At 42.7% G+C, this 144,179-nt stretch overlaps 1 protein-coding gene across 2 annotated transcripts; it reads right to left on the reverse strand.

Annotated features, from left to right (window-relative positions):
- Positions 1 to 2,407: 2,407 nt before the first annotated feature.
- Positions 2,408 to 88,064, reverse strand: CHD1 (chromodomain helicase DNA binding protein 1). 2 transcript variants are annotated; one of them, XM_048502938.1, is made up of 37 exons: positions 87,704 to 88,064; positions 86,085 to 86,297; positions 68,319 to 68,520; positions 67,205 to 67,309; positions 59,678 to 59,745; positions 55,841 to 55,990; positions 54,751 to 55,010; positions 52,369 to 52,594; positions 49,929 to 50,029; positions 49,335 to 49,513; positions 48,966 to 49,093; positions 48,033 to 48,249; positions 47,032 to 47,121; positions 46,209 to 46,399; positions 43,979 to 44,167; positions 43,696 to 43,858; positions 41,977 to 42,129; positions 41,793 to 41,864; positions 41,329 to 41,478; positions 40,233 to 40,381; positions 37,511 to 37,607; positions 37,319 to 37,414; positions 35,968 to 36,144; positions 35,686 to 35,843; positions 35,362 to 35,403; positions 28,684 to 28,814; positions 28,009 to 28,147; positions 27,283 to 27,433; positions 25,029 to 25,151; positions 24,624 to 24,755; positions 21,303 to 21,560; positions 20,960 to 21,100; positions 19,386 to 19,564; positions 7,108 to 7,204; positions 6,852 to 6,906; positions 4,623 to 4,833; positions 2,408 to 3,367 (listed from the first exon to the last, which is right to left on the reverse strand). In XM_048502938.1, the coding sequence occupies exons 2-37, from the start codon at positions 86,135 to 86,137 to the stop codon at positions 3,025 to 3,027; spliced, it is 5,376 nt and encodes a 1,791-aa protein (XP_048358895.1). In that variant the 5' UTR covers positions 86,138 to 86,297; positions 87,704 to 88,064; the 3' UTR covers positions 2,408 to 3,024. The 2 variants fall into 2 exon arrangements, with proteins under 2 accessions (XP_048358895.1, XP_048358894.1); XM_048502937.1 differs by having other exon boundaries at positions 6,852 to 6,909.
- Positions 88,065 to 144,179: the final 56,115 nt, after the last annotated feature.

Raw genomic sequence — 144,179 nt, forward strand, 5'->3', positions numbered from 1 at the left:
AGCAGCTACTGGTAAATTCAAAAATAAAAATAGTTACCAATAAAATTACATTAATTGAGGCATCAGTAGGTTAAATATTTTTGAATATTTATTTCAAAGAAAAACAGTAAACTAGCTCTGTAAGCCCTGATTCTCCCTTTAAATCCCCTCAGAAGGGGGGGAGGTGATTTAAAGGGAGAATCTGGGGAAAATTTGAGGGTGCCTGTCAGGGGAAGAATGTTTATGTTAGCAGTACCAACATTTCAGAGTATCTTTAGGAGACCCTCCTGATGATACCACCTAGGTTTGGTGAAGTTTGTTCAGGGGGGGTCCAAAGTTATGGACCCTCAAAAGGGTAGCCCAATCTACTATTAGCTTCCATTGGAAACAATGGGGAATGGGAGCACCCACTTTGCGGATCCATAACTTTGGATCCCCTTAACCAAACATCACTAAACCTGGCTAGTATCAGCAAGAGATTATCCTGATGATACCACCCAATTTTAGTGAAGTTTGGTTCAAGGGGTCCAAAGTTATGGACCCTCAAAATGTAGCCCCATCTACTATTAGCTCCCCTCCCCATTGCAAAACTCCTCCTCCTCCTCCCTCTCCTTGCATGCCACCCTCCTCTCCTTGCATGCCACCTCATTCCCTTCCTCCTCCACTAGGGTGGGTGGGCCATGTCCATTTCTGGCCCTCCTCCTCCCTTTGCATGCTACCCTCCCTCCCTCCTCTCCTCCCTGCATGCCACCCTCACCCTCCTCCACTAGGGTGGGTGGGCCATGTCCAGATGCTGGCCCTCCTCTGCCTCTTTGCATGCCACCCTCCTCCCCCCCCTTGCATGCTACCCTCGCTCCCCTTCCTCCTCTCTCCACTAGGTGGGTGGGCCATGTCCAGATGTTGGCCCTCCCTCTGCTCCCTTTGCATGCCACCCCTCCTCCCTCCTCCCTCCCTCTTTGCATGCTACCCCTTGCTCCTCTTCTTCCTCCTCTCCACTAGGGTGGTGCCACATGCTGGCCCCTCCTCTGTTCCTTGCATGCTGGTCCTCCTCCCCTTGCATGCCACTCCTCCCTCCCCTCCCACCACAGGAAGAGGGTGTGTGAACAAGAAAAACAGCGTGGAATTTTCAAGAGAGGGCAATTCAGGTGTTTGCAATTCCTAAGAGCACTGGCTTAATGTTACTATTTTAGAAAACCATGTTAACAACAACCTGAAACAGTGAGTTTCATATATATATCTAGCTCAGGGATTTTGCAATGCACACCCTATTGCTGTCACATTGGCTGCCACATTGGCCATAACTTTGGACTCCCTGAACCAAACTTCACCAAACCTGGGTGGTATCATCAGTAGTGTAACTTGATGATACCCTGAAATTTCGGTGCTGCTAGCCTAAAAGCTGCACCCCCTGACGGCCAACAAAGTAAAAACCCTAAAATATTTTTTAAAATACAGCTGACTTGCGTATAAGTCAAGGGGGGCTTTTTCAGCACAAAAATGTGCTGAAAAATTCGACTTATATCCGAGTATATACGGTAGTTCAGACCTGGGCATTATACGGCCCATGGGCCACATGCGGCCCGCCGGATGACCGTGACTGCCCCCCCTGCCGTGCTGGGGAGCAAGGCGCCTTTGAAAGCCCCGCAGAAGCCGGTTGCCTTGGCTGCCGGCTTCTGCGGGGCTTTCAAAAGTGCCTCGCCCCCCTGCCTTTTGGCCCGGCCCTCCACAATATTTTCTGTTTCTTATGCGGCCCCATGGAAAAAATAATTGCCCACCCCTGCGGTAGTTCAATTTGAGATTTTTCTATTCATCTTTTAAAAGTCTTGGACAAAAACAGAAAAAGGTTTTTTCCCACCTGAATTTTTCATTTTTCTTCAAGGGCCTCATTTTACTTGAAAACCACTATTGTACCCATACATTATTTTAAATATTCAGAGAAGACAGTTCAAATTGTGATGCAGGAGTAACATATATAAATGAACTGTGGCCCTCCATTTATGGAACATTTTACATTGACATTCAGTACTGAACCTTTTGTAAGTAATCTTGGGGAATTAGCAGAAAGCCTAAAATAATTTTAACTTTTAAAAGTTTACTTCATTTGCTAAAATTTGTGGCTCCATGAAGAGATATCACTGTGCATGTGGAAACCTTTAAATCCATGTTAATTTAACAAGACCTGTTTGTGTTACTAAACTTTAATAGGAACAAAACAATGTAATTTTTAAAATATAACACCGTATTATATAGTCTAATACTTCACAGGACCATAATTTCAGTTTATTAATAATTCAGTTTAAAATAAATAAAAAATTGCTAACGGAAAGGGCAAAGAAGTTCCATTTTATGATATGAGCACCACATCCATCAGTTATTTTAAAAATAGTAGTTTTTTAACTTTGATCAAGGCAGTCAAGTTAGAAATGTCTGAGGGGAAAATGCATTTAATTAATTTACAATAATTTACAGCCATTTCGTAAAAAGGCATTACAACTGATCAAAGTGGAGAACGCCTGGCTATTTTACAATTATCTAGGAACAGAATTTAAATAGTCAAGCTTGTGATGAGAAGCGGCAAGGTGGTTGCAGTGTATAATGTAAACAAGTAGCTTTGGAAAATTAACAAAGTCCTTGAGTCTTTTTTAAAATCCTCTTGATTCCTTCCTGATATATGATCACAGGGTTAATACATGAATGCTCATCTATAAACATAATTTAACTTGCATTCAAGATAAAACCACTTTGACAAGAGTTCAGATTAAGATCCAGTCTGAATGGGGCAGTGTTGAGGTCCCTGTAAAAAGTAAACATCTTTAAATTCTTTTTTAAAAAATGTGCAGCAACATTTGCAGCACAGTGCAGCATTAAAACTTTAAATATAAAAATATTTCTTCTTCTGTTGGGATAACAGAACTAGCATACTGGAAAGTAGTAACAATACTGCTACTGATAGCACATCCGGTCCATGTCTTTCAAGTCACGTAAGGCAATCGTGTTAATTTATTGTGTATGGCTAAAAAAAAAGTCCAGAAATGTTAGTTTTTGCTATGTTTTCCTGCTATTCCACATGTGTTCAGGTGTACTTTTGTGATCTGTTGAATGTTCAAAAGGAGATCTATGTCCTAAGGGAGATCTTGAATCATAAGATCTTTGATCTAGTGGCGATCTGGGGCCACTACTAGAAGCTCTGTGGTCCATTTGCCAGTCTGAATGATATCTATAGTCTCTTGAAGATTTATGATGACTGTAGTCTGAACTGGACCGATGATCTAAGTGTATCCGATGATCTGAATGGGTTCGACTGTCTTTTAAACTTCCTTCCAGATTAGACCTGTGATCTCTGTTCCTGTGGTCATCCAGCTTTCTGTGTTTACCATCACTGTAGTATCTAAAATATAAAAGAACAATAATAGCAAAAGCAAACTTAAAACAGTATTTCATAAGAACTGCACCAAAATTAATTTAATTTTCAAATAATTTATATTGTTCCTTAAAAAGTAAGACTATGTCATTTGAGGAAAGAAAAAATGGTAATACCTTCCAGAAATGGAATTTAAATACATATTCTGGGCTTCTGCTAGTCACTCTGGGGCACTGTAAAAAGCACAGATTTCTTGCTTTGACTTGTAAGGACCATGCCTAACTGTCCTTATACTGATCTTCTATTATACAACTGTTATTCTTATTACCTGAATGATTGGACATACCATTTGAGGGCTTGACCTGGGCTGTGCGTTCATCACAATACTACTATTCCATTATCTATAGTGCATGATTGAGTTCTGGATTATGTTTAAAGTGTTGGTTTTGACCTTCAAAGCCATTCGTGGTCTCGGACCTGCATACCTGAGGGACCGCCTTTCCCCATATTGCCCCGGTAGGCCCCTCCGCTTCTCGGAGGAGGACCTACTTGTGATCCCTGGCCCAAAAATGATCAGGCTGGCCTCGATGAGGGGCAAAGCCTTTTCAGCCCTGGTGGAACAGGCTCCCTAGGGAGATCAGGGCCCTGCGGGACTTACAGAGTTTCCGCAGGGCCTGCAAAACGGACCTGTTCCGCCAGGCGTTTGGCCAGCCTGGTTAAAAATACATCTACCGTGTCATCTGGCCTCCCGTGGGCACGAGGGGGGGAGGGGGGTAGCCAGACGCCGTCCACATTTTTAAATGGATTCTGTTTTTATGTAATTGGTATTTAAATTATGTTTTAATGTATGTTTTAACCTGTTGTGAACCGCCCTGAGCCCTCAGGGGGAGGGCAGTATATAAAACTAATAATAAATAAAAAAATAAATAAAATCCTAAGCAGAATTACCCCTTCTATGCACACTGATTCCAACAGACTTAAAATTGAGTGAAATAGCTTATGGTTATGTTCATGATCTAATATCAATGGCTGAAGCTAAGCTGAAAGCCTAACACAGCTTCAGAATTTTTTTAACACCCCTAATCTAGTCACCAGTATGTTCCAAAGTCAACATGGTCTTTGTGGTGGGTCTGGAATAAATAATATAATACATTTCTTTTATGCTGCCCTTCTTAAGGCCAATGTTTTATTAACTCAAAATCAATTACATCTTATTAAGAAGAAATGTTGGACAGGGGTTATAGGGTAAGGACTGATGCACAGAGAATGACAGTGAACTCACCGATTATCCTGTTTGTAGTGATCCCAATCCCTATGATCTTTTCCATTGCTAAAGGCAGAATATGGTCTTTTCCTAGAGTCACTTTTTTTATAGGCATCTCCATGAAGTCTGTCTTTGTGATGATCATGATACTGTGGTAAGTGTCTGTCGGAGGAATAACTATCTCTGCTGCTATCATCATGATTCGTGTTTTCTTTCAGACGTTCCACATCTACATGCATAAAAATAAAGGTTTGTTCACTGCAGACATTTGGACAGCATAAAGGACTAGTATCTTTAAAAAAATAAATATGACATTTTGTTAACTGAATGGTCTAATTTTCAATATTGCAATATACTGAAAGGAGCAAGAATAATCAGACAACTTCATAACAAAAAACAGTAGTGGGGGATGAGATTTTCAGTGTAAAGAGATAGGACAAAATTTGCTAAAAGGTTAAAAAAAATCCTACCCAAATGTCAAGATTTCAGTAATAAAATGTGTATTAAATGCCATCAAGTTGCTTCTGACTTATGGTGGGTGACCTATGAATTAATGACCCCCAAAACATTCTGCCGTTAACTGATTTGCTTCATTGAGTCAATCCATCTCATATTGAGTTTTCCTTTTCCAGCTGCCTTCAACTTTTCCTGGCATCTTTTCCCGTCAGTCTTGTCATGTCATGTTTAATCATTGTAGCTTCTATGGAGAGTTCAGGCTTGATTTGATCTAGAACCCACTTATTTATCTTTTTGGCAATCCACAGTATCGGTAAAATTATCTTCCAATGCTACATTTCAAAAGAATCAATCGGTCAGTTTTCCTCACTGTTCAACCTATACATAGAAAAGTGGGATACTATCGTTTGAATTACCAAAGTGATAAGAGATTTTCCCACAAGTAAGAGTATTGTGAATGAGGCTACGAAAGAATGGAAGAGTCCCTGGAATCTGAGATGCAGGCTCCAGTGGCTCTTAATGTCCTTTTATGCATCATCCAGGGAGAAGGGATCAGGGAAGAAGAAATTTCTTCTTTGTATATGAGGTACCCTCCCCCTGCCTTTTATTTTGAGCAGCAACCCTTGCTGCACATCCTTTATCACTTTTTGGGTAATCCAAAAATTTCCAGTTGAAGGGAAGCCCCCACTGAGTATTATTGATGCAGAAGGGTAGAAGAAATCTCTCCTGAAAGAAGAATGCCTAGAAAGCTGCCTCCCCCATTGTTTTCCTGTTTGCCATCCATTTTCATGGGAATAGGGCGGAAGGAGGGAGAGTTGCCCTTGAGGAGCTGATACTTGCCAAACCTCAAGGTCTTTACGGTTACTAGGAGGGAGGCCAGACTGCTGGTGAAGGCTCCCTCATTGGGCTCAATCACTGCTGGAGCTTCGACATGGGGCCGCATGTTCTCCATCCCTATGGGGCCTTTAACAGGGGAGAGAGGAGTGGCAGCAGAAAGAAGGTTGCTAGCCGTCCCCACACTGGCTTGTCACTGGCCCTGGGAGGTCTGTGTGGCCACTCAGAGCTCCAGATGTGGCTTGAGTTCAAGCACTGCAGCAGCAAAACACTCCCAAACAGGAGCAGAAATAGTTTATTTTTCTCTACTGCTGCTATCAAGGGGGAAGAGACAGAAACTAAATGGAGAACTGTTGAAGCTTTTCCAGCTGAAAACCAGTCCAGGAGAGGACTGAGGTCCACCTCCCCCCAGTTGTGGAAGCCTTGTGAAGAAATCTGTATGAATACCACCTGTGGAGTAAGCAGGAGATGTAATCCTGGAATACTTTTTTTTTAACTGATGGGAGAACATTTGCTTTTCTCACACGCTCTAAGATGAATCTGAAAGCAGTTCAACTTGCTATCTGAAATTGCTCCATATTGATTTGCAAACAAGTTCTGCTGACTGCCAATGAACTACTGCAGGTTGTCCTTCATTACTGTATTTGTATGCATTCTTAATTATTGAAAAACTATTGAAAAACTACCAGATATGTCTGAAACATGTTGCTTCAACTATTGTTTCTTTGCACTAAAAGCACCAGAACACCATTATACCTTGACAGCATACTGGTTTGGCTTATAGATATACTTATGCAGGTTTGTAGAAATAGAGTACTACATATAATCTCTATATGAAACACACGATCACTCTATTTCATTTATTAATGTATTTCTACCCACCTTTCTTCTACGCTCAAGGAAGCTTAATTCATTATTTATTTCATTTCAAACACACTATCTGCAAGAGTTTCTTACCAGGATTTCTTATCAAATGAGTATTCATGCTACTGCTGCTGTTTTGGTCATTGTACTGCTGAAAGAAATGGAAATTATTCAGTTTTCATTTTGCAACAATACAACTTAAAATAAATTTTGCTCAATGAGAGTTTAATAACTATTTAAATTTTTATTAGAATTTAAATATTTATTAGAAATATTTTCCAATGTTAATTGTTTATATGCTGCAACCCATTAATCCAGATTAAGAGCATAGAAAACATAAAACCATTACCTGAGTTTCTTGACGTTTCTTAATTGCGTGTTTATACAATTTGTGTAATTTTCTGGCATCAAATTCAGTAAATTTAGAAACAAAAATCCACAAGTTTCTAGAATTGGAAAGGCAAAAAAGTGATTTAGTTTCCCAGTTTTTTAAAAATGTCATTAATATATATTCTTAGTTCTCAATTGTGCAGATGCAATGACATACCACCATCACCAAAATTTGGATATAAATTATTGTGGAGACCATTATGAGACATTAAAAACCAAAAAGAAAATTTCTATATCTAATTTTGCCATACCAACATTAAACAAATACACACACAAAGGAAACTGTACCTCAAGCAATTTTGTGAGATACTTTATGACCAAAACATTTCAAAGAATCTGTAATACAGACTAATTAGGATATGTATTCTGTACTAGAACATAAGAACAAGCCAGCTGGATCAGACCAAAGTCCATCTAGTCCAGCTCTCTGCTACTCGCAGTGGCCCACCAGGTGCTTTTGGGAGCTCACATGTAGGATGTGAACGCAATGGCCTTCTGCGGCTGTGGCTCCCGATCACCTGGTCTGTTAAGGCATTTGCAATCTCAGATCAAGGAGGATCAAGATTGGTAGCCATAAATCGACTTCTCCTCCATAAATCTGTCCAAGCCCCTTTTAAAGCTATCCAGGTTAGTGGCCATCACTCACCTCCTGTGGCCAGGCACATTCCTAAAACAATTCTAGAATCACACGTTCTAAGTGCAAGAAGTGTTTCCTTTTATTAGTCCTAATTCTTCCCCCCAGCATTTTCAATGAATGCCCCCTGGTTCTAGTATTGTGAGAAAGAGAGAAAAATTTCTCTGTCAACATTTTCTACCCCATGCATAATTCTTGTAGATCTTCAATCATATCCCCCCTCAGCCTCCTCCTCTCCAAACTAAAGAGTCCCAAACGCTGCAGCCTCTCCTCATAGGGAAGGTGCTCCAGTCCCTCAATCATCCTTGTTGCCCTTCTCTCTGCACTTTTTTCTATCTCTTCATAATATCGCTTTTTTTGAGATCGCGTGACCCTCAGGAACTGGACACAGTACTCAAAGTCGCGGCTCGCACTCACTGCTTTACTCTATCAAGGTGCATGACAATACCTTTGCAGTTTTATTCTCAATTCCTTTTCTTAATGATCCCCAGCATAGAGTTTGCCTTTTTTTACAGCTGGCTATGCATTGGAGTTGAGCCATTCCCATGGAACTATCAACTAAGGCGCCTAAATCCCTTTCCTGGTCTGTGACTTATAAGATAAAGCACTGACCACTGTAAGCGTGTAATGTGAAGTTTGGATTTTTTTTGCCCCTATGTGCATCACTTTGCATTTTGGCTACATTTGAACTGCATTTGCCATTCTCTGGAGCCCACTCACCTAATTTATCAAGGTCCGCTTTGGAGCTCTTAAGCAATCCTTTGTGGTTCTCACCACCCTACATAATTTGGTATCATCTGCAAACTTGGCCACCACGCTACCCACCCCTACTTCCAGGTCATTTATGAATAGGTTAAAGAGCACTGGTCCCAAAACGGATCCTTGGGGGACACCACTCCCGACATCTCTCCATTGTGAGAACTTCCCATTTACACCCACTCTTTGTTTCCTGTTTCTCAACCAGTTTTTAATCCATAGGAGGACTTCCCCTCTTATTCCTTCATTGCTGAGTTTTCTCAGCAGTCTCTGGTGAGGAACTTTGTCAAAAGCCTTTTGGAAATCCAAGTAGACAATGTCCACCGGTTCACCCCTGTCCACATGCCTGTTTACACCCTCAAAGAACTCTAGTAAGTTTGTAAGACAGGATTTGCCTCTGCAAAAGCCATGCTGACTCTTTCTCAGCAGGTCTTGCTTTTCTACATGTTTTATAATTTTATCTTTAATGATAGATTCTACTAATTTAGCAGGAACAGATGTCAAACTGACTGGCCTGTAATTTCCCGGGTCCCCCCTAAATCCTTTCTTAAAGATTGGTGTGATATTGGCCATCTTCCAGTCTTCAGGGATGGAGGCAGATTTCAGGGATAAGTTGCATATTAAAGTGAGAAGATCAGCAATTTCATGCTTGAGCTCTTTAAGAACTCTTGGGTGAATGCAATCTGGGCCAGGGGATTGGCTGCCAGAACTTCTTCCTTGTCTACCACTATCTTCGCTAGTTCCTCGGATTCGCCTCCTAAGAAGCTTGGTTCAGGTGCAGGAATGTTCCTCACCTCCTCTTGGGTGAAGATAGATGCAAAGAATTCATTCAGCTTCTCTGCAATCTCCCTGCCATCTTTTAGCACACCCTTTGTTCCTTTGTCATCTAACGGGCCTACCGCTTCCCTTGCTGGCTTCCTACTTTTGATGTACTTGAAGAACTGTTTGTTGCTAGTCTTGATGTTCGCAGCCATGCATTCCTCATAATCCTTTTTTGCCTCCCTTACAGCTAACTTGCTTCTCTTTTGCCACCATTTGTGTTCCCTCTCATATTCTTCATCAGTCAAACTGGACTTCCATTTTCTAAAAGACATTTTCTTTTTTCTGATTATTTCCTCAACCTCTCTTGTTAACCATGGTGGCTTTCTTTTGGACTGGGTGCTGCCTTTTCTAACCTGTGGAACACATTCCAGCTGAGGTTTTATTACTGTGTTTTTAAATAACCTCCAAGCATCCTGGACAGTTTTGACTCTCTTGATTTTCCCTTTCAGCTTCCTGCGCACTATCCCCCTCATCTTTGAGAAATTTCCCTTTCTGAAGACGAATGTAACTACATTAGTAGTTGCCACTTGTTCGCATGCTGAGATACTGAATCTGACAGCATTGTGGTCGCTGTTCCCTATCGGCTCAACAACACTGACTTCCTGCACCAGGTCCTGGGTCCCACATAGAATTAGATCTAGGATCACCTCTCCCCTGGTTGGTTCCACAACCATCTGCTCTAAGCCACAGTCATTTAGCATATCCAGGAATGCTCTCTCCTTACTATGACCTGAACATGCATTTTTCCAGTTTATATGGGGATAGTTAAAATCACCCATTACCACTACATTTTTGTTTTGTTGGCCTCTCTAATTTCTTTTTCCATCTCAGAATCCTCTTGTGCACTTTGGTCTGGGGGACGATAATATATTCCTAATATTAAACTGTCCTTCACACCTGGTATTGATATCCACAGTGATTCTGTAGGGGAACCAGCTCCCCTTGCATTGTCTATTTTATGTGATACTATGCTCTCTTTGATGTAAAGGGCAACTCCACCCCCAATGCGCCCTGTCCTATCCTTCCTATAGAGCCTGTAGCCTGGTATAACAGCATCCCACTGGTTCTCCTCATTCCACCATGTCTCTGTAATGCCCACTATATCAAAGTCCTCCTTCAAAACTCTGTACTCTAGCTCCCCCATTTTAGGTCAAATGCTTGTATGTGGTTGATTTAGAAAAACCTCCCTCTCTGTCTGCATCCCCATAGATACTGTATTCCGAACCGAAGTCACCTCAGCTGCTGTCGGCTTTCCCCCAGTGATCAGTTTAAAAGCTGTTCTGCCACCTTTTTAATGTTGAGCGCCAGCAGCCTGGTTCCTCTTTGGTTAAGATGAAGCCCGTCCCGTTTGTACAGGCTTGCCTTGTCCCAAAAGGTTCCCCAGTTCCTGACAAATCTGAAACCCTCTGCCTTACACCATCTTCTCATCCACGCATTGAGACCCTGTATCTCCGCTTGCCTAGCTCGCCCTGCGCGTGGAACGGGTAGCATTTCTGAGAATGCCACCTTGGAGGTCCTGGACTTCAACCTGTTTCCTAGCAGCCTAAATTTAGCTTCCAGAACCTCCCGGCTACATTTCCCAATGTCGTTGGTGCCAATATGGACCACAACTGCTGACTCCACCCCAGCACTGTCTAAAAGCCTATCTAGACGAAGCGTGACATCCACAACCTTCGCACCAGGCAGGCAAGTCACCATGCGGTCATCACGCCTCTCACAAACCCAACTCTCTACATTTCTAATGATCGAATCACCCACTACAAGGAGTCCCCCACCTCCCCGAGGGGTATCCTCAGTGTGAGAGGATAGCTGATCACCAGTTAAGGAAGGGATCCCATCTAAGGGAGCATCTTCCCCCACCTCAGACTGGCACCCTCCGTCCCCAAGACCTTCATTCTCCATGACATCTGAAGAGATGTCACCTTGGGAGTGGGACCCGGCTGTTAAGTCCCTGAAAGCCTCGTCTGTCACCCTCTCTGCCTCTTTCAGCTTCTCCAGGTCTGCCACCTTCGCTTCAAGAGAACGCACACGTTCCTTGAGTGCCAGGAGCTTATTGCAGCGAGGGCACACCCACGACTTCTGTCCTAGTGGCAGATAGTCATACATGTGATACTCAGTGCAAAACATTGGAAAGCCCCCCTCCCCCTGCTGGCTTTCTGCCTTCATATCTGATTTGTTTAGATATTTAAATATTAAGCTTTTAGTCAGTGCTCCCCTGGAGCTATCTGCACGTACTATCTGTCAAATATGTCCTTATTAATTTAAAAAACAAAAAAATTAAATTAAAATTGCGCGCGCCGCTAGTCGCGCGCTGCTGGTTCCAGAGACTGAACTAAAGCCCCACCTCTCAGGACAAAAGCCCCACCTCTTAGGACAAAGAGGAACAAGAGATGAACTCTGTTAACCCCTGTTAAGCCCCACCTTCCAGATTCAGCAGCCTTAGCTCACAGGAGCCTTACAAGGTGTAAGGAATTCCATAGACGCAGAAATAAAAGGCTTTGGGAGTAAAAGTCCATTTATTAAGACATCTTAGAAAGCTCAAGTACACGCAGTGGCAGGAATGACACTTCCCGCCAGAAGCACAGGTTATAATACCAGGCACCCCATCCCCCCTTCCTGCTTCCCATGGGAACAGAGGCTTCATCTCCCGCGCAAAGATAAAGTCTTCGCCGATGCATCTGGCCCATCGCCCGGGCTGTGGAATGCACTCAAGGTTACTTCACCATCAACACCATTGAATCCTTTACACTCTGCCTCCCCTAAAGAAACCCCTTCCCCCAGGTTTGTGCGGAAAGGCGCTGCGGAAAGCAGCTATAAGTGTGGGCGCTTCCATGTTTTCGGAATAAACCCATTGACTTTACCCAGAGGAATCTCCCACCCAAAAAACTAAATATTGCAAGCGCCGTTATTAAAGCGCAGAGTCCAGGATAAAGCGCCAATTTCGTGAGTGCTTGTGGCCATCAATAATAGTCGGAGGGGCTCCTCCATGGTCGTAAGCAGGCATCGGAAGCGGGAGCCTCCTTTGGAGCAAGCTGGAAATGGAAGACAGGGATGGATGTTACTAAGAGAGTTAGGTACCTAAGCGGGCAGTGACATCATTAATCACTTTAGTAATCTGAAAAGGTCCCACAAATCTCTCGCTGTTTGGAATATTTATGCACTCCCCTGAGATTTTTTATAGATAAATAAACCCAGGAGCCCACACGCAGAGGGGAAATCTGAGCGTAAGCTTGGTCCGGGCCTTTGCAGTTTTGGGAGTCCTTTTGCTTGCTGGGTAAGGCGGTCTGGACCGACTTCCCATCCCTCGCTAGGATGAAATCCATTGTTGACAATTCTCAGTCCAAAGCTGCTGCGGGTAGTTGTGGTAAACGGCGGGAAGGAGCCGGTACCAGACACAATTTCAAAGGGGGGTTTTCTTTGTGCTACTATGAACCGCATTGTTGTAGGCATTCGCGAACGGAATAAGCTCGCACCAAATTGTCTTGGTGGTAGTTGGTGTAACAACGTAAATACTGCTCTAGGGTTCTGTTCGTTCTCTCCGTCTCGCCACTTTGAACGTAGGGCGCGGCGACGTCGGGCGGCTCCCAACAACCCCAAAAAACGCTTCCAGAACTTTGAGATGAATTGGGGGCCGCGGTCGGAGACCACCTTAACGGGGGCGGAATGGAGACGGTAAACATGTTGAATAAACAGCCGTGCCAACTTAGGAGCGGAGGGGATGGAAGCACATGGAATAAAATGGGCTTGCTTAGAGAATAAGTCTACCACCACCCATAAAACCGTGTTGCCATGACTTTCGGGCAAATCTGTAATGAAATCCATGGAGATGACTTCCCGAGGGCGGGAAGCTACCGAGAGAGGTTTCAACAGTCCATGGGCTTTCCCCTGGGATGGTTTTGGCTTCTGCACAAACCGAGCAGCCTTTTAATGTAAGCCTCAATGTCTTTGCGCATTGCGCGCCACCAGAACTGCCGGCGGGCTAAGTGCAGAGTTTTCAAAAGCCAAAATGTCCAGCCGACCGGCATCGTGGCAAAGCTTCAAGAACTTGCTTGCGGAGGGAGGCATCGATAACATTCCCCCCTCCGCCAAACTCCATTCTCCAAACGCGAATTGGGAGTCCCCTTCAGTCGCTGGAGGTTTCATGCAGCCCCGCCTCCACCACCGCAAGGAAAGGAGAGACGACTGGGAACGGGTGGAGGGGAGGCGGACGTTTGAGATCGGGTGACAGCCAACCCTAACTGGGAGGGGAAAGAACAGTGCGTGGAATGTCTCGTAAGGCAGCTCCACCCTCGGTAGGGCCAGAGCCGCCAGCCAGTTTGTTGGTTTTCCCAGGGAAAAAATGGACTGTAAAAGAGAAACGAGAAAAGAAATCGCCCAACGAAGTTGTTTTGGCGGACATCTTGAGGGGTGGAAAGAGCTGCCAGGTTTTTGTGATCCCACCAAACTTGAAAAGGGTGCTTAGCCCCTCCAGCCAGTGCCGCCAAGTGAAGAGTGCTGCTTTGATGGCCGCAGGCTCCTTGTCGCCCACAGTCCAGTTAAGTTCGGCACCAGAGAATTTTTTACACAAATAAGCACACGGAACCAGTCTACCATCTTTATTTTTCTGCAACAGGGCTGCCCCGAAAGTGCTTTGTCCGAGGCCCACGTGAACCACAAACGGGAGATCTGGGTTGGGGTGCTTTAGGATAGGTTCGGTGGTAAACGAGATTTTAACAGTTGAAAGGCTGTTTGACATTCCTCAGACCAGACAAGGGGGGCCCCCGGCTTGGCGGACAGTGAATCTTTACCCTTAGTGCGTAAGAGGTCTGTGAGAGGGAGAGTCAGTTCAGCAAATTGGGGTATAAAATCACGATAGAAATTAGCAAAACCAAGAAACGACTGGAGTTCTTTGCGATTGGTGGGGGCAGGCCATTGGAGGATTCGCGCCAATTTTAGCAGGATCCATTTTTAAGCCCTCGGCGATCCGTAACCCAAATAGTCAATGGAGGTCTGATGAAAACAGCATTTGGAGAGTTTGGCAAAGAGAGTTGTCAAGCAAGCGTTTCAATACATCTCGGACCAATATTTCATGCTCTTCTATAGTTTGCGAGTAAATTAAAACGCCATCTAAATATACAACAACTCGCTTTGTACAGTAAATCATGGAGAACTTCGTTGATAAGGGCCATGAAAGCTCCGGGGGCCCCACTTAACCCGAATGGCATTATTAAATATTCAAACTGTCCAAACTTTGTATTAAACGCAGTCAGGTGTTCATATCCTTCAGCAATTCTGACTCTGTAGTAAGCTTCTCTCAAGTCTAATTTAGTAAAAATGCGTCCTTTGCCGAGTGCATCTAAAAGGTCCTTGATCAAAGGCAAAGGATATTTACTGAGCAGGCAGACCGTATTGAGCTCAGGATAATCTGTGCAAAGCCGTAAAGACCCATCTTTCTTTTTGACAAACAAAACGGGAGCAGCGTGTGTGTGTTTGGTAGCCCGCCGTATGAAACCGCGAAAGCAAGGTTCTTGTCTAAGAAAGCACGGGTTCCTTCTCCTCATTGGGACTCATGCGGTAGATTCTACCCTTGGGCAGCTGCTCTGGTTGTATGACAATTTTGAGCCAGTGTCTCTGTGGGGTGGCAATTGATCGCATTCCTGCTCCCTGAAAAACTCTGGCTAGATCCTGATATGCAGGTGGGATGTCAATAGAATCGGGAGCAATCACTGAGGAAGCCAGAGAGGGGGGAGTGTCAGGAGACGCTGGGTTTTCTTCCCAATTCATGTGTTCACCGCAGGGAGGGTCAGTGAATTCTAGGATCCTTTCTTTCCAAATGAATTTTGGTTCATGTAACAATAACCAAGGCATGCCCAAAACTATGGAGGTTTAGCCACTGGCGCCAAAATGAAACTAATTTTCTCCCAATGGTCGGCGAACGGAGGAGAACCGGCTGTGTTTTGAATTGGGCCGGTCCTTCGCTTCCGAGGGGCTGCCGTCCATTTGGGTGAATGGTATGGGCTTAGCCAGGGGAATTCGGTCCAGACCTAGCTCCTCTGCCACCTGGGGCCGCATTACGCAGTGGGAGCAGCCGGAATCCACAAGGGCCGAGGCTATAATGCGCGTGTGTTTAGCCGGGTTGGCCAGAAATGCTTGAACAGTAACGGGAGCGCTGCCTTCACTCACCGCGTCAGGAGTCGGGCCCATGTCCATGGGGGCTGAAGAAAGACAGACAGCCGCTTCCCCCTCCTCTGGGTCGCCTTCGGTCACCGCTTTAGACGAGCCAGTGGGAGGCGGCCCTGACCTGCGTGGTGGTTTGGCAGACGGAGTACGCCGAGCTGGAGCGGTTGGTTTTGGCTTCTTGGGACAGTTGGCGGCTAGATGACCTGGCCCTCCGCAGTAAAGACACAACCCAAGTCGGCGACGGCGTTCAGAGGTGGTTTTGTTAGGAGCTGCTGGGCTCTGACTTGGTGGACACAGTAGTGGTTTTCGGGCGCATGCCTCCTTGACGAGCGACCATTCCAAACGACGCCACTTTGAGACCCCAATTGGATCCACCCGTACGGTATCGAGGAACCCGGAATTAAAACACCGTTTCACGTAGCTTGCCATCCACAGCATCCGGGAGAAGTATTCGCATTTCATGCGTTCAGGCCACTCAGGAGGAAGTCGGCAGCCGCCGCATCCAAATTCACGGACAAATTCTGCAAACGGGCGGTTGCCTTGCTGGATGGTTTTGATGGTGCGGATAGCTTCATTCTCGGCGCCTGGATCTTGGCTCTCAAAGCTTGGAGGAATGCGGGCACTGTGCGAGAGTCCTCATCCTGCAAATCCAAAACAGTCACGAACCAGTCGGCTGCCGCCCCATCTAGGACTGAGCCGATGTCCCGTATTTTTTTCGCGTTCAGACCGGTATAGATCATCATAGTCTTCCAAGTGGGCATTGAGTTGCAAGATGAAGTAGGGAAGTTTGGAAGCGGTCCCATCAAAACGGGCTGGTATCGGGGCCGAAGTAGTCCTCGTTCGACGGCTCTTGGCGCCTGCTGGGGAGGTGGTTGCGCTGGCTGAGCAGGTTGGGCAGGCGGCTGTTGTACAGGGCTGGAATAGGCTGGCGGTGCCGCTGGCGTTTGGGTGGCTTGGGACCCAGGTACGCGGCCCCTGGCACCGGCATGATCAGTAACAGCATAGGTTCCAACTTGCGGCCCCCTGGTCTGCTGCCTCCTTAGTTCCTCTCCAAAGCAGCCAGCTCCCTCTCCTTACGAGTCAATGCATCTTGAGATGCGCATGCAAAGCAGCTTTTTCTCGCCCTAATTTAAGCAGTTCGTCCCGTTTAAGGGCTTCAGTGAGTTCACTTTGCGTGCGCCAGGAGCCTGAACGCTGCGTTGCCGTTGGTAAATCCAGTCTGGACTGTTCCAGGACTTTATCATGGACTGACAGATTCTGGGCATATTGCCGTTGGAGCGCCAGTTTGGCACGGTCCAACTCCGAGCTGGACTTCTTTGCGTTGCTGTTCCCGGTCCCTCTGCAGGGTTTCGCGCTCTCGCTGCAACGGTGCCCGCCCCCCCTCCCCTAGCTGGCGCTCACGGTTCCATGCCGCTTGGGCATCGCGAAGTCGCCCCACTCCCTCATCCCAGTCTTCTCTCGATGGGAGAGGAAACCGGTCCGGCTGGGAATGCAGGCTCTTCTTCAGACTCTTCGTCATCAGGAAGCTGCAGCTCCTCGGAGACACCGTAGCCGCCGTGAAGCCACCGGTGGCTCCTCGAGGCACCTCAGGTGCGGCCGCCCGGACCGGGATGGGTCCGATTGGGAAGCTGCACGGATACCCTCCCAATTCCAGGTTGAGCCCCCGTGTCCTCTGGACGGGCCCCAGTGCTGTGCCACGGTGGTTCTTTGGGAGCATCACCAAAATACGAGTCCAGGAATCGTTCAATGGATTCCTGGGTTGCCGCATGAAAGTTGGTCAAGCCCGCCCCCTCCATGACAGGTTGCATCTGAGGTTTGTAATCCACACGAGAACGGGTAGAAATCCGATCCACAGGCCTCGATCCATAGACAGCGCCCCAAACGACTCACGGAAGTCCCCATGGTCAAGGCGCCACGTCCCTCGTTCCAACGGAGTAAAGGAAGACTCGTGCTGATACGAGGACGGAAAGAGCCACCAGCGCAGGCCGCTTCTCCTGCTGGTTCCTCCAGATCCAGAAGGGAAAGGTCGGAGCCCTCTTTGGGGGCTACCGCACCTTCCGCAGTAAAATTCAACCTCTCCATCGCAAGACAAGAGGTCCACTGCACAAGAATATAGATGAATTAAGATTCCTGCCACAATGTAAGGAATTCCATAGACGCAGAAATAAAAGGCTTTGGGAGTAAAAGTCCATTTATTAAGACATCTTAGAAAGCTCAAGTACACGCAGTGGCAGGAATGACACTTCCCGCCAGAAGCACAGGTTATAATACCAGGCACCCCATCCCCCCTTCCTGCTTCCCATGGGAACAGAGGCTTCATCTCCCGCGCAAAGATAAAGTCTTCGCCGATGCATCTGGCCCATCGCCCGGGCTGTGGAATGCACTCAAGGTTACTTCACCATCAACACCATTGAATCCTTTACACTTAAAGGGTAAAGGAGAGCTTTACCCTTAGGTCTAAACTTTCCAATATTTAAGAAATGTGCAAGCTGTTTAAAAACTCTATGTGTACCAAAATACAGGACAGCTTTTCCATTTGCCCATCACTTCAAATGATCAACCTTGTGCCATAGGGGAGTTAGACACAGTATCCCATGTACTGTTCCTGTGTAATGATTATAGAAGAGTTAGAGAATGTAATTGCTCCAGTGTGAGCTATGGTAAGAAGCCATTTAGCTGAACAGCTGGTTACCCTTCTTGCTGAGAAACACATACATACTGCTGAAAAGTCTGTTGACCATATAATAAACCTGTCTGGCTACATTTTGAACATGTTTTCACCAAATCTGGAAGATGACAATAGTGATTTGACAGAATGCAACCTCCATCTGGTGGCGAAAGTACAGACTGCATTATGATACAGTAGCAAAACTTCATTTTCCTTCTCAAAGTCTCATTCTTCTTTCATTCTGAGACAAACCTTTACAGAACACTTTTATATTGTGAACAGGGTCAATGTATGACTTCTCTTCAGCACTGTGCCTATCCCAGGTATACTGCCCCACTCTTTTAAAAAAAAAGGCACTCGTGTGTCAGTAATGACATCACCTCATGTGTCAGTAATGACCTGGGGATTATCTTTACCATACAAGATTATGACAAGATGATTTCCGACACCTCTGAAATTGACCTGCATCCTGCCCCAATGCCCCACTTATGTTGGAAAGGCTGTGGTGGTGTCAACTCTTTTTAGTATTGTTGGTGGCACTGCTTCAAGTTCTTACCATTATGGGGAAAAGTATCAACTTAGATACAGAACATTACAGGATAGAAGATACATTTAAAAACATCTATAGTTTTATTGGAAATGTTTGATTGTAAAACAATATCCCAAATAATATTGGAACTAATTTAATTGCTCTTGATAGCCGCTAAATTCTAAGTTGCAACATGTAGGGAAAAGATAACAATTATCTTGATTTAAAAAATGGTATTTTAAGAGTTGGGACCTTTTGATCCTGCACAAAATCTCCCCCCAGTCCAAAACTGTAACTAATTCATTTCACACAACTAATTTCACAAGCAGACGGCTACCCTTTTTGAATTCACTGAAAAATCTAAGCAGCGAATGCAGGAAAGGATTTTTGAATAAAGCTCTATTCTGGTTTCTTAAGAAGTAAAACACAGAGCATTTTAAATATCTTTCCAACCACCCAACGCCCATTGATTCAGTGTGCCTATTTGGGAACACCACTGATAACTGTTATAATTAGTATTTCTTTTCGTTCATGATTTTATAATGTTTTGTTCATGTTTTTAAAATATGCTATTTCTGTTATAGCTATTATCCACAAATACTGTTAATAAATAGTGCTAAAAACCCAGAAAATTTTTAACATCTGCCCCCTCCTTTGGAGTTTACTTACTTTCTCCACTGTTTAATTTGCTCAGGATTTGTGTATTCTTTTAAGCATTCAGTTATATGATCCCCAATTTTGATAAGACACTGTCTAGTATGCTCCAACTGTTCTCTTTCTGAAAGACCTTTCTCAGGTCTATCCAGCTGCTTCAGAGCTGCTTTGACAGGCCTCATTTTTTCTTTGCACTGTAAAAATAATAAAACAATACCATACAATTCAGGGAATAAAATTCCATCATATAATCTATCAAAAAAACAATATTTTTTAGAGGAAACTTGAAAATCCTGATAAAACTTTAAGTCTTCCTTTTATAGAATGTATCCGGGAGCGGGGGTAGCCCCCACCCCCTCCCCGGACTTGCGGCCCGACCCGCCGCGGGCGGCCGCCTCCCAGGACTCGCGCCCCGGCCCGCCGCGGATGGCCGCCTCCGGTCGCCAGCGCGACGAGGGGGCGGAGCGACTCCCTGCCGTCTCACCTGCGGCCTGGCCGTCCGTCCGGGCCGGTGAAGATCACGGCGGCGGGAAGCGGCACGCCGGAGAGGCCGGGCCAGACGAGCCCGGCCAGCTGAGCCCAGTCGGGCTGAGTGCGGGGGCGGGGTTTTCAAGCCAGAGGTGGGCGACAGAGGGGATAAAAGGGAGGAACCTCGGCACCACAGAAAAAAGGACAGGTGCGAAGGAGGGAAGGAGGGTGTGTGCGCACGGGGAGGAAGAAGAAGGAGAAAACGTGGAGGAACAGCAAGGAGGAGAGGGGGGAGGACGGAGGAAAAGGGTGACGGCTTCAGGGAGGGAGACGTTGGAAAGGAGGAGAGTTAGTGAACGGACGGGGAGGGCAGGGACTGGAAGGCCGGCAGAAGTCAGCAGTCCTCAGGCAGGCAGGGAGGATAGCTTACTCTCCCTGCCTGGGTTCTTGCGGTCCCTGGGTCAGTGGTGGGCAGCTGGCACAAGCTGTGGTTAAAGCGGCTGTCCCACTTAGTCCACTCCCCGGACAACGGGAGTGAAGCCGGTAGTTCCAACATCCGGGCAGGGGAAGGTGGGTTGGCATCCGGGGTCCCGGCGGGGACCCTGCCCCGGGCGCAGGACAGAATGTTTGCTCTAAACATATAATTCAATTGTCTTTTGGAAATAAATGGAATATCAGGCTTATTTCTCAAAAAAAGCCATTTGTTGAATAGTATTCTATTCAATACTATGTTATTTTCCTGAGAATACACCTACAACGTTAAATAACTATGAAACAAGCTCAAATTTGATCAGCAAACAATATGACATTTATTGAACGTTATTCAGCAATTAGCTTACCAAATGGCTGATTTCAAAATGAAATGAGTGTGGAATGCTAAAGCCTCAAATCAAGTATTCTGAGGCCAAGTATAGTTTACAGCTACCATTTTTTTACAGCCTCTGAGAGGCCACACATTTCCCTTCCTGGGTAAGATTTTGGCTAGGAGCTGCAAGTTGCTGGTCCCTTTCCTAATGTGACAGACTGTGAGTCACATTTTTCACAATATCTTCAGTTAGTTTGTGCTTCCTAAGAACAAAGCACTGGTAAAATTCATTAGCAGCAAAGAATGAAAGTCTTACTATACTGAATGTCTTCTGATCCAGCTCTTCAGATTCTTCAGAAATAGGAACAGGTTCACTACTTGCTGTTATATGAACAGGAGTATCAGGAGATGGTGTTTTCTTGGGTTTGTCTTTGCTATCAGATTTGGACTCATTTGCCTATCAATTAAAAACAAAAGAAAACCAATTCCTAAATAGACTGTGCCAGAAATAAGAATACAGAATAATTTAAACAAGAAAATAGGAATATACACGTCTGTGTAGACTTTATCTCCCCTTTATGCAAACTGAGATATAAAAACAGAAGTAATAAAATACAATGAGTCCACTGGTGGATGGGTGACTGGGATAACTCAATTACCTTTTCTTCCTTTGCTTCTTTTTCTCTCTGACTGTAATCTTTTACTTTGCTTTCCCTCTTTTCTTTCATGTCTTTTTCCCTTAATTCTTTCTTGTCCTCTTTTTCTTTTTTCTCCTTTTTAAGATCCCTCTTGTTTTCCTTCATCTCTCTTTTTTCATCTGTCTCCCTTTTCATGCCAGGATCTGCATCAAGATTTTCTTCATTTTCTTTTTCTGTTTTTATCTTTTTATTTTGATGTTTTACTGAAGCCACCTCATCCTAAAATATACAAGCACAATGCAAAGTTCAGATGGAAACAAATTATATGGGCTCATTACTCAATCACTTCTTTTGAACTATTCTTCCATCCTTTTGCAGGTTGTGCACAAGTATCTATTCATTCTTCTCTCATGCGTCAGTATTATATATTGAGGGAGGGGTGAGAATGAAACATTGGACTTACCATGAAGATTTCTTCTCATCAATAAATGGGAAGCTATGCTTGTGGTTGTGCCTCCTTTTTGCTCCACGGGAAGGGCTTATGTTTTTTTAAAGCCTTCCACTTAACCTGAGAAGGTACTCTATCTCCCCAACTCACATCCTGCCAAGCTTCAGAGAAGATGGCTTCACCTTGGCATAGCTCTCTTAGCATATCAGCCTATTCTGCCCACAACTGATATACTGTCACAATGAAGAACAGAACAATGGTTCCATGAAGACTCTCTGGCCTGATTAGTTCATCTCTGATTGCTCCCTGGCCAATTAGGGTGGTAAGGATACCTACCCATGTACTGATGAGAATAAACCTTCACTGTTTGTCCAATGTTTCATTTTCCAATCAGTGGGAGAAGGTATCGTTGCGTGAGATATTGAAAAGCTTCCTTCTCCCAGATGGGTATAGGAAAGAGAAGAGGAATTACTCAGGAACCACCCTTTGGAGCATTCATCTGCCACACACCGCCTCTGCTGAAGCAAAAGTATCCATTTTATAACGCCTCACAAAAGTAGAGGCTGATGCCCAAGATGCTGCCCTACATGTTTCTGCAATCAATTCACTGGTGGAAAGAGCTGCAGATGTAGAGGCCACTCTTCTAGAATGGGCTGACACTTTGGAGGGCAGCAGAAGGTGCTGTATGTCATGAATGAGGGAGATGCACGCCTTAATCCACCTGGCTATGGCAGATGATGATGAGTTTTCCCTGTGGAATAGGGTAAGAAAGAAACAAAGAGAGCATCTGAAGATATAGACTTTGGTTTTCTTAATGCAGATGTAGGGAGCCCTCCCAATGTCTAACTTGCGCCAGTCATGTTCCTTATGATGGGTTGCTTACTTCTGTTACAGATCAAGATCTTGTGCCTCCCTGATGGCTGACCTGCACCTTCGCTATCATGTTGGTGAGGACCAGAATATAAAATTGCTCTGTTGCATGTTGTAAGGAGATATGTGTGAGTCTGATCACTCTTAGCACCACTTGGTTTATGTTGTACGCTTTCTCTGAGTTTGAGGTAACAATCTTCTGATAAAGACAGGACTGAGCTTGCCAAACAATGTACCTCAAGATGATTGTGAGAATACTCTTGAGCTGGTTCAACAGGAACCCATGAAAGTGGTGGGCTTGTAGTTTGGATGTCCCAGAGGACCTATGATTTGAATAATGACCTGATTAATAGATCATCCACATAAGGACAAATGTGCACACCCTCAAGCCTGAGATGAGCCATTATTTTAACCACTGACACAGTGAAAACTCAAGGGGAGGACAGACCAAAAGGAATAACTCTTCACTGAAAGCGCTGTTGATCTTATGCAAACTGACTGTACTGTCTGGAGTTGGTATGTATTGGGGCAGTATACCTCATTGAGATCTATGGAAGCTAGGAAATCCCTTGTGTAGAGAGACTCCACTATGGATCAGAGAGTTTCCACTTGGAATTTCTTCTTTCTTACAACTTTAGGTCCAGAATTCCCATTTTTCTTGGGTACAACAAATAAAATAGAGAAGGTTCTGAAAAATATGTTGTTGTCAGGAAATGATTCTACTGCTTGAATAAGTTGATATCATTGGGGCTTGCCAGAACTTAGGAAGCCAGAAATTGGGGGAGGGGGAATATGCTCTTGGCAGTGATACTTGTCATGGCCTTCTGGTCTTGACAAGAAGAGCTGTTTTTAATATCCTGCTGTTTTCTACCATAAGAAGTCTCACAGTGGCTTACAATCACCCTCTCAGCCAATAATAGGCACCTTGTGAGATAGATGGGGCTGAGAGAGTTCTGGGAGAACTGTGACTAGCCCAAGGTCACCCAGCAGCCTTCATGTGGAGGAGTGGGGAATCCAACTTGGTTCTTCAGATTAGAGTCCACTGCTCTTAACCATTACACCATGCTGACTCTGAGAGAGACGATCTTAATACAGCTTCTGCTAGCAATCCTGTCTGCCCCTGAAGCCTCAGCATGAGCATTCTGCTCATACCCATCTCTGGCAGGCCTCAGCAAGAGATTGGAGAGCAGTGGTTGGAGTTGTCAGAGAGTTTGAGCTAGAGGTGCGAAGGATAAGGTTCTGCTGTTCTGTTTCAAAGGCCCTGCTGTAGAAGGTGCCTGGAAATGCACTATCTGAGACAGCTTTCCCCCCTTTTTTGTTGCAGGCACTGCTGCTAGAGAACAAGAGAAGCAAAGAGTTGAAGATGATTTCTAATCCCTTACCAAGGCAAGAGAGCTGTAAATTTGACCACTCACAGAGTGGACAGGCCACAGACTGGAGAGGTGGAGTGCCAACTTCGGAAGCCTTTGCAAAAAAGCTGCATATGCCTTGCCCATGGAGCAAGGATGAGGCAAAACCCAGACAAGGATAACCTTCCACCCACAGGAGATGAAGCATTCCAATGTAAAGTTTCAATTCATGTCCAATGCTGGTCAGCACTGAGAAATTAACAACAGCATTTAGACCAGCAAATTTGCCAAATGCTATTATATAGACAGAAATGCATATAAGTAGTACCATCAGCATGGATAGCTCTAAAAACTATTTCTAATTCAGTAAAATGGATAAAAGAAAACTTAAAGTTGTCTGAGCAATAATATTTTGGTTTCTTTCTATACACAGTTGTTTTAGTTCAGACAGGAGGTAACCAATCAGGCTTCAGAATCTGCGTTATAAATCAGAAAATTACTAATTGAAATCAAATCTCAGCCAAAAAGTCATTGAACAGCTTCCGGTAATCTACCATTCTCTGTGCCTTTGTCTTCAGTTTGCAAAATGGACATTATCTGAGTGACAAAATTTCAAAATGGTACATTACAACACTGAAATTGTGATTTTTACAAATACAATTATGATATATTTACCTTGCTATCCTCCGCTTCTTCTTCAGATTTATCTGAAGGAGGTGGTGAAGAATCACTTTTTATTTCCGCTTTCATTTTTGCTTTTACCATTTTGTTCTTCTTGATCTTCATTTTTCGCCTCTTTGAGCCTCCCTAATTATCAAAAAAATTCAACATATGAAATTATTTTTAAGATTGTCTTAGCACTAATGCTTCTTTCTTGAGTTATTCTTCCAGCTAAGTACATAAACACAAGCAGAAAGAATAAAAAACATACTTATAAAATTAATTTGATATACTTATGTGAATATAGTCTTGCATTTAATTGCAAGATGGAATACATGCTGTACATATATATCAGATCTAGATAAGATGAAGTCTCAGGAAATAGTGCAATTTATTTCCTCTGATAGTGCAATTACTTACTGCTCCAGAAAGTCTTTGTGCTTCTTTCCTCGCAATATCCTTATTGAGTAATTTTATGAGGTAGTCTGCACGAGTCTGCAACTGCTTGGCCTGGGGCTTTTTATCTGGATCATCTGGTAGAATCTGAAAATGCAATTTCAAATGTTTTCTCAAAAGGATATTCAGAGTTTCATCACCTTGATAAATAGTAACAGACTGGGAAAGAATGCTGAATTTACGTCCAATTTAATTCTATAACTTGGTGCTTGAAACCTACCTATATTCTACCCCAGAATGCCTCTTATAGACTTGGCCCAAGAACTCATGTTCCAAATTTCATACATATGGGAGGTTATTCACATGACAGGCCTGACACAGGGACTATTTTGAATAACGGTACTTAAGATTCAATGAGTACAAAAATGAGGTGGTTCTCACCAGTTCTAGAAGAACTGATTTTCAGTCCCAAGTCGAAGTGCTCACTATGACCTTTAAAGCCCTAAAATGTCTTGAACCAGGGTATCTAAAGGATACCTATGAAATTGCTGTTTGTTGACGTTTTCTTTGGATGTTGTACTTTGCCTGTCCCTACTTTCTGAAGTGAGGGGTGTGATGACGGACAGAGCTTTTTCAGTTGTGGTCCCCGGCTATACCCATTTGTCTAACACAGAGTCACCTGAGTTTTCAGCACTTATCAAATATTCATGTTGATGGGTTTTTCAATTCTACTTTTACATCTATTATGCATGGAATGGCTGGTTTGTTTTAAGATTCCTCTTGCGTTCTCACTTCACGCACCAGCTCCAGCCTCAGGGTGGACTGATCTTACAGTTCCTGGGTGAGCTGCAGGCTCAAGAGGCTGTTAGGGGGCTTCCAGCTCTGGTTTGGATAAGAATCCATCATTAAGGTTGTTTCCTGCCATGGTTGGTTTTGAAGGGAATCAGGTGCTCTTTGGTAATTAATCTCCCTACTCTCTCCTAAACTTTGTCTTTCAGCAAGGATTATTGCTAAAAGCTGAGGATTAAGATAAGGAAGAAATAAAATGGGAATAAGAAGGAAGAGTGGAAAAAAGGCATTGAAATCTAGCAGGAAAGAAGAACCTAATCCTGCTCTTTCTGTCTGCGGCAGGAAAACAATTGAAGATGGGTGACTCCCATGCAAGAACAGGAAGCAAAAGTGAAATCAGTTCCAGCCTTCCTAAAGGAAGGGGTGGTAATCACCCGAGCAAGGAGCAGCAGTGGCGTAGGAGGTTAAGAGCTCGTGTATCTAATCTGGAGGAACTGGGTTTGATTCCCAGCTCCGCCACCTGAGCTGTGGAGGCTTATCTGGGGAATTCAGATTAGCCTGTGCACTACCACACACGCCAGCTGGGTGACCTTGGGCTAGTCACAGCTTCTCGGAGCTCTCTCAGCCCCACCCACCTCACAGGGTGTTTGTTGTGAGGGGGGAAGGGCAAGGAGATTGTCAGCCCCTTTGAGTCTCCTGCAGGAGAGAAAGGGGGGATATAAATCCAAAACTCTACTCTTCTCTTCAAGATATTCTCCTGCCCAATCAGAAGAATGGTTGGTTTGTTTTAAGATTTCTTGCTCTCTGCTTTTTTTTCTGCATTGAAGAAGAAGAAGAAGAAGAGTTTGGATTTATATCCCCCCCCTTTCTCTCCTGTAGGAGACTCAAAGGGGCTTACAATCTCCTTGTCCTTTCCCCCTCACAACAAACACCCTGTGAAGTGGGTGGGCTGAGAGAGCTCTGAAAAGCTGTGACTAGCCCAAGGTCACCTAGCTGGCGTGTGTGGGAGTGCACAGACTAATCTGAATTCCCCAGATAAGCCTCCACAGCTCAGGCGGCAGAGCTGGGAATCAAACCCGGTTCCTCCAGATTAGATACACGAGCTCTTAACCTCCTATGCCACTGCTGCTCCTGAAGATATTAGACCTGCTGGCTTTCTGATGTGCTTGATCTGATTGTGTTTTAGTTTTGATTGTGTTTAAAGTTTTATCTACTTATTTAGTTTTTATCACTTTATCACCGGCTGGCCTGGTTTCTACTGCATGACTCACTCCAGTCTCAAGAAAGCTCTCTTTCAGTGCATAATGCATCAGCAAAGAGGAACAAAACTTCACAGAAATATGACTAAAAGGAAGAAATTATTCCAGAAAATGTGCCTTAAGAGGGCAAATAATCTATATCACCTTCCCAAAATACAGATATTCCACTGATCTTCACACAGTCATCTCCTGAGTAACAGTATGGTGAAAAGATGGAAAATAGGACTTACCTTTTGTGTCAAGTTGAGATCTGGATCCATTTTTATCATTTCCCAGCTACCATATCCATATTCATAGATGCCTATTAGAAGATTGGAATCATCTTCTTTTCCCCAATTGATATCAAAATGAGCTGCCTTAGTATGACAAGGTATGGTGTATCTAAATGAAAAGTAGAGCACAAACTCATCAGCTTTTACCACTATTTCTTTAAAAGGTGCAGAACAGGGTTTACAGAATTACAAAATATTGAAAGATCTCTCTACAAGTTTGGATAGCAGTGGCAACAACCAGGGGCTAGTTAGAGAATATGTTGTGACAGAATTAAGGGGCAGTGGACCTTTTAAGTTCATTGTTATCACCTCCTTCCTTCAAGGTAGCACACATGATTCTCCCTTCCTCCATTTTATGCTAACAACCCTCTAAGTTAGGTTCAGCTGAGAAAGAGTGATAGGCTCAAGGCCACCGAAGAAGTTTCATGGCAAAGAAAGATTTGAATGTGGCTCCCTCAGGGCTAGACCAACATTCTAAACAACTACTTCACACTGGTGTATGTGCGAGAAACATTTTAAATTATTATACTAACAGTAGTAGCAAAATAAAACATGTTGACTGCCAGTACGCAGAGAGCCTCTCTCAGCAGCTACTCGCACGATGCCATCTTCGAAAGCCTAATTTATTAAACACCATGCTAATAGGATTCTATCGCATATCACAAACCAAAGTCATTAACTAACCTCTTCCTTTCCTCCGGATCTGAAGGAATGGATTTTTGCAATGGTGCTAGCTCTTCTTCATGTGAGATGACTAGTTTTGCGTTTACCTGCACTCCTGATATTCGGAAAGTTGGGCCTTTAACTTTGCCAAGTCTGCCACCTTAAAACAAGAATACAGTTTAGGTAAATATTATTTTGTGACCTGTGACACAAAGTGCATGTTGCTCCATCTCCTGTTTGGCCTATGTTTGCCTTTCCTAACATCCTGAAACAACAAGTTTAATTTTGCATGATATTGTAAGCAGCAGGACATAGCATGTTTTATACAGAATTCAAGAATATTAAGCTTCTCAACCCTGAACCAATTAGTTTCAGTGGAATGGAAACTGCTGAGGAAGTTGCCTGATCCTTTCAGACTTTTAGGGCTTTAATCTACAAAACACTTTTAACTGCACGATTAGTCCAAATTGTCCCTATTTTTGCACTAATATAAACCATGATTACACATGGATATGGCTCACAGAATTGGCTGGCTTAAGTGCAGTGGGTATCAGCTATAAGACTTTATGTTTGTTCACTCAGGAGATGCCAAAAGTGGCAACTACATATGCAGATAGAAAAAAAATTGTGCAAACTCTTTCTTGTTGCTCTCAGAATCTGCTGAAGTTTTTCAGATTTTTTTCAAGCTAACTATACCTGCTCTTTCTTGTCCAGATGAGCTGTCCTTTAAAGCCTTGATACATCCATTATGAACTAGCTCTCCAAGTCGTCTAAGGTCTATCTCAGATTTATCCACTAGCTCAGCATCTCTAGCTATTGCATCCAACCTGTAACAGAACACAAGTATTACAGCTCTTGTCTCCATATATAACACATGCCTTCAAAATCAAAATACAGAAAATACATCAATGCTAGACATTTGCATAATTCTTTTAATGAGGAAATAAGCAATCAAAGTGCATCTTTAGCAGCACCAGTGGAGTAGTGGCTAAGTGGTTTGATTCCCAGCTCTGCCGCTAGAGTTGTGGAGGCTTATCTGGGGAATTCAGATTAGCCTGTACACTCCCACACACGCCAGTTGTGTGACCTTGGGCTAGTCACAGCTTTTCGGAGCTCTCTCAGCCCCACCCACCTCATAGGGCAGTGGTGGCGAACCTTTGGCACTCCAGATGTTATGGACTACAATTCCCATCAGCCCCTGCCAGAATGGCCAAAGGTTTGCCACCCCGGCCATAGGGCGTTTGTTGTGAGGGGGGAAGGGCAAGGAGATTGTAAGCCCCTTTGCGTCTCCTACAGGAGAGAAGGATCCATTGAATACTTACTGTGAAGGGTCTTTCTACTGTAGGTAAGGGAGACATCTTAGATGGGTGTCTTCTCCACCAATAGCAAGGAGGCAGGAAGTAGTTTTAACTTTTAACGGGTCACTTCCCCTTCTTTGCCCTCGAGGCCATTTTCCGTCAGTATTCTCATGACCTAGTAGTTGGTATCTGGAAGTGACCGTTTAACCAGTTCTATAACTTGAAACACTAATAACTATAAAAAACATAACTTATGAGGCTCAGCGAATTCTCAATTCAAACACTCATTCATTCAGGCTAGCATCGGGGATAATGGAGACCAGGGGGGGTCAAGATGTCTCCCTTACCTACAGTAGAAAGACCCTTCACAGTAAGTATTCAATGGATCCTTCTACTGTAGGTGGGAGACATCTTAGATGGGACCTCCCCGAGCAGTGTCCCCAACCAGGGTGGGTCTCATTACTCCCCGATGATGTGTTCTAACACCCTCCGGCCGAATGCTTTCTCTGCAGCGGCTAGGGAGTTCAGTTTGTAATGTCTGGAGAACGTGGAAATCGAAGACCAGGTGGCGGCTTTACATATCTCTTCCACTGAGGCTCTGTTGCGGTATGCCGCGTTGGTTGCTGCACTCCTGGTAGAGTGTGCAGTGATGCCCGGTGGAATCGGAAGTGCTGCCGCTTTGTAGGCCTCTATGATGGTAGCTTTGAGTGTGGTGCTTATCGCCGCCGTTGACATAGGGGCCCCTATGTTTGGCAAGGCAATGTTGATGAAGAGGGTTTCAGATTTGCGTATGCCCTCAGTCCTGATTATGAACGCTTTGAGTGCTCGCCGGACGTCTAGGGTATTATTATTATTATTATTTATTTAATTTGTATACCGCCCGATCCCCGAAGGGCTCCCCGAAGTATGCCACTCCTTCTCTTTTGGATGTGAGGGGTTAGGCATGAAGTTAGGCACCACGATTTCCTGTTGAAGATGGAATTTGGACAGAACTTTTGGTACAAAGGCTGGGTCCAGACGCAGTATCACTTTATCTTTGTGGAATATGCAGAATTTTGTGTTGATGGATAGTGCTCTCAGCTCTGAGACCCTACGTGCCGAGGTAATGGCCAGGAGAAACAAGGTTTTCATTCTCACCCACCGCAGGGGGATAGTTTGGATGGGTTCGAAGGGGTGTTTGGTCAGAGCCGTGAGCACCGCATGGAGTCGCCATGACGGAAACCTGTGTATGACCGGTGGTTGCGAGAGTTTCACACCTCTTAAGAAGTTCACCACGTCTATGTGGCTCGCAATTGTGTTGCCCTCTACTGATCTACACACCGTCGATATTGCTGAGATCTGTCTTCTCAGTGTGGCGCAACGGAGTCCCTTCTCGAATCCTTGTTGCAGGAACTGTAATATGTGGCGGATGGAAGGGGCCTCAGGGTCCAAGTCTCTACCCGCGCACCAACGGGCGAAGGTTCTCCATGAGGCATTGTAGATGTTGATAGTTGACCGTCTGCGGGCTGCCAGGATGGTATTAGTTACCGCCGCAGAGTAGCCTCTCTGACTCAATTTTCTCCGTTCACACGCCAGGCGGTCAGCTTGAGCCAGCCTGGGTCCGGATGTGAGAGAGGCCCTTGCGTCAGAAGGTCTGCTGTCGTCGGTAGTGGTAAAGGTGGTTCTACTGACATCTCTAGGATTGTGGAGTACCACGGTCTCCTGGGCCATTTTGGCACGATGAGTATGACTTGTGCCTTTTCCGCTCTTATTTTTCGTAGAAGGCGCGTGATGAGCGGGAACGGTGGGAACGCGTATAGGAGTTCCTGTGGCCACGGTGCCGCTATGGCATCCACCTCCAGAGCACTCTGGTGAGTGTATCTGCACATGAAGAGCTGCAGCTGCTTGTTTTCCGCTGTGGCAAACAGGTCTACCTTGGGTTGGCCGAGACGTCGGCAGATCCATTGGAATACCTCTGGGTTCAACCTCCATTCGCTTTCCTGGACTTGCTGCCTGCTTAGCCAGTCTGCTTTGTCGTTTTGTATTCCCCGGATGTATTGGGCTTCTATAGACAGGAGGTGTTTTTCCGCCCAGTTGAGGACCTTTAGCGCTTCCTTGTGCAGCCTTGGGGATTTTGACCCTCCCTGGTTGTTGAGGTATATCTTGGTTGAGATGTTGTCTGTTCTCACTATCAGGTGCTGCAGTGTTATTTCCTTCTGAAAGTGTTGTAGTGCCAAGAACACTGCTCGCGTCTCCAGCAAGTTGATTGGAAGGCTCGCTTCCTGCTTGGACCACTTGCCTTGCACGAATTTCTGATTGAGTGTCGCTCCCCAGCCCGATAGGCTCGAGTCTGTGAAGATTTGGGGCCTTTTGTCGTGTAAGTAGCATCTGCCCCGTTGGAGGTTGTCTTTGTTTAGCCACCACTTCAAGCTGTCTCTGACCTGCGATGTCAATTGGAGTCTTCTGTCTCTTTTTCTGATGATGTCGAGCTGAAATGGCCTTAAGAAGAGTTGCAGTGGTCTTGCATGTAGCCTTGCCCATTGGTTGAGATCGATGACCGATATAAACAGTCCCAGTAGGCTTGCCAGTTGAAGCAGCGGTGGTTTTGCCGCCGACAGAATTGTGGATGTTGCCTTTATTATTCTTGTGATTTTTTCCGGTGGGATAAACAGTGCATTCTTTGTGGAGTCTATGATTGCTCCCAGGTGTTCTAATTTCTGTCTTGGGATGAGGGAGCTTTTCTCCGTGTTTACCAGAAAGCCGTAATGTTGAAAAGTTTTCTGTACTCTGGCGATGTCCCTCAGACCTTGTTGTTTGGTTTTTGATCTTACTAGGAGGTCGTCTAAATAGGGGTGGATGTGTATCCCCTCTTCCCTGAGCTGGATGATGGGCCCCATGAGAACCTTGGAGAATGTTCTGGGGGCTGTGGCCAGCCCGAACGGTAATGTTCGGAATTGAAAATGAGCTTTTCCTACCGTGAACCTTAGGAATTTTCTGTGGGCCGGATTGATGGGGATGTGTAGGTAAGCCTCCCGGAGATCCAGGGAGGTGAGGAATTCCTCTGGTCTTAGGGCCAGAGCGATGGATCTCAGTGATTCCATTTTGAATTTTGGGAGCCGAATGAATTGGTTGACGTATCTTAGGTTCAGCACTGCCCTGCAGTCCCCGTTGCGCTTGGGGACTGTAAAAAAGTGCGAATAGGTTCCTAAGAATTTCTCCTGTGGGGGAACGTGTTCCACTGCCCGAATTTGCAGGAGGTGTTGTACTGCATTTTTTGCTCTTTGGGCTTTTTCTGGGTTCGCTGAAAGGGGGGACGGGACAAAGAGGTGTCGGGGGAAGCTGGTAAACTCGATTACATAACCCGTTGCGATCACCTCTTGTGTCCAGTGGTCGAACGTAATGCGCGGGCTTGCCAGGTTGGGAGGAAGTTGGACAGCCGCCCCCCCACCGGGATATCCCGGGAGTCATTGTTTGTTTCCACCTGGTTTAAAGGGCTTTCCCTGTTTGTGGAAAGGCTTAAATGTAGGTTTGGCATGAAAGGAGTTCTGATTGTGCCATGCGGGACGATTGGTCTCCCTGTTAAACCTAGGTAGTGTTTTCTGGGATATGAATGTAGTGCGATTTCCCTGGGCAGAGTTCCTATCCTGTCTGACTGTCTTCGGCATGGCTTTCTTTTGGTCTTTCGTTTGAATTGATACCTGTTCTAGTTCCTTGCCAAAGACGTGTTCCCCATAGTAGGAGTAGACTGCTACTGCATTCTTGGAAAGTATGTCGGCTTGCCATGGGCGCAGCCAGGCGTTATGCCTGGCCACCATGTTAGAGGCCATTGTTCTGGCCGCCATGGCAATCGTGTCTAGTGTTGCGTCTGCTATGAAGGCATTAGCTAGGAAAACCCTTTCAATCCCTTCTCTGATTGCTGTGTTTTCTGCAGGGATCATCTCTAGGATCCGTTTAAGCCAGGCCATGGCCGCTCTGGACACAGTGGAAGCGGGCGTGAGTGCCTTAATGGCGGCAGCCAGCCAGTCGTGGGACCTGCGTAGGGCAGCTTCTGATCTCCTGTCTAAGGGGTCCTTAATATTACTGTCTCCTTCCTTCGGCACCAATGCCCCAGAATGCAGGACTGCCACTGGGGCCTCCACTGAGGGGACTTTTAACATGGCATGAAATTGCTGTGGTAGTAGGTATACTTTTTTATAAGATGGCGGCAGCCCCTTGCGGTTAGTGGGGTTGAGCCATTCGCGCTGAATGCGCTTCACAAAGTATTCCGGCACCGGGAAGAACTTTTGGGCTTCTGAGTCTTGTGGAAAGTAACTGGTGTCTCCCTTAGGGAAGCCTTTGATGGGCTTTGAGGGTTTGTCAATTTGGTCAGGGGTAGGGGGTTCTTCGGCGTCTGCTTGGTCGTGCAGGGCCAGGGCCGAGACCGTTTTCTTTATCAATAATTGGATATCTTCCTGTTTAAAGAATTGTGGGGATTGTTCAGCCGCTTCAGTAACTGGGTCCTCCGTATCTGAGAATCTATCCCCCTCCTCCTGTATCTCCCTCTCACTTTCTTCCTCCTCCTCCTCTTGTAGAGCAAGAGGATCTCTATATCGATGGGAAGGGGCTGGCCCCGTATTTTTATTTCTAAGTAATTGAGACTGAGGTCTGCTGGCCAAGGCGCGTTGTACCCTTGCGTCCAAGACTTTTTCAATTTGTTCCTGCAGCATTTGTGCAAAAGCAGCAGGGGGCGCCTGTTGCCAGGCCATCAGTTCACTGTTAGCAGACTGAGTTTGCCCTGGAGCTTCTTGGAGCTCCGTTTAAGCTTCCTCCCCACCGCTCTCCCGGGGCCCGGTACTTGCCCTTGCTGGCTATGCGCTTCTACTGCCGCCTCAGCGGTCGAAATCGAAGGTGGGGTGATCGGAGTGTCTCGAATCCCTGTCAGGGTAGGAGAGACTCGTCTGGGAGCCGCCGCTCGCGGCTGCGCCCTTGTGAGGCGTCAAGCTCCCCGGCAGCGTGGTTTTCTTTGCCTTCTTGGGCGCCGGAGGTCCCTCCGCGCGCCCTGCTGCCTTACTCTGTTTGGCCGTTTCGGCCGTCGCGGGCTTCTTCGCCCCTTTTGTGGTTCTGGTGCGGCTCTGCGACCGGGCCAGGCAAGTCTTCTCGTGGCGGGGTAAATGAGCCCGACGCCATTTTAAACGGTCGGGATCTTCTCGTTCCCGCCTTTTTTGCCTCCGGGCAAATTCGATCAGGAGTAGGTTTGTGGGGGATTTTTAGTTCCCCCTTTGGTTGCCTGAAGATTTACGCTAAAAGCCGGTAACAAGCGTACCAGAAATCACACACACACAGTTGAGAGTGCGAGAGCCTCTAAAAGCACAGCCTCCCTGCTAGGCAGGAAAAAATACTGACGGAAAATGGCCTCGAGGGCAAAGAAGGGGAAGTGACCCGTTAAAAGTTAAAACTACTTCCTGCCTCCTTGCTATTGGTGGAGAAGACACCCATCTAAGATGTCTCCCACCTACAGTAGAAAGGGGGGATATAAATCCAAACTACTCCTCCTCCTCCCTTCTTCTTTATTAGTTCCCTGGTGGCTAATACAGGTGACAGGGGTTGTAGAGGATACCCAAGAGTATTTACTGCCAATCTCTAAGTGCACTTCTTGGCTACTGGCTTTCTGTTTCCTACTTGTTTGTTCTGCCGCCGCCGCCCCCCCCCCCCCTTCCAATTTTAAATAAAATAGGTAAAAATATATGTCTATAGTCTGTACATTGCCCCAATCTGCAGATTTAACTATCCAAAGATTTGAAGTATACAACCCTAGAGATTACAGCATGGTGATAACATTTTTTTTTCCAGGAAAGGTCCTAGCTAATAAACCTGCCAAATTGGTTAAGATACTGTATGCAACTCTTGAAACTCAAGTCTCCTCCCATAGGCAACTTCCTCAAGTTATGATCCTGTTTTTACAAGAGAAGTGCAACCCTATCTGGAACCGCTTGACACCTCAGACCCTGGCTGGCTATACTACTAACCAGCCGAACCTCAGTTATAATTAATACTGAGTTTCAGTTTAATATTTCACTACTGTGAAAAAGTAAAAGTTCTGACTATCTGGTAGGCTTACCGTTCAAGAGGACCCCCAAATTTCTTGTAACTCTTGATAAACCTAACAAAAGAATCGTATAGGTTAACTGCATGTTTTAGCTCTAAATCTCATTTAAGACATGTCTACAAAATATTATCAAGAGATCTTGTTTCAAATGAAAAGAAAATATAATTTAAACAATTAACTTATCAATTAACTAAAAATACATACTGACTAGAAATAATTTTGAAATGATGTTTTGGTTATGTAGGAGAATTTTGTTCTTTTACATACTTTTTGATAACATTCCAATGAAATTTTTTTGCTACTTTCCACATGTAGATCTTTTACTTTGGTTCTTACCTCCTAATCTCAGCATCACTAAATCCTTTGATATTTTCCCGTGGAATAGTTCGTGGTCTTCCACGTTTTTTGGGACGTTTCCTTTCTGAGATAGAGTCACTATCTGATCCAGAATATCTTCTGCTCCTCCGTCTCCCTTCACTGCCATTAAAGCTGATCTATAGTTTTTTTTTTAAAAAAACCAAGAATACAAAATTAAGTGCCCAAATCTGACATTGAATATTTTAAAAGCAATGTGATCTAGCTCCAATAAGGAGAAGATCTTTTAAAGGTAAAGCATACCTGTTTTGCACAGTTTCGCATTCTTGGAAGCATGTAAATTTCTTCCAGTTCCTTTTGTCTTTCTTCTTCTTCTAATCTTCTTCGCTGGACCTCTGGAATTATTTCCTCCCAATTCCTTGAGTTTTGTTCAGGCTCCAGTTCAATATCATCTTCATCCATATTGGAGAAATTAGCAACCTATCAAAACAAATGCAATACAAACGGTATTGCAATAGTGTTCATGATGAGTGATGTGTAAGCAAAATCAAATAAATTTCCCCTGCTTAATATTTATGATATATATCTGTTGAAACAGAAATCCTGTATACAACTGAACAAGAGTACAATGTTCACCCTATGGGCAGAACATCTCCAATTGATTTTTTTTTCAATTAAATGTCTTTTAGAATAGTTTTTACTAAATATTTTTAAAGGGAGGAAAACACTATTTCTCATTCTAAGTGTTCTAATTAAACTTTTAAGATATTCTTCAAGGGCTGTAAACATGCTATGCTCCATAGCTGCTAGAATCAGTGGAATCAATTATAACAACTCTAGAACTTGATATGTTCTTAGTATGGGATTACTTCTATAGTCTTTGACCAAATAAGAGCGTCAGCAGTCTCTTCCTGGAAAACAAATGTTGTAAGAATGAAAGAAAAAACAAAACATACTCTTAATAAATGTACCTTAAACTGATATTTTGAAGCATTCAATCAAAAGAAGTGAAACTGGCAATAAGATGGCAAAATGGAGAAATATGGAGAAAGTTGTCATAATACATAGCTGGTAAAGGCCCAAAGTACTCTGCTAATATAACATAAACAATCCCTCTCTACCCTACACTGTATTTATGGTAATGCAACTGAGATGCAATTAAGGTATATCGTTGTGGAAAACAACAAGATACTTCCTTCTGAACAGGATACAGGGTTTAACATGCTGATGTCATCAAGAAATTTGATAATCCAACTGTTTAATATGTATAATTGTGCATTTCTGACAAAACATGCTATATTCTTCGATCTAGTCTGTGTTTAGACCTGGCCTAAAGTTTTGTAGATTAAAATTTTCCTTCAGTCATATTCACCTAACTACTGGAGTAATGCGTTCTTGAAGAAGCACACATCCTCAAATTTCTAAAGCAGAAACAGGGTGGACGATATTACATTAGGCACAGTTTTTCTAAAATAGGTGCAACTTCTCTTTCCATTTTTTAAACGTATTAAGCAAAAGGAGAACTATCATCAGCCTATATCAGCAAACAAGCAGAGGAATGCTTGGAATAGAAAAGGAAGGGAATTTATAAAATTTATAAACAGGTAGTTATCCTTGTGCTTGACATGCTTTGTAAAATAAAAAAGTGTATTACCTTAAACTGGGAAAGCAACTCATCTCCCACACTTAATGGGCCACATTCATTTTCCCGGGTTTCAGCCCTCTTCAAAATTTCATCGATGTCCATTTCCTGTAAAGAAATAAAAACAAACAGACATTGTTACAACTGAAATGCTAAAGTGAAAAAACACATAAAGCAAATGTACAGATGATAAACTCTCTGTACCTGTGGCTCCTGCTCTTCACCTTCAAGTTCTTTAAAAAGTTCTTCAGCACCAAATTTTAAGATAGCTGACAGTTCCTCTTTGTTAAAAGGAGCAGAGCTAAAATGAAAGGGAACAGTTTTTACTCTTCATGGGATTCCTTGTTAGTTGGAAATTTAGATTTTGTCCCCAGATGTGCCCTCAATCAATCAATCTATCAATCTATCTGGCTTATATACCACCCTCCCATGGAGGGCTCAGGGCAGTTCACAACAGAAATATAAACAATAAACCATAATAATTCCGTACCTACAGTACTGGTCCTTAAATTTAAAAGCAGCACTCAAATTATAACCTTTCCATTATAAATACAATAAAATACAGATAAAAATACAGATGGCGTTTAGAGGGGGTGACGTTCTAGTCACCAATGTGCATACTGCAGTAACCAGCATACTTTCTTCTGTATGATTTTTAAAAGTTATAGAAGCCTTTGCTAATTTTGGATCCGGCAACACTATTTTCCTTAGTTCACCCTTCCTGAGCCCTCCAAACACTGTTGCCTGTCCACTGTAGGCTTGATGATTTGGTAAAGCTAAATCAGCAAACTCCCCCGAAAAAGCCCAATTTGGCTTTTTTCGGGTTTGATTCGGCTCCAAATACAAAACTAGGCAACCCACCCCACCCAGAACCAAATACTTTAAAAACACAATAATGTGAGCCGCTATTTGGGTTATTGTGTCTTGTCCAGAGGTGGGATCAAAAATTTTTAGTAACAGGTTCCCATGGTGGTGGGATTCAAACTGTGGCGTAGTGCCAATGGGGCTGGGCAGGGCACGACGGGGGCGTGCCGAGTATTCCAGGGGCGGGACATTCCTGGGCAGTGCTGTGGCAAGGATGCAGCTGCTGCACCGGTCCTTGGGTGGAAAACGAATGCACGCAGGCGAAGGCTGCCACACACGCAGGTGCACCTCCTGCTAGACTGCTTCAAGTTCTGTGCGCTACTGCTGAGAGGAGGGGCATAACTAAGGCAAAAATCATGTGGCAAAATCATCAATTAGTAACCCCCTCTCGGCACACACAAATAATTAGTAACCTACTCTCAGGAACCTGTGAGAACCTGCTGGATCCCACCTCTGGTCTTGTCCAACTAAAGTTTAAAAAAACTCTTCCACAGCGGCTAGCTGCTTGGAGTCCCTTTACACTGGCTTGAATTTTTTCCCCAAAAATCTTTTCTATTCTTTTTTGAACAAAACTTTCTATTGAATCAAATTTAGGTTTGGAAAACTTTCACATTTGAAAAAAAATTCTGGTGGGAGAGTCCTAAAAAGCTGTCACGGTTTGCCAGGCAGCAGTTCAGGTCAGCTAGATAGAGAACTTAAATCCCCCACATTATTTATCCAGATTTTGGCCAAGGAAAACTGTGTGTGGTAGGAAGCAAAATCAGTGTCTGTGTTCTTCTGATGTTGTAGTATGACACTTAGGTAGGAGTCAGGGTTGGCAATGTACCCCCTGCCTTGGCCCTGTCCTGGTCTGCTATGGCTACGTCACAGGACTGTTTCTGTGTTCTCCTAGTGTTGTAGTGTGGATGGTTGTGTCATGTGTTGAACTGTTTTTTTTTTTTTAAGAATGGCTTTGTTGTTAGGTGTAGGGGTGTTGCTCTGGAAGGAGTTAGGAAAGGAGGGTATGTCTCTATTCTCCGGGGGGGGGGGATGCCATTCCCCCCCTCCATTTGAATCAGTGGGAGTGGGTGTTCGCAGTTATGCCCATCTGACACTGTGCTGGAGATTTTATTGGGAGGGACGGGTGTCTGTGGATAGGAGCACCAAATCTGCCACAGTGCTGCTGGTGAATCTCCTCACAAGAACCAAGTTTCCTGAAGATTGGTTGGGCAGAGCAATACTATGGGCACCCAAGTGAAGGAAAACTTGGTACACACAGAATTGGGTCCCCGCCAACCCAAACGTCAGCAAAGTTGGTTGTTTCCTATGAGGAGAGTCACAGTAGCCCTGCAGCAAATGTGGTGTCCCTACTCACAGCAAGACCCCCACCCCACAATAAAATCTCCGGCACAGTACAATTGAGGCAGAACAGAAAGCCCCATGTAATCCTATGGTGGGAAAAATAATCATTTTTTCCCCACACATGCAAGTCTATGGTAGGAAACCATAGATAGTTGCTGAAGTTTGCCAGATTCTTCTCTCACTCACATCTCTTGTTTTTCAGTCCACTGCCTCTGTTCTCACAAGCACACTGACTCTTATTACTGCTCTTGATACCTGCTACTTTTATTTGCTTCATACAAAAGCTGCTTGTCTGATATCAAACATTACATAGCTGGTCGAATATGTGCAGTCTGCAGACCGCAAGAAGTTTATATGTGACAATATATTATTCCAGGAAAAGGTGAATCATGTGTCGTAGAATCTGCAAACCAGCAGAGAATATAGTATAGGAAATGTGCTGGCGAGCCGACCATTAATCATCAAATCACTTCCTCAAGAAATATATGTCTACTAGCTTCAGAAGCCAATAGATTTAACCCAAGCAACCAGAAACTACTAGTATACAGACTTAGTGTGAGGGTTATTAAATTTTCCCCATTTGTCCCAATCTTTCAAAAATTTTACCTGGGAAAAGTCCCTTGACTTGCCTATAGAATCCATCCATCGTGCTCAGGATTATTGATATATATTCAGGGATCTCTCTTTCAGATGCATAGACAGATCATGTGAAATAATGTACCTTGAAGGAGCAGAACCTGTATGCAGCACAGTCTTTCCTGTAGTGTCCATTCTCTGTATCACTAGATGATCTAAAACCATCTTCTTCTTGGCTCTTTCCAGGATTTCTTCCTCAACGGATCCCTTAGTGACTAGCCGATAAATGTTAACCTATATATGAGCAAAGAAACAAGCAAAAACATTTAAAGTAACAAAAATAATAAGTGCACAGTTTTATTAAGACTGGGAATAGGGTTGTCCACCTGTAACTGGATTAATCCTTAGATGCATTTCAATACTCAAACAAGTGTTTTAATCCAACAATTGAAAGATTTTTGTCTCAGTGCTTGTATAGAATCTGGGACAGTAACCCTCCAACAAGGATCCATAGTTGAGCCCAATTTCATAGAGTCAGAACAGCTTTGATAGCCAAGTTAATCACAGAGCAAAGCAGGAGGTAACGTTTATCTGTTGAATCCTGGAGAACCCTCTCCAAAAGCGGGGGGGGGGGGGGGGGAGGGAGGGAGGGAGGGAGGGAGAGAGAGAGCGAGAGAGAGATCTGACCACGGAAGACCACTTTCGGACATCTCTCCTTTCATTACAGCTACTCAAAATGGTCTTCAGGTACAAAATTTCATGAGGTGAGAAAGACACACTCCACAGATGGCCATCCTTCTGGCCACAGAAACATTGTGCTGGATTCTCAGGATTAATGCTTAATGTATGTTCTATCTGCACTCTCTTCTTCTCTGCACGGGCAATAATATGTGTAATATGGATATGTCCCTGTGCTACACTGCAGCCACAATATATAAAGATGTGTTGACATACTGGTAGTTACATTCCACCTTTACTTGGATCATGCTGCTGGCCCTTGGATGTAGGGGAGTGGCACTCACTCTGGGTCTTATGGATAGACACATTTATATTTACCCTTAACCAAAACAGTCACATTTACTTTCATATCTGGTAAACTTGTTGATTGCCTGTTCATCTGGAATTTAATAAGCAAGAGAGGAGTCTCCTTCCAACCAGAAGTGAACAGCATAAGCAGCAAATTACTTCTGCTGCAGAATATCCAACTACCAGATTAGAGTCCAAAGTTAAAACTTACATACCTGCTTCTTTTGTCCAATCCTATGAGCTCTAGCCTGTGCCTGCAGATCATTCTGAGGGTTCCAGTCAGAATCAAATATTACTACAGTATCAGCAGATGCCAAGTTTATACCTAGACCTCCAGCTCTAGTAGAAAGTAAAAAGCAGAAATCCTGAAATAAGACAAAATAATGGAATTAAAATAAAAACTGTAAGAGGTAAATCAGAAAATTATGTTTTGATATAATAGACAGGTTACTTGTTTAAACCACTTAAATTTTATTAACCTGTTCTTAATCATTTATGTACATTAATATGTTTATCTTGAATGCAAGTATCAAGTTGAAGTGATAGTATAAGTTTCCTTGCAATCTGAAGTTACAAATTCTACCAGGCTGTTGTTGAAGTTATATGAAACAAGAGAGTACATTTTATTCCCTGAAAGAAAACAAATACATTCCCTACAAACAAAATAAGCCAGGGATACCTCAGAACCTTCTGCATTAAAATGATCCAGCGCTTGCTTCCTTAGTTCCCCTTTTATTGACCCATCTAGTCTCTGTGTGAGGAAAAAGTAGTTAAACTCAGACTACTCAAGTGGGTACATTACATTTGCCATTAACAGAAATAAATGTATGAACAACCTCACAGCTTAAAAATAAAATGCTTACCTGAAAGGGAAATTGACGATATTTCAAATATTCAGCTAGGATGTCCAGCATCCTCACCATCTGAGAGAATATAAGCACTCTGCTGCCACGTTCCCTTAAGCGAATCAGCAGTTTGTCTAGAAGAATTAGCTTTCCACTACTCCGGATTAAATTCTTTAAGAAAGAAAGACAGACCTCAGAAAGATAACCATAGTTTTGCCACAACAGTAGGGTATATTGTTAATAAATGCTGAAGGAATTAGCAGCAGTTCAAAGTCAAAACCGTAAATCAAACATTTGCTTCCATACATAACTAACAACCACATGTCTAAAACTACCTTGTTTCTTTAAGGAAGACAGGCAGTGACTTTTATATGTCTTGCAATTCACGTAATTAACTCAGCCACAGCAACTGTGCACACAAGCAGACAACAGAACGTAGTACAAAACACAAAGAGGAAGATGCTGTCCATTTTATAGATCCTTTCCCACCAGTTCCAGCACTAGTATTTTCTGATGTCATGACTAGAATAAAGAATTAGGACTAATAAAAGGAAACACTTCTTCACGCAATGTGTGATTGGTGTTTGAAATATGCTGCCACAGGAGGTGGTGATGGCCACTAACCTGGATAGCTTTAAAAAGGGCTTGGACAGATTTATGGAGAAGTCATCTATGGCTACCAATCTTGATCCCTTTTGATCTGAGATTGCAAATGCCTTAGCAGACCAGGTGCTCAGGAGCAGCAGCAGCAGAAGGCCATTGCTTTCACATCCTGCATGTGAGCTCCCAAAGGAACCTGGTGGGCCACTGCGAGTAGCAGAGTGCTGGACTAGATGGACTCTGGTCTGATCCAGCAGGCTAGTTCTTATGTTCTTAAAGTTAGCTGAATTCAATATAAAAGGTAGCTGTGTAATTCTCAGGTAATTTTCTTGAATTATTGCTTTCTAGACTCAGCATAATTATTTAATAAAGTGGGGTTCTGGTCATATGTAAGGGTGTGCAACAATTTGTTTCTGGTGTTTTTGGGATTCCGATTTAATTGACCCCAAAATTTTAGGAAAATCCAAAAAAACCTGAATCTCCATACCAATATCGGGGGTAGGGGGTGGGGGTAGCTTTCTGAAAAATGTCAGATCTTCATTAGTCAATGGGAAAGCTTTACAGGGTTCTTAGGGGGTGGTTTTTTTAACATAAAGACATCAAATTTGCAGAACTGCTTCAAGTCACTCTCCTTAAAAGAATTCCCACGTTTGGTAAAGATTGGGTCAGGAGTCCAATTTTATGCAGCCCAAAAGAGTGTGTTCACATCCACCCACCATTATTTCAAATAGAGGAAAAATGAGGGAAATAAAATTGGACCCCTGAACCAATCTTCACCAAACTCAGGAGTTCATGCAAGGAGACTCACCAGCAGTTATGATGCAAATTTGGTGTAAAGGCATTACTGAATCAAAGGTTTTAGATTTTTTTTAGAGGAGAGTGCAAATTGACACTGGGGAAGTATTTTGCTTTTAATTTGGCAATCATCTAGCATCAAGGATATTCTAGAATTTAAGAAGCCATAGTGCAGATTAGCAACGTCATTGTGAAATCAAGTATTCTGTACTGTTGCACTATACTTACTGAGATTATTATCTCAGACAACTAGTAACAGGCAATAAGCAACAGAAAAATATAATACAGTGAGTTCTATCTAAGAACATGCAATTTGTTTAATAAGGATAAATGAAGATTTACCTGTAAGGCCTCCTGTTTATTATAGAATTCATTATCATCTGGTGGTTTAATGAGGTAGCAATGATTACAACACTTTTTAAGTTCCATCATGATATTCAGAAAGCCTGAGGTACTGCCCTTTGAACCTTTACTTAGGGCTTTGTAATTCCTTGTTAAAATCCACCTATGATATAAAAATATGTGTTGTCAACAACTGAGCTGTTGAGAACATGAAATAAAAACAAGCAACAGACTCTCATATCAATTCATACATTTGGTATCAACTTCTAAGTAAATTACTTACTTGTAGTATTGCTTTTGTAATGCACTCATCTCCATTCTTAAAATCTGTTCAACTTTGGCAGGCAGAGATTTTTCTACGTCTTTCTTAACTCTTCTCAACAGAAATGGTTCAAGTTCTTTGTGAAGACTTGCATATCCAAATTCCCTCCCTTTACCATGTTCCTCTTCAAAATCTTCCCAAGAAGAAAACCTTTAAACATATAAAACATAAGCATAAGATTTTAATATAAAATACATTCTATGTTACCAATCAGAAGCTTCACTATGATGTATTAAATCCTGGAAGAACAGAAAAGCCCTGCGCACTTTTGTTCTGTGGCTGCAGAAGGAATACTGGTAGAGTGGTATCTTGATATGGATGAAATTTCAAACTATCTTGGGCCAGAGGTAGTTGCAACATTACTTTCAAGTTGAACATGTGGGGGAGGGGTTGACCGGGGAGGGGGGGCTGGAGTTCACTGACTCCCTGGCTGCTGTTATGGTTACCAAGAATATAGTTTTCATATAAAAGTCAGAATAAGCTACTGGCTAAAGATTCAAACTGTTTGCCCAGGACCAGCAAGGGATTCCACTGCAAAATAGAGGGGTTGGACTGGTGTAAACAGTTTTAACAGGATTTTAATAAATACTTCTGATTCTTTCTGAGCAAATACTTGTTTCCTCCTGATGCATTTATAGCTGCCAGATATACCTTGACTGAAAATGAGAACACATCCCTGAGACTAAATACAGGAGAGAGTCAAAAATGTGACTAAGGGAGTATGATTCTTATTAGCATATTGTAATACCTGATTCACCTGAAAAAGACTTATCAGGGAATTAGCCACACTAATCCTAGACTGATTTTTAATTATGTGGGCTGACAGTGGCACAGAGGTGGGCTTAAGCCAGGCCCCTGAACTTTCTTGTAACACTACTTCCCATAACAGGAAAGTGGACCAGTGGAATTGGGGTGCATCATGTTGAAAACCAGATCTATGGCCCCTGGAAGTGTGTGTGTGTGGGGGGGGGAGATGTTGATTTTTAGTCATTTTGCCATGCAGATTAAGTTACTCACTATACAACCTAAAGTCTTCAGTAAGGGAGTAAATTAATGGCTCCAGAAACTGGTTGTCCGAAGATAGTTTTGAGGCAGAGGCAAAGTTCTGCTTATTATATGAGTGACAGTAGTGACAACAGGATTGACATTCCAATCCCAGTGCCAACAGAGAATCAGGTACCTTCTGAGCATTATTGGGGGGGAGGGGGGCAGATCTTGCATGACGTTGGTCAGACCAGAACTGAGAAGGGCATATCAGTCCAAACTGTGATCATCATCACATGCATGGTACAGATCCTCTAACACAGGGGTAGGGAACCTGCGGCTCTCCAGATGTTCAGGAACTACAATTCCCATCAGCCCCTACCAGCATGGCCAATTGGCCATGCTGACAGAGGCTGATGGGAATTGTAGTTCCAGAACATCTGGAGAGCCGCAGGTTCCCTACCCCTGCTCTAACACCACAACATTTATTTTCCATAAAAAAGCTTTTAAACGTGATGCTCTGGCATGACTCACTTTAGGAGTGAAATGTCTACATACTAAGCACCTTGAGATATGTGCTCTTCATGGCGGCATAGTAGACACAAGGATGGTCATATATGAGGAAATTTTGCCCTGCATTTTTTTTAAAGAGAGCTTTCCGAAACATATTGTTTAAGGCTGCTTGATCTTAATTCACTTTTGTAGTAAAAATGGTTTGCTAGTGGATGCAGGAAGCCCAAAGGCTGCAATTTGCCTCATAGAGAGTTTTCAAAGGATGAACCTCTCCCCCCACTTGAGGGAAGGGCATTCCACCTGCTTCTTTTAGGCTTGAAAAAGCAGGAAAAGGGCACCTTTTAGAGCTGTGGTGGCGAACCTATGGCACTCCAGATGTTCATGAAGTACAATTCCCATCAGCTAATTGGCTATGCTGGCAGGGGCTGATGGAAATTGTCGTCCATGAACATCTGGAGTGCCATAGGTTCGCCACCACTGCTAGAGTGTTTAAGGTTCAAAATCTCTTTGTAGAAAGCCTGTATGTGTACAGTAACCCCTGTGGGAATTCACAGGTACACAATGAATCTAAGTTTATTTCTACTAAGTAGGGAGTCTTTTCCTCCAAAACGAGACTCTTCATTTAGAGGAATGGAATTCTAGGATGTAATCATGAAAATACATCTCTGTGTTTAGCCATATTAGGTTTACTTACTTTTCTGGCATGATGAAGTGCAGTAAGGACCAAAGCTCTTTCAGAGAGTTTTGCAGAGGCGTACCAGTAATAAGGAGACGATGATTGGATTTGAAGTCTATCAATGTCTTGTACAGGAGTGAATCATCATTTTTTAATCGATGGGCTTCATCCACTCCTATAAATGCCCAATTCAGACCACCAAGGAATGACTTTTGAAAACAAATAAATATATTAGAGACACTCTGCTTCAAAGAGAAAGCATTTAACACTGCAACTTAAATGAAATCATGTTGCAGTAAAATTTACACTTACAATCAAAACAATAGGAGATCTACAATCTTCCCAACGCTGTAAGAGAGTAATAGCTGACAGGCACCCACCAAGTTGGATCAGGGCTGTTAAGCAGAATTTTTCCAGTTTTGCTTAACTGAAACTGATACCTGCCCCTATACCCAGCAAACCAAAGAAAGGGGAGAGGCATCTTTTTTGCCCATCTTATTTCTTTCCCTTTACTTAATGATAGAGAATGGAAAGACAGAAGTGTTTCAAGCAACAGAACCATGTAGAATCCTTACATCTTACCCCACCCCAAATTAAGTTGGGTGCCATTATTAACAGCAGCTATTAACCTTCTAGCACACTGAGAAAATCCAATTATGGGTCTTATTCACTTGGTCCTTATTCACTTGTTACAAGCTTTCCAGTTGCTTTCACACACAAAAAACCTATTAAAAGATCTTTTTTGTAATTTAATTCACAGGTTTCTTTCACTGAAAGAAGCACTGATAGGTCTGAATACTATCATTGACCTTTGGAAGCAATTGGCATTCAGCTTACTTACCTTATCTTTCAACAATATTTCATAGGTTGTCAGAAGGATATTAAATTTTAATCGTTTGGTCTGTAGATGCATCCATTCATGTGTTCTTATCTACAAATAAAGTTCATGGGACATTAAGTTATGGAGTTTACAAATACTTCTACCCAGTGCCTCATATATCTGGTGTTTTCAGCAGGTGAATATCAGAACACATACACGATTATATACTAAGTGCTCATCAATGTGACAGTAAAGTGTGTGTGTAATGGATACAATTGCCCTTAGTGCTGTATTGCATTTTCATTGTGCAGTTCTACAAAACTGTACAAAAAACAAAGGTGATATCTGCTAAACTCCTCCTTCTTTCCCTGTCCCTTTTTAGAATTTTCTGAGATACAGGGTCCCCCCCCCCTTTGTACCTGAAGAAGAAGCTCATACAAGAACAAATGTTGTCAGTCATTTAAGGTGCCAGTGGACTACAACAGACTATCATGGTTACCCCAGTCAAATTCACCTCTTTTTATCCAGCACAAGTTTGCTGCCTCCTTCTAGCAACTATGAGTAAACAAGAACTGGACTGGCTTTTGGTACAGGCAATACATGCCATACAAGCATAGCCTCTTCCATTTCTTCAGTCACCCTGTGTCCTTAATTACAAAGATTTTGTTTAAATGCATGTTTAAGTTCTCTCTCTCTTCCTCTCCCTTTTTCTATTGACCCATTGGGGGCATGAAACAATAATAAAACTATAGAGTATAATTTTGTGTAGTATTTCAACCAAATATGAAAATAACAGTCAATACTAACTATATTTTGTCAACAATTACACCTTAAAGTTACAAAAACAGAAAAAACATCAAAAACAAATCCATTACAATATTTTAAATTAATCTAAAATATGCATAAATGTCAGTTCTTCTACCACTGCATCTCTAGGCTACCAATTCAGGGCAGCTATGAAAAAAATCAAGTACGCACACATTATATTTGGTTTTTTGTTTCTCATACACAGATGCACTTACCACATTTCTGCTAGTAATATCTCCCAAATAAACTACTGCATTCATCTGAGGAGCCCACGTCTGGATTTCTCTTTGCCAAGACGTCAAAGTGGAAAGTGGTACTACCAGCAAGAAAGGGCCATACAACTGATGTTCATGAAACAAGTAATTCAGAAAAGAGATAGTTTGTATTGTTTTGCCCAGGCCCATTTCATCTGCAAGAATGCAACTATTCCCCCTGCAAAGTGATGAATAAAACATACAAACATCACATATATAAATACAAATAATACAAATAACTTCACACATACACTCAAAACTTTCAGCTGGTATATCTACTGTGCAACTTCTACTGAAGTCTCTTCTGGTCACTGTCACACATGGCCTGGTAATTACAAAGTGGTCTGCTGAAATGGGTGGGACTGTTTTTAGAAGTTTTTGAAAACTTTGGCTAATTCAGATCATGCTGGTCACCTGCTGAAGGGGCTAATTGCTTTTAGCATATTATGCAAACGTTGAGAGAAAAAGCAACATAGTATAGCCTGATCTCATCAAATCTCAGACATTAAGCAGGGTCAGTACTTGGAAAGGAGATCACCAAGAAATACTCTACAGAGGAAAGCAATGGCAAACCACCTCAGTTAGTGTCCTGCCTTGAAACCCCCTTGATGAAGTTGCCATAAGTTGGTTGTGTCTTGATGGCACTTTACACACATGCTAGTTTTATTTCAACATCACTGGCTTACAATTCATTTTTACACCTGCTTTGAAGAATTTGTGTCGATTTTTTAAGTTTTATACAGACTGCAGGACATATACATAAAAAGCTGTCTCTCATTTCTGAAAATTATATTTTTTTCCGTAATATAATCCACATTTCTTTTACTGAAATAAGTGCTGATAGGTATAACTAGTTATTTTAATACGGTCAATTGAATGGTCTTCTGTACTTACTTGCACCAGGAGTGAGCCAACCAGTTCAGTCCATTTAGCTGATAATCTCTTAGCTCTAAACCATCATGTCCTCCAATGTAAGATGGTTGCTTTTTTAATGCAACAAATCTTGGTCTCTGTTTTAAAACCTGGTAAAAGAGGAAAGTAGGTTAGTTCTACAGATAACTATAATTTCAATTGCAAAGAAAAAAATACTTTGTCATGGAGAAGACTACCCTAGAATCCTTATGTCTGATATGTTATGCATGGGGAATGGATGAGTATTCAGTCATCATGTGCAGTGTGTCCAGATACAGGTTTACATCCTCACCTATTGTTTGAGAAGTTGGTTTCAATGCTCGTAAAGACAAAAAATTAAACTACCCTTACCTTGCAGTCTTTAAAAGGAGTAGTCTTTGACTGATTTCTGCTAAAATACTCATCGATGCATGACTGGAATTTTTTCGCAATAAGAGCACCATCTTCCCAGCTGCACTCCGAGTAAGGGAGACCTTGCCACTTGCAGTAATAATCTGGATAGCCTGCTGCTGACTTCTGATTAGAATGGGCTGTGAAATAAATGTTTAAAATGAAATAGGCTTTAACAAATACTTGTACAATAAAAGTTCATTATATGTTTGGATTAGAGAACAGCATGACTAAGAGAGCAGTCTATATATTAAAGAACTGATGAATATGTCCTAATCATCCACATGTATCTAGAACCCTGACTCATGAAAACTTATGCTGAAATATTTTTTTTCCTTCTATAAGGTGCCAATGGACTTCTGCTGAACTTTTCTGCAACAGATTAACATGGCTATCTCTCTGGAAATGAATTTAAAGGATTTTTAAAAAATTATATTAAGATGGATATAAGCAGTAAATTACTTCTAGCATATTACCAACAAAAAAACAATAACTATGAACAGACCATAATGGTATGCTTTCTCATCCTCATCCGTTCCAAAGTCTTTCACCTACCAATTATTCTCTCTACTATTTGATACTGCTTGTGTAAATCATCGGTGAGCTCTTGCTGACAGTTGTAATATTCTACATCTTCTGGAGAAGCATTTTTTAACCTGTAAAGTAATTACAACCAATTTTAATCATATTATCATAGACATCTACATAATTTGTAGATTACAACTGAAGCATTAGAGGAAGACTGTTTACAAACATAGTTTTTGAAAAAGTATTATTCCCCCCTCTCCAAAAGTTTCAAGTATCTGGTATACAGCAGACCCTATACATAAACTGTTTTTCCACATTTCATCCCGCCTCCTTTTTTGCTGACTGAAATGATACACCTGAAGGTCAGAGGCCCATCTGCAGAAGGATTCAAAATGACATGAGAGGATACAGTTGTAAGCAAAAATAGCATTCCCACTCACACACAGAAATATTTTCCTCTTTTACATATGTGTGAACTCTAACCAGTGATTGCTAACAGTAAGATCAGTGCCCTTGTGACTGTTACTACAAAGAGATGTTAATGCAGTGATGTCTTTTGAGCACCTCTTGCTAAAAAGAGAACAAAACAAAACACAAAGAAGAAGAGTTTGGATTTATACCCCACCTTTCTCTCCTGTAAGGAGACTCAAGGTGGCTTATAAGATCCTTTCCCTTCCTCTCCCCACAACAGACACCTTGTGAGGTAGGTGGGGCTGAGAGTTCTGAAGAACTGTGATTAGTTCAAGGTCACCCAGCAGAAATGTAGGAGTGCGGAAACACATCTGGTTCACCAGATAAGCCTCTGCCACTCAGATGGAGGAGTGGTGAATCAAACCTGATTCTCCAGATTAGAATCCACCTGCTCTTAACCACTATACCATGCTGGCTCTCAAAAACCCCTCCAACCTAGTTATCCAGGTTGCAGAATAATCTCTCTAGGTTAAAAGTTCAAATATTATATCACCATTCATAATCATTCTCTGTGGTAGCTCTCATATTATGGAACATTCCTCTTGAGCTATTAGGAAGGTTCCTACACTTCTATCATTTTGCAAAATAGAATTGTTCAGGAGGATATTCATGTAGAAGGAGTAGATGTATTATGTAACAAGTGAGCTCAAGAGAAGACTTTTATTAGGGATGCAATTTTTCTTCTTCTAGTTCAGTGGTTCTCAACCTTCCTAATGCCGCGACCCTTTAATACAGTTCCTTATGTTGTAATGACCCCCAATCCTAACATTTATCAATTTTACAGATGGAGAACACTGATGCAGAGAGTCTTAGGTGACCCCTGTGAAAGGGTCATTCGACCCCCAAAGGGGTCGCGATCCACAGGTTGAGAACCATTGTTCTAGTTCTTCAACCCCAGATCCACTGCACTATATTGTTTCAGTAGAATTTTTACAGACTAAAATGTCATGGTATTTTATAATCCAAACGTTATATTATGTAATTGGCTTACTGATCAACTGATTAATTTGATCATATTTGTAATCTGTCTTCAGTGCCAGTGAGAAAAGCAGATTATATATGAAAATAAATAAAACAAAGACTTGTATTGAATTATGGGTGTAAAACATGTCCATAAAATGTCTGGATTTGCATATTTTTGGCTCAGCACAGATATACATCAGCGTCAAGGAACATATCATCTCTCAATTTCTTAAATCATTTGACTCTCAGAAAGAGAATGAGACAGAAGATTAAACTGCTTATAAATCAGTCATTTCCCTCTGAATCACCAAGTGCTGGCAGTTAACAAGGGTTATATCAGCTATTGATCCAATCTATATCGGTAGTTATGCTTTACTGTGCTCTAAAATCAGAACTGCTATTGCATGTTGATCACATAAATCAACTCTTAATTACTATCAGAGTTGTTTTGAGCGGGAGAAGAAATAATGTAGAATCTCCATTATTCTTACTTTACTTGCTCTATATGCATAGCCATCTTGTCTATTTAGCCCTATGAAAATCCAAAAATCAGAAGTATGGATTAACTGGGGTGCCTAAATGTTGTACAGATTATTCAAGGATGTGAGATTTAAGAAAAGTAATTGCCAGACACCAATTGAATAGTTTCCCATAACAATGTACTTAAAAAAAATATTTACATGCTATCATGCAAAACATAAACTCAAGCCATTATAATTCCTGTCCTTTACCTGACCTATGTTCACAAACTCATTCTAAGACTGAAAAGTAAAACATAAACTAATAAACTTTATACACAGGGCTGAATATCCAAAGAGAACAGCCAGAGATGATCCAAAACTGTGAATTAACGGTACTGAAATATCTTTTTAAAATCAGAAAAAAGTACCATGAATCATATTTGCATTTTAAAAGCATTTTGCCATTCCACTATTGTACATACAGGGAGCATGCTATTAAAATACTATCTAAACTACATACACGCATGCACCCCCCCTCCCCCGAACACAGTTATACTATAAACAACATTCACCATCGTTTTGTTTCCTGGTCCTTTTTCTTATAGTTGTCCAGTTTTTTCATTCCTCTAACATTCTGTTGCTTCAGGGTTTCTTCAGTTTCCCAGGTATTATGGATGTGAGACCAACCTTTCCATTTAATCAAATACTGCATTTCACCAGGTTCTATTGATTTATCAAACCCATCATTTGGATCTCCATCAGCTTCAACTGCATAGATGGTGGTCGTAGCACCTGTAGCTGAAAAGGACAACACAGCAAAAATATCAACTCAGATGCTACATTACTCCACACATCTATGCAATATAGCTACGGATGCATTTAACAATACCACATCTGTTGGGACAAAAAATTCCTCATATGTGGGTTTTCATCTTGTTTAAATACATTTATTTACCGGGTTTCTATCCTATTCTTCCAACATAAAAGTTTTCGAGGGGACAAACTGACCTGTTCTTAGAAGATTCAAACTTTTTAAGCACTTCAGTTTAGTGTAACCTAAATTCTGTATAGTTTTACTAAATATTCAGTAAAGCTGCAACATATGCATCAATGAAGGGAAGCTTGGCAAACTGACCATGGGGAAATGGGAGTGTCCCTTTGGACAGCTTGCTCTTTTTCTGGGAGGCTGCTGTGGTGGTGGCTTTACTCTTGTCATCCTCCCAGCAGCTGCAGAGCTCCTGGAATGAGAATGCAGAGGTTGTGGAGAAAAGTGGAAGGTTGCTGGAGAGGATGGCCCTTTACTTCCAACCCTGATACAAGGCCTGCAGCTCAGGAAGACTCAGGCCCTTTCCGCATGGGGTCAAAAACAGTGGACCAGGGACGGAAAAACACCGGTCCCTGGGCAGCCGTGCGGCCCCAAGCGGTGTGAAGGCGCCGCTTTCCATCTCCCTTTCCAAGGGAGGTTTTTGGAAAGCGCCGTCTTCCCATCGCCGCTTTCCCGTCCCCCCCCCCACCTCGTCCTCCAGCGTCGGTCGGGAGGGCTGCTGAGACCCGCCCATGCTGCCCTCCAACCCCTGGAGGTCGAAGAGCAGCATGGGCGGGTCCCTGCAGCCCTCCAGATCGATGCTGGAGGACGAGGTGAGTGGGGGGGACGCAGAAGAGGTGGCTCTGTGCGGAGCCGCCACTTCCGTGCTGGCCTCTGAGGGGGCCGCTTGCACGCTCCAGTGCGAACTGCCCCCTCCCCTCCACCGGCATATTTTCTGCTGGTGGAGCAGCGTCTCAGTTTATTTATCCTCTAACCCGGGGGTCTGCAACCTGCGGCTCTCCAGATGTTCATGAACTACAATTCCCATCAGCTCCTGCCAGCATGGCCAATTGGCCATGCTGGCAGGGGCTGATAAATTATCGGAAACATAGTCCCAGCTCTGGTGGCAAGTATTTCAAGGTAGAAACCTCTTGATAAATAAAGGTCCTATAGGTCCTATATGGACTTGGACACTTCCCTGGAAAAAGGAGTGGGTCCTATAACGTGCCAAAAAGATCCACTGAAGGAGTGTTACTGCTTCAGACAGTTTGGTGACAGACAGTGTAGTCCACCTGCCTAAAATTCCTTTCTTCTGTATCCAAAATTGATTGTTCACCTCTGCAAAATCCATGAGGCTGCTGCAGCTGGCAAGAAAACTTAATGGCTAAACAGATAGGCCATCCAGTGGGACTAGCACAAATGCCCCAAAATCTGGCAAACCCAACTGAACACATTAGCCTTGGATACATAACAGGGGGAAACCTGCAGATGATTCAATAAGTTATAACAGGAGGCAATGAATCAGGATGTTTGCAAAAATTCAGTTTGAAAGTCAATGTTTTTGGAAATCAAGTTTATGTCTATAGGATTAGGCTACCTGTGTCCTTTTAAATTTAAAATGCAAGTTTTGAGTATTAAAGCCTAGAAATAGTAATAGACAGGCTACATTCAGATGTTACAATAATCTGATACTTAGTTTCCAAATCAACTGGATGTCCCTTCTTTCCCACTCATAAAACTTCAGTTGAAAACGAGCTTAGACATACAGCACAACTGCAAGGATGCCTCCCTTCTTAAACCAGAATTTTAAAACACTGTTTACCTCACGTGTAGAATTCTAATTTGTATGGTGAAAGTCATTTTTGGTTCATCTATATATCCATAAATAATGGACAATGACAGTTAGTATTCTCTATATGAAAAGGGAAGGAACTTCAACTAGCCAATTCTGTTCTGGTTTAATGTTGATTTGTGATATCTGATGGCACCAATAGCCTATTAATGTGGCTGGCGTCAGTTTAAGGATGCAAGTTCTAGCAAATCAAAATTTTGAGGATCTTATTTCCTCCATTTCCTACTAACATTTTTAGTAACATTTTAAAAAATGTTTGTATTTTGATGAAATTTTATAAATCTAAACAAAGTTTACCTCCCTTTCGTCCAATACGGCTATCCATGAATTTTTCTATTGTTTCAAACTCATCTTCTTCAGGTTGGGGGACATCTTCTCCACAGACTTCCAGTAAATCATCTGAATCCGTCTTTGCTTCTTCAGCTTCCTTGTAACTAATATTTACTGTTGCCTGGCGGCGAGATCCTCTTTTATCATAATCGTCGTCATCATCTGATGATGATTCAAGTTGTCTTTTTTTCTGACCAATGCTTTTCCCCCCACCTTTTTGTTTTATTCTTAAGCATAAAAGATAGCAAAAAGAAAAACCTTTTAAAATACTCATAAATAAATGTCCTGGAATAAGCCATCGATAATAGTGCTCAGAACCCTAATGCAGTTATACTTGTACAGACTTTCTGCAAATAAACCCTGAAGCTATATAGCCCTGTCACCCTAGTCAATTTATTGCCACCATAACCCCATACTTCACACACTGGTCATCGCTTCAATATTTTACAAGGAAACAAACAGCTAACTAAAATCCATTAGTACATTTTGAATACTGTAAAACAGAACTAACTTATTGGTGAAATATCCAGACAGTGATTCTAATACTGATTAATCTTCATGTTAATTACAAGCAGTTTCCTAAGCTAAATTCCAGGTACTTCACACCCACAATTTCCTGCTCTTCATCACTTTCTTCAGTATAAGAAAGAGAGACATCAGAAAAGCTGGTTCTGGCTATCCTTGGCACATTGGGATTATGTATAAGAAATTCAGTCCAACAAGGTCCTGTGGGTCTTGAAATCACCTTTGTATGCAGTCTGACCTGCAAACACAGGAAAGCTCTAGCCTAAATTAGGCAGGCAGATCAGAGACTGAACTGGTGACTGCTGATAGTGGTGGCAGGAGAAATGCTGGATCGGCAGAAGAAACAGGATTCCTTTCCTTACAGTCTTTCCCAACCAGGTCTTTTTTCTAAAGAACCTACTGCCTTCTAAAGTAATCAAACTACATTCACTGTTTGGTCTATGTAGGGGCAAAACGGCAAAATGTAGGGGGAATTTTCACAGTTTCTGTCAAAATAAAATATTTATTACACTCTAAAATAGTTGTGCCATACCTGCTTGGAGGCTTCCTGCTCTTTACTTTGTTTTTTGGCTCATAATCAGATTCACTCTCGTCACACGTACTTTTATTTCTGTCTTCCTCCAAATCAGAATCTGAAGCAGTTCCAGATACAGATCCTGATCCAGACATTTGCCAGTCTTCACTACACAAATATGAAGTATGAAAAGACATTTATACAGCTAAACTTACCGAGTAACAATAATATCGCTAACAAACACAATGTTGCTGTCAGCATATTTCAAAAAATTATCATTCTAAAACATTTGGAGTAACAATCTAGAAGTAATATTAGCATATTTAATAATGAAATAATTTATAGTAAAAGGACACGAAATATTTTAGTATCCCAAATATGCATAATGTACATTACCTGAAATAAGCACTGAAAATTCTAACAAGTATATGTAAAAAATTTGGAAGCATTCATATGCCACCGTTTAAAATGTTTCACCCGGAGGAACATCATGTAACATCAGGATTAAATCCAGAATTATTATACTGGAACACTAATATCATTGACACTATTTTTATTACATTAATGACTTCCTTCCAAATTCCAGAGAATACTCTTAATTTAAGATACTGAAAAACCTCCCTTATTTTTGTGCAAAAAAGGAACATTGACACTTAGCATCAAGATTCCTTCTACAAAGGAGGGAGGTCATCTTGTCATGAGTGATTACTATCTGCCTATCAAGAAAGCAGGATCTAGAATCATACAGTTGGAAAAGACCACAAGGGTCATCAAGTCCAATCCCTGCCATGCAGGAACAGACAATCAAAGCACCCCTGACAGATGGCCGTCCAGCATCTGTTAGAAAATCTCTAATTCTCAAACTTCCTGTCCCTGGAGCTCAGTTCAGTAATTCATGAAGCAATACCTGCCCTCCCTTTCCTAAGAGTAGAAAGAACTTCCATGGTAAGTGCCAGTTTTTCTTCTTCACTCTGGGAGGACATCTTATCATGATACCTCCAAAACCAGCCAGAACTCATGTAGGCCATAAGAGTTTACTCCACCTGGACCAGCTTTGAAAAACACTCTTGCTGAAGGCTGTGTAGCTGAGGTAAGGATATTCATTTTGTAGTGTTTAGGAAATGCTGAAATGTTATGATCACATGGCTGCCACACAGATTTCTTCAATAGATGCATTTGCATTCATAGCAGCGTTGGTGGTTGCACTAAGGTTGGAATGAGCTGTAAAATCTGTAGGCACCTCGACTGTTTGAGCTTGGTATTAATCAATTATAAGCCTTGTAGCCTTACTTTTTGTGTTTAAAAAAATCTTTTGCCCATTATTTGGCTGGCTGACTGTAACACAAAGGAAATCCACTTTGCAAATAGCCATTGTGGATTTGATGTAGAAATGGCTCTTCATAAGTCTAACAAGGGTTTCCTACAGATGAACCAGGTGAGGAACGAAGAATGGCAGTGACATTTTTTGTGAATTGTGTATATGTGAATTTACCTTCAGTGCAAACATGGGATCCATATGAAGAACCATCTTGTCCTTATGGAACACACAAAATGCCTTCCTAACAAACAGAGCACCCAGCTGCAACACCCTGTTTGCTGAAGTAACTACTGCCAGGAAGAGAATGTTCATTATCAACCACCTCAGTGGAACTTCCCTCGTTAGTTCAAATGGGGTTTGAGTGAATGGTGTTAACACAATATACAGCTGCTAAGATGACAGTCTATGAACAATTGGAGGACAGTTCATTAAGAAACCTGACTACATGAGGATGTCTAGCTATTGCCTCTCTATCAATGCATGAAAGAGCTTGGGCAAAACTGCCACCTGTCAGCACAGGGAAGACTCCTTTAACGTCTGATCAATTCCATTCTGAAAGAAGGCCAAGAGTTGGGATAAGTTAGGAGTGGTTAGTGATGTTTCTGCTTGCACCATCTGACATAAATCTTTTTCCTCTGAGCTTCAACATGGCTAGACAAAGCTATGCTGAAGCTAGATGCCACCTGGAGCCCTGATAGAGTAGATCTATACTGGAATCTGCCAGGGTTCTGCCACTGAGAGTTCCAGCCAAGTTGAGAATCACACCAGGCATTGCCAACTGGGAACTGACACAGATGACTGTGGCTGCCTCTCCTCTGATGTCCCTGAGTGTGTTGAAAATTGTAGGCAAAGGAGAGAAGGGAAAAAGATGTGGAGGTCACAGGGTTGTTAAAGTATTCATTTTCTCTGCTGCTGGTATCTGAAACATGGAGAAGAATCTAGGAAGATGAGAGTTGATGTCCAAAGTGAAGAGATCCACCACCAATTGACCAAAACTGACCTTCTGAAGCAATACTTCCCTCTTGATCATCCATTTATTGTAATGCAACTGGTGATGACTCAACCATTCATTGTTATTTAACTAGTGATGACTCAACTCTTGAATGTGCTGTTCTCTGATAGGCCCTGCTGATATGAATGTGATGTTCTTTTCCACCCTGGACATTAACTAGGCTGTCTCCCTGTGCAGACTTGATCTACACCTGACCTGTTCGTTCACATAGGCCTTTGCCAAGATGTCGTTTGTACTATTAAGACATGTTTTCCTTTTAACCTGGAAGGAAAGCAAAGTTCTATTGCCCTGATTTCTAGAAGTTTGATACTTATTCTTCCTTCTTTGTCAGTCCACTTCCCTTTGAGCATGAAGCCCTAGACAAGATGTTCCCAAACCTGTTAAACTTGTGTCCGTGAAAACCTGCATCGTTTCCTCCTTTGTGTATTCCCTGCCTTTTGCCAGGTCTGATAACCGGGCCATCATAAGATTCCCTGATGAACAGAAAGGGGCAGGGTCCAAGGGGAGATCTCTCTTCTGTAATATCTGCCTCTGGTATGATTACACAGATCACTTGAGCATGTAGGAGTGAACTTGCCCATGAGATCAATACAACCCTACACCATAACCCAGCAACCTCTGGCAGATAGCTGACAAAGACGGTCTGAAGGGCAGGGGATGCTGGGGTTGTACCCCCATTATCCTGTTCCTCAGAATTCCTGTGCTCCCCAGGTTGTTCTTCTGCAGCTTCTGGTACTGAGCCTGAATGCTCACCACCTTGGTCAATGCTAAGAGTTTTCCCACCAAAACCTGCCACCACTGTTTTTTCTTGGTCACATTAGCACCATGGAGAAGCTTGCTTCTGGTCTCCACAGCCACTGGTGTCTCTGCAGAGCTCTCCAACACGAAGGAAAGGTATTTGCCTCCCAATATGGGAATGAGCCGGGAGGGGAGTGTCCCAGTCCTCCTTGGAAAGAAAGTCATCTGAGGCTTTATCAAAATCCTCCCACCTGTCCATTCTTCAGCTTCAAGTAAGTCACTCCAAAGAATGAGAGTGGGGAGAGGGAAAAAAGGAAACAGAAGAGCCAGTAGCAGAGGGGTCTCATGATCTCATGTTGTGCTTCATAGGAACTTAAAGCACCTCCCTAACTCAGTGTGACATCACCTCCTTTGCTGCAGGAGGGACAAGGTCTACATAACCACAAATGTTGGTGGCTACTGAGGCTGCTCAAAATGTATGGAGTCCTGAAGATCTATACAGGAAATCAGCTCAATGGATGTTAAATGATCTGTTACGTTGCTGAAAAATGAAATTTTCTAGCCATTTACTTTCCTAAATTTGCTTTATCTACAAAGGACTTAGTTATAGAAACCCTGACAAACCATTGAGTAATTTAGATAATCAAATAAAAATATCACTTCAGATACAAAGGCAACATTTGTTTTGTAAAATACTAATGAGAAAAACAGATTTGAATTAGGAATAATAAGGTTTACAAGAAAAGACTAAATATTTTGGTTTTATAGTTTTAAGTTACTATCTTACTCTTTATGTTTCTTCCTCTTGATGTCACTGGATGAGTCATCTGCAGAATTTTCACTACTTGACGAGTCCTGCATTGACAACCAATACATTTACTTATTAAAATATATTAAAGATACATTTTAATTTTCAGTAGTGTGTTTCCAAATCAGGACTAAATATTACTTTTGTTTTCTGAAAAGTGCTTTAATACAATTATAGCAGGCAATTAAAATACATCTGATAAAATCTCAAATATATCAATTCTGCCTATATACGTAGAACAAAAGGAAATTATGATGGATTTATAAACCATAATTTCTGACACCTTAAAAAAAGATAAAACCTGGGAAAAGTAAAGATATGATCAATACAAAATCCACTGCATCACAGAAGTGAATTGGTTTATCAAAAACTGAACATTTTCCCTTACAAAACACAATCTTAGATAATATTTTAAATTTGCTCCAACAACACTGAAGGTCTTCTTCAGTAATAGAACTTATTTTAACAAATAATGTATACAAATAAATTTTCATTCAATGCCATAGACTTATCCTAAATGAAAACTGTTTTTTTTCTAATTATGTTAATTTAACACCCTAAAAATTATGAATAACAAAAAATCTGTTGGCTTCTTCTGGAGCATCTCCAACAGCATATTTTATTAGCATGGAGGAATCCTTCCTAACTTTCTATGAAAGCCTTTCCATAAGGTGGAAGCCCACTGAGAATGCTCAAGCAGAGGCAACACCTTTGCTCAGATAAGTGAAGCCATTACAAAGGAGCACAGTGGGGAGAGGAAGTATTTCAAGTACGTGGGTATAAATTCAATTAGGGTTTCATGGATGATGACCAGAACCTTGAATTTACCCTGGTAATTAATTGGAGTGTTTACTGAATAGGATGACATGTGTACCCAACCTGGTGTACAATAGTAACTGGTCTGCAGCATTCTGTACTAACTGTCCATCTGCACATTCAACTGAAATCTGTGGTTTGTACTAGAGCAAATTTACACTCTTTGCTTGCCAACAAAATGCTCACTGAGTGTATTTCAAAATCCCTCCGCTTGCCACCATGTCAAGGAAGACTCCACAGTCCCCTTCTACTTGAATTGCTTATTGATTCAATACACTCATAGAAACTTCTTTTTTGTAGTTTATTACATATAACAGGCAAGCTTACAAGTTGCTCTAACGAATTAACAAAAGAAAACTTCAGGAAAAAACGAACTGGGCTTCAGCTTCAGTTAAACCCTCACTCACTAACTGCCCTTCCTGTGTTCTGAGCCACATCCTCCAACTGACACTTTCCGAATGTTCCTGAACTCTTCACATGCCCCTTTTCAGCTGAAATTTAGGGGCTAAATGTCTCAAAATTTCAGTTAGATCCAATCATATCATACAGGCAATTATATATAATTAACCATTACCCTGACGACTTAGTGCATCAGCAATAATATTGTCCTTACCCTTTACATGTCGAATCTCAAATTCATAATCTTGTAGGGCTAATGGGACCATCTCCAAAATCTGAGCATTGCTGTTTTTCATCTTGCTCAAAGGAGGCCAAAAGGATTATGGTCAGATCTTACAATAAACTTAGACCCTATTAGGTAAGGATGTAATTTTTTTGATTGCCCACAAAATGGCTGAGGAGCATTCCTTCTCGATGCGTTGAGTATGCACATTCTCTAGGTAACAGCTTTCTACTAAGGAGGAAACTATTGGATGCATCAATTGGTCTTCGCCTTTCTGAACTAATGTAGCACCTAAACCTCGTTCCGAAGCATCAGTATACACTTCAAAATGGTTTGTTAAAATCAGGGAGCAACTAATACTGGAGCGATTTACAACAGCCCTTTTTTACCCGTCAAAAGCAGTTTGACATCTATGCGCTCCAAACAACTTTAAATGGGCTAAGCTTTTTTATAAGTCTGATAATGAATTGTAGCCTAGTTCACTTAGTTGAGGTATGAACTTTCTATAAAACCCAACTAATCCTAAAAAGGGACTGAATATCCTTTTTTTTGTGGTTGGAATAGGCCAATTCTTAATACTGGCAACCTTAGCTTCACAGAGGCTTAATTTGACCGTTGCCGACACAGTGACCAAGGTATATCACCTCACTTCCATCCAATGTGACACTTATCAGGTCTCAAAGAGTTAACCCAGCTTCCTGAACCTTCTGCCAAAACCATTATTTATATGTTTCAAATGGGTCTCCCAGGAATCAGACATGATGGCTATATCATCCTGATAACCAAAGGCATAATCTAACCTTAGTAAGAACCTTATCAATCAACCTCTGGAAGGTTTTGAATGCTCCTTGTTTAACCTAAAAGGCATTCTCTTAAATTGAAAATGCCTCCAAACTACATACAAGGCTGTTTTCTCAGAGGCTTCTTTAGTTAGGGGAATTTGCCAATACCCTTTGAACAGTCAAGGCGCTTAAAAAGTTAGCACTAGCTAATCTTTCACCCAATTCCTCCAAGCGGGCTGTGGGATAAGGATCAAGAGTGTTAATTAGATTAAACCTTCTAAAGTCTACACACAGTCTGAATTCAGGAGGGTCACCCTCAGACACTTGCTTTTTCTTCCACTAGTACTATGGGTGCTCCCCATGCACTGTTACTAGGCTCAATAATATCCCACTTCAACATTTTGTTTAACCTCCTTCTCCACAACTTCTTTCCATCACGATTGTTAATGGGGTATGGTGTGGTTTTAATAGGTCGCGTTACTTCCAGTGTCAATGTGAGGTGGTGAAATCAGGTGAGTCAAACCGGGCTGTTCAGTAAACAACAATTCAAAGTCCTTTAACAAATGTCTAACTTGCTTACATTGCCCTTCTGATAAACCATCTGAAATTGAACTTTACTCACATCAGAACACTCCTCAAAATTCCATTCCACAAACTCATCTGCGTTAGTGTCAACTTGTACTGGAAAAGTCATTTACAGATCTCTCACAATAACGGTTTCAACCTATTAGCATGCACAGTTCTCTGCCCATCATCTTCTTGAATTACATAATTGTCATTGGGTAAAACCTGTATTATCACATAAGGTCCCTTCAAGCCATTAATTCAACTTAACAGGCTTATCCACTGACAGTAATAAAACTTTATTACCCACTGCAAAGCTAAATTGGTCTAGCCTTAACATCAAAGTAGGTCTTTTGCTTTTGCTGAGCCTGCTTCAAAATTCTCTCTGCTGCAGCTGTCCTTACTTCCTGCAGAGTTCTTTGCAGCTCTACAGAAATATGCATTTACATCCCTTGGGACAAAGAGTTGTGTCCAGTAAAGAAACCTTCCCAATTTGCTCTAGCTAAGCCCAAAGGACCTCTGATATCTCTACCAAACAATAACTGATTTGGACTAAATCCTAGGCTTTCTTGGACTGAATCCGCGGAGAGCAAGCGTCAAATATGGTGCAGCTTGATCCCATGAATTTGAATGCTTTAGTACATAAGACTTCAACAATTGTCCATTAGTTCTGAATGGCCCTCTCCCACTAAACCATTTTGACTGAGGGTTGTCACGCCCACTACAGGGGCATGCTGAACCCTCAGTGAACTCACAGAAAATTTTCATCACCTGTGACATCAAATTGGGGGCTTGATTAGTCAGTAGTACTTTCATCACACCATATGTGGAGACAAAGTCCAGTAAGGCCTGAGCGACTGACACAGATGAAATGTTTCTCACACAAAAGGCACAAGGAAATCTGGTTGCATGGTCAGCTATAACTACACAATATACTGTTTTCCCGAACTACTTACTTTTAGGTAAAAAAGGACCTTAAATGTCCCAAACTGACCCTTACAAGGGGTTCATCAATTACTGGGTAGGGTGCGTGGCTCACACCTAGTTCTATCAGTAAGCGTGCCCAACCCGTTGACATACATCCCACATGTCTTGCAAAATCCTTAACTGCTTTAGTCAACCCTGGCCAAAACTGCCTTTGAATTCTTTCCATAGTCCTTCTTATTCCTAGGTGTCCAGCCAATGGGACACTATGAGCCAGTTCTAAAATTTCTTCCCTGTACTTTCTTGGAATTACTAACTTTGTAGGGTTACTTTTCCCTTCTCCAGAAGAAGCCCTGCCTCCATTTTTAGGCGATACAATAAAGCCAGATTGCCATATAAATCTCTCTAGGATTTTCTTTAGATACTTCTCCAGAAGCAACCTCTGCCTTTTTCACATAACTCTTTTAAGAGTAGTACATGATCTTTGTTCAGTTTTAAAACTGCTCCAGACCTTTCATGGCATACCTTTTCTTTATCCTCAAAATGGAAAGATTCAACTTCCATAGCTGGACTAGGAGTGCTTAATGACTCATCTTTCTTTCCACTCAATTGTGACTTAGTTAACTCAGCTTTTGCTGTCAACTCCCACTTCCACTTCCACTTTTTCTCTTTTTTGCTCACCTATATTTGACTTAAGTTTTTTCCAGCTTTAGGAATCCTAGTTGGAAACTTTTCATGTACATCTTCTAATTCCCCTTTGAGCCTTCTGTTTCTCTCTTTTCTCAGTGCTTGTTTTAGCCTTTGACCCTGAAAGTAACTACTAAGTTCATTTTGTCTAGATTGGTACAACACATCTGCTCCAATTATAAAAGGCATATCAGAAACATCATGTACAATGGCATATATGTCCTTTTCAATTCTGGGAGTCTGGATATGAATCAGTACTAAATCTAAGTACATAGGGGTCCTTCATGGGGTAACCTGCATCCTTCCCACCAACTGATGACTTATTTGCTTTAACAACTTTCTGTTGATAGAGACTTATATCTGCCCCTGTGTCAACAGAGACCTTCCACCCACAACTTCCCCAAGTAACACTTTCCTTAGCCACTGAGATCTCCAACCCACTGTCTCTGTTCCTCCAGATATCCCACACTATTTACATCAACCAGCTGTAACTCTCCCATTCTCACTCTTGGTTCTTGTTCAGTGGATTTAACAAGTTCTTCATCACCAGCATATCTCTTAGTTGTCAGGCATAGAGTTTCTCAGGACTTAGCAGAGTTCTTCATCACCACGGTGACCGGCTCTTCTCCTTCACTGGAACAAGCAGAACTACCTGGTGAATCATTAATCTCCTCCCAATCTTCATTTTGCACCAAACCCGATTATTTCCAACATGTTGCACTCTTGTTTCTCTCTTATTTCTTGCACATTGTGATTTGAAGTGACCCCTTTCTCCACACAAAAGCAGATTATATTCCTTGGTGTATAGATCTCGGCCGTCTCACTGTGATTTGGAAAGAAGTCCTTTCTCTGAAGCAAACTTTTTTCTCCATCTTTACCCGTAAACTCAATATTTCTCGGGTTGGTTTTAAACAATTCTCTCTTCTCTGATACAAAAGCGTGCTGGTTTTCTTTCCTTGCTTTTATAGGCGGCCATCTGGTCTCTGAAAGCAGCAAGTTAGATAAATCTAAGTTCTCTTTAGCTTGAACAAGAGCTGAGATTTCGCCGAGAGTGTGTGTGAAAAAAAATTGCTCTCTTGCTATCAAGTTGCAAAGTCTTCTATGGACTGAACCTTTGCAGCTCTATACCATTGCTGAACTATAAGTTTCAATCGAGCCATAAAAGCAACATAGCTCTCCTTCCTCTTAGGAAAGCTCCCCTCAGTTCTTCTCTCAACTGGATACGGATTTTTTTTCCAAATCTGGCTAAGGCCTGCCTTTAAAATTCTCATAGGTGGCTTCTTCCCCAAGTGTAAAGTTCACCTAATAACTGACTAAATCTCCAGCAACGCAAGGCCATAGCAGCCCTCACTTGCTCTCTTCTGGGAACTTCATTTTCTCTCAAGGCAGCTTCAAACAAAGCTAAAAAACTTTCCACTGACTCACCCTGCTGATACCTGGGGAACTGTCTCTTCTGAAAGCTGCAAGTGAGCTCCCTCTGTCTATCCTGCATCAGCAAGTTCATGGTGGTTTCTTGTCGTTGCATAAGCGTTTGCAGCATCCTCATCCATCCCTCAGTGCTGGTTGGTACTGAGGAATCGTCTGTATCTATACTATCCCGTCTGGTTGCATTAACTCTGGGTGAGTCCTCTGGGGTGTACTACAGACCTTTCTTGGTCATTCTCATCCATGTCTCTCAACTCCTTGCCATTCAACAGCTGTCCCGTGGCTCCCAACTCTTGAGCTACCACTCTGCTGCTTGATTCTGGCTCAGCTGAGAAAAATGGTGTGCATATTCTGGGCTCTTCCAGTGTGACCTGCACTTCATTCACCTTTTAGATCGGTTTCACTACTGGTTAGATCCATCTGCACATTCAACTGAAATCTGTGGTTTGTACTAGAGCAAATTTACACTCTTTGCTTGCCAACAAAATGCTCACTGAGTGTATTTCAAAATCCCTCCGCTTGCCACCATGTCAAGGAAGACTCCACAGTCCCCTTCTACTTGAATTGCTTATTGATTCAATACACTCATAGAAACTTCTTCTTTTTTGTAGTTTATTACATATAACAGGCAAGCTTACAAGTTGCTCTAACGAATTAACAAAAGAAAACTTCAGGAAAAAACGAACTGGGCTTCAGCTTCAGTTAAACCCTCACTCACTAACTGCCCTTCCTGTGTTCTGAGCCACATCCTCCAACTGACACTTTCCGAATGTTCCTGAACTCTTCACAGATGACATGTGTACCCAACCTGGTGTACAATAGTAACTGGTCTGCAGCATTCTGTACTAACTGGACAGACCCATGTGGAGTCAATTACAATAGTCTAGTTTAAGGTGAGAATAGCATGGATCCATGTAGCTAGATAAGCCAAGTCAAGGTACAAAACTATCTTATCAGGTATTTGACTCACTTAACTTCATCACACTCACTCCCTGCAAGTTACTGAATCAGCTTCAGAGCTAGTAAGTAATTATTCTAGTAAGGCAAAGGAGACAGTGGCTGCTACTGCATACTAATTGTACCTTTCCTCCACTCCATTTACATTAGTAGCATAGGAATTAAGGAGCATGGAAAGTATGTAATCTGGAACTGGCCAACCTTTGCAGCTAAGGTGAAATAGTGTGGTAGATTTGGGGTAATGACAGAAATGTTCTGACAGGAAGAAGAAGTGGAAACTATTTTAGCATATCAGATAATTCTGGAGGTCAGAGAAATGGTTTAACGGGCAGGGAGAGGCTTCAGGTGGGTACTCAGGCAGGTAGGACTGTGCATTTGGGGCTGTGCCGGTGCAGATGTACATCCATCAAAACTTTTTTTTCTACATAATTACAAATATGGGCAATCAATGTCTGATCTCTCATTTGGATGTCTGATCTCTCATTTGAATCTGATGTCATCATACTGGACCAAAGGGGCAACCCCCACCCCCAAACATTAGAATCTTGAGAATTCTTGCATATTGACATATGTGATGTATGTAACAATTGTCCCAGTCTCAAGAACCAAATCTCTTTAGTTTCACAGGTCATTTAAAGAGAAACTTTTAAATCCATTTTTTTCTTTAGGGCAATACACTATCAAATAAATATCTGTATTTAAAAATGAATTTATGATGAAATCATTCACCTCTTCAGAGCTGCTATTTGAGGATGCCACCTTTGACTGCTGCTGCTGTTTCCTCAGCATTGCAGATCTTTGTACAGCCAGAATACTCGGGTTTGATTTCCAAAACTGGAGAGCAATTTACACAAAAAATTATTTAGACATACTAAACCCAGGCAATTTTAATACACATTCAAATTTGCTAATTAACAAAAAATAATAATCATAACCACGTTTGGATTTTACTCACAAACCTAAATGTTTTTTAAAAAGCTCCACAAAACAGAATCCCAGGAGCTATTTATCTTCCTTCACAGTAATGCACACACAAAACTTTCTCAAAAATGTCATGTTTTCACTAGAAAAATTGAAAAAGTCTTCACCCTTCTACATATCATACATTTTGAGAGAGGAAAACATTGCCTTAAGAAGCAGCGTATTAATTCTTAGGATCTGGGCATGACTGTATAATTCTGAAAGTTCCTTCCTCAAGTTAAAAAAAATCATGAATTGCTAAATACAAACTAAAATTTTGTTCCTTTCAAAATTATTTTTGAAACTTTATAAAAGTTAAAAGAAACACAGGCAATTTGTTCATCACTAGCTAATTTATGCAGGCATATTTGTCCTCCTATAAAGAAGTTCTGTACATCAACAGAACCCTTTCCAACCTCAATCAGCTGTTTGCCTTGCATGTCCCTTTCAAACACCCTAGACAGTGACACAGTAAATTCAACCTGGTGAATGGTTTAGTACAGGGGTAGGGAACCTGCGGCTCTCCAGATGTTCAGGAACTACAATTCCCATCAGCCTCTGTCAGCATGGCCAATTGGCCATGCTGGTGAAGAACTTGGGAATGCTTCGGATTCCCTGAACATCTGAGCTGGAGTTCCTGGTTTATGAGCCGAGCATCAAAGCCAAGCATTAAGTATTCTCTGAAGTTAAGAATGTTCTTCTTTACTGAGCATTTTTATGAAACCGTTATGTACTATTTATGTATTTAGGGTGTTTCATGGGATACACTCAGACTTTTCATTATCAAGTACCATAAAAGTGTTTTAGAATTTACAGTATTTGAGCAGATACCCACTTAAAAATATCCATGTTACAAAGAATCAATAATATACAGAAATTTTACCTCAGCCCCATCAACCTTTGGCGGTTTAGCTTGGACCTTCTTTTCTTTAGAGGAATCAGACTCAGATTCTGATTGACTGCCAGACTCTGAGCCAGAGTCTGAATCACTGCTTCCTGACTGGCTACTACTTCCATCACTGTTGCTTCCAGAGCTTGAACCAGTTCCAGAACCTGATGCTGAACCGGAATCATCATCTGACTGGCTGCAATTACAAGAGCAAACATTATCAAACTGGGAAAGAGAGCAATTAATCCAGACATCCATTCATCATTTATAAGTCACTTAACATTAGTGTTTCAGAAATAGTACCATATATACCGGCGTATAAGACGACTGGGCATATAAGACGACCCCCCCCCCCACTTTTCCAGTTAAAATATAGAGTTTGGGATATACTCGCCGTATAAGACTACCCCTCTTCCAACGCACACAGTTACAGTTACTGAGGTCCTCTTAGGTCCCCAACTGAATAAACTACCGTACAGTACTTGTCCTCAGTAGACCTACGGTAACATGAAAACCTAACGAGAAACAATTCTCTTCTACCTTAAAAGGTAAATCATCTGAGAGCACCAGCCCCTCGCCCCTTCCCCACCTGCAAAGTACCGGTATCACCAAATCCAACACAAAGCCCGCTCTTCTACTGGCACTTGTCCCTCTCGTAAGCTCTGCAAGAACCCAGCAACACCATCGCCCCTTCTTCCTGTGCAGGCTGGCCCCTGCACTTTTTGCCCTGTCCCGCCAAAAAAGTTTCCCACCAGAAAAGCTTGCAGGGCATGGTGCTGCACCAGGACGCACGCTCCATGCGCAATCCGCAGAGGGACTGGGCAAAACTTCAGTTGGAAGCCCCCCCCCACCGGCCGAAGCTTGCCAGTCAGCATGCCCATTTCCCACCCACACCCTCTCTCTGGGGGGGGGGGTGCACTGACAGTCTCCTGGTCAACCGCTCCAGGCACCACCACTGCCTTTCACTCCCCCTGCCAAGATCCAGCACAGTGCTGAGGGCAGACGCGTGCGTCAACGCCAAGAAAGAGGACGAGTGAGGCGCCGGGCACTCCCGGAGTGTGCAGGAGAAGGAGGGAGACCTGCTGGGAGGTCCATCCAAAGGGGCCAGAGCCAGCGGGCAGCTGCATCCATGCCCGGGGGGGGGAGGGGGTAGCGCCTCGGTCTTGCTACCGTGTGTTGGCATTTAGATTGTAAAATGCGTTTTTAATAAAGTGCCGCTGCAATGTTTAATTAGCATATCTCATTCATGTATAAGTATGTACAGCTATTGGTATGTTTATCATTGCACACATCCCTGTGTCAGAGTCAAAGAATACAGTTGGGGTGTTTATCTGATGTGCAAATTATTCTGCAAATGATAATGCTATGTGACTCCAGTTCCCTGAAAATTTCAGTTGTGTTGTGGAGAGGAGATGTTCAAGACAAAGTTACCCAGAGGCAGACGGAGGACTCCAGCCGGTTCTGCCGTGTCTTTTGCCCTGCCTCACCCTCAGGAGACCGGCAGGCTGATCTTTGTGTGGAAGGAAGCGAGAACTTGGGCGCCCTTGTGTGGAAGGAAGCGAGAACTTGGGCGCTCTAGAGCTCCACTCAGCTTGCAGAGGTGCTGGCGGGGTGAAGACTGCACATGTCCCCGGGGGACAAAAAGTTGGGCTGCCCCTGCATGTGGTTCTGCTGGAAGGATGTGCAAGAAACCCACTTCGGAGGGGGATGTAGGTTGAACCGGGGGGAAGGAGCAGCCAACTAGGCAGAAGGGAAAGTGAAACCAGGAGCCCCTCTCCCACGTTGGCTCCGCAGTTCCATCCTTGGGGAGCAGGAAAGTTTGTCAAATGCGTGAGGGAAGGGGGGGAGCCTCCTGCGCATTTAAAGAGCTGGTGCATTGGTTCCTGGTTTTGCAGAAATATGGAAGGGGCTCTTCAGGCACAGGAGTCGCCTCCCGTCCAGTAGCAACACCTCCATCTGCTCGGGAGTAGCCAGCCCCATGGACGCCGACAGGGCTGACTCTAAAGGTAAAGCATGCACTGGGATCATAGCAGGTGGCGGCGACAGGCAGCAGTTGCATAGGCAGGGAGGAAGGAGGCAGCTGGCCAAGCCAGAGTAGGGCAAGGTTTGTGTACAGGAGTGAGTAACTAACTCCAGCGCGCAGGCCAGCAGCAGCAGAGCTGCAGCTCCAGATCCTGGGCGCTCAGTATCACCCCCTCAGTACCTAGCGTATAAGATGACCCCAGACTTTACAGATGATTTCCCAGGGTTCAAAAGTCGTCTTATATGCCGGTATATACAGTATTTGCCCGTTCACTACTATAACTAGTTGATTTTTAATATCTGCAACAAATGCTTACATATAGGGATCTTCCCTATAAATCACTCAAAATCCAATATGACTAAGTTATGAATAAGCTTTTTGGACACCAGAAAAAATTATAAGGGTAGATGATGGTATAGACCAGCCATTGTCAACCAGGGTTTCATGGTACCCTGGGGTGCCGTGAGCATGTCCCAGGGGTACCGCGGCAACACTCCCACCGGCGCCAGCAAGGACATGGAGCTGGCCCATGGGGCAGGGCCTGCCACAAGGTCAGCAGCCACCACCACCCCCAGTGCTTCCCTTCACCCTGGGAGAAGAAGGTGGGGTGTGTGGCAAACAGGGGCAATGGGAGGGGAAGGTGGAGGGTGGCGGCAGGGGTACCGTGAGATATGAAGAGTGAGGTCAAGGGTACCCTGACCTCGAAAAGGTTGGAAAACACTGGTATAGACCAACTGCATAATAATTGAGTGCCTCAGCAATTATGCAAGACCAAGGAATGCAATATGTTTCCACTGCTGATGACAACTATAAGAGGACCCCTCCCCTTGATTCAGAATTATGTTTGAGAAACTGGTTTTTTTTAATGGAAAATAGCCCAGTTAATTTTAAGCTCTATTCCAAAGTTGCGGACTCAACCATTCTTCCAAAACAGCAAAACTATAGTCTAACTCAGTTGGAATGTTCACCGCTATTCCAATCAAGAGGCCAAAGAGCAATGAAACCAAGTGGATACGTTTTCAACATTCCCTACCATTTGCCCACTGTAGGTGGTTACACATTATGCTGGAAATGCACACCCCTCCACTGCTCCTCTTTCATGCTAGATGCTGAGCAACCTTTCTACCAAAGCTAGACTTTAAAGTAGGGTTCCAAAGATACTCTTACCAGTTCCCCAAGGGCAAGAAGCCCTTCTTCAAGTTCACACTGAATAGCAGTTTGGGTAAGTAGACAGATCTGTTTCTCTTTGCACCAGCTTTGCAGAAAGAAGAAGTAGAAAGAGTTCTGCTGTTTTCAGTCTAACACCTAACACCTTGGTCCTGATCTAGTCTATGCTGACCAACCTAACAAGGAAAGAAATAGCTCGGGCCCTTCTTGCAATGAGAGGATCACAGTTTTCTTGCCTTCTCCAAGGCCCCATGTGAAATGAATGGGAAGCGGTAGCAGTGACACAGATAACAGTTGACTAATAAGTTCCGTCAAAAAGTGTGGATCCGCAACTTAAGCCAAACATTTCTGAAAAAAACTGCATATTCTATTTCTACAGTTATTTTGTTTTAAATAAAGTATTACATAACATTAACAGGTTGTGCTAGTAGTTTCTACACTAGACATTTCACCTCAATAATAAAAATTAAGATGCCACATTCAGAGCTTATTTTCCGGAAAATGTTTCTCAAAATTAAGAAATAATCTAAGTATCAGTGTTATAAAGAAATTCAATACCCTAAATTAACCCAACTAGTCAAGCTGTTGTGCTAAAGCAACACAGATTGTTGCAACATTGATTAAAGAACTGGTCTTTTTAATTTAAAAAAAATTTAAACAATTGAGATTGTTAAATCAAGTCTCTGTTGCCGATTCAATTTATAGCAGGAATATAATACCAAAAAAAATCTTACCACATGAAGTGTTGTAATAAGAACACAAACGGATATTTTTAAAAGGATGTTTTCCACAGTAACAGGGTGTGGTTGCAATATAGGCATTTGTTGCAAGATCATGTGAAAGGAAAGCTGAGCTCATGATTCCAAAACAGTCCTGTTCATATTTTTCTGAATTAACTGAAAAAGTTTTACAAGTTCTCAAGCAGCAAATCTTGTATACTAACACCAAAGTTGGCTAAATCTTTGGATACTTAAATCTAGTGACTGGAGCTGTGAATGAGGAAGACAAATCTTTATATACACCTGAAAAAGGTTTGCAGAAAATCTAGAAGCAACCTTTGGGTGACTTGATGTCACCCAACTTCCATGACTCGTCTAGGGCAGCCACTCTATGAAAGCCAGAGAGGTGCAGCAGTTAAAACTTCAAAGTCAAGGACGGGAGGCCAAGGTTTGAACTGCCATCTTGCAGTGAAAGCTCACTAGAAATTTTGGGCCAGTCACATACTTTCAGCCTAACCTACCTCACTGGGTTGTTGAACAGATAAAAAGGAGAGAACAAGATAGCTGCTTTGGCCTCCACTGTGGAGAAATGTGGGGTTTAAAAGAAGAAAATTAAAAAATAACACTAAGTTAGGAGGCAGATAAAAGTTCAGTTGGTAAATAGATGAGAAGAAGAGAATGAGGCAAGAAAGGGGAGATGATATGGGGGTTGTCAGGAGGAGGGAAATAGAACACAGTGTGAGATAGAGGGGGAAATGAGGTTGCGATTACCACTCTTTTTCTTTGTAAATAAATATGATTTATTGTGGTTTATTTCTTCCTTTCTTTCCAACATATATATCGCTGCCACCTGGAATTTAATTTCAAATCCCTTTTTAATTTCTCCTAAAGTACTGTGTCTGAGCTCTAAAGCAGTTTCAAAGGTCTATGTGGTCCTGAGGAAGAAACCCTCACAAGATACTGGCGCAGGATACCAGGTTAGTTTGAACAAATTACTATTTTATTTATATATTTTCTTCAGCTTAATGGTTATAAGAAGTATTTTATCGCTACAATGAGTAAAATAATTTGAGGCAATAACTTTTAGTCCTGCTTTCCAGAGGAATGGGAAGGAATAACCCATCTGTGAAGATGCCCTCTAAATCAGAGGGTGAACTAAGGGAGCAGATAAAGGTCAGTTTACTGCTAGGTGGGAAGCAGATAGGATGGCCAACTCCAAGTTAGAAAATACATGGAGATTTGACAGATGGAGCCTGGGTGGGATTTGAGGAGTAGAAGGGACCTCTGGAGGGTATAATGGCATAGCCTCAAGGGAAACCAGGGTTGTCAACCTACAGGGGAACATTACCTAGAATTTCAACTAATCTCCAGATGACCAAGATCAATTTCCCAGAAGAAAATGGCTGCCTTGGAGGGTGGATTCTGTGGTATCTTATTCTGCTGAGGTTACTTCCCTCCCAAAACATCATCCTCCTGAAACTCCAACCCCAATATTCCAGGAATTTCCCAATCTGGAATGGGCAATCATAGGAAGCAACTGACTGCTCTAGCTGAGAGATCCATTGAGATTTCAGGAGATTTTCAGGCCGTACCTTGAGGGTGGCAATTCTAGAAGGAGAGAATGAAGAAGGAAAAGGGGAGAAACTATAGGAGCTTTAAGGAAAAGGGAAACAGTGGGGAAATAAGATGCTTTCCACATGTCCTGGTTGTAATCTATTTTCTAGAGTAAGTCCAAAATACCTTTATTTCAGATTTATGAGTACACAAGAAATTTAAAACTGTCAGAATTTTAGGTAAGGTACTAAGTTGCATAGAATGGGATTTCTCCTCTAAGACCTTGAATGCCATTATCTAAAAAAGTATGTTTTAACAGTATTACTTTTATTTATGAGGCAATTAAAACTGATCAATCAATTAAAACTAAGGTTGCCATCCTCCTGGCCACTGAGGTGGGAGGGGTGCCAGATCCAGGTTGGAAACTCCAGGATAATTGGAGATGGAGCCTGAGAAGGACAGGGACCTCAGTGGGATACAATACCATAGAGTCCAAATGCCATAGAGTCCAAAGAATCCCTTTTCTCCAGGAGAACTGATATCTGCATTTTGGAGATAAGCTGGAATTCATAACTAAAATTAATTAAATTTTTCTATGAAGTGTGTGTTTACTTCAGATTATTATTTTTCCAGGGGTCTGACCTTCTACTATGCTCCTTTCAACCAGTGTGCAAAAATTCAAGGCTACATTACTTTACAACAAATCAGAGAACAGAATCACTAATTCATACAGAATAGTTGTTCAAAAGCAAGCCAAACAAATTAAGGTAGTCCAAATCTAGAACACGTGATGTTCTAGATTTGAAACTAAGCAGATACGGATGGGGCTTAGTCTCTGGAAAGTGGTCTTAGGATCACTCTGGAAATGTATCGTGATGATAAAGTTATCTGGAGAAGTGACATATAAGTTTGCCAAACAACACAATCTGGTATATAAAAACATGTGAACAATATTACAGGTAAGCACTGCAAGAAATAGGAAATGTATCATATATCCATCCACACAAAAGACTATTCCAAATATTACATTTTTCCTATATATTTTGTTATTCTTATGTGCCATTTTATCAGCAAGGTATGACAATATAGATTTTTATTTCAAAGATTTATGTGGATTTTTGCATGCCAGCTTAATGTCTGTTAATTAAAAAAATTTAAAAATCTTAGTGCTATTTAAGGTATCTCATATATCTAAATCTGAACATGGAGCCCATCTGCAGAACAAAAAAGCAAAGCAAAACAAAAAACACACAATGGGACCAAAGGAGGTTCAGAAAACTTTTTTAAAAAATGTTGAGTAAGATTCCATGTCCAGCAATCCCATACAACTGAGCGTAAAGGAGACGCCAAAGTAAGGGGGAAGAAGCAGCCACACAAGTTGGGGGAAGGATGCTGAGCAGGGGCTGCAGGCAAGGCATAGTAGGAATGTAGTGAGAGAGCAAAATGAGAGAATACAATTTCCCTTCCCCCACCAATATTAATTCCTGCAACTCAGAATTTCACATTACTACTCTAAATATAATTGTGTAAATGTATGATGACGTCTCAACCAAAAACACTTTACTTTGTAGTAATTTTAATGTCACAGAACTAACAAACACATTTTCCATTCTTTTCTAAAAGTATGAAGGAAACATCTCAAAGCATACTGCTGCTCTAGAAAACCTCTCCCAGTTTCTTATTCAGGTTGAATAAGTTTGTGTCCTTAAAAGCTGTACGTTTTTCTTCTTGATCAGACACCATTCAAGTTATATATCTCTTTCACTAGTGCTCTGGTTGCTTAATCACATACACACAGTTGTAAAATTCTAGTACTAGGAAGCACACTATAATAGACACGTGTAATCTTGAACAATCTCAATTTCTTCACTGTCAACCTTAAAATTGTGTAATCCTCCAACAGACATTATTTTGTCTTCTTGCTGTTCAGCTGTAATCCTGTTTTGGCAGTTTTTGATTTAACCTTCATCAGTAGTCACTTCAAGTTTTTGCTATTTTCTGCTAGTCATGTGGTGTCATCTGCATATCTCCAATTCTTAATGTTCCTTCCCCCAATTTTCACTCTTTCATCAAAATCTAGTCCAGTTCTTCTTAGATGTTCTGAATACAGATTGGACAGATCAGGAGATAAAATACATCCCAGTCTAACACCTTTGCCAACTGGAAACTATTCTGTCTCTTCATATCCTATCCTAGCTGTAGCCCTGCTCCAGCTGTAACCCTAGTCGGATGCTGTGGCATACCTATTTTCTACAAAACCACACGTAGCTTTTTCCTGATCCACCAGTCAAAACTTTGCTGTAATTTATGAAACATGAGATGATTTTCTTCTGAAATTCTCTCATATGCAACAGTAACCTAAGTAAATTTGCAATATGATCTCTAGTGCCGCTTTCTTTTCTGAATCCAGTTTGAATACCAGGCACTTCTCATTCCATATAAGAAGAAGAAGAGTAAGAGTTTGGATTTATATCCCCCTTTCTCTCCTGTAGGAGACTCAAAGGGGCTTACAATCTCCTTGCCCTTCCCCCCTCACAACAAACACCCTGTGAGGTGGGTGAGGTAACATATAAGGTAACAATCTTTGTTGTGACATTTGTGCATCACTTTACTCACATGAGAAATTAATCTGATGGTCTGATAGTTGTTGCAGTCTTTGCTGCCTCCATTTTATGGAATGTAAACTGACCATTTCTGGTCTGTGGGCCATTGTTCTGTTTTCCGTATTTGTTGACATATCCCCATGTTCCAATCATATGAGCTGAACAGCTTTGGACTTTCCTTTTTCATCCATTCACATCAACAACCGAATGTCCTTCAACTTTAGTTCAGCTGTGTCATTAAGAATATTGCTACTTGTAGTTGCCCTCCTCTCTTTCCCAGTAGCTGACTGAGTGCCATCTGATCTGGGGATTCCATCTTCAACCACTATATCTTTTTTCATTTTGGACTATCTCATCATAAAGTTTTTAAGATAAGAGTTGATCAGAGGTGGTTTATCACTGCCTTCTTCTGCACAGTACTAACCAGGGTTAGCTGAAGTGGCACTGTCTACAGAACATCACCAATGTCACTTTCCACTACTACTGCTGCCAAGTAGCTACCCTTTGGGAATTTTCTCTGCACCTATCACTACTGGAATTGTCCCTTCTCTTCTGCTGATGTGGCTGCTGATCCCTGAATGTGGATAAGTCTTAGTGTGGTGTCTCAGCTGTGACCATCCCCCCTTGAGTAACTCTCCTAGGATAGCTTCTTGACAAAGTGTAGGCTCCTTACAATATTGCTTTTAGCTTTACTGACACACAAGGTTTTAATTTTATTTTATTACAAGAAACCTGGTCCCCCACGCCAATCCAGCTTCCTGGATACCTTTCCTTTTGTCTAGATGCCTATAAATCCAATGCAATGGGGAGATACCAAGCTGGGTTGGTTATAATGATTGATGTTGGTTTGAACCTTTGCATAACTGAGTTGCATCCCTGCCACAAATTGGCTCAAGCCATCCTGGTTAAGGGGAAATCTTTTAAATTTATATTAACAAATGTGTATCTTCCTCCTAGTCTTGCCAGAGACACTCTCCAGACACAATGGTTATACCTCTTTAACTATCTAGAGAGCCTTGAAGAACAGCATCCCGGGGTCACAATAATACTCATGGGTGACCTCAATGCCAGAGTGGGTGGGAATGAGCAGGATTTTCTTGTGTCCCTGGGGTTGGATGAGGAATTGCTCCCAGAGCTTCTTCTTGCTCCAAGAAACTCTCGCGATCATTCAACCAACCAGGCTGGGAAAAAACTCATTACACTCTCTACCCACTTCAATTTATTAATTCTTAACGGGCTCCTTAGATTTGATAGATTTGGGGAGTTTACCTTTGCATCTCACAAGGGCAGCAGCGTGTTAGATTATGCCTTAATATCCTCCAACTGACTGGAGTGGGTAAAAGACTTCCACATCATATTTCACTATCTGAGTGACCATTTCCCACTCTCCATTACAATTTTTTAATCAAACTGACTTCCCATGTGAATTGGCTGATTCTGATTCTATTGAATATTTGTCCAGGGGTTGTTGGGACGATTCGGGATCTGCTTTATTCAGAAGAACTGCTGGCAATTAGATCTAGTATCTTGGGAATTGAAGATCCTGGCCTGATGTGTAGCCAATATGTGATCCTCACCCAGAAACTTAGGGATACCTTTTGTAGGAGACCAAAGAGGAGCCCTAATCAATGAATTGCCCAGATCAACTTTGGGTTCTGTGATACCTGTAGATTATTAAAAGGATTTATATGGGACCTTTATAATAAATACAGAACATGTAATTGGAGTGCCCTACCTCCATCTTATTTCACATTGAAAAAACAACTAGCCTTACAGATCAAAAACAACAGGACGGAAATCATCAAACACTGCTGGAATTCCCTCATTACGGCAATTAGAAATAACGACTCTAGAAAATTCTGGAGGATGGTTTCTGGAGCCCTCTGTCCCAACAGTACGAACAGGGCCTGCATCTCTAGGGCTAAGTGGTATAACCACTTCCATGAAATCTTTAAGGAAGGGTTAGATAGTGTCGAGGCTTGTGACCAAGGGTTAGAGTTGGGAGGAACCGATTGGCCAACCCCTGTCTCTCTATGGATCACCTGAAGTTGTGCACCTTGGGATCAGTAATCTCTCCAGGGTCATAAGGCAGCTTTCTGGAGCCCAATGCCTTGCCCTGGACAGTGTCTGTTCAAATACTTTGCTGACTGGTGGGCACCTCTCTTGGCCTCTCTATTTACCCTGGTTGATCGGTATGGGATGGTACTGACACACACAAACCCCCTCACCACATTAAGGTGTGTGTCCAAGTTGTTGATGAGTCTACCATATATAAACTGACTGCCATTAGTAAACCAATCCCAGAGACTGCTGCTTGTCTCTTTTCTCATCTCCAAACAGAATCCCCATATGTTATCCTAAGATCCCTTGCATTTCCGGGCTGCTGACAAAACAAAGGCCCACTGTGCATGCAGCCCATTGACTATCTGTTGGCTAATGTCAAATGGGAAGAATGCGAGAAGCTAAGGGCAGCCAAGCGTCTTGCCCTTGACTAAGGATCATCAGCCTCTTTCTCTCGCCTCTTCCAGACTAGCTATTTCAATAAAATAGTTCTGAGTTCTAAAATCTGGAAAAAAATCTGAGTTCTAAATCTAAAATCTAAATCTAAAATCTAAAATCTGAGTTCTAAAATCTGGGGAAAAAACCATTATTTTATAACTGCCCCCTCCCCAACTCCAAAAGAAGCTGAAACCTATGAAACATATTCTTGCTTGGTGATCACATATTCTTACTTGCTCATCACAGGAAGTGTGGGAGTCAACAGGTGTGTGGCTGCTGTACTGGTGCGGCACAGATAAGGGGCTACACTAGCAGGGAGAGCTCTCCCAAGCAGCTCTCAGTTTCACTCAGTGTCTGCAACGTTCCACGGAGCATTGGGGAAGGATTAGAGAAACTATTGGAAGGATTATAAACCACAGAAAGGAATGTCTTTAGCAAACACAAGTTAGAGTAGCAAACTTTTCAGTTACTTTGTGCTTCCTTCTCTTTATGTGGGAAACTGAATAAAATGGGATTTCTGCATTCACTTATCACAACAAACAAGTTTCTGAGGGTAGCCGTATTGGTCTGCAGTAGATATGATAGATATGAGTTCAGTAGGACCTTGGAGACCAACAACATTTTTCAGGGTATGAGTTTTTGAGAATCAAAAGATGTGCTGGATTCAAGTCCAGTAGCACCTTAAAGACGAACAAGATACATTAGAGAGTTCCGACTTTCAAAAGGTCACATCTTGAAAATCTTGTTGGCCTCTAAGGTGCTACTGGACTCATACACAGAAAAAAGTTAGTATAGATTGAACAAGCTACATTCAAACCATGGCTCAGAAGATTAATCTAGCAACCTTGCAATCAAAGAACATGCTAACCTGTTTAATACCTTGGAGATACACCATGAAAATAGTGGCGTATTTCCAAGGCTGGCTCTGCCAACGCAAGGCGACTGAAAGGGCAGTGGAAGTTGACCAATGTTGGCTCCATTGCCCAGAAATGCCCCCCATCATGCCTCCATAGCTCAAGACAGCATGGTAGCACCGCTGCACAGTTGGATGCTGCAGCTGGGTATTCCAGGGCCCTGTAGTGGCCTGGCACCGGTGGATTCACCCCTTTGTCAGGGTAAGTGTCCTGGGGAGGACAAATCAGCCAGAATAAGAGGGGGGATTCAGCCCTCCCCGGGTGGGCTGCTAAGTACATAAATACATTGCCAGAACAAAATTAAAAGGAAATCCTGAATTAAAATATCAGAACCCACTAATATGCACTAATAATCTGCCAGTAGTTCTACATCAGTTCTAGAAGTATACCATAATAATCCATTCAGATCAATAAAGAATGTTCAAGGTTAAAAAACTATTTCCTACAGGTGCTGTCTCCACAATCCTTATTACAGAATTCACATTTATAAAATTCTTTTAAATTATTCCATAAAATGACCTTCATCACATGAAAAAGCCTGAAATTGAGCTCTAAAATCTAGCTTTATAATTTCACCTCCTAAACCACTAAAATATTGCAATACCAAGTACGGTAATTAAGATGAAAATAAAAGACCCCTTCCGCACCCGCAAAATAATGCGTTTTCAAACCACTTTCACAACTGTTTGCAAGTGGATCTTGCTATTCCACACAGCTTTAAAGAGCACTAAAAGCAGTTTGAAAGTGCATTATTCTGCATGTGCGGAATGAGCCAAAGTGTTTCATCCAATCCTCACGGATTTCTCCCCATAACTGAAAAGTTTAAAGCATCCTGGAATACCAGTTGAAATTAGATTTAAGTGAATGTGTGTTTAACCTCAATCCTTCTGGATAAGATCTCCCATACACCAGTGAGCATTCACCTCACAACTTAAGTTTGGGTTTGTAAGAACAGCTTCCTGTTCAGCAGTCAGCACTAGTGAGGCTAGTGAAGAGGAAGCTATTCATGTAGTCTCATTGATCTATTGGGGAGGGGGGGGGGGTTGTATCAATTGTCAGTGACTCACCTCACCAATTTTTCACATTACCAACTTGCAATAGTGTTCCATACAACTCTTTATGACACAGTTTGAAGTAAATTTGTAGTATTATGTCTACACTGCAGACTGAATCTAAGGCCAAAAGTAACTTGCCAGGTCACTCCACATGTTTATAGCAGAATCTAGATTCAAACCAGAAAGTTACTGATCCACACTTAGTTTTCCAATCACCTGATATTCATCAAATAGCATCATCGTTGAAACTGGGGTGACAGAAACCAGCACCAATTCTTTCTCTCTTGAACTTCTCTCATCTAGTATGCATAGGTCCTGCTCCATGTTCCTCCATATCCAACTCTTTCATCCCCTTCACCTCTATCTACTGCCTCCTTTCCATCTTCCCTTGAGTCCTACAATGCTTTATACTATATACTGGAATGTAAATAGCCCTATGAAGATATATGAGATCAATGTACTGGTTAGTAATGGAGTAGTTGGTTAGCCACTACAAGAATCCAGATCCTGGAGAAGATGGACTATTGATCTGACAAGGCTTTTCTTAGGTTATCTGAAAGAGACTGCAAATTCTCTTTTATGAAGCTCCTAGAAGAAAAATTTAGAGAAGCCTTTGGGGGAATGCTGTTTACAGAAAGAAGACAAAGATATCACCACACGCAAACTACAACATTTTCCTGTCTGAACTTTTTGAATTACCTCTCCCATTCATGCTAGCAAAGTGGTTCAAGGAAAAAAGGTGAAAAGATTGGTATGTCTTCATGCATCACATGTCAAACAATAATACGCAATTATGACTGAAGGACAATTCTGAATGCTTCATTTTATTTTCTACTATCTACCAATAAGAATGGCATTTTGAGCACTAACTTTTGAAACAAGGTAAAGTGCCAGAAGAGGGAACCCCAGATTGGATGGCACTCAATCAGTTACTGGAGGAAGAGTGGAGGACATGTACAAGTAGTGCTATTCTCAACCACGCAACTGGACTAAAGCTGAAAGGACATTAAGTCATTGAAGTGAATGGAATTGAAGCAAAGCAAAAGTCCAAAGCCCTCCGACGCATGGGAATGGGAGTGAGTGAACTAAACTGGCCTGGATAAGGACATTTTCAGTCAGAACATTATGAAGTGTTTTACTTGAGGAATGACAAATTAGTCTACCTCCTAGAACAGTGGTGGCGAACCTATGGCACGTGTGCCAGAGGTGGCACTCAGAGCCCTCTCTGAGGGCACGTGCAAACAGAGCCCCCCACATCTAGGCTGGCCTGGGCCACTGGGCTCGATTATTAGCATTAAATCTAAGACTTAGGCTGTTTCTGCACGGGCGGAATACAGCGTCCCAGGGATGCTAAAAACAGGGTCCCGGGGGAGGGGTTTGCACAGCCACGCAGTGGCGGCCTCCCAACCCCTGAGCGGCGCGAAGTCGCTGTTTCCAAACCTCGCTCCCTGAGCGAGGTATTTCGGAACAGCGGCTTCCAACCGCTGCTGTGCAAACAGCAGCGGCTGGAAGGCGCCATTTCCCCACCCCCTTCCCCGAACGCCTACCTTTTCTCCTGGCTTCCGGCTTGTCGCAGAGGCCAGGGGACATGCCCCCCTGGCCTGTGACTCTAGAGCCATCGCTCCAGGCTGCGGGGGTGTGTCCCCTGGCTTCTGCGACAAGCTAGAAGCCAGGATACAAGGTAGGCGTTCGGCAACGGCCGCCTGCCGACCTCCTGGGACCGTCCATGTGAACAGTCCTGAGGGGGCGCGTTGGCATTGTTTATGCTGACGCACCCCCGCACTGTTGTGGTGCGGAAAGGGCCCTAGTTTTGGGGAAGCAGTGTAAGTAACCCTGTTAAGCGCTGTTAAACCGCACTGATTTTCATGTGAAAAACTAAAGTGCGATCCTTTACCTGGGTGTAAGCTTGGTTGCTGGCAATGGGGCTTGCTTCTGAGTAAACCCCCTAGGGCCGCGATTTACCCGTTGGAAGAGTTGCATGGTAGCTTCAAAGCAAAGCCGCCAACTACCATCAAGCTTACTCCCGAGTAACACACGCCTCGGAGCCAACCATTTTTCCTAAACTAAAACCTCAGTATTCAGGTTAAATTGCCATGTTGACACTTTGCAATAAATAAGTGGGTTTTGGGTTGCAATTTGGGCACTCAGTCTCGAAAAGGTTCGCCATCACTGTCCTAGAATTACTCTACCTAGTATACAAAGGATTCTCAAATTGGAACTTTCGCAGTTCTAACACGTAAGCTGACTAGTCATTCCTACGTGTCCTGTATTTGATCCATATCACCATCACTTTAGTGCCTAATTTGAAGAAATCAGAAATCATACAAAAACTCTACCTTCTTTAACCATTCTCAGATATGTGGTTATGAATAATAAATTTTACTGACAGATCCCATGACTTGAGCTATCTGCAACCAGTTGAAAAGGAACAGGGCAGTGGAAAGTTTGCAGGTTTACTCCAGCAGAATCCCCTGTGAACATGAACAAAGTTGTCCTGGTGCGGCATGGGGGAGAGGCATTCCTGCAGATAAGAGAGGTCAAGGCTATGAAGGGCCTTGCATGCGATAGCCAACACCTTAAAATTAGCCCAGTAACAGGCAGCCAACAGAGTATCTGCAGATGGGGAATAATATGCCTGCTCTAACTCCCACTAACAGCCAAGGCAACTGGTTGGAGTTTCCAAATTGATTTTGAGGGGAAATCAGTGTACAGTGCACTACAATAGTCCAGTGTTGGTGTTGCTGAGGCATGGATCCAGGTGATGAGGTCACCTGTCCCAAGGTAAGGGGCAATTTTATGGGCTAGTCAGAGTTGGTAGAAAGCATTCTTTCCAACTGCATTAACTTGCTTCTCCAGTAATAATGAGGGATCCACTATAACCCCCACTGAGTAAGAGTCAGTTGAACTCAATCGTCAGTGTGGAGGTCAGTGTTCTTCAAGACCTTTGCCTTCCTAATCAATATCACCTTTGTCTTTTCAGGGTTTCATTGCAATTTGTTCACCACAGAAGTTAGGGGATTTGAATATGGATGTATAGAGCTGAGTATCATCAGCATATTGACTGAAATCAGCTCCAAAACTATGAATGACTTGCCCGAAGGATTTTACATTGAGAAGCATGGGGTATAGAATTGTAACCTGTGGGGAAAGAATCTAGAGCAGCTGAGTTATCTAAGAAGACTTAGGACTAGTCCTCTACTGCTCTGTCAACCACTCTGGCCAAAAAGGATAGATCAGAAACTGGGTGATCAATGGATAATTGTCTCTTTGAGTGCTCAGGGAAGGTGCCCTGAGTCGGTGACTTGGTTTATAATAGATACTAAGGGTTTGTTAATGTGGACCAAGGATTTGTTAATGTGGTCCTTACATTATTCTAGCTGCCAGGATGGGAAAGGATTCAGGGTGCAAGTACTGATCATCACAGATCCCAGGATCTTATCTACATCCATCACAGAACCTGGGCCAAAAATGTAAAAATGTAAATCCTATTTTAGTCTCAGCTCAATGTGGCTTCCTACCAAACTACATAAAAATGAAGTAAGCCTCCAAAGTGTGCAACAGCAACCACCACTGCACATAATTAAAAACTAACAAGCATAACAAAATTCATCAAGGTCCAAAAAAAAGAAGACACTATTATATCGTTAGAAACAGATCATCAAGTTCAAAAAGTTGCTGAAATAGTTGCTAAAATAAAAAACAACATAGTGGAAGGAAAACAACGCCATCAAGGAAAAGGCTAAAGATCGTAAAGAATAGGAGTACCTCCTAAGGGAAGGAACTTTCAACAGTAGATGTTGGGTTGCCCTAAGGTAGGAAATGGAGCTATATATAGGGTGGTCATCTTTCATAGATTCAAGTAATAAAGCTTCTTGAGCTATGCCCCAAACCAGATACACAACCAGTACAATGCTTGCAAAATTGGTGTTATATGCAAATGCTGCCCACTTTTAGTTGAAAAGTGAGCTACTGCATTCAACAACTTGAAGCTTATTGACTTCCTTCAAGAACATCCCAATGCACAGCATGTGACAACAACCAAATGTTGCAGTTATAGAAGCATAGACCAGCATGGTGAAATAACCAGATTCAAAAACAACCAATTTCAAATTAGACATAGGTGGGAAAAGGTATTCGTAGTAATTACTCCAGCTGGCTTTTAAAAACCAAGGATGAATTCAAAAGTAACCTTACATGTTTTAATTAAGTAGACATAGGAAGGAGCCAGTAAAGCTTTTTGCCTATTTCTACAAGAATAAGTAATCCATAAGTGTGAACACCAAGTTCAGTACCAAGATTTCAAGGAATATTTCACATACTGAAGCACATTATTAGTGTACTTTTTCAGTGAACACTGAAACAAATGCTGCACATTTTATTAGAGCAATTTCTTCCATTGTTCTTGCCTCTCTACATTCTTAAGAAGTTAGCAGAAAAACTGCAAAATGTATCTTTAGAACACATGAATATCAGACATGTGCCCAAGGCACATTTCTAGCAAAGCTTTGACGCTACTCTATGAAAAGTATTTTTTGTTTCATGTGTCATCATTTCCATTCAAAAATGTGTATTTTTTAAATAATTAAAATGCCTGCAAATGCCCACATACACAATTATTTTTTTGTACATAAAATAACACATCATAGACTGGAGGCCTTATTTGGGTCAAGGTGGGACAACATAACTAAACTGGCTACTCTGATTTTAGTTTATTATATATGCATCCTTCCCTTATTTTTTTCAATGCAAACGTGGGGAGTACCACTCTCTTCTAAGCATAATACCAAGCAGAATATTAAACATCATTTCAGACAAAAAGAGTCAAATGAAAGGAGATGACAGCAGCAGTGGAACAGGATTTTGCCTGAAATAAAAACCAAGAGCATCTACTGTACAAATGTCTAAGCTCTGAGCCAGCAGAAATGCACACAACAGGCTTTACCAAATGCCCTACCTAGACTATCAGTAGACATGCATATTTGAGTTGAGGTATTACAACTATATCCATACCATCAACCCGCACAGAATTGAAGCAATGAAATAAAAAGGATAAACTACAACAAAGATCAATGTATTTAAGCCAGTGAATTTCATTCCGCATGTAAGTAGGTTTGGTTTTAGACTTCAAAACAGATTTTTTAATTTTGAGGTTTTTTTTAAATCTGACTTTCACAATAATGTAAGAAATCCTAAAATCCCAGCCTGTCTTTAAATGCAAGTTCTTACCTTGATTCTCCACTGCTGTTCCGTGGACTTTCTTCATCACTGTGCCCATTCATTGTAAAAATTCACCAAGATAAAAATATAAATAAAGGTTTTTTCCCCCAGTTTTCAAGCTGGATATAAAATGTCCACTTAACAGTGTCCTTCCCCCTGCACACTTTAGATATTTCACATGTAACCTGCTCTACTTTGTTCAGCAGTTTTTGTCCAAGTTATCTTTAAAACAAAAGAAAGAAACAGAGAGAAAGAGGGAGGGAGAGAGAAATAATATGTATTTATAGCATTTAAATCTTTTCGTGATCTTTGTTGAAACTAGAAATAAACTATATGAAAACATGTTGGGTCTTCCTTCTACAGCAGCTCCCATGTACAATGTGAATAAACCATATACATGCCATTTAATAAACAGACCTATATGGTCATATAATACAAGTAATATAACCGCCCCATTAAGATTACAATTATTTCCAATTGAGAATGCAGTGGGGATAGCTTCTATAATGTAAACACAAATATGATAGAACAGTACAAAAGGGATTTCCACTCGTCTTCTTTCAAACAAGTGCATGATCAAAGACCCTGGCCACGACTTCTACAATATAGCTTGATACATTAAGGCCAGCTCCGTTATTCGGAAACCAAAGATCAATTCCAGATGCTTATCCAAAAACCAAACTTTTTGCCATCCGGCTTGGCCATTGCACAAACGAATTTAGGAATGCCACAGCACCAAAGTGGTGCATTCCCGCATACTTCAATCAGCTGAGTTGTGAGCGGTTCTTTTTTAAGGGAACCCAGGCAAAAGGCGGGGCCACTGTTAAGAACAGCAGGAAGGCACCGCACAGAGTCCCTGATAGCCAGCCTGTCAGCCAATGAGGAACGGGCCTCGTGGATTTAGTGGGTGCCAAAACAAATGGGCTTTCTCCCTTCCTTCTGGTTCCCCCCTTAGTGTGGCGGGTGTTTCTCGAAACTGCTTGCAGGGCGGCTTCCCCCCCCCCACCCCCATTGCTATCCTCGCTCTTCCCCGTAGGACGGCTCCTGTGCAGCTCTTCCCTCGCCCGCTTGCGAAAGCCCCGCTGCGTCTCCTGACTGCCTCTTCGCCGCCGCCTGGTAAACAAAGGGAGATGGCGGGGGAAGCGGAAAAAGCGGAGCCGACCGCAAGGAGCAGCGTGGCCGGCTCTCTCTCGGCCGCAGCGATTGTCTCCGCAAGGGAGCCGGCTCACCAGGAGAGGCCCGGCCCGGCGGGGGCTGAACAAAAGCGGTGTTCCTTCTCCGCGCTCGCCCCGGTCCCCTCGCTGCTGCCGCCGTTCCCCTTTCCCAACGACTACCCACAGCCGAGCCCTCCCGCTGCTTTTCACCTCTTCTTCCAGGCCGCAGCTTTCGCCTCGGGCTTCCTGCCCGCCTGGGCCGGAGAACCCATTCCCTTGCTCGCTCGCTCCTTTTCCCTCTCTCCGCCCTTCGCTCGCCCCGGCGAGGCCTGCACAGGGCAACCAGGCCGGCTGCGCAGTCTAGAGCGCGGGCGGCAGCTCCGGACCCCGCATTCCGCCGGGCAGGACAGCCTGGCTCTCTCCCCCCCGTCTCCCGCGCTTCTTTCTTCACAGTCTCCGCCAAGCCTCTCCTACCTGAGCGCGGCCAGGCCTGCCCGGCTGCCTCGGCCTTCCCGTGGGAAACAACACGGCGGGCGCTGCAGCCCGGCCTTCGGGGGCTGAAGACGAGGAGGAAGCCGCGAGCTGCTCCGGGGCCTGTCTGGATTCCTGCCTCGCACTCCCTGCCGCCACCACGCTCGGCCTGCCAGAAATTAAATATCAACCGCCCCTCAGACAAAAAAGAGGCGGGGGGGAGAACGGGTTTTAAAAAGGCCCATCCCGGGGTAAGCGGGCGCGCGCCGCCGTTGCTTTAAGTCCGCCTGGCCGCCGCCATCACGCTGCCGCCGCCGCAGCCGCTGAGGACAACCTCCTTCCCCCGCCCTCGTCCGATGGAAACCCCGGGCGTGATGTCAGCCCTGGGACAGGCGGGAAGGGGAGGGGAGGAGGAGCGCGCGAACGAGCGAGGCTCGGGCGCGCGTAGCCCCCTGGCTGAGGGCTGGGACAAGGGGCGAGGCGGGGTGACCGAGGCTGTGGCGGTAGCAGGGGGTGGGGAGGATGCATGCAGGGGGTGAGGGGATTCGACTGGCGATGCCCGCAGCCCCGGGACGACGAATAGCAGCTTCGAGGGAGTGGGTGTCACGTTATCCTGAATTTGGCCGGAAGTCTCCTGAGAAGCCTAATAGAAATGGTTCTCGATAAATATTTTGCACTGTATCCTCTCTTATTTCCTTCCTTCCTTCGGCGCTGAAACTGCCCCCCTCCCCGCCCCCCCCCGCCCCCTTTCTCTTCAACCATTCTTGCCTCTTATGAGCTTGCCCCCAGACTGAATGCTTTTTGCAGGAGGGGAGGCGGTAACAGTATGCAATCCTGTTCATATTTGCTTGAATGTCTTCTAGCCCTTGCTCTCAGGAATCCTAGGGCCAGTTTATGGGTCTTCAGGTTTGTCCAGCTGAAACAAGCCCTTGTATGTCTTTGTGTTTAGGCTTCGAAGCGAGTTTCTGTGCCCACTATCAGCAGTAGTGTAATTTGTGTGGATTTGAAGGAAATGATGGAAATTGTGATGCACGACTTGAAATCTTTCTAGGCTACTTTTGGTGTTGTAAAAACGCTACCCATCAAGCACCTCATTATTCGACGAGTTGAGTAATAGAATATTATGTAAGGTTATGAAATGAGGTTAAGTTCAAGGCAATTAAGATTACTGTTGAGAAACTTAAATCTGGATGAGAGTTGTAGCCTGCATGCTGCCAGTGTTGTCAGATACAGTTATATTTTGTTGATTGATCTGTTACCTTGGTCTTCAGCCTGTGGATCATGACCTCAGGTGGGTTTGAACCAGGATACAGCTGCATATGTAGAGTGAGAATACAACGCATCCTGCCTTTTTTTTTTTTTGCACATACCCTGTGAGAAACAGCCAGGCCTCACTACTTGGTGGAAAGAGTTCTCTTAACATGGAGCCAGAGGCACCCCACCCTCTCCATGTAAAGCACTCTTCTTTTTAGTGGCTACCAACCAGTCAGGTATCCAATGCTCTATATACTTGCAGTGCAGAACCACCTTTTTTCTTAAATCAAGAGAGGATTTCCCCCCCCCCCCCAAAGTAGTCAACATGGGTTGTTTTTTTACCACGGCCAAATTGTACCATTGTTAGCACAGGGAATATCCCAGTGCAGCCTGGAATTATTCACGGTCCTCGAAGCTGCATTGGGTCTGCCCCTGAGTTGCACCACCATTTCCCCTTTTCCCCATGGCTTTTAAAAACCACCTTTTGAAATACCCCAGTGTGACTCCGCTTGCCTCTGTGTGCTTCTGCGGCCGTGAAAATACCACGGCAGCAGAACCAGGGCCATTTTTCCTGCCTTGCAGCTCTGGCCCACCCCACAAATCAATAGGAGCATCCTTTTCTGACAGAATTCCTGAGTGTGTGAGAGAGAATCGGTGCCCTGCCATTCCCGGCACACCCTCACACCCTGCTTTTCTGTCTAAGAATTCTTCTGTGTGTGAGAGAGAATAGACGCCCTGCCGTTCCTGTGCCTGTTCACCCCTCTTTTCTGACAGATTCCTGTGTGAGAGAATCGGTTCCCTGTTGTTCCCAGTGCACCCACACCCCGCTTTTCTAGGATCCACGGTTTATCCCTCTGTGTTTTTTTCCCCACAGTGAAAGGGAATGGGGGGAGAATCAGCCAATCAGAACGCAGGAAACAGATTGTCCGTGCATGTGCGGAAGAGATTGTGGAAGAGCTTGCAGTTCAAATGGGAAAGTCCTGGGTTCGCTTGGAAACAGCTGGGGCGAAAGGGACCGGCCCTGCCCCAACTCCCGGGAAGAACCAGGGAGCCATGCAGAATCAGAAACAGGGAAAAAAGCCCCGCAGCATGTAAGATCTGGGATCTACCACAGGGAAATTTGGCTGTGAAAAAACGGCCATGGTGGCAAAAGACAATAATCATGGAAAAAATTTTATTTGGTCTAACACCTTTCCTTTTTCTTTCTGTCTGATATCACTATTTCTAGTTATCAGGCCAATATCTGTGCTTGGCAATTCTTTACTAAGAGATAAAGAGGAAGTTGAATTCCAGTTGGCCTGGCTGAAAACCAACATGCTTCCAGGGAAAGCGAATTTCCCAGGCCTTGCTGTGGATCACACTAGAACAGCTGGTACAGAAACATCAAATAGTTGGTAGGATCTTGAATGTTATGTGAACTACTGTGTCTCTAATGTTTCATTTAAATATAACATTTATTAAGGCAAAGATACTTCGCATGAGACTTTGCGTGGGCTCGGTTCCGCTGGTATAACCAATGCACAGCACCAGTGAGTGCTTAGCATGCCAGTGCAATAGATCCACGAGGATGACAGATCTCCAGTGCACACCATAAGTGTGTTGCTGTTTAGTTTTTACTGTTTAGTTTATTTTTACTAAGTGTGTTGCTGTTTTCTGTGGGTTGCAACACAGTTTAAACAAGATACCGAGCCCTTGCAAAGCTCCTTTGTCTCATCTGCCTTATATTTATATCATGCCTAAGTACTGGTCTGTATATGATACAGAATAAGATGGTAGAATTTTGGGGTGGTAGAATAAGTAGCACAATTCAGACTGGCGGTTAAAATGGGTCACAGTTTTAATGCTTTCCCATGCGAAGACTCTCTACAAATAAAACAAATTTAACACACTAGGAAGATAGGGACTGCTGTACCCCGTTATGATATGCTGTGTGGAATAAAGTGCTGTCAAGTCACAGCTGACTTATGGTGACCCTGTAGGGTTTTCAAGGTAAGAGACATTTGGAAGTGATTTGCCATTTCCTGCCTCTGCATAGGCTGAGAGAGTTCTGAGAGGACTGTGACAAGCTCAAAGTCACTAAGCAGATAGCATGTAGATGAGTGGGGAATCAAACTTAGTTCTTCAGATTAGAGTTCACTGCTCTTAATCAGTACACCACCCTACCATAGCTCATCGTGATGTATTAGTTTGTCACATTTAGGCACATTAGGTCCATTCTACCCCTCAAAGCAAACTACCACCTCAAAACACCTCAAAATGTAATTTGCCCAACAGGAAAAAATATAAATTATTTCTGTGTTTTCCTGGAAGAGGGAAACAGCATCTTTGATACTGGGAGAATAAGTAGAGACGTAAAATGTCCAGAAATTTTGAAGCTGTGGGTGGAGATAAGGTTTCTTGCATTTTCTGCAAGAAATTGAAATACATATATTTATTTTCCCAACATAACCTAATCTTCTTTTACTAATTTAACAACACAAAATGTATTGTTTATAATTTACCATATTAAATTGATTATTTGGCATAGATATGGAATGTAAAAGTATAAAAGTCTTCATTTTCTGTAAAGAAAATTGTAAATATATAACCAGTATTTTAGAAAGCACTGCTAACAGCTGTATTCTGTGCATTCTGTGTTTGCCATCTAAGAAGCAAAGAGAAAGTAGAAAAATTCTGTAGTAAACAAAATAAAGTGTATTATTCTAGTTATCAGGTCAATATCTGTGCTTGGCAATTCTTTACTAAGAAATAAAGAGGTAGTTGCATTCCATTTGGCCTGGCTGAAATACTCTCAATCAATCACAAAATAAGTGATCACAATCACAACATAAATTTGGATATTGTTACAGTTTATAACAATTAAAAACACTGAATTCTTTCACAATGTGTTTATCCTGAACAGTGTTTATCCAAGTCACAGCTCTTTGGAGCCCCACCCAGCTCACGGGGTGTTTGTTGTGCGGGGAGGGGAGGGGAAAGGAGATTGTAAGTACCTTTGAGTCTCCTGACAGGAGAGAAAGGGGTGGGGGGTATAAATCCAAACTCTTCTTCTTCTTTATAATTGGCAAATGAAGAAAATCAAGAAAGAATAACAGTGATATTTTTTGTTAATCTACCTGTTATTAAAAATGTAGCATTTACTTTGCTAAACTAAATTGATTAGTTCTTATGATCAGATGTATGAACTTGTAACTGAAATTATTGGTGCGATTATTGAAGTTGCTTCTTGATAAGTGGTGAGATGTGGCATTTTTTCACAGCTAGAATACATCGGCAGTCATGAGTAAAAACTCATCTATTCTTTGCCTTGGTTTTAACAGCTACCACTGTATGAAAGCCAACCTCACAGTGTTGTGTAGTGGCAAATAGAATAAAGTCATTGAGAATTCTGCCAGAGAGTACTGGATATTTACTTCTAGTATTTTGCCAAAAGGTTACCAGCTCAAAATCATGACAACAGCAAAATCTGTCTTAATACCTTTTGTTAGGACCAACCAAACTGGCACAAAACACTGTGCAACTCTTTGAGTTCACCATAACTCTTCATCAGGTTCAATGTTAACAGAATTTAAAAGGGTACAGAATTCTTAGACAGTGGTCATAAGGTCCAATCTTACAAATGCCTTTGTGAGATACGCACAGACATCTTCTTTACATTGTTGCTGAGGTGCAGTTATGATCTGCTTTAAGTGATTTCAATAGGAACTCACTTTTTTTTGTGCTATTAGGTCCTCATCCTTGAATTCTTCCTCCATTGAAAGACGTTTCAGAATCTAAACACTTTTGTTGAGATGTTTAAGACAACAGAAATATCTTCTGACAGGCAGTATGATCACAGAAAGTATGATACGAACTATATTATGAGTAATTGAATGCATCTTTCTTGTCAACTTAGGTATTATTAATTTTGAGAACATGGACACATCATCAGCCTGACCTACGTTGGTGATGCTGGAGCATGCAAAAGAAATTAGCTACTTTGTCTAAAGCTATGAGGATGTTTTCCATATTCCCTGAGGTTCAGTTGATTGATCTCTATCAAGGTGGATTTGATCAAATTGATTTAAATCACAATTTAAATAACTAGTCAGTAAGACTTGATTTAAATCATGTTTTTTTTACACGAAGGTTCATTCTTGCTGGTACAGCCTTAGCTGTTACAATCAGATTAAGATTTCATTTTTTGATAAATAAATTTACAGATTAATTTTACAGTTATATCAAATTACAGATTTGGTTTTACTATTAGAAATACATAGATAAATACTTATGAAATTATTGCAGGGTGAACTATCTCCAATTTAATCGGTTAATCATGCACAACTGGACAACTTTCCTGCTGTACTTTATTGAAAAAAATAATCGTTATTTTAATAACAATTCAAATTTTATTTAACCAAAACAATAACATTATAGCATATGTATTCTTGTATTTGCTTAAACATCCATGCTTGCTAACTGATGTGGTTAAACAAAATATCTTTTTAAAACTCAGAATGTTAGCCAGGTCTACACATGAAAAACTGAAAATACTGCCTTCTGTATTTCACTTATCTTCATTTTGCTGTTTGTTCATAATTTAGAAAAGAAAAACCAGCTTTCCTACTTTATCAGTTGCCAAACGTTTTCTCAATTTGGAATGAATGAGTCCAAAGGAAGAGAATATTCTTTCTATGCCAGCAGAAGAAACTAGTGCTGTTAAAAGTGAAATCATCACTTCAACAGTCTCTAAAGCCAAATGCTTAATAAGTGACCTCCACCAGTTCACTGGTGTGACTTTCTTTAAGACATCATTGATAAACATGTATTTCTTGAATGGTTCCCATTTAGCTTTAAAAAGTTACTTTAGTTGGCATCACAGATGGATGATTCCTGGATACCTATGTCGTAGCTAACTCCTCTTCTGTAGCTCTTAAGATTTGACCCTGATACCAGATATTGACAATATTTACAAGAAAATGATCTGGAGACAATGATTGTCCGACATCAACTGATACTTGGCTTCTGATGGCTGCACCACAGGAGGAAGATAAGCCTGTCTCCACTAACTCGCCAAGGAGGAAAAGGCTGTTCTGAGATCAGTAAAGCAAGTGTGATCATGGAAATAATTCTCCCTTTAATTATTTTTTTAAAAAAACCCTTGCATTTAAATCTGCCACTTGGTACTGACCTCCATTAAAATGTTTCCAAATATGCAGAGGTGGTGGTAGATGTAAATTTTTACTGTTGGAAGCAGTATAGTATTTATAGTCGCAAAAACCTGTGTTTGTTTCAGGCTACGATGATTAAATACAATAAACTGATTTTTTAAATATAACAGGTCCAAAAACTATGACATTGATGACTGAGTTTGGCCAACAAGATATCCTTAAAAAGCCCATGCTTACAAAGTTGTACATTTTTAAAAAGTTGCTCATGAACCTCAGGATGTCTCCAAGTGAAGGTATTTTTTGTTTTAATTGTTGATTTTATGATACTGAAATTAATCATGTGCTCACAAATCATACTGAAGTTAGTGGTATTTATGAACTCCTAATTTAATGATTTGAGGAATTGTGACTTATAAAACCAGTACAGGAACATAATCCCTGTTGCTTCATAGTTAGATTGTAGTATATTCTAGCTCCCTCTAATGGAGAAATGTAATGGCATTTTCCTCTAATGCATAACTGAGACCAGCCAGAATTGTGAGACAGGAAATCTACCACGTGCTCCAGTATTGTTAAATAAACTGGTTGTATATAAGAAGTGCAGAATATCATAGCTGTGAGTGCAAACCATATATGTTCACAAACAGAATAAACTGAAACTTCATTGACAGTTACAGTTACTTTCATTGACAGTTGCCATGACAGTTACCCAGGGAGATGCTCCTGAAACTTCATTGACTGTTACCTACCATTGACAGTTAAAAGGTTGTAATTATTCTAAGGACTACCCAGTTAGTTTCCTGGCCTCATGATAAATGCTGTGTGTGTGTGAGTAGTGGGGAGTGGGAATGTGGTTTAGACAAGAGATTTTAGAGGACTAGCTATGCCATTGATCTGTGATCCAGTTCTGCAGCCTGTTTATCATAATAGCTATTCTACCCTTCTAAATATCAATGGAAGGGGTTTGCAGCATGTGGCAACAAAAATATTTTCTCTTATTTCCTTACACTTTTCCCTGGAGTTCAGCAACTCACATCTTGTGAAGTTTATCAAATATTTATATTTAAGAGCAAATATTTTCTGCCCTAAAATCAACAAGTGTTCATTCTTACTAGGCACTAATAAGAATTTCATATAAAAAATGCAGCAAGTTCTCACAAAATGGTTCTTCTTCATCCCACCAAAAGCACAGTCCTGATCCTTTCCTGACTACTGGTACTTTGTTTATTAAGAGTAAAATTGAGTGTGAATTGTTTCTTTTTAAACTCCAGGGTAAAGCAAAAAGAAGAAGAAAGATAATTAAGTGTTTAAAATTTACATTCTTGGAAGGTTGGTAGTACCCAAGACATTGCTCCACCAAAGGTCAGTTCTGTATTTGGTTCTTTTATGAACAACAGAGGGAAAGGCTTGTTCTGGCTCCACCTCCAGCTGCTGATATATAAAATGCAATAGAGTACAGATTTTACTTGGAATCTATTTCCTATTCTATGTTTTGTGCACTGCAGTAACAGGAAGGAGACAGGATAAGTCACAGAATTTTGCAAGAGACAACTCTTCCTCTCCAGCTTGGTTTGGAGTTTCTGTAGGGTTGTCATCTGAGTTTCCGTGAAGGAAGGCTCTTAACTAATCTTCTTCTGATGTTGAGGTGCTTCATTTTAGGGGAGCTTCCCATTTCAAGGGTGTCCTCTTCAGTGCATCATCATCCTCTTTTAATGAGTCCTTACTATTTCTAGCAGATGGGCCATGCTAATAACCACTGTTTAAATTTGTATTTCTTACCATAAGACGTAATTTATTTATCTTGTCAATTTGTATACAGTAAGAAGCAAAATCTTCAATTCCTTGGATGTAACATGCTTTTAGTTGGGAGGAGGCAGCATTGCCCAACTACAACTCCCCCTTCTGACTGCTTTTCCTTGTCTACAAAATTCATGCCTTGAACTCGGCACTGGATCCCCATGGAGCACATTAACAAATGATCCCTAATGCTATTCACTCTTGATATAATGAGAAAGATTCTCATGGATCGTTCCAATTAGGATTGCCAGATCACCAACTAGAACTGCTGTTATATTCTTTCAAAAGTGATGAGCAAGTAACTTTCTTGCCCTGTTCCTCTTCAAATGACCCTACCCACCTTCCTCCACTGCTGGCCACTGCAAACAGGTTTCCAATTTGCCCATGGAAAGTGGATAAAGGTAGTGAAGAGACTCAAGAATGATTGGGGCAGGAATTAACATAGCTGGCTGTATCATCTGTTGCACATGTGTGCACATTTCTCAGTGAGTACTGACATAACAGCTCTGATTCAAAGTGAACATTTATAACATAAAATAATTGCTAGAATAAATATGGGTCTCATCTTTTTGCATCTCATACAGCCACATGCGTTCTTACAGAAAATTGCCAAGTTGTGATTCTCTTAAAAAAAGGCAAGCAAATTCCTCAAAGAGAGGATTCTGAAGAAAACTGCTGACATGAGGTGAATAACACTCATTTACCATTAATCCCCAGGAAGTCCCCCTCCCTGTATCTTGGTCATTAAGGTTTAATTGCTAGGTTAAGCTTAACTATATCAATATAATTGTGTGTCACTTATATTTTTAAGTGAGAGGTTAATGGTCTTGCTCCACTAATTTAAAGCACATGGGACTTTGGTTTTGCACATAAGATGCAGATTAGCTGGCTAGATCTCTGTGCTAGTCAGAATATTATACTAATGAGCCTGCATATGGCTCCATGCTGACATTACAACTCTCTCTGGTGTAACCTTAGGCAAAATATTCAAACTAGTGGCCATCTCAAAAGAGGAGCAAGTGGAACTGAGTAAATCACATTTGGTTCTGCCAGTAGGCTTCCCCCCATCCTAGGAGAGTAATTATATTATTAGTATCCTTTCTCCCGCCCCAGCATTTTCTGTATTTTATTTTTAATTAACTTTAACCAATGATTGATGTTAATTGAAAATATCTTGTGCAGCAGATGCTGTTAAGAATCTTGTTTACCTCCAGATTTCTTTGTGAGCAGCTGGTGCAGAAAACCATGCTTTCTGTTCCTCATGCCAGGCAGAACACCAGTATGGCGTTAAACCTGAAATTATCAGCTGAATTCTGCTCGCAGTACCACTTTCTGTATGACCCTGCAAGACAAGCTGTTAAGCAGCTCCTTCTACTCTATACAGGCTGGGATAAGAGACTAGGTTGGCATTTACTTGTCTCCAATAATGATATCATTGCATAGAAGCAGACACACATGTCTGAATTTCTCCTCACAGGTATATTGCTGGCTGCTGGCTCCCTGGGAGCTGAGAGCAAAGAGGGAGAGGGAGGGGAAGGAGGCCTGGCATCTGGACATGGCCCACCCACCCTAGTGGAGGGAGGGGGATGGGTGGCATGCAAGGGAAGGGGAGTGAGGGGTAGGAGTGAGTGAGGGGTGGCATGCAAGGGAGGAGAAGGAGGGGGCATCTGGACATGACCCACCCACCCTAGCAGAGGGAGGGAGGTGTGGCATGCAAGGGAGGGGAGGGAGGGGCCCCGGTATCTGGTCATGGCCCACCCACAGAGGGAGGGAGGGGTGGCATGCAAGGGAAGGGGAGGGAGTGAGGGGTGGCATTCAAGGGAGGGGAAGAGAATACTCTGCATTTCAAAATGATGTTAAACAAGATTTAATCACGTTAGTCCTATTTCTCAAAATTATAATTTTCTCTGAAAACAAATGTTTGTCTTTTGTCCATCTCTCCAGTTCCAAATTTGCCTGAAGCTTTTAAACAGCAGCAAACACTATTATTAATGATTTACACAGTAAAGGTCTCCATTCACCTAGAAAATAACCCCCTATGTACAGCATGTAACTGTTGCAGGTGTGAGATTTTAAGATCAAAATACAAGAGTTATTGATTTTGTAATAGCTACAATTAAGCAGCAATTGGGCAAATCTCGAAGTTACTATCAACTCAATTTTACCAGGGTAGCTTCACAGGAGCAATCAACTCAAATGAATATAAATATTCAAACTGTGGCTCTTCCAACAGGTGCATGGACATTAATGTTTCTGGTTCCAGTCGCTCTAAACAAATGGTATTTTACCAATTGTTAATCTGGAATTTTAGAAAAGCTTGAAGATACAGACAAAGGTACAGCCAAAGATCAAAGGATATATAGCATCTTAACCATAGATAGCCTGCTGGGAAGGTAATGGCTTCCAAAATGATCTTTCTGAGAATTGGTTGGGAGTCAAATGGGGTGAAAAAATTATAATTGGTTAAAAATACTTAATAATTATTTTAACATTGTGACCCTTTCAGCAAAGATTTCAATGCAATGTATGATACTTATAATGCAGTTAAAATAATATCTCATAACAAAATTATGAACACCCCCCTCCCAATAGCAGCAGTATAAATAAAACAAACCAGCTGGCAATTCAGCAATACAACCATGAAATCAATGGCATGCCAAAACAGAATTATTTTAATCAACTTAAAAACAGTTAAGATGGAAGCAACAAAATGTAATTTGGTGGCAGTTTGGGTAGCATTTTAAACAAATGATAAATGCAAATAAATGTATTTTAGAAGCCTTTATCCAACATTGTGCTGTAAACCTTGCAGTAAACATCATAAGATTTGAAGCTGATGGGTTGTATCTGTTCACTACCAGTGGAATTTTTGTCCAAACATGTTGACAATTAAGCTATTATATATAAATTTTCAAATGAAGAACTATGGCTGTGATCTAGTGGCTGTCAAGCATCCACAGAGCTCTTCCACAGTGGCAAAATCACCAAGGGGACGGGGGGGGGGGCGCCATGCCCCAGCGCGCGCCTGTGCAGGGGCATGGTGGGGCATTCTGGGGCTGGGTGGGTATGGCAGTGGCGCAGGGTGCATGCGTACTCCGGGCACAGTTCCCCCTCACTCTGACCCTGCTCTTCCAGTTTTGACATTTCTTAGTTCTGCTCTGCAGGACATCATTTCATGTGTGCCATGAAAATCCTTCATAGAAGAAAACAGGAAACTGCAATACTCGAAGGACTATGAATCCTGCTCTTTGTGTCCTTTTCCCAGTTTACAGAGTTCAATCACAACACAATATCTAAAATCAGAAATATGTTTTTGAATTATGTAGAATCCATGGCTATTGGGCATAAAGGTCAACACTGCAAAATGATAACAGTCTTGGGAAGGGTGAACCTCTGACAACCATAGCTAGCTGAAGGTTTGTTTAAAACTGCCCTGAGTTTTATATATATGGGTAGTCTTGTAGTTGTGAGCAGCTGACCAACTGAAAAATTATCGCTGGATTAATTTTAAGTATTGAACAATATTTGTTGGTGCCAGAATAGACAAATATCACTTTTATTTTTATTTATCTACTTTGGTGTGCAGAGTAAAATGAAAACTCATTCACAGTTTAAGAGATGATAGTGTGAGGAGCATAAAGAGAACACTAATTCTTGTTTACGTAACATTGCTGATCCATCTTATACGTTCTGAAACTGATCCATAGAACTATGATTATTGTACTATTTTATCTCAACTTTGACAATGATACAACAGAGAAAGATATATATGAAGTCAGGTCAGAAGAGCCCCCTCTGAACTCCACATCTGAGAGGCATCAGGTGCTTTATTTCTACTCACATTTACAAAAACAGATTTTTGCACAGAGTTGACTGTTCAGATTTAGTAGGAATAAAATTTACTTGGATACCCCAAATCTCTGAAGCCTAAGCAGACAATGACAAGCCACTTTGAATGTATCTTGCCTTGAAAAACTTATACATCTCCATAAGTGGGCCGCAGTTGGTGGCAAAAAGGGAGGCCGGGGGAGAGACAGAGGATGCTGGGTTACTGTGATGAATGTCCTGTTGTTCTGTGTTGTCACTGCAGTGCTGCGTATTTCTAGAGTTTCAACCAATAGAAGATTATGGAATTGTCAAAGAGAGAAACGAGAGGGAAGGTTAGTGGCAAAAATGTCATTGTAACAGTTGCTAGCACAGACTGAGCGGGCACACACCTAAGGTTCCTCAGGAGTTCCTGTCAGCCTTGTTCTAACTGCCGCCTCTTGGGTATTCTGATAGCATTGTGAGGAGATTTTTACTTTTCCTCCAAAACTGACTGCTGTTACCAGGCTGGATTGGGGCACGCTTAAATGATTCCTGAGGCTTAGTAACAGGCAAACAAAGATGAAATGTTTCTTTATAGAATTATATGAAAAAAAAGTTACAGAAATAATTAAACTTTTCTTTTTCTTTGGCAGGAATACTTTACTAAACACTTCAGTTGTTTCAGATATTCTATTATAGTTTCTAAATAGTTCTCTGGCTTTGTTTTAACAGTCTTACAAAACTTCCCTCACAGGAAAAATCTTTCCGTCATAGAACTTGACAGATACTTAAATAACCAACTTCTTTCACCAAAACAGAGGCACACTGGGCTTCACAGAGCAGGCTCTGGGGTATTCCACATGGAAACCCACTCCTGATTCTGCTAATTAAATAATACATACCCTCAGAGACTTCACAGTCCCATACCAAGCACTTTCTCCGTAGATACCTACAAACAAGCCCCCCGTGCAGTGGTGGGATTCAGCAGGTTCGCGCCACTTCGGCAGAACCGGTTGTTAAAATGCTGCTTGTAAACAACCAGTTAAATTATTTGAATCCCACCACTGCCTCCTTGTGATTAAGTATTGTCCTTGTGGTGATGTTTCCCTAGGACCTTGGCTCAGGTTTCACATTTAACCTGGCCTACCTAGTCCTTCACTTAAAAAACCCAGCTATCCAGCCTCTTAACAACCAAAGCTCTCTCCTTCTCTCAGTTCTGAGAGCTTCTCATCAGGAACACCCACCCCCTGGCTTTTTGAATAGCTGCAGTATCAGCAGCCAATTAGGTGGAACTCCAAATTAACTCCTTAATTTCCTTTTGCTCTGACAGAACTGCACTGTAAAATTAACCCCTAATCAGTAGTCCCTCACAGTCATCAATGAGAAAATTCCTCCTATAGCTCAGACATCAAAGAACTAGATAAATAAGACTCAGACGAGACTTCTTTTCTGCTGGTACACTTTGGTACATTGTACTTGCACCCTCTCTATTATAGCTGAAGGAGATTGGGGCAATAGTTCAGAGGCTGGCAGACAAGGGAGCATGTGACTGGTATAGAAAGTAGCAGAGCAGCCAATATATTCTGTTATTCTTGCTGATGTCATCAACAATGTGTAGATGAAGGGCCCAGGAAAGGATGGGGAAGCCCAAGCTACAGCTCTTCAGCAATCTACCTGGGTCCGATCAGAATATTGCTGGCCAAGCCATACCTGATCAATCAGCCCAGCCACTGGCAGGTAAAAAGCTGTGAAGAAGAGGCACCTTGGGCAGCAGATGAGAGAGACATGTACACACTCACAGTCATGGTGACAGGAATAATCATGCACATACACACAGGTGACCACTCCCACTGTCACCTTCCACACTGTTCCACACTTTTGGCCCCAATTCCCAGACATGGCGTACTTAATGATGTCTGCACAAAGTGTGTTGTCACTAAAGCATTTCAAGAAATTCAAAGAGGAGGTTGGCATCAAATGGACTGAGGGTATGGAGATCCCACTGACGTCTGGGGGTGTGGCCCAATGCACCACCCAGTCAGCAGATAAATTAATCTTTTGTTTACAACAAAAGCACTGGACTCAGAAATGGTCAGAGCTATGTGATTAGGGCTCAAGCGCCTATAGAAGAGCAGGATTGGGTTAGATATGCTGTGATAGAAAGGTTAGGTTCCCTTAGAGAAATAGTGTGTTAATGACTTGTGAGGAGGCTGAGGGAAAATCCTGACAGACAAGCTAATACTATTTCAGGAGTCCAAGATTCCTGGGCTTTGTGAGCTATTTGAGGTAAAATCCATCCATCAATGTCTCCCACAGGAACAGCTAGTCATTTCTGTAACCTTGCGTGTGTGCTGCTAATAAGCCCTTCCATAACAGAGCTTTGGCTCCCCTTCGATGCAAAGTGTTACTACACTGGTACATTTCTTTACTTGCTGACCCAGCTACTCTTTATAAGTTCTTCTAAAGAAAAGGCAATGTTATATAAATTTAATAAAAAATTTAAAAAAGGTAATATGTTTATTTCTGTTTGTTGAAACACAGTGGCAGTGTTCACCACACCAGCCACTGTAGTGCAGTGATTAACAACAGGTGGACTCTAATCTGGAGAACCAGGTTTGATTCCCCACTCCTCTAAGTGAGCAGTGGAGTCTTATCTGGTAAACCAGATTTGCTTCCGCACTCCTGAATTCCTGCTGGGTGACCTTGAGCTAGTCACAGTTCGTTCAGAACTCTCTCAGCCCCACCTATCTTACAAGGTGTCTAATGTGGGGAGAGGAAAGGAAAGAAGTTTGTAACTTGCCTTGAGTCTCCTTACAGGAGAGAAAGGCAGGATATAAATCCAAATTCTTTTCTTCTTCTTCCATGAAAGGGGAAAAGAAGTAGAAATTAGATACTCATACTACCCGCCCTTTCCCCTTTCTTCCCATGTTATCCAGCATGGTTTTTCAATATATATATTTAGCCTTGTGGACCATTTGCAAACACTCCATTACCAAAACTGCTTGGTCATTGCTATTGGGGGTGTGACAGAAGGTAGAAAACGGAGGCATTTCCCTTCCATCACAGATACTGAAAAAAAATTGTACCTCTCAGTAATTCACCACTCATCAGAAAAGGAGCAAAATACTACTTTGGCCTAATAATGAAATAAGTTAAGAAAATGGACCTGACAATGGTCGATCATGCATGAGGAGGTGAGGTGTGCACAAGAGGGAATACTCCAAAATTTTTAACAACAACCGGTGTAAAACAAGGATGTATTTTGGCCCCCACGTTGTTTAATCTGTTTCTAAATGATTTGGCTCCAACTTTAACAGCAATAAACACATGTTGTCCAGTCCTAGGTAACATCCCAACTCCCATCCTGCTTTATGCAGATGATGCAATTCTACTCTCAAGAACTAGAGCTGGTCTCAACCTTCTTATGTCAAAATGTGCGGAGTACTGCACAACTAACAGCTTAAATATAAATACCGCAAAAACCAAAATCATGGTCTTTTCTAATAGACTTAAAATCCATAAATGGTCTATACACGGAAAGGACATTGAACAGGTTAAATCATACAAATACCTAGGGATCCATCTTCAATTCAACACCAAATGGGTACATCATAGAAATGCAGCGGTGAAGGGATGTACTGCCACAATAAATGCAGTGAATAACTTTTTCTACTCCAAAGGCCAAAAGCATATTCCCTCTGCTTTAAAGGTCTTCCAGGCCAAAGTCTTGCAACAACTCCTTTACGGGGTTCCGATCTGGATTACCGTTTGGTCCAATGCGGTTGAAAAGGTACAATCAGCATTTCTCTACAAAATATTTGGAGTCCCACATTGTGTGCCTTATGGGGTGCTATGCTTAGAAGCGGGCATGCACCTATTAACTACCAGGGCTTGGCTACTTACCTTTAAGTTTTGGATAAAGATATGCTTTCAGCTACAACACGGAAGCCTACTGCATAGGGCCTTAGTTGAGGTCCAAAGCTTAGAGTGGTGGAATATAATCAATGGTAAACTCAATTCATTGGGTTTCTCATTAGAGGAGTTGGTATTGAAGGACCCCCAACAAATATATAGCCTAATTAAACTTAGACTATATGATCAGGAGTATCAACATCTAATCAATCGTGCAACAACAACATGCTCCCCATTGTACTTTGGTATAAGCCCTGAGCCTGGCACGATGGCCAAATACTTATTAAAAATCCCGGATTCTAAACAACGCTGGGTACTGACTCGAGCCAGATGCAATGTTTTTTCCCCTGCCCTTTTGCAAGGCCGGATTGAGAAGCGGCCTCTATCACATAGACTATGCCCTTTCTGTCCCACCATGGTGGAAACATTGGACCACATTTTATGTTATTGCCCAAAATATAATCCCCAGAGGGAAGCTTTAGTACTACCGATAATGGGAAATGTGCCCCCCAAAATATCAATCGCAAAATTGTTAAACAGTAATAATCCTTCTATGCTTGGGAGAATAGCCAATTATTTGCTGCAAGTCATGTCCTTAAGAGGTATGTAAAATAGGCAAGTACAAAACTATTTAAATGTGAAATACTCCATACCTCTGATACTCCTGGGGTATTTTAGAAGGTGTTTATAAGGAGCTCACTGTTATTTATTGCATTTTATGGAAATTTAATTAATTTATAGTATTAATTAGTATACTATATACAATTTATAGATCTTGGGGAAGGCTATACCTTTTTAGTAAACTAGCGTGGCCCAGCCACGCGTTGCTGTGGCTTATTGTGGTGAAATGGGAAAGGAACAGTAGCAGCAAATCAATTGCAGAGGCCAGCAGTACATGCTCATGCAAACTTGCAGCCTGATACTGTGCGATGTCAGTCATGTGTGTGCCCGCATTCCTGGGGGGGGGGGAATGGAAAGGCACCCCTCCCACACATCTAGGCTGGCTGGTCATGATCCTTTACCTGGGAGTAAGTTTGGATGGTGGCAATGGGTGTCGCTTCTGAGGAAACCCTCTGACGGGTGCGACGCAACCATTCAAAGTATGTCATGGTTGCTGTACTGAGCTTACTCCTGAGTAATGCGTGCCTGGTTTTCTTAACTGTAACTGCAGTATTCAGGGAATCTAGGGTGCCTGGCCGCTCTCTCCCGTCCCTTGCAAGTCGCCCCTCACTCTCTTCTCTCCCTCCCTTCTCTTCCTTTGCATGCCACCCCTCCCCCTCCCTCCCTTCCCTTTCCTTCCGCTAGGGTGGGTGGGTCATATCAAGATGCTGGGCCCCCTGCCTCCCCTCCCTTGCATGCAACCCCTCACTGTCTCCCCTCCCTCACTTCTCTTCCCTTGCATGCTGCCCCTCCCCCTCCCTCCCTTCCCTTTCCCTCCGCTAGGGTGGGTGGGTCATATCAAGATGCTGGGCCCCTGCCTCCCCTCCCTTGCATGCCACCCCTCACTCTCTTCCCTCCCTCACTTCTCTTCCCTTGCATGCCACCCCTCCCCCTCCCTCCCTTCCCTTTCCCTCCGCTAGGGTGGGTGGGTCATATCAAGATGTAGGGCCCCCTGCCTCCCCTCCCTTGCATGCCACAGCTCACTGTCTCCCCTCTCTCACTTCTCTTCCCTTGCATGCCACCCAGTGGTGGGATCCAAAAATTTTAGTAACAGGTTCCCATGGTGGCGGGATTCAAACTGTGGCGTAGCACCAATGGGGCTGGGCGGGGCACAACGGGGGCGTGGCCGGCCATTCCATCGGCGGGGCATTACTGGGCGGGGCTGTGGCAAGGACGCAGCCGCTGTGCCGGTCCTTGGGTGGGAAACGAATGCACGCAGGCGCAGACTGCCACGCACGCTGATGCACCTTCTGCTAGACTGCTTCAAGTTCTGCGCGCTACTTCTGAGAGAAGGGGCGTAACTAAGGCAAAAATCACGTGACAAAATCACCAATTAGTAACCCCCTCTCGGCACACACAAATAATTAGTAACCTACTCTCGGGAACCTGTGAGAAACTGCTGGATCCCATCTCTGATGCCACCCCTCCCTCTCAGTGGCAGTGGAGGTTAAGAGCTCGTGTATCTAATCTGAAGGAACCGGGTTTGATTCTCCGTTCTGCCATCTGAGCTGTGGAGGCTTATCTGGGGAATTCAGAGTAGCCTGTATACTCCCACACACGCCAGCTGGGTGACCTTGGGCTAGTCACAGCTTCTCGGCGCTCTCTCAGTCCCACCTACCTCACAGGGTGTTTGTTGTGAGGGGGGAAGGGCAAGGAGATTGTCAGCCCCTTTGAGTCTCTTACAGGAGAGAAAGGGGGGATATAAATCCAAACTCCTCCTTCTCTTCCTCTTCTTCTTCTCCTCCTCCTCCCCTCTCCCTCGTGTGTATGTGTGTGTATGTGTTTCACTTCCACTCGAGTTACTGCCTATGTGCTGTTTCCACTGCTCATCTTTGGCCATCTGAGTGAACATTCTAAGGGCACGAACATTCTAAGGGTGACAGTTACACACAGGCCCCTCCCTGTCCTTCACCAGGGAGCGCCAGGAAAAAGGCGTTTTTACCTGGGCCAGGTATGAAATTTCAGGTATGTGAACATCTGAAAACACTCTCGCCTGACTGACTATAGTGGCTGGGAATTTTCAGAGGAATTGGCCCAGCAGTTACTGAGGTACCCTGTCATCAACACATACACGGTTAGCTTTTTATATATATAGATAGGCTATGAATAACGAATATCTTAATCCTGTCTTTTAAGTGTAGTTTTACTATACCTGTTCACAATCCCGTGTACAATGGAATGGACAAATTTTTTTAATCTACATTATTTTTATAAATGAAGTGTGATTTTAGAATGTAAAACTACTCATAGACGCCATGTACAACTCTTTTAAATTTAGTGATGGTCTATACTCACGCTTTTGTATCTTATGCCAATAAAGGTCTATTGTATTGTATAAGTTAAGAAAATGGACCTGACAATGGTCGATCATGCATGAGGAGGTTCCCGCGACTTCAAAGAGCTTTGTTTTGGGGCATGTTTGGCATTATCACCCACCACTTTGCAGCGGGACAGGCATTACCCATCAATTGGCTTTTTGCTTGCTTCAGGGGTATGTGCGTGTTTCACAGCTTCTCTACCATGCATGCATGCATTTTTAATACACATTTTAATTTTTATCTTTAATTTTATCAATAGATCAATCTGGGGTGCTGTGTGGTTTCTGGGCTGTATGGCCGTGTTCTAGCAGCATTCTCTCCTGACATTTCGCCTGCATCTGTGGCTGGCATCTTCAGAGGATCTGCAGGATGTGACAGCAATGGCCTTCTGCTGCTGCTGCTCCCGAGCACCTGGTCTGCTAAGGCATTTGCAACCTCAGTTCAAGGAGGATCAATTCAGATGGCACTCCCCCACTGAATAGGGAACAGGCCAACGTTTGCAGTCAGCCTGCTTCCTATAGTCCTCCTTAGATTTCTTAAGTGAGTCCTGGACCACTGGATGGTTGCCACCCACTCCTGGAGATCCCTGGGTTCGAGGGGTTGCGCCCCCACCAGGGGGAAAGGTTTGCTTTCTTGCCTGTGAACAACATGGAGGAGGCTTTTCCCCCTACTGGAATGCACTGCATTGTCAAAGGCAAACTCTGCAAAAGGCAGGAGGTCCACCCAATTGTCATTGTGGTGATTGACATAGCACCTCAGGTACTGCTCTAGAACCCCATTGGTGTATTCGGTCTGGCTGTCCGTGGCTGTGTGGTACACTGAGATCCTTGTTCTATGCCCAGGAGCTTTACGTACTGTCTCCAGAACCGTGACACAAACTGGCTGCCCCAATCAGAAATTATCTAATCAGGGGCTTCATGGAGGTAGTAGATGTGCTGCATGAAGAGCTGGGCAAGTTTCTTTGTGGGCTATAATAAACTGGCATCTTTCCCAGTGCGGGCTACATTTAACCAACACGTGTTCAGTCTTATGGGTGGAGCGAGGGCCTTCCATGGGGCTCCCATCCATATGTTCAAACCTCATGGGATTTCTTAGTCTTTTGAGTCTTAGTTTTAGCCCTCTGCAACTGTGGGGGGCATAAGGCACTTGGAGCACCCAGAGTCAATTAACACCCCTAGAATCACTCGAATTTTCTGCTTTGGGTTAGCGAGGGCAAGGTGAAGGACAGGCGGGGCAGAAGTTTCACTCACCCGATGGTTGGCACTCTGCTGTTTGATCTGGCCGTCAGCATGCGTTAGGCCAGGTCATTGTCATTTCCTGATGATTTGTTTGCTTCTGCATTGGAGGTGTCAGAGGCACTCTCTTCATCTGGGGAGTCAGGCACTTCCAGGGCCAGGGTGGTGTTCAACAGAGGCGTACCTGGCAAACTGGAGCCCTGGGCAAAACCTGCCCCCCCCCCCATGGGCAGCCACCCTCACCCACCCTGACCAAACAATGATTTTTTCCACCAGGTCGTTTCAAAGTCACCATCACATTATAGAACATGCCCCAACTCACAAATCTGAACACAGCAGAAATAATTTTTGGAAAACATTTTCAAAATGCTTTCAAAATGTTTTATTACTGCTATGAAAACATTTCATGGTGTTGTATCCAGTCCACCCAATTGGGGGGGGGGGGGTAATAGCATCACTTTCAATGTTATTTAAACTGGGGACCCCAGATTCTCCTTTTAAGGTGGATTTAAAAGGAGAATCTGGGCTCCCTAGTTTAAACAAGTGATGCTGGAATCCACCCACAAACACCATTATTTTCAATGGTGTTTAAACAAGGGAGCCAAGATTCTTCTTTTAAATCCACCTTAAAGAGAGAATCCCCAGTTTAAACAACATTGAAAGTGATGCTATTTTGGGGTGAATTCTCCCCCACCCTGAAACAGCATCCCTTTCAATGTTAAAACTGGGGACCTCAGATTCTCCCTTTAAATCCATGCCAAAAGGGGTGGATTTAATGACAACAACAACAACAACAACAACAAACACTTTTATTACGCATTGAGAGAATGAAAGAAAGAAAACAAGCATTGGCAGGAAGGGAGTGGATTTAATAATAATAATAACAACAACAACAACAACAACCTTTATTAGGCATTGAGAGAATAAAAGAAAGAAAGAAAACAAGCATTGGCAGGAAGGGAGTGGATTTAAAAAGAATCTGGGGAAATTTAGGGGGTGCCTGTTGTCAGGGGTGCAATTATTAAGATATCAGCACCAAAATATCAGAGTATCTTCGTGAGACCCTACTGATGATACCATCCAGGTTCAGGGGGTCCAAAGTTATGGACCCTCAAAAGTGTAGCCCCCATCTCCTATTAGCTCCCATTGGAAACAATGGGGTATAGGGGCACTCCCTTTGGGAGTCCATAACTTTGGACTCCCTAAACCAAACCTCACCAAACCTGAATCATATCATCAGGAGAGTCTCCCAAAACATCCCTGAATTTTTGGTGCTGTTAGCCTAAAATCTGCACCCCCTGCAGCCCAAAAACGGAAAAAACACTGAAAATACAAAATCCCCCATAAACGAACTTGCAATTTTGTCGCCCACCACAAGGTGGCACCCTGGGCAGCTGCCCACTTTGCCCAATGGGAGGAATGCCTCTGGTGTTCAATGCTGGGCAGCGTTTTGGTTGCTTCTTTGCTCCCTTGCATCTGGGAGCTTTAGGGGCTGCTGGAGGGGCCCGAGCTCACTTTTCCGGGCAGTTGGTGATCAGGTGCCTAGCTTATCCACATAGCCCGAGTCTACACTGGGACCCACATAGCCCGAGTCTACACTGACAAGCATAGATGGTCTTGTTGGCTCCTGGGCAGCCACAGGCCGGGCTGGTTCCCCCGCTGGCCATCTTGGTGCTGGGGGGCTGCTGGCTGGGACCCGACACTGCCTTGGCCTCTGGACTTTAGGTGGCCCTTGGCATCTCCTGCCAGGCAGATCCACCCCATCAGGGTGTCTGGGACCCCAGACACTAGGGCCCATTGGAGACCTCAGGATCTAGGACATCCTTAAACATGTGGATGAAAATCCGTTCGGGCCAGTGCCACAACCTGCTGGCGAGTTGTTGGAACTCGGCCCTGTAGTCAGCCACAGAGCAGTTTCCCTGCTGCAGGCGCTGCAAGTGGGCTCGAGCCTTCTCTTCAAGGAAGGGGTCTTCAAAGCGCCATTGGAGGGCCAGCATGAACCAATCGAAGTTGCGCAGCTTGGGAGCATCTTCTTCTAAGAGTCCCACCAACCAGGCTGCTGCCTTAGCTTCCAGGAGGTCCCCGATCTCATGCACACGCTCGGTGTCATTCTTGTAGTAATCTTCCATCATGCGCATGTAGGCCTCCACTTGCACTAGGAAGTAGGAAAGGTTCGCTGGTTCCCTGTCGAATGTAGCCTTTAACTCCCGTCTCTTCTTCGGTTTCTTCTTTGTCCACTCCTTGCACCACACCTTGCAGCGCAACCACCCGCAGCACCAACCTGGCTGGGGGCCTGCACTGGTGGGTTCGCTTCTGCTACTCCCATTGCTGCCTGGGTTGCTGCCAGGTTGATCAGTTGGTGTTGCATGGCCTGTAGTTCAAACCACATCACGTCTCGCTCCCTCCAGAACTTCTCTTTCTCTGCCAGAGCTCCTCCGCCTCTTGACGCTATCGTGCAGCTTCGTGCTCAGGGCCCCACTCGAATTGCTGAGGCTCCCACTGGTCATAGGCCATAATGGGTGCCTCCCTGTATTCCCTGCCACGTTGTTGCGAGGCCACCAACAGCCATGAGCCCTAGCCCCCCAGGGCATGGCATCCTCGTTCCCAACCATAGGCACATTCAGAAGTTGGGATGGCTACCTCCCCCATGGAAGGCAGCTGGGAGTCTTGCCCCATCTGGTCGGGCTGGAGGCCCCCATCGTTGGTGTCCAACCCACTGTTGGAGGTGGTGAAAGTCCCCTTCAACCCAGCCATACTGGAAGTAGGTCTGGGCAAAAAAATGGGGATCTAAGGTAAGGATCTGTTACCCCAGTCAATAATTGAGACTCAGGAATATTTCTAGAGCTTTATTGAACTATGTCAAGACCTTGGCTGCAAAAAGCCAGAGCTGGCACTCAACCTTTTGCAGCCAGTTTATATCATCAAACATTCAAACATTGCCCATTCAGATGTCCCCCCCTCCCATTGATTCCTACAATTGCCCCTTGAGAAAAGATAGTGTGAAAGCAGTGTTATTATGAGTTAGCCCAAGGCTGCAACAAATTCTCTTCTCCAGGAAATGGGAGATGAGGGAAGGTATGCATACTTCACTAGCAACCCCAAAGAGACAGAGTAGCGAAGCCCTCAGGCCACAGATAACATCAAGTACAGGTGTAACCTTGGCTCCAGCCCTGTGATGCCAGGTCCCAGCAGAGCCAGGCCTGACATCGTCATCATATTTCATTAATGAGCATCTCCAGATTTATATGTACATACTGCAGAGGCCCATTTTTTCACTCACTTGAAAGCAACAAACTCCTAAGTTTTTTTGACTGCTTCCAGATGGATGTTTTGTTCTTAATTGCCTTTCAAACTAACGGCTTTTGAGGTGGGAAGTGACACTGCCATGCCATTATCCACTTTCCAAGTTATCTTCTGCTTTGCTGCAATCTTTCACAAGCTTTCTTCAGTAGTCGTTCCAGAACTATTGTAGGTAAAACATGTTTACCTCTCATCTGAACAGAAAAGTGCAGGTTTTTTTTTAACCTCCCTGCCTACATTGCTGTTATTTCCTCTCAGTATCTGTGTCTGTTTGTTACCCTCCACACACACACACACCCTGCCACACTACTGGTGGTCTTTCTGTCAGTTTTAAAAATATTACAGTTGTTTTACAGCCATAATAGTATACTGATACAGTTATTACAAGTTTTTTTTATAAGCTAGTTAAAGACTTCCAGTTGGGGGAGTAATAACAGACATGAAAAGCATGAAGTATACTGCCATGGGTATGCTCCATTGTAGTTGCTAATGCTAGTGCATTCAAAATAGCAACAAATGTAAAATGAGGAAGCATAGTTGCATGGATGAAGCCATAGACCTCTCTCTCTCTCTCTCTCTCTCTCTCACACACACACACACACACACACACACTTATCTCAGGCAAGTCACTCTCTCTGCCTCTGCATTATGGGATTCTAGCTTATTTTATAGGATTGTTGAAAGGATTATAATGATTATAATTGTGTGCAAGGGATACTTTTAACAGGATGCAAATGTTAAGTAATATTCTTTTCAATCACATACAGTGCAATCCTGAAAAGGAGTTACACTCTTCTAAACCCATCAATGTACTTAGTGTGTAATTATGTTTAGGATGGGGTAGTTAGGAGCTTTAAATAGTGGAGTCTCCCACCAGGTAGGCCCCAGTAAAAGCAGGGAAGGGGGTTGCAGCCCCAGGATCCTGTCTCTGCTAACCTCTGTTCCCCAGCACTGAGCAGGACCAACTGGTCACACTCTCTTGGTCATTCCCACTCCATCCATGTAACTAGAGTCCACTGGGGATTAAAAGAAATCAGTCTCCCTCCTTACGGTTTAACTGAACTCCCAAACCTGAATGCAGTAACAATTATATGAATATGAAGAATATGAAGAACTTTGCACTGCAAAATAATCTCTGACATGTAAAATGACATGTTGAGAACTCCACAGATGGTGGTGGTTTCAATGTGTTTGTAATAATGTGTTATGGCCCATGACACCCCCAAAATATTATTTATATGTATTTCTGCTTTAAAATCATATTGGCAAAAGCCAGTTGCCAAAAAGCACTCCTCTGGGTGTAGGTAGCCGCATGATCATATGACCACAAGCTAAAGGTCAAAACTACTTTAACAAAAGCCAAATTAAGATAATGAGTTACTCCTGGTAACCTGGAGGTCTTATCTGAGTCACTAGCATGCTTGATTACCACACCTTGCTATAGAAACTGTTAAAGACAAAGGATATAAAGTCACCCTGCCAGTAGATACTGTATTCTTTAGTTTGCACTGGAAACACAGGTAAGCAGCAAATACTTACTGCTCTGCATGTCCCCCTCCTTTTGTAATGGTTCTCCTAAAAGCCTTTACCTCTCCCAAGTCTAAAGGTCTCAGCCAAAATCTGAATATCTTGGGCAGTGACCCTACAGGATTAATCTGCATGGGAGCATTGCAGCCCTCCCCCATTCAGCTTGATAATGTAATTTGGCCCTATTGTCACGGGGTTAGCAATAGGTGAGCTGACTCATCAAAGTCAGCACCCCAAATCCAGCACAGATGCTGCAGAAGTAAAACTTGCTCTGACTGGTTCCTTTTCCCACCAAGGAAAAGTTTAGTTCACCTGGAGCACCCTATAAAAGTTTAGTTCACCTGGAGCACATTGCTCATTGCCACTTGCTCCTCTCTTGGTCTTGTTGGTGTTGAGACATGATATCATCTTCACTGGGTTTCTGTGCTGGCGTGGAATCCCTGCCTTCTACTTCGTCTACTCCTAAGAATCGTTAGGTAACGTATTACCCTGCAAAAAAACCCATTCCCCTCTCTATCTTCCAAATCTATCTTTCAAACCTGCTTATATACTAGGAACTTGAATGTATGCGCTCTTGTGCCTTACTGTGTGTATGTATTTTTGAACCAAATTCATATAAAACGTTTAAACTCAATTTGGACTCTTGTGCTCCTCTGTGGAATATTCTTTGCCAGAATCCCTTCCCCATAGACATAGTCCCAAAGATCCTCTTGGCCAAACTCTTGCAGCCAAAAGTGAGTTGTTTTTATTCCCCTGTGCTACTTAAAATTCCAAACATGTGCTGTTACACTCTTAGCAGCTGGTGGAGAATCCCTTTCCCAAATCCCCTTCCCCTGTTAAGGCCATAACAAATAGGAGACACAGGATGATCAGATTCCTCCTTGCTTTGAACAACAGCAGACACTGTTTTGTCCAGCTTCTCAGTGACAGTGGCCCTTTCTGCGCAGCACAAATAAAATGTCTTGCAGATGTTTTAAAAAGGACTGTTTTGGGGTTTTTTTGTCCATATAGTGTGGACAAATAAAGCATTGGCAGGGAAAGAGGTTCTTCCCCCCTCCCCAGCTCTTACTTTCCCCCCAGCTCTTACTTTCAGTTTTCACTGAGGAGCTCACACCTGCCATTTTCAGCCCTCTTCAAGAGGCTCCATGCTGCTGCCATTTACAAAATGTCCCCACGGAGCTCCACTTGCAGGTCATTTACTCATCCTTGCAGTGTCTAAAGTTCTTTAATAAAGTTAGTTTTTCCTGGCGATCCTGTGCACATGTCATTTTTCCTCCTTTGTTTTAAATTAGATATCTTCGTAGCTACAATGTCACGATGTGAGACTTGCAGCCTTTATTAGAAAGAAAAAAATGTGACTGGTGCCTCAGACAAAAGATATATTTGAGAGAGACAAGAAAGAGACAGGATTTGAACTAGATCAAACAAATTTTGAAAAACAATTATGCAGAATTGAAGATCATCTTCTAAGTAAAATCTATGACCTGCTGTTGAGCTTAGATACAGAAATAGAGACAGAGTTTATGATAAAATGAGCAATGAATTTAGGTATAATATACAGTTAGATCATTGGGAATACATGTTGAAAAAGGGACTAATGTTCACAGCTAGTTACAATCAGAAAATTTCTATAAAATGTATTATAGATGGTACATGAGCCCACAAAAGTTTTTTTTAAATGAATAAGGGACTTGCCGATAAATGTTGGAAGACAGAAAAAAAGAACTTTATATCACATGTGGTGATTGTATAAAAAAGCAAAAACGTTTTAGCAAAATGTGCATAATGAAATTCAAAAAAATTCAATTGAAAATACAGTTTAAGCCTGGATCATATTTGTAGGGGTTTTTAGGCAAGAAGATGGAGACAACAATTGGTGAAGTCTTTTGGTATTTATCATCCGGTGCCAGGATTGTCTGGGCATGAAAATGGAAATCTTGTGAATTACTGGCTATCAGAGAAGGGAGCAGCAGTGGCGTAGGAGGTTAAGAGCTCGTGTATCTAATCTGGAGGAACCGGGTTTGATTCCCAGCTCTGCCGCCTGAGCTGTGGAGGCTTATCTGGGGAATTCAGATTAGCCTGCGCACTCCCACACACGCCAGCTGGGTGACCTTGGGCTAGTCACAGCTTCTCGGAGCTCTCTCAGCCCCACCTACCTCACAGGGTGTTTGTTGTGAGGGGGGAAGGGCAAGGAGATTGTAAGCCCCTTTGAGTCTCCTACAGGAGAGAAAGGGGGGATATAAATTCAAACTCCTCCTCCTCACTCCTCCTCCTCCTCCTCCTTCTTCTTAAAATAGTTGAGTTTACCCAAATGGCAAAATTAATGAAAGTTATTGATGAAAGAATGTTAACCAAGTTTAAAGATGAATAGACCCAGTTAGCAAACTACCTTGAAAAAATATGTAAGAATAAATTGATGTTGATAAGCTTGAAGGAGTAGAGGAGAAGAAAGAAACCACAGATAATATATCGAAAAAATAATTATGACTGGATTATATAACAAACCTCTGTACATGGAAAAGTAATCTCTTTTCAGTTACTAAACTTAGGGTAGGTAGGACAGTTTGGTTGGAAGTCCATTTGTATAATAAACAAATTGAATTGCTTTGTCTATATGATGTTATATTTTGAGTTTCTCTAAGTTATTGACTAATCATCATTGTAATTGTAAGCTATTGATTAATTGTAATTGTAATGTTTAGATTTAAGATGTATCAGTAAAACCATATTAAAAAAATAAAAAATGTGGCTATCCCCTCAATACAAATTCCTTGACTTTGATCAATACGGGATCTATATCTGTCCTTGACTTTATCTGTCTGGCTGTCACTGGCAGAATGACAAGGCAATCCATTAGTAAGATGCTGTAGGCACTTCAGGTAATGTAGTGGCCCAAGGCATCTGCTGAGCCACCCTGTTGACAGTCAATTTATAATTTCCACATATGTTCATGGAGCCATCAGTTTTAATATAGACACAAGGGGAGTTGCTCATTCTGAAACCTTTATATGTTCAATAATACCTGCTTTTAATAATATTTTCAATTCCATTTCAGTCTTTTGTCACATTGCAAAAGGAACAGAACTAAGCTTAAACTAACAAGGTGTACCATTTGCTTTCACAAACATTCTTGCCACCACACTCTTCATAGCACTTAACCCCTCCAAAAGAATCTCCCCTCCGGGTTGAAAGTCTAAAACGGTTCATCAGAGTTTAAACCCAAATCAGCTAACCATTCTCTTCAAAGTGTGCTTTCTCCCCTGAAAGCACAATCAGTGGTAATAGTTTTACTTTATCTTTGTAGGATACAGTGATGAAAATTTCACTTACAGCCCCATCCAAATGGGAGACGGTGGGCTGCGGCAATGATGCGGCGACATTCCACCACTCTCACTGAGGCTTCCCGGCAGCATGGGGAGATTCACAATGCGTAAAAATCTCCCCACTGCTGAGAAGCCTCTATGGGCCACAATGGACCCACAAAGGGGTGTGTAGCTACAGAAAAGGGTGCCCACGGTAAGAACAGAAATTGCACCCCCCCACTCTGCAGCCCCAACACTGCCTCCAAAGAGGGGCAGTGGAATCCAGGTGGGATGTGTGGGGGCTAAGCTAGTTGTGTAACAGCGAGGGAGGGGGGGAAGTGAGAAAGGAAGGGTGTGTGTGTGTGTGAGAGAGAGAGAGAGAGAGAGAGAATAGTGACAGATGGGATGGTGATGGGGGGCGGGGAGAGGATTAAGACCACTGCCAGCCAATGAGGAAAGGCAAAGTGTGTTTTCCCACACCCATGGTAGAATGATTGGGGACCATGACCACTAACCAGATTTGAAACTGATGTAAAGTTTGTAAAGCAGGCATGCTTTTAGTTAATTTGATTATTAGATTCCCTCCTACTCAGCAGGAGTGTCAGAGAAAGAAAAGGGAGAATTGCAGCTGCTATTTTTTGTCCTGCTATTAGAGGTTGTTTTGACAGTTTGGAAGGCCAGATCTAGGGTAAAGATGAAGAAACAACACACATTCCAAGTCTGCTTTAGAAGTGATGCCGTGTCACTGTAAACATTAGTGGAGAGGAAGGGCAGAAGAAAGTGTCCACTTACAACATTAATCAAACTCCAGCCCTACCAGTGTTTTATTATTTTATTTCAAATACACTATACTAAAATAAAGAATTTGTGTTTCTCACCTAGATCCCTTAACCACCTCCAGACCAAATCCACCAGAAAAGCCAAATTTGTTGGGAACCAGCCATTTCAGAGAAGGGAAATCACTGCCGGATTCAGGGGCTTGAATAACATGAATCTTGCCCAGTTTTGGTGAACTGGCATATTGAGAAAAAACATTCCTATCAGTTATAGTTTTTTCAGATGATGGGGGTAGAGGTTCAGATTTCACAGAGTTCTTAAACAGCCAGGGAAAGAAAGCAGAGAGCATTTGTATATTCACACACTCACAAAACAAGCAGATCCCGCCGGGAGATTGCTTCGACACGCAAGGTTGGGCCCAGCCTCATGGCGGGGAGGCCTCTCTCCCACTAGGGGGATTGCGCTGGCATTGTCTGTTTGTGCTGGTGGTGCCCGGTGCCTGGCCGGCACTGAGGTCAGGCCCTGCCATGTGACTGGGAGCTCCCCTGCAAAGGGGGTGTTCTGGGTCCTGCCCTCCCTGACCTCCCTTCTGACAGGGAGGACAGGGGCTGGCTTGCCCATGCAGCGCCAGCCTGAGCCACCCGCCAGAGCTGCCACTGTAAGTGGGGCAGGGGGGCACTTGATCAGATTTTGCCCCCAGGCGCCATTTTCCCCTGATATACCTCTGATATATTCTTAATTGAATTCTGCTGGGTTACCACAAGGGTGCCCCTCATCATGACCAAAAGCCTCAAATGAGGCATGACTCATAAGAGTTACACTGCAACCCATGTCCAATTCAAAGGACATCTTGTTTGCATCTGTAGCAGAACAGGCCTGCTTGAACTGCAAGCTCTGTTCCACGCAACCCTCTTCCAGGGATTCCCAACTCCTCCTGGAGGGGCTTCTCTCTCTCAAGACAGGGGTCTGCAAACTATGGCTCTCCAGATGTTCATGGACTACAATTCCCATCAGCCCTGCCACTTGGCCAGGCTGGCAGGGGCTGATGGGAATTGCAGTCCATGAACATCTGGAGAGCCGTAGTTTGCTGACCCCTGCTCTAGGGTAACTGCTGCCACCACCTGACCTTCACAGGAATTTCCCACTAGTGTCAGGACCTCCTAGCTTCCTTTCCAACTGTGAGGTCTTTCAACAATTCTCCAGGCATTTGCAGCCTTTTCCCTCCAACATCGGGGTGGGATCTGCAAATCCTGTAAGAAGAAGAAGATTTTGGATTTATATCCCACCTTTCTCTCCTGTAAGGAGACTCAAGTTGTCCTACGAGCTCCTTTCCCTTCCTCTCCCCAAAACAGACACCTTATGAGGTAGGTGGGGCTGAGAGAGCTCAGAAGAACTGTGACTAACCCAAGGTCACCCAGTTGGAATGTAGGAGTGCAGAAACACATCTGGTTCACCAGATAAGACTCTACCATTCAGGTGAAGGAGTGGGGAATCAAACCCGGTTCTCCAGATTAGAATCCACCTGCCCTTAACCACTATACCATGCTGGCTCTCATTTTTAGTTGCAGATTACATGCACAGGGTCAATATTAATTTAGAATCAAAGGTTAAGGCAGATTCAGACAGTGGCAGCCCCTGTATTTTCTTGTCATTTACTCCACAGACTAACTGATCCCTTAACATCTGTGTCAACATGGCACCATAATTGCAATTCTGAGAAAGCTTCCACAGTTTAGCTACAAACTCCCCTCTAGTCTCCCCAGACTTTCTGGATCATTAATTAAGTGTAAAACTCTTCACTATCTCAGTAGGAGCAAGGTTAAAGTAGTTCTGCATCAGATTTACTAACTCCAAAAGTTTTACCACTGGATTTTTCAAGTAGCAGGAGATTTCCCATTAAGTTATAGATCAAAGATCCCACTACAGAGCAGAACTGCTCTCTTTTTATCCCCTTCTGTGATATCATTTGCAGTGGAAAAAATGAGCAAGATTTTCACAGTATTCCTCCCACATCTGTGGCTGTTGATCATATTGCAAAACAGTCCCTTTGGTGGCAGTCATTATCTCCTAGTTTCAAGAATACTCGCAAAGCTAAAACACATTCTTCTGTGGTCGCTCATTTGCCAAGATGCCTTCAGTTTATCCTTGTTGCCATATCATAAACAACAGGACCATGCACGTAGGTAAGGGGGGGGGGGTTTCTCGGGTTTGAACCCCCCCCATTCATGTCCGAAGCTCTGCCCCTCCGTTTGTGGGTTTTTAAAACATTTTAGTGCTTTTTTGGTTTTTGGCCTGCAGGGGGCGCATTGTTTGGGCTAGCAGCACCAGACTTTCAGGGATTGTTTGGGGGTCTCTCCTGATGATACCACCCAGGTTTTGTGAAGTTTGGTCCAGGGGGTCCAAAGCTATGGACTCCCAAAGGGAGTGCCCCATCCTTTATTGTTTTCAATGGGAGCAAATAGAAGATGAAGGCTACATCTTTGAGGGTCCATAACTTTGGACATCCTGAACCAAACTTCACCAAACCTGGGTGGTATCATTAGGAGAGACTCCTAAAGATACCCTGAAAGTTTGGTGCTTCTAGTTTAACAATTGCACCCCTGACAGCAGGCACCCCCCAAATTTCCCCAGATTCTCCTTTTAAATCCACCCCCTTCGGCATTGGATTTAAAGGGAGAATCTGAGGTCCTCAGTTTAGAAGAAGAAGAGTTTGGATTTATATCCCCCCTTTCTCTCCTGCAGGAGACTCAAAGGGGCTTACAATCTCCTTGCCCTTCCCCCCTCACAACAAACACCCTGTGAGGTGGGTGTGGCTGAGAGATCTCCGAAAAGCTGTGACTAGCCCAAGGTCCCACAGCTGGCATGTGTGGGAGTGCACAGGCTAATCTGAATTCCCCAGATAAGCCTCCACAGCTCAGGTGGCAGAGCAGGGAATCAAACTGGTTCCTCCAGATTTTAGAATGCACCTGCTCTTACCCACTACGCCACATTGAAAGTGATGCTGTTTCAGGGTGGGGGATAATCCACCCCAAAACAGCATCACTTTCAATGTTGTTTAACTAGGCACCACAGATTCTCCCTTTAAGGTGGATTTAAAAGGAGAATTTGGGCTCTCTAGTTTAAACACCATTGAAAGTGATGCTGCTTTGGGGTGCAGCAGTGGCGTAGGAGGTTAAGAGCTCGTGTATCTAATCTGGAGGAACCGGGTTTGATTCCCAGCTCTGCCGCCTGAGCTGTGGAGGCTTATCTGGGGAATTCAGATTAGCCTGTGCACTCCCACACACGCCAGCTGGGTGACCTTGGGCTAGTCACAGCTTCTCGGAGCTCTCTCAGCCCCACCTACCTCACAGGGTGTTTGTTGTGAGGGGGGAAGGGCAAGGAGATTGTAAGCCCCTTTGAGTCTCCTGCAGGAGAGAAAGGGGGATATAAATCCAAACTCTTCTTCTTCTTCTGCTTGGGGATGGATTCCAGCATCACAGCGGCTGCCTGGGTGGGGAGTGGGGTGCAAAACTCAGATTTTGCACCAGGCTCCATTTTCCCTCTATGCCTCTAACCAGAGGGCAGGGGCAGGGCAGGGCAGGGGAGTCTGCCATCCCCGACCTGGAGAGCTGCTTTTATAAGCGCTAGGCCAGGGGCGAGGCTTGGGGAGACGTGGCCATGCCCTAGGGGCGGGTGTGGGTGTGGCCCCCCCAACCCCCCCCTAAAAAATCTATACCTACGTCCCTGAACAGGACACATCAGCTTTCAATTTGAGAAAGATATTTAATTTAGTGAGGGTTCGCTCTCTCTCTCTCTCTCTCTCTCTCTGTGTGTGTGTGTGTGTGTGTGTGTGTGTGTGTGTGTGACTCGGCCTTTTTTAAGTTGGCCTCTCAACTCACTCACATATAGCAGCCCCACAGGGCCAACACGAAAGGCCATGCAAAGCAGAAACTAATCCCTCGGGGCTGTTTGAATACATTACTACAATAAAGAGTTTTGAGTTTCCATTAAGTGAAGAAAGGCAGGATATAAGTGAAGTAAATAAATAATAAAAATAGATGATGATTGAGGGGGAGATAAAAGTTAGGTTGGTAAGGAGAGAACAGGTATAGGTGAGGATATGAGATTGCCAGGAGGACAGAAAATGAAAATAATGTGGCAAAAGGAAATGGAAAAATAGTTGCACCGTTGTATGCTTCCCACTGCACAACTGGGCTTGGCTCAGCCAGTACTGTAAAATTCAGCCAGAGTATTCCCAAGGAGAGTCTGCCAGGGAGAAGAAAGGAAGGCAAGTTAAAGGTGGAGGCACATAAAGGTAGGTTGGCTGGTGGGTGGGTGGGAATGAGAGAAGAAAATGGGGAGCTTTCAGAGAAGGGTAGCGGAAAACAAGACACCACCTAAAGTCTATGTGGGTCCCTTGCTCAAGTGTAAAACAGAATAACAAACCAAAGTGTGGGTTTAAAGGAACTGTTAAGATTTTCTTTGCAACAATGGATCACTATTTTTTTAAAAAAACGTAGCTATGTAGGCTACTCTAAAGGGATTAACTAGGAACTGAAAATGATCAGTAAATCAGACCTCATTTCAAACAATTTTTTGGCTACCACACAATAGTATATAGTTGCATTAAACCTGGCCAGGATCTCATAGAAGGGTTGGTTATATGAACTTGTATCTCTATGGGGGATGGGTGAGAAACTATGTCATCATATTGGGTGCTGTGTGGTTTCCGGGCTGTATGGCCGTGTTCTAGCAGCATTCTCTCCTGACGTTTCGCCTGCATCTGTGGCTGGCATCTTCAGAGGATCCTGAAGAGGCCAGCCACAGATGCAGGCGAAACGTCAGGAGAGAATGCTGCTAGAACACGGCCATACAGCCCGGAAACCACACAGCACCCAAGTGATTCCGGCCGTGAAAGCCTTCGACAATACATATGTCATCATAGTTCAAAAGAGAGCCACCATGAGCCTGTTGGCAGCTCCATGTGTTCGATTGGCTTCACTGTGCCTTAATCAGGCTTACAATCCTAAATGTGCAACAACAATCACTTGGTACACAAACCCCATGGGTTGTGCTGGCTTGAATCCTAACCTCCATTCCATTTGTGGAATATCCTTCCCTTCACAGAAGGGAGAGAATTTTTCTCACTTCCTTATCACCCTCCTCCATGCTATTCTTGAGTTTCCACTGGCCAATATGATTTTGTGGGACACAGCAAGCTGCCATGTGAGGAGGCAAACTGGAGAGTTTTCCTTTACCTGTCAGAATCCATTTTATACTAAATGGACTCCTTCTCACAGATATGTTTTATTTGTTGTGAGGATGGTGAAGAAGTGTATTATAACTTTATCCTATGCATGTTTTATCCTATCCTGTGTGTGTTTTTTAAAGACGAAGTCCCACTGAGTTTCACATGGATGTGCTGATAATTGCAAGTTATGTGGCAAGGAAATGTGCTGATAACTGCACTGCCAAAGCTATGTTAGTGTGCCTGAATTGGAGGGCTGCTAGGCCTTACCCCCAGTGAGAGATTTCAAGGAGCAGGGATTGGTTGTTATGCTAACATCTCAATCACAGAGACCTCCTTGGTAATAAAACTCTGGTGTAAGCCAAGAGAGTCAGGGAGTAGATTGTGACAAGAGGAAGGATAATAAAAGGCTAGAGCTGGAAACAAGAGAGAGAAGTAAGGTAGGTTGTTGGAAGGGCAGGAAGATAGAAAACTAGAACATCTGTGAGGTTAGGAGGGACCCTGGGAGGTAGTATACCTGGTTAAGAGAGTCACAGGTTACTTTCTGGAAGCCTGATAGCCTAATCATGTGGAGATTGTTCAACAGCTGGAGGTCTCAGTCAAAGAACTCTAGGCAGGAATCCTGGCCAGGGAGTATGAGCAGAGTCTTGATTTAGACAGGTGCAGAAGAAAAGGGGATAGGGCGGCAGACCTCCCTGCAATTGAGACTTTGAACCCAGAACTCTGTAAACAACAATAAACTACAGCCTTGGTGTCAGCTTGTTATTGGAGAGCCTGGAATGCCTAGGTAAACAAGCAGCCTCTTACTGGGGGCTTCATGCCATAGAGCCCTGTGCTGCAGCATTTACTGGATTTGAAAGGTAATAGAAGTCTGGAATATGATGTGGCATATTGGTCAAGTCCTTCTGCTGCTGAAAATGAAATAAAAGTGACCATCAGGAAATCTTTTCCATTTCTGAACTTTTATATATTCTTTCAGTACAAATCTGCAATAAAATGATCTCTTTCAAATCTCCATTAAAAAGGGAGAGAGACCATAAAATGGTAGCCAGAAAGCAAATGTAAGTATTCGAGAATCTCATGGGTTTAAATAAACAAAAAAATTCATGAACAGACAATGGGAGTTTATTCTTTGTTATCACACGGAAGCCCTGTTTATTGAGAGAAAAACATTCTCTCCAGCTGTCAGTAGATGTCCTCAGTTTCATGCTTTATGATCCTGCTCTCATTGCAGCCTTTCCATTTGCCTTCACATTATATCATATTCCTCCTTTCTGAGTGAAACATTCAATTCCTTTCGCCAATTGCTTGTAATTAGCTGAGGCACCTACCAATTCTAGTCATTGGGGCTCCTTTCAGGTGCCATGAAATTAAAATGGAATCAATACAGTTTCCACAACAATATATTCTGAATATTACAAGTAATATTGAGAGTTTGAGGCAGTTCTGCCTGACAGATGAACAAAGGGCAAGGCAATAGAAAGAGAAAGGATAAAAGGGCTGAAGTAAAAGAGAAAAGGGCATGTCACTTGCATTGAAAAAATTCTTGGCAATCTTATATTTTACCCTGCGTTAACTTCTTGAAACTTCAACTCTGAAATTTTAGAAAGGTTAGGTCAAAAGGCTGCAAAGAAGAGCAGGTAGTAGACTGTGAGGAAAGGAAACTCATACTGAGAGTCTGTATTGGCCAAATTAAAATACTTATACCAAGAATAACTGGAATGTTAGAACATTAGAACAGCAGTTCTGGATCAGAACAATGATATATTTATTCCAGCATTCTGCTTCCATCAGTGGCTGACCAGGTACCTACAGAAGCAGGGCATGGAGGCTCAAGTTCCCTCCCCCTGTTACCCCAAGCACTGGTATTCAGTAGCATACTGCCTCTGAACATGGAGGTTCTGTTTATTCATTGTAGCTGATAACCATTGATGCACATGCCTGCTCTGCCCCCCAAGTGAATCTGTTTTGGAGCCCCGTACTTGGCTGGGACAGAGTGGGAGAGACACAAGCCAGGTTCAACAATGCAAACAATATGCTTATTAGTTAGGAGAATAAAGACCCTAACACCTCCCTTGGGTCTGTCTAAATCAAAGTACTTGCTTGTTTTGAGCAGATTTGAAGTTGAAGACGGTGTCCTCTCTTGGCTGCTTTCAAGGAAGTCCACTGTGTCTTACTTCCTTTTAGTTCTTTTTGTCTGGTTCTAATTGTTGTTAACGTTAACTTGAGTTCTGTATATCACCATAGACGACTATGGACCACCATATACATCACAAATATTACAGTCTCCAGCTACCCTAGGCACCTTGCTCTGACTGACTGGCTAGAGCTAAAACAGGGGATTACTGGGTAAAAAAGGAAGACTGCCTCTTGGGAAATGTCTTAAAGGGACAGGGGCTAACTAAAATTCCCTCCCTTAGAAGACTTTACAGTGAACTAAACCCATGCTAACTACGGAAAAACTGAAGCTTAATGGGGAAATAACAAAGCCTCTGAGGGGGCATGACAATGCCACCTATGAAGTTGTCTACATTTTCAAAGCCAATGAAATTAGTGACTTATCACCACACCCTGCAGCAGCAAATTTTACAAGCTTTTGATGATGTATTTCTTTTTGACTGTCCTGAATCTACTGAACATGAATAACCAGGCTTGCTATTCTTCTCTATCATTCCTCCTCCCTCTCCGTGGGACCTATTTAATGGGTGCAAAATAGAAAAAAATTGTAATCAAACTGCTAGGCACATAATGTCTCCTCCACTCTCTTTTGCTTTTCTCTCTTTGTCTCTATAACTTTTCCAGATTCTGATACAAGTCACAGTATCACTACATTCACATAAGAATTCTCAAATGTATGCAGAGCAGTTCTTCTTTTGGCCTTTCATTGCACAGTCAGAAATGAAGAGTCTGAAAGACACTAATAAAACAATTTAGAAGTCTGGTGATGGATATTCTCTCCTAATACAGCATAGTGAGAAAATAATCCAAATATTAATGGTTAAACTGATGAACTGGAGACAGTTCACCTCCCAATGATTTCATGAATATGCTTCAATTACCTTTGGTAAATGAAATAGCCAAACAGTAATTTACTTTCTGATGTAGCTGTGAAACTAATCTGTTTTCAAACAGTTTTTTAAAAAATTTAAATGCTATTTAGAAATGTATATTATGTATAGCACTTTCTAAAACAGAGCTGTGAAGAATTTATATTAAGGTTATAACAGCCAATGGAATGCACTTCTATATAGAAAACAAGTCTTTCTGAGTAGTGATTTACATGAATTTGATTTAAATAAAATCCACAGGCAGGGTTGTTTTTTTCTTGAACACCTCTGAAATGGGACATCCTTGGATGCCAGATGTACATGCTGTTTCAGCCACACCATCATTCATTGGATCAATGGGAGCCAGAACAGACCACCTGTTTCTTGGAGTTTCTGGGTGCAGAGCACATCCATAATGTATGAAGCAATGATTGAATTCCCATCCTAGCAATTCCTCATGTTAAAATGATCCAGTGAAAAGTGCAATTGGCTTTTGGAAATTAAAAAAGAAAGAAAGAATATTTTCTTTTAATGTTGTCTTTGGTGGTCATTTGAATTTTTATAAGAACCAAGAAGTACAATGGAATGAATACATCTCTTATACTTTCAAATACAGCTTTTGGACACCTGTGAAATTACTATGCTTTTGCCATAATCTGATCTGCACAATAACTAATAGAAAAACCACCTTTTTAAAAGGTAGAAATATCTAGAACTAGCACCAGTTTCTGTATATTTTTGAGATCTATTGATCCCCAAAACTGTATATGCTGTTTTTGTTTGGAGATGCAGGATTTTTTTCCACCTAGGAAATGGTTTTCCCTTGGAAATGGAATCAGGGGTTTGTTGTCATAGCAACAAAGATTTCAGTACTTCTGTTTCCTACAACATATATCTCTCTTGGTTGCTGCAATTCTAGTGCTTATCAGTGTTTTATCCGCTGAGTGAGCTTGGTGGTGCTGACACATAGAATAAACTTCAAAGCAGCAACCTAGGCTGTTTCTCCGAGGATCCAAACAGCTGTCACTGTATTCCAATTATAAGCTATAACATCATGTCCAGTTGTTCAACAAACTACCATTAACCTATCAAACCTGTTTGCTAATAAGTGTCTCCCCCCCCCCCAAAAAAAAAGTGGTTGAGTAAAAGAATGAATAAATGCTTTCTATATTGCGTTGTGTGGGTTAGGAGCTTTTAAATACATGGACAGATAATGCCATGAATTTTGCCTTGAAAGTAATATGGGATGGGGACAGGTGCTTGAATCATAAAATACAAGGAATATTTCCTTTGAAACAGCAGAGGTTATATGGAGAAAGCAGGAGTGATCACCCTTAGCTGCTTATGACTACATTCTATGGTTAGAGCCAGTAGCACTTTAGAGATCAAAAAGATTTTCAGCCAGGTCATAAGCTTTCAAAAATCAAAGCTCCCTTTGCCAGATACAAGTAAAGAAGATCCCTGAGCTCTTATATCCTACTCAGAAGGTGCTAGGAGTGTTGTAAAGAAGGGAGTTAGGGTGCAAAGGTACTATGGGGCAGATAATTAGCATCTGTTGTGAGAAAAGAATCCTACATCCCTATTTAGCCCTCAAGTTCAGTAATCTCACATTGTAATCTCACTTTGAAGTTTCTGTCTATGATATTACTGGAGTGGAATTTCCAACAGCATGAGTTCCAAAGACTTTTTCAGCTTAATGTTTTTGGCATTCATATCTCACGCACAAGAAAAGTGACTGCCCATAACCCTCCTGTTACAAAAGATCACTATGTCGTGTGTGAGTAGGGCAATGTACCCCCATTCCATCCATAGCACTTGTAAACACAAACCTGCGTCTACAGCAAACTTGGGTACCAAAGCCTGAAAATATATGCATTGTCTTATTCACACAAAATGGCAATCATGTGTACTGAAAAAACAGCGTGTGCTCCCCTGGTATATAAGATAGGAAAGCTAAAAGTAGAACTGAAAAGAGTTCCATTCAAACTTTATCTGGCATTATGTTTCCTCTGCAGCATCTTCCCTTACGTAAATTGAGAAAGGTAGGCACAGGCCCTGCATACAGGGAGAAGTGCCAGGTCATCCTGACTGGATGCTACTTCTTAGCATCTTTTCAACCTAGTGTCTGCACTTCACACTTATTACTGAAGGAGAAATTGTAAGTGTCATATTGGTGAAATATGGAAAACATTATTATTGCACAAAGTGTGAAGTGGTCCAAAGGCAATGTCCAAATGTCCCTTCTTAGGGACATATCAAAAGTTGCCAAGGGAGATTAAATTATTTAGGCATAATGTTCAACCACTTTTTAAAGCATCTATCTAGTATATAAGTTGTATCTAAGCATTCCATCAGCAGAAACAGCTGACAATCACAGATCACCCTCTCTTTCCCCACACCCCAGCTGCCATTTCCAATTCTGGGAAAGGTGATTCTTGTGGCCATGTGACCCTCATGAAGTAATAACCACACGGTGTAGTGGTATAGCAGAAGGAGCGAAAGGTTGGCCTTTCTGCCTCTCCCAGCACATGAAACTGCCTTATACTGAATCAGATTCATGGTCCTTTTTGGCAGCAGTTGTCTTGGGTCTCAGTTGGAGGGTTTTTACATTGCCTACTATCAGACCCTTTAAACTGAAGATTACAATAAGATAATATATGAGTCGATATGTGGTTGGGTATGTCTGTGTCTGTACTGGGCTACTATGACCAGATAGCTCATTAAGTGACCATGGGATAGTCACTTTCTTTCAGCCTACCATGCCTCTCAGGGTTGCTCTGAGAATGAAATGCTAGAGGAGCCCTCAGCATTTTGGAGGAAACCTGAGATTAAGTATAATAACTAACACAGTGGTGCCTGTTATGAACCAGACTGATATAAGTGCAGTAAACGAAGATGATTTGTATTTTGCTTCAAAACAGTTGTTGTAATCAAATGCAAATTAGCACAGATTTAATAGATTCATTAGTTGAACGACATTTCTTTAATCAGGCATCAGTTCCTGTGCTGTTTGCTTCTGAACAGAAACTGACCATCTCTCTTCTCTTTTTGTTGACACTGCCTAAGTTTGTAATGAGTTATCTGTTTAGAATACCTTTGCCTCATTAACTCTGCTCTACATTCTTCTTGCTCTTACAACAGAGCATGAAGAACATTTTCCCTGTGACTGAGGTCAGAGCATCTTGGTCTTGATACAGGATTAAGTGGATTTTACCTGCAGATGACACTTCAGATATAATTATTTTCAGAGCAAGTTGCCCTTTTATGTCAGCTTTCTGGAAAATTGGGGAAGAGATGAAAGGAAAGTTTTTAGAAAGTATTATAAAGAAAAGAGTTGGAGGAACTGTCCTATATTTTTCTGTCTTTTCTTCTTTTATATTTCAGTTTGAAAACCTGGTGGAGACTTTTTTCCTATATTGTTTTTTCTTATCCAGGGGCAAATTATTATTTACTGCAATCAGAATAATATTTGCTTGCACACACATTATGTGTGAAAATGACTATACAAGGAAAGAAGGACACAAAAATGCCTTGAGGTCAGCTGGTATAAAAGATCAGCATCTTGTCTACACCTTTTAAAGCCTGTCCTGAACAACTTATATGACTTAACTGTATAACACAGGACCAAACTACATATTACAATTTTCAATATATTATATCTGACCTAACGTTGACTCAGTCACACATCAGCTGAGAGTTCCTGAGAATTTCTCTCTTAAGTGTGTGATGCCCTAATGCGGATCAGGAACATGGTACAAGGGGAGAAGATTCCATCCTAATGTTATTTTTCTGACCTGAAGTGGCAGCCCACATGTTTGGGAAATAAGTTACACTCATTTTGATGCTTAAAACTGTCATTCACAGTTTTCAGTTTCTTTAAAAAAAACATATTTTATTGTATTTTTTAAATGACATATAATCGTGTGAGGTTTCTTGCCAAGAATATCATGTTGTCCTTTACCAGGTCTGGTTCCATCTTAAATTCCAGAAGTAGCTTATATATTTTCTTGATGGCCTTCTTGTTTGAGGAACTGGTCCAAATTTGTACTTTTTTCTAAGAACATTCAACATTTTTTGTCTTCTTGTAGGTATTTTCCAAGTTGGTTATATACATGCCAGTGGCATGGTGATTCATTTATAAGTATGTCTGTTCTAGATTTGAGTATGTAGTTATTTGTTTTAGCCAAAATATCTTTGTATTGTGGCCAGACCCTAACTTACTTCTAGGTGTGTGTTGTAACGATTCTAAACTGGAAACCTACAGAGGAATTTTATTATAGTAGATTATGTGTCTGTACTTGTTCCAAACTTTCATCAATACCTTCCTGAGGGGATGATTGGAAAAGTTTTAAGTTATTGTGGGTTTGTTTTTCCAGAGAAAGTGATGCCAACCTTCATGAAGGCCATGACCTTCAATGTCTAACAAATTCTGATTACTTAATGTCATCCATTCTTTGGTCCACAAGAGACTACAAGCTTCATAATATAATGTTAAATCTAGTTTTCAGTTTCTTTAACATCAAGTATCAGCTAAGGAATCCAGAACCTTGGGAGATAGTATGATGTTACTGCTTCACATAGTTCACAGAGCAGACAGAAAAACTAGAGGCCATTAAAAGCTTATATAACAGATAATTCAAACAGTTAGAAGGATTTAATGGAGTGTTTGAAGCATGTAATTTAACTGAAACTTAAACCTGATGGTGTGTACTATAGGACCTCTACAGAGGAAGTAGCTGCCATGTAGGGGCCATTTGAAATTGTTTTCTCTATAGCAGAGGTGTCCAAGTCAGGCACTTCAGATGTTCATGGACTACAATTCCCATCAGCCCCTGCTGGCATGGCTAATTGGACACCCCTGCTCTATAGCATCTACCTCCAGTTGGAGTTTCTACTACATATAGATGAAATAATTGTGCTCCCAATGTTCTCCTCAGATGCTGTATACTCACTGGGGGTTATATCCAGTAAATAATTTCTGCAAATGGAAGAGGGTGATATATTACTAACATGTTTCATAATTAACATGTAATGATTTTTAGTATTTAACAGTCTGATAGATAACATGCAACTGTGTGTAGTAGTAGTAGTTGATAACTTGTGCACTTTTATACTACACACATTCAGATTTGAAACCTGAATGGTGTAATCTGAAATGCTAATAAATTCAATTTATTGGAAAATTTCAATCTAGCACTACTTTTACACCACTATTATATTTATGGAAAAATATTCTTGTTTTAATTCTTTCCCTTAATAAGGTATCTTAGCTAACTTTTTATTAAAAATAATGCCCTTGAAAATATCTATGGTACACTTCTGCTCATTTAATAGTACAGTACAATGAAAGCCACATATATTCAGAATGTCAAGATGAAAAAATGAAAAAATGTCAAGATGAAAAAAAGCGGTGCTTCTCATGAGTTGATGCAGTGAAACAGTTACGAACTGGTAATAAAAGGGTACTATTCATGGAAATTATGTCAAATGGTAGTACAAACAATGAACATGTAATGCGGTACCTTCGGGACCGCATTACCCCATATGTCCCAGCTCGTCCTCTGTGATCAGCAGAGGCGAATCTACTGGAGATCCCTGGCCCCTCGATGACGCGGCTGGCCTCCACACGAGCCAGGGCCTTTACAGCTCTGGCACCGGCCTGGTGGAACACATTACCATCAGCTGTTCGGGCCCTGCAGGACCTTGGAGAGTTCCGCAGGGCCTGTAAAACCGAATTGTTCCACCGGGCCTTTGGAGAGTACAGCCGCCGATAGTGCCGCCCTTCCCCCCTGCTAGTAGGGTCCCCTAACATCACTGGGACCCATCCTCAAATTTTGGAAGAGGGTGGTATATGGGTCTCGTGGGCCCCATTTTAGAATGTACCTGTTTTAAGATTTTATGTTTTCTGTTTGATTTTCTGTTGTTCACCGCCCTGAGCCCTTCGGGGATAGGGCGGTATATTAAGTTTAATAAATAAATAAATAAATAAATAAATAAATAAATAAATAAATAAATAATAATAATAATAATGTTTTAAAAAACCCTTAAATGGCAAACATTTGGTAGAAAGGATTTGGCATCCCCCCCCTTTTTTTTCTGGACAGCATTTGTCAAAAGCTTTCATGGTTTATAAAGTTCATTATTGACTCCATTATGTCTAAAAAAACCCGCTAGTCATATTGTTTATCTTAATGTTCATTTCTCACAATAACAGCAGGCATGTGTATAATTAGCATAGCAGAGAACTAGTCTTTTCCAGGTTGAAATATTCAGTTTCTCTCAGCTGAAATTCTTACCAAGCTTCTGCCTTGTGCAAGCACATCAAGTTCCTATTGATATTAGAAGTGGATCCATTTTCGTTGCTTTGTGGTTACCATGTATTCTTCTCTCTACAATTCTAGTTTCAGAACAATTTAACTCTTTCCAATGAAGATGCTGAAATAATTGTTTTAGAAAGTTGCTTCTTAGCTGTTGAAGACTACTTTTCAATGGTGAAAAAGCCTGTTCCTAAGAGCTGTATTGGACCTGGGAGAGCATTCATGCCTGTGGAGTACAATGGACTTTGGCAAACACTTTCATGCTTATAAGAGCCCAAAGAAACAAGATGACCAGAAATGGCTAAAAGTAATCCTTGTAATATGTGAATGTGTTACATTTGGCTTTATCTAGTGGTGGAACTGCAGAAACAGCATCTGTCCTTTTCATAGCAGCCCTCCAATTTGCTTCTTATGCCATTCCTAAATATCTTCAGTACCCCACAGGCATTATTTTGTGATGCAGTGGGTGACAGGAGGCTAGAAAGTCCCATTCTGCTGACAGAAATCTGCTTTCCCATCAGCAAGGTCCCATCAGTAGAGTAATCCCACTATCTAAATTAATAGCAGAAAGCTTTGTAAATAGTGTGTTTTGGAATGGAGAACTGCACAGATGGGCTGCACCAGCAACGATGTAAACAAGCAAAACAAAAGAAGCACAAAGAATCTTCAAATATGTAAACAATATTTACTTGATGATCCTAAGAACATAAGAACATAAGAACTAGCCTGCTGGATCAGACCAGAGTCCATCTAGTCCAGCACTCTGCTACTCGCAGTGGCCCACCAGGTGCCTTTGGGAGCTCACATGCAGGAGGTGAAAGCAATGGCCTTCTGCTGCTGCTGCTGCTACCGAGCACCTGGTCTGCTAAGGCATTTGCAGATCAAAGGCTGAATCCAAGATTGGTAGCCATAGATCGAGCTTCTCCTCCATAAATCTGTCCAAGCCCTTTTTTAAAAGCTATCCCAGGTTAGTGGCCATCACCACCTCCTGTAAGGCAGCACTATTATCCAAACACCAATCACACGTTTAGCGATGAAGAAGTGTTTCCTTTTATTGAGTCCTAATTCTTCCCCCCCAAGCATTTTCTAATGAATGCCTCCTCTGGTTCTAGTATTGTGAGAAAGAGAGAAAAATTTCTCTCTGTCAACATTTTTTCTACCCCCCCATGCATAATTTTATAGACTTTGTCTCCTCAGGCGTCTTCTCTTCCCAAGCTAAAGAGGGAGTCCCCAAGCGGCTGAAGCCTCCTCCTCCTTGGAAGGTGCTCCAGCCCCTCAATCATCCCTCGTTGCCCTTCTCTGTACTTTTTCTATCTCTTCAATATCCTTTTTGAAATGTGGGGCTCAGAACTGAAAACAGTACTCCAAGTCGCGGTGTTCGCTGCAATGTTTTATATAAGGGGTGTAATCCTTGCAGTTTTATTATCAGCTCCTTTCCTACCAATGATCCACAGCATAGAGTTTGCCTTTTTCACAGCTGCCTGCCATGCGGTGAGTTGACATTCCCATGGAACTATTATCAACTAAGACGGCCAAATCCCTTTCCTGGTCTGTGACTGATAGCTGTATAATAATGTGAGGGAGTTGGGATTGCCCATATGTTGCATCACTTTACATTTTGCTACATTGAACTGCATTTGCCATTTCTGAGCCCACTCACCCTAATTTATCAAGGTCAGCTTGGAGCTCTTAAATCCTTTGTGGTTCTCACCATCCTACATAATTTGAGGTATCATCTGCGAGCTTAGCCACTGCGCTACCCACCCCTACTTCCAGGTCATTTATGAATAGGTTAAAGAGCGCTGGTCCCAATACAGATCCTTGGGGGACACCCCTCCCTACATCTCTCCATTGTGAGAACTTCCCATTTATACCCACCCTTTGTTTCCTGTTCCTCAACCAGTTTTTAATCCATAGGAGGACTTCCCCTCTTATTCCTTCATTGCTGAGTTTTCTCAACAGTCTCTGGTGAGGAACTTTGTCAAAAGCCTTTTGGAAATCCAAGTGAACGTAATGTCCAGTTCCCCCTTATCCACATGCCTGTTTTACCCTCAAAAGAGACTCTAGTAAGGTTGTAAGACAGGATTTGCCTCTGCCAAAGCCATGCTGACTCTTCCTCAGCAGGTCTTGGCACTGCTTTCTACATGTTTAATAATTTTATCTTTAATGATAGAATTCTACTAATTTACCAGGAACAGATCATCAAACTGACTGGCCTGTAATTTCCCTGGTTACCTAAGATTGGTGTGACATTAATGCATGTTGAAGATCTTCAGGAATGGAGGCTGATTTCAGAGTTGGTTATTAATGTGAGAACATCAAAGCAATTTTCATGCTTGGAAATAACTAGAACTCTTGGATGAATTACAATCTAGACCAGGGGATTTGTTAGCATTTAGTTTATCAATGGCTGCCAGAACTTCTTCCATGTCTACCATTATCTTAAGCTGGTTCCTCGGATTCACCTCCTAAGAAGCTTGGTTCAGGTGCGGGAATTTCCTCACACCTCCTCTTGGGTGAAGACAGATGCAAAGAATTCATTCAGCTTCTCTGCAATCTCCCTGTCATCTTTTAGCACACCTTTTGTTCCTTCATCATCCTAGCGGGCCTACTGCTTCCCTAGCTGGCTTCCTGCTTTTGATGTTAAAGAACTTTGTTGTTGCTGGTCTTGATGTTCGCGGCCGTGCGTTCCTCATAATCCTTTTTTGCCTCCCTTACAGCTAACCTGCCTCTCTTTTGCCACCATTTGTGTTCTCTTTGGTATTCTTCATCAGTTAAGTTGGACTTCCATTTTCTAAAAGACATCTTATAATAATTTTACCTCAACCTCCCTTGTTAACCATGGTGGCTTTCTTTTGGACTGGGCACTGCCTTTCCTAACCTGTGGAACACTTTCCAGCTGAGCTTTTAACACTGTGTTTTTTAAATAACCTCCAAGCATCTTGGACATTTTTGACTCTCTTGATTTTCCCTTTCAGCTTCTTGCGCACTATCCCCCTCATCTTTGAGAAATTTCCCTTTCTGAAGGCAAATGTAACTACATTAGTAGTTGTCACTTGTTAGCATGCAGAGATACTGAGTCTGTGGTCGAAATGTTCCCTATCGGCTCAACAACACTGGCTTTACTGGAGTGCAGATTCCCACATAGAATTAGATCTAGGATCACCTCTCCCCTGGTTGGTTCTACAACCATCTGCTCCTAGCCACAGTCATTTAGCATATCCAGGAATGTTCTCTCCTTACTATGACCTGAACATGTGCATTTTTCCAGTTTATATGGGGATAGTTAAAATGGCCCATTACCACGACATTTTTGCTTTTTTGTTGGCCTCTCTAATTTCTTTTTCCATCTCAGAATCCTCTTGTCTTGCGCTTTGGTCAGGGAGGGGCGATAATATATTCCTAATGTTAAACTGTATTGCTGCACCCCTGGTATTGATATCCACAGTAGCTTCTGTAGAAGAATCAGCTCCACCTGCATTGTCTATTTTATGTGACACTATGCTCTCTTTGATGTAGAGGAGCCACCCCACCCCCAATCACGCCCTGTCCTATCGCTTCATAGCAGAGCCTGTAACCTGGGACTTAGCATCCCACTGGTTCTCCTCATTTCCACCCATGTCTCTGCAATTGCCCACTATATCAATGTCCTCCTTCAAAACTCTGTACTCCAGCTCCCCCATTTTAGATCGAATGCTTCTACTATTGTAGAAGTGCTTCGCGACCCTTCTATACCATGCTGCCTGGGATTTTATGCCATCCAGCCTCCGGCTACGCTTCTCGGCTTGTATGTGGTGCGATTTAGAAAAACCTCCCTCACCATGCCATCGCTGTATAGAATTGGGCAGTCTTTCAATCATACGGCTTTTCCACGAGGATAAGGTTTAAAGGCTGTTCTGCCACCTTTTTTTTAATGTTGAGCGCCAGCAGTATGGTTCCCTCTTTGGTTAAGATGAAGCCCGTCCCTTTTGTACAGGCCTGCGCTTATCCCAAAAGGTTCCCCAGTTCCTGACAAATCTGAAACCCTCTGCCTTACACCACCTTCTCATCCGCAGCATTTGAGACCCTGTATCTCGGCTTGCCTGAAAGCTCGCCCTACTTGGCGTGGAACCGGTAGCATTTAGAATGCCGCAGCCAGGGTCCTGGATTTTAACCTGTTTCCTAGCAGCCTAAAATTTGGCTTCCAGAACCTCCCGGCTACATTTCCCAATGTCATTGGTACCAATGTGGACCACCACTGACTCCACCCCAGCACTGTCTAACAGCCTATCTAGGCGAAGGCGTGACATCCGTAACCGGCACCAGGCAGGCAAGTCACCATGCGGTCATCACGCCTGTCACAAACCGCTCTCTATATTCCTGATGATCGAATCACCCACTACAAGGGAGCCCCCCACGCCGAGGGGTATCCTCAGTGCTTGAGAGGATATCTGACCACCAGCAGCTAAGGAAGGGGTCCCTACATCGCAAGGAGCATCTTCCCACCTCCTCAGACTGGCACCCTCCATCACGCGGGCTCTCATTCTCCGCATGACATCTGACGGTCATGTCACGCTTGGGAACAGGACCCGGCTGCTGGAGTCCCTGAAAGCCTTGTTTGTTGCCCTCTCTGCGCTCTCTCAGCTTCTCCAGATCTATGGCTTCAAGAGAACGGACACGTTCCTTGAGTGCCAGGAGGCTCATTACAGCGAGGGCACGCCACGACTTCTGTCCTAGTGGCAGATAGTCAGACATGTGGCACTCAGTGCAAATCGCTGGGAAGCCCCCATGCCCCTGCTGGCTTCCTGCCTTCATACCTATTTTTGTTTTGATATTCAAATGCAGATTTTAATTAGTGCTTCTCTCTTAAGGTTTCTATACTACTATCCCTTAAAATATGTTCTTATTTAGTAAAACACCTCTTGTGCGCGCCGTTAGGCTTTCGCAGCTGATTCCAGAGACTAACTGATAAGATTTAAAATTTGAGAAGCCCCACCCTTTCAGCAGCCTCCGCAATCAGCAGCCCCACCCCTTCAACCCAGCCTCCACCAATCAGCAGCCCCACCCCTTCAGCAGCCTCCGCAATCAGCGGCCCCGGGACAAGGAGAAAAAAAAAGAAAACCCCTGTTTAAAATACACTATTTAAAAGATGTGGCTTTGAAAAAAGCGAGCTGTCGGCGCGCAGAAACTTCTGGCTCAACCTTGTTTTCTGGCCCACTGCTGTTCTCCACTGCTCTCTCCTCTGCCACTTCCAGTTCCAGAGACCCAACTGACCAAGATTTAAAATTTGAGAAGCCCCACCCTTTCAGCAGCCTCCACCAATCCAGCAGCCCACACCCCTTCAGCAGCCTCCACCCCGATAAACAGCCCCACCCCTTCAGCAGCCTCCCACCAATCAGCAGCCCCCCCAGGACAAGGAGAAAAAAGAAAACCCCTGTTTAAAATACACTATTTAAAAGATGTGGCTTTGAAAGCCCTCTGTAAGCAAATTCATCAGCCCTTTCTGGCTCACTCAGCCCTTGTTTCTGGCCCACTGCTGTTCTCCACTGCTCTCTCCTCTGCTGATTCCAGAGACTAACTGACAGAGACTAACAATCAGCAGCCCCACCCCTTCAGCAGCCTCCACCAATCAGCAGCCCCACCCCTTCAGCAGCCTCCACCAATCAGCAGCCCCAGGACAAGGACAAAAAAACGGCAAGCCCCTGTTTAAAATACACTATTTAAAAGATGTGGCTTTGAGAAAAGCCCTCTGTAAGGAAAAAGCAGAGCTAACTCAGCCCTTTCTGGCTCACTCAGCCCTTGTTTCTGGCCCACTGCTGTTCTCCACTGCTCTCTCCTCTGCTGATTCCAGAGACTAACTGACAAGATTTAAAATTTGAGAAGCCCCACCCTTTCAGCAGCCTCCACCAATCAGCAGCCCCACCCCTTCAGCAGCCTCCACCAATCAGCAGCCCCACCCCTTCAGCAGCCTCCACCAATCAGCAGCCCCAGGACAAGGAGAAAAGGAAAACCCTGTTTTAAAATACACTATTTGAAAGATGGTGGCTTTTGAAGAAAAGCCCTCTGTAAGGAAAAAGCAGAGCTAACTCAGCCCTTTCTGGCTCACTCAGCCCTTGTTTCTGGCCCACTGCTGTTCTCCACTGCTCTCTCCTCTGCTGATTCCAGAGACTAACTGACAGAGACTAACAATCAGCAGCCCCACCCCTTCAGCAGCCTCCACCAATCAGCAGCCCCACCCCTTCAGCAGCCTCCACCAATCAGCAGCCCCAGGACAAGGAGAAAAAAAGAGAAAACCCCTGTTTAAAATACACTATTTAAAAGATGTGGCTTTGAGAAAAGCCCTCTGTAAGGAAAAAGCAGAGCTAACTCAGCCCTTTCTGGCTCACTCAGCCCTTGTTTCTGGCCCACTGCTGTTCTCCACTGCTCTCTCCTCTGCTGATTCCAGAGACTAACTGACAAGATTTAAAATTTGAGAAGCCCCACCCTTTCAGCAGCCTCCACCAATCAGCAGCCCCACCCCTTCAGCAGCCTCCACCAATCAGCAGCCCCACCCCTTCAGCAGCCTCCACCAATCAGCAGCCCCAGGACAAAGGAGAAAAAAAGAAACCCCTGGCAAAATGCACTATTTAAAAGATGTGAGCTTTGAAAAAAGCCCTCTGTAAAGCAGGAAGGCTAAACTCCAGCCTTTCTGAGCTCCACTCAGCCCTTGTTTCTGGCCCACTGCTGTTCTCCACTGCTCTCTCCTCTGCTGATTCCAGAGACTAACTGACAGAGGGACCCACCCTTTCAGCAGCCTCCACCAATCAGCAGCCCCACCCCTTCAGCAGCCTCCACCAATCAGCAGCCCAGGACAAGAGGAGAAAAAAGAAAACCCTGTTTAAAATACACTATTTAAAAGATGTGGCTTTGAGAAGAAGCCACTCTGTAAGGAAAAGCAAGAGCTAACTCAGCCCTTTCTGGCTCCACTCAGCCCTTGTTTCTGGCCCACTGCTGTTCTCCACTGCTCTCCTCTGCTGAAGGATTCCAGAGACCTGTAACTGACAAGATTTAAAATTTGAGAAGCCCCACCCTTTCAGCAGCCTCCACCAATCAGCAGCCCCACCAATCAGCAGCCTCCACCAATCAGCAGCCCCACCCTTCAGCAGCCTCCACCAATCCAGCAGCCCAGGACAAGGAGAAAAAAAAAAAACCCTGTTTAAAATACACTATTTAAAAGATGTGGCTTTGAGAAAGCCCTCTGTAAGGAAAAAAGCAGAGCTAACTCAGCCCTTTCTGGCTCACTCAGCCCTTGTTTCTGGCCACTGCTGTTCTCCTGCTCTCTCCTCTGCTGATTCAGAGACTAACTGACAAGATTTAAAAAAAAAAAATTTGAGAAGCCCACCCTTTCAGCAGCCTCCGCAATCAGCAGCCCACCCTTCAGCAGCCTCCACCAATCAGCAGCCCCACCTTCAGCAGCCTCCACCAATCAGCAGCCCAGGACGGAAAAAGAGAAACCCCTGTTTAAAATACACTGGCTAAAAGATGGCGAAACGAGAAAAGCCCTCTGTAAAGAAAAAGCAGAGCTAGCTCAGCCCTTTCTGGCTCACTTTCCAGCCCTTGTTTCTGGCCCACTTGCTGTTCTCCACTGCTCTCTCCTCTGCTGATTCCAGAGACTAACTGACAAGATTTAAAATTTGAGAAGCCCCACCCTTTCAGCAGCCTCCACCAATCAGCAGCCCCACCCCTTCAGCAGCCTCCACCAATCAGCAGCCCCACCCCTTCAGCAGCCTCCACCAATCAGCAGCCCCAGGACAAGGAGAAAAAAAGAGAAAACCCCTGTTTAAAATACACTATTTAAAAGATGTGGCTTTGAGAAAAGCCCTCTGTAAGGAAAAAGCAGAGCTAACTCAGCCCTTTCTGGCTCACTCAGCCCTTGTTTCTGGCCCACTGCTGTTCTCCACTGCTCTCTCCTCTGCTGGTTCCAGAGACTGACAGGTTTCATGTCAGGTTTCATCCTGACAGGTTTCATCCTGACAGGTTTCATGTCAAAATGCTTAATCGGGGATTCACACCTTGCTTTCAACTACAACTTTAAAAGTTTCCAGACAGCTACTAATTTTTGAGCTGTTGTTGAAAGCAAAGTTTGATTCCCCAAGGAAGCGTTTTGACAGAAAACATGTCAGGATCATCAAGTAAATATTGTTTACATAGTTGAAGATTCTTTGTGCTTCTTTTGTTTTGTTTTATTTTGGAAGGGACAAATACATATTGAATGCAAATACATTTGGGTGGCAGGGTTAAGAAAAGTCACTTTTAGTATTTCAAATTAGGATACTAATGTCTAATGCTTCCATCCCTAGCACTGAGGTTTTTTACGCTGAATGAGATATGAGCCACATCTAGAGCCAGTTTCAGACAACTAAGAATTCTCAGTTGGAATATAGCTGGCTGGAACAGGAATATCTCTGACCTTGGAACTGTTTCTTTATTTCTTTTCTTCTATTTCCTTTTCTTTCTTTCTTTGGTTCAACATTTTTATTAATGTACAGTTTAAAAATACAATGCCAACACTTTGCACTGTAATTTTAACAAATTATCTGCCCGAAATACAGACTTCCACTTCTTCACAAAAAAGGGTTAATCTCTTCTTTATATCTGCACTTATTTTCATCATACCAATATATTTATAATAGCATTCTGTTTCTACAAGAATCTATACACTGCTATCTAATGTATAAAACATACTGTTAACAAATCATTTTGCATTTCATCAGGTAGGAGATGAATGGTTTCCAGATGTTGATACCCATCCGGGTCTTGTCCCCTTATTCTGTTTGTTAATCTGTCCATTTCAGCTCAATCTATCAATTTCTCCATCCATTCTTCTTTCATTGGTAGTTTGGATTTTTCCAATTCTGAGCAATCACCAGTCTTGCCACTGTAACCACATATATAATAAAAACTTCATGGTTCCTATACTTATTCTCTACTATATTCACCAAAAATAATCCTCATTTTAAAGATATGTTAAGTTTAAGAATCTTCCTCGTTTCTTCTACCATCTCTAGCAAAATGTATGTATCTTTCTGCAAGACCACCATACATGGTAAAATGAACCAATTGCCTGGGAACATTTCCAACATTTAGGAGAGGTTCCTTTACAAATTTTTGCTAATTTATTTGGTGTGATATAAGTTCTATAAAAATTATACAATTTTTTCTTTGTAGCTAATGGAAATTTGATACTTTTAGTCCACATTCTTACCTAAACTAACAAAATATTATGTCCCAGGTTCTTGGCCCTCTTAATCATATTATTTTTAATCACTTGTTTTCCTTTTTAATTTTAATAGCAGGTTAGAAATATTAGAAATTAAATTAATTAATTTTTCCACAAACTTTTTAAAATTTTGAACTTAAAGTTTCAAATTGCTCTTTTCTTAAATCTGTTTTAAATCTCTCTTTTCATTCAGTTTATAAGAATCAACTACTTTTTTTCTATCTGTACTTCACTATTTTTCATTCTAATTTCATTTGTGGATATATCTAATATCTTCTTATATATTAAAAAAGATTTATATCCACCAACTCTAATCAAAGCCTCATGTGGAGAAATCCATAATGGAATTTTCCCATGTAATTTCTCTCTATATCTCTTCCAAACTTTTAAGAGGGCATTTCTTACAAGGATCGAACTCGGGTTGTAAGCAGAGCTTTGACTGCAGTACTGCAACTTACCATTCTGCGCCACAGGGCTAAAAACAGCCTTGCTTATCAAAAACCAAAAACAGACAGGGAAAGGCTGCTGTGTGCACTGACCATTTACAGTTTATCAGCCATAGAAACAGGGTTTCATGACGATAAAGATTATGGTAACACAATAACTCAGGATATTGTCAGGATGCCTTTTGCTGAGAGGGGGAGCTACTGGGGAGACCTGTTGCTTTGTGCTTTTTGCTTTTGCAGGTGCTTATCTGCTTCCCTGGCCTTGCAGCTCTGCAGCTGGGCTGAGCTCTCAGACTGGACTCTTTCTACTGTCTTGGTTCTCATGGGGGGTGGGGATTTGCTACAACATATTATCAACAGTTTTGGCGCCCTTTCGCCAGAACTATCTTTTGCTGTTACTCACATGTCATCAATAAAATCCTTGAACCCACCAAGCGAGTTATTGTCTGTTCGGGGTTATTGTCTGTTGAAAGATATAAAGCTACACGATTGAATGCACAAACACATTAATCTGCCTTATAGTGAATGAGATCACTGGTCCATCAAGGTGAGTATTGTCTACTCTGACTGGATGTAGCTCTCCAGTGTTTCAGGCAGTTGTCTTTTTCATAACCGATTTCCTGGTCCTTTAACTAGAGATGCTGGGGATTGAACCTGGGACCTCCTGCATGGCCAGCAGATGCTAGACCACTGGACCACAGAACTACCTGTAGCAGTGAGAAAACTTGTCAGTTCAGATAAGGCGTTTACTCTCTTCTTTCATATTTCTGTGAAATGGAGAAACTGGTTTTCTGAAAAGAGAAAAGAAGAACTTGTAGTACAATACAAATGTATACAACTATATGTTGCTTACTGGACTTGCGAATCAGTGGTCTGTGTATGGTTACTGATCATTTCCTCATTATTTACAATCATATGAACAGTTTTGCATGACTACTTTTTATGCTTCACATTGTTTTTGGTTCACTGGATAGAATTCTGCAAGAAATTATACTAGATATTTACTGACTTCACTGGGACTACAGTGATACATTTACAGGCATGACTACAGTAGATAGCAATATTTGCTTTAGCTGTAAGTACACTTTATTCATGAAGATCAGTAGTGATTGCTAAATATCTCACCACAGCATTTAACCCCATCAATCAAGGCATTTGCTGTTGTAACTACTGCCTAGAAATAAATTACTCTCTATTTTATGTTGTCCTAGTGGAGTGTCCCATAAAGATAAAATATTTTAAAGGACTGCCATAAATTAGATTAGCTGTCCTTGAATTCAACAAAAGCATGAGATAGATAACTGATGCTCCATTCACTCCAAATGGCAATAGAAAGGAAGGTGTGGTGAGGGCCACATAAATCATCAGAAGAACAAAGCTTGACTTGGTGGTGATGACATGAACATCTGCAAGATTTGTCAGAACACATGTTTAGTTTTATGAGAGTAGCTTTAGCCATAGTAAGGGTCAAATTCAGACCTGGCACGGATCTGTGTAATTCACGCCAGCTCCATTATGATGTTTGTTTACAGAGGGCTTGGACCACTGTCACTTTTTGAGGTCCCTAGCCATTTAAAAAGAAACAACTGATAACACATAAAAATAAAATAAGGCACCAAAAAGAGTAACAAATGCATCCCAGTTAACACAAAAATGGCTTTCATAAAATGACATTTCTTATTTGCTTAGATTTGTAGCTCAGAGTGTGAGTCACGTTTTGGTCTGATGTGTGTGTGTGTGTTTGCTGTCAAGTCACAACTGACTTATGGTAACCTCCATAAGGTTTTGAAAGCAGGAGATGTTCAGGAGGGGTGCATAAAAAAACAAACCAACAGTGAAACTTCTCAAATACAAAAAAATTGATAAGTATCTAAATCTGAGGATTATTTGAATTGCCAGACCAAATGACCCTCTTGCTCATCCCTCAGATTGACTTTGAAGTGGGGATGCCAGCCACTGTCCTCCCCAAGCTCCAGCCCTAAATCTTCAGGAATTTCCAAAGCTGAATCTGGCAACCATACCTCTTACTCCCCAGCTGTGGCTGGGAAGAACTGGCAACCCTACTCTGAAGTAAGCAATAGGTAGCACATTCTCAAATTCTGTCTCTAGGCTCTATTTATAAGGAAGTTCTTCTGTGCAAGGTCCACTGAAATGAACACTATGTTATACTCTGATTACTCAGTTATGAAGAAAAAGCACTCTGTAAACATTCAAGGTTCTATTAATGCACACATTGAAGGGTTATATTTTGGCATAAATCAAAGCTGATTTTACATGAGTTTTACAGTGGTATGAAGTGGAGAAATAGTGATTTGTTTAAAGTCACTATATGGTAAAGGTGCGAAATAGGTTTCTAGTGTCATAGTTCAATTATTTAGGTTCACACTTGGAGTCTGTTACAACCTTGTAGTCTGTTAGATAGAAAATAGAATAACTATATATGTGAGGATCATGCAAAAGGGGATGTTACTTAGTGACATATTTTAAGAACATAAGAACATGCCAGCTGGATCAGACCAGAGTCCATCTAGTCCAGCTCTCTGCTACTTGCAGTGGCCCACCAGGTGCCATTGGGAGCTCACATGCAGGATGTGAAAGCAATGGCCTTCTGCGGCTGTTGCTCCTGAGCACCTGGACTGTTAAGGCATTTGCAATCTCAGATCAAGGAGGATCAAGATTGGTAGCCATAAATCGACTTCTCCTCCATAAATCTGTCCAAGCCCCTTTTAAAGCTATCCAGGTTAGTGGCCATCACCACCTCCTGTGGCAGCATATTCCAAACACCAATCACACGTTGCGTGAAGAAGTGTTTCCTTTTATTAGTCTTAATTCTTCCCCCCAGCATTTTCAATGTATGCCTCCTGGTTCTAGTATTGTGAGAAAGAGCGAAAAAATTCTCTCTGTCAACATTTTCTACCCCATGCATAATTTTATAGACTTCAATCATATCCCCCCTCAGACGTCTCCTCTCCAAACTAAAGAGTCCCAAATGCTGCAGCTACTCTCTCTCCATAAGGAAGAGATGCTCCAGTCCCTCCAATCATCCTTGTTGCCCTTCTCTGCACTTTTTCTATCTCTTCAATATCCTTTTTGAGATGTGGCGACCAGAACTGGACACAGTACTCCAAGTGCGGTCGCACCACTGCTTTATATAAGGGCATGACA

The sequence above is a fragment of the Sphaerodactylus townsendi genome, linkage group LG07, assembly GCF_021028975.2.
Source record: "Sphaerodactylus townsendi isolate TG3544 linkage group LG07, MPM_Stown_v2.3, whole genome shotgun sequence".
Classification (NCBI taxonomy): domain Eukaryota; kingdom Metazoa; phylum Chordata; class Lepidosauria; order Squamata; family Sphaerodactylidae; genus Sphaerodactylus; species Sphaerodactylus townsendi.

Bases quoted from the DNA above. Each gene is read 5' to 3' on its own strand.
- CHD1 (XM_048502937.1), bottom strand. From the start codon at position 86,137: ATGAATGGGCACAGTGATGAAGAAAGTCCACGGAACAGCAGTGGAGAA. The intron at 41,479-41,792 runs GTATCCCTGGCT...GTCTTATTTCAG, and splicing joins TTAATGCAGAAGGTTCTGAG to GATTTCTGCTTTTTACTTTC. The intron at 37,415-37,510 runs GTACAGAGAGTT...ATTTCTTTACAG, and splicing joins GTGAAGAGCAGGAGCCACAG to GAAATGGACATCGATGAAAT.